Genomic DNA, 144179 nt, shown 5'->3' on the forward strand with positions numbered 1-144179 from the left:
ACCAATTGTTTAGGCTAGTATGCTAGCTCATACTATTGATGAGCCTCTAGTAAAGGTGGTTTGTTTAAATGGAATCATTTCCTGAATTCTAAGCTGTAACAAAGGCTAATGACGCTTTACATTAGCTGCACAAAGTAAATGCATTACGGTCTTCTCTCCTATTGTAATCTGGGACAGGCTCCAGCTCACTCGTGACCCTAATGTGGACAATAGCTTTCGAAAATGGGCGGTACGTTGTACAGTGCAACCACCAAAGTTGAATGTCAGAACCAAATTATCATCTATGTGAAGTCAGCATTATCTTAGAGCTCTAGAGAATTACACTCGGTAATTTTTATGGGTAATTAGGAAAAAGAAACAATACGGTATTATCACAACTTGGTCATCAACTCCTGCAAACCATAGTCAATGGAGAATTAAAGGTTACACTTTTATTTGTTGACAATTTTTTTCAATGTGGGGAAAACAAGACATTATGCGTGCCAATCCTCAACACAATGAGCCATTCAAGTTAATGCAGTGTTTGGAAACAACCGTAACAAGGGAGTGACAAATAAATAGACTTAAAGAAAAGCAAAGATTTCACTGGCTATTTAAAAAAAAAAAAAGATATCACGTGCAAATCACTGTATTAACGTAATAAAAGAGAATCAGTTAAAACATTTAAAACATTTTTCCCCCCAACATACACTGCCAGACCTAGGCCAAAGCTAAAACGTAAATAAATAAAGTTCTGTTCTTTGAAGTACGGCTTCACATTAACGTTTTTTTATCAAAATGCTACCCATTAAGCGTCGCATTCGGCTTTGAAGACTTGAGGCAGCCAAGGCACCATCGATTGGAAGAACGTTGTCTTTCTGCTCCTGAATGTCAGAAACATTTGCTGAAACGTTTTGACCTTTTAGTGTTAGTGGTAGGACTCTTTTTGATCAACGAGTCCTGCAGTGATGGTTCTTAAACCAACACTGACAAAGAGAGCTGGTCTCTTGAGATTCTCTCGTATCAATTTAACCTCTTACACAAACACGCATACATTAGAGGTCAAAGTGTAGCTCAAAGTTCATCATGGTTACGGGTGAGGTCCTCTCCGTAGTTGGTGGCTTGACTTCCGACAAACATGTTCCAATTCTCCAAGATTTCTTCTTTTGTCAACATCTGGTCCTGAAAAACAATGTCATTCTTGTTAGGGATGCATGATTATCATTACGAATGAGATTTATTATCATGATATTCATAACAAATCTGTACATTCATTTTACTCATTGCAAACAAAATTCACAAACACCATCATTTGGAATAACATGACTTCAAAACATAAAATGATGAGTCAAGAAGTTGTACCTTGTCCTGGTCGGACTCGTAGACTAGGTGTCGCGCCTCAGCCTGGGCATGGTCGTAGTTTTGTGGCATTATCCATTGGCGGATTTCCTCCCGGTCCATTTTACCGTCTTTGTTCAAGTCTCTGAAGTCGGAGAACTGATCCCTCTCGGTTTTGAGCCAGTCTGGCTCCGAGCCGCCGTCTTCGTTCGCAAACATGTCAGCTGAAAGCAGACAATGCATTTATGAATATAACCTCCAAGTCAACCGATACTAAAGATAATTTATCAGCATTTGGTACTAGATTTTCAGCAAAATTATAAAATTGCAATTAAATTGTAATGGAACACTTTTGTTTCCAATTATTCAACGCAAACAAGCTCTGGTTGAAACGGATTACTTGAACTCACCAACGTACTCGTCTTCGTCTACAAAGCCGTCGTCGTTCTTGTCAATGTCCTCCAAGGTTTCCTGCATTTGGCACAACGAGGTGATGTCACTAAGGAGGGTCAACGGCAGCCAGAACTTTCACTTTGACTAATAGAGAAACAAGTTGCCTTGGGCCGTGTGACTCAACACGAGGGTCGCTTTACAGCTGGTCTGGCACACTGATGCTACAATTACAAGGAGCACTGCTGATGTGGACCAACACACTCCTCAGCCTCAGGTTTTTTTACGTTTTGAATTGTTTGTTAGCATTAAGCTAAACTGACTTTTTTAAAGCAAAGCTATGTAGTTGTCTTAAGCATATGTAATGCTCTTTTTTTTTTTTGCAAACGCCGGGTCACTTGTATTTTAACGCACCAGTGAAATACAAAAAAACAGGTTAAGCATGTGGCATAAAATGATAAAAAAATGAGGGCGCACATCATTTAATGCTTGAATGATGTTGGAGGTCACAACATTTGTCAACTAAACCGTCCAATGAATGGATGCAGGAACCAACCGATGGTAGCTTGTAACCAAGCCTTCTCTCAAGTGTCAAGTGATGTGATGTGTGAAAGAAGGTGTCAAAACAGGGGAGTCTTTTCCAGCAGGTCAGTGGAACAAACTGACCGCTGATTAACTTCAACCCAAGCCCGATCGGAGAGATGCCAAAGGCTGAACAGTTGCTCAGTACCCGTTTGGTGAAATCATAAAAATGAGCCTTTAATAATTAACTCCGTCAAATGGGTAGTACAACTTTTATGAACACGGCAGCATAGTGCCTTACTGCGAAACATTTCCCACGCAACTGCTCCGCGAGGCCAAATTCATATTTAAAGACAGAGTGTTAAATGGGACAGCCAGTACGTCCCCTCTGGACCCGCTCCACCAAAAATATACAAACTATCATTTGAAGGGCAGACTTAAAATTTGATTTGGGAGCAAGCATCAGAATTTTGCATATTTCAATATGTAGCCCATCTGATGGGACCTGCTGCAGGCTGCACGTGCCTCTTTTTTGGAACAATGTGCTCACAGAAGACTTACCTGCACCACAATCTCCTTCATGTGGTCAAACTCCTCAGGATGCAGGAAGGCCGTGAACTCTTCCTTATCGGCCGCCTGGTCCCCGTTCAGATCGGCTGTTTTGAACCTCCTCTCATCACGGGGAAGCATCTTTTTGAAGCTGAACTGGTCTGTCGTATCGTCAAACTCTTCGGGATTGGCTGAGAGCATGAAGATCCAAACGTGAACTTTACTAAGTTACAAACGGAAATACACGGCTGCAAAAATGTGATGACATGTTGAGGTGATAAAAGAGGAATTATATTGCAGATTGAACCCTCGATGGGTGTTTCCTACCAAGGTAGTATCCGTAGGTGGCTTGTTTATATTCCTCCCACGATATCTTGTCGTCTTTGTTGAGGTCATAATCTGCCCAAACCTTGGCCACATTCTCGTAAACGTAGCGCTTCTGGACACGCTTGATCCACGCTTTGAGCTCATCTGTGGTGATGAGTCCATTGGCGTCGCTGTCGATTCGCCCCACTATTTTACTAGAATGCAAATATCAAGAAAAGTTGAAAACTCCATTACACAAAGGCTTTTTCTCCATCTAGGTTCCATTTGGAGAACACATACTAGTAACTACACATTATTCAGCAGCTCTGATATGTCTCTAAAGTCTGTATATTATTCACAACATGGATTTCAAAACTTTTAATCGCAAGTTATCTGAATTTTAGGCTATGAGAGGAAACTGAGCTTCGGTAGAAAAGCTGGAATGGGAGGGGCAGCAGCCCAATTTAAGACTAGTATTCTTAGACTCCAGCTGCCACGTTGTGATGTACATGGGGTCCTCCCACTCTACAGCGAGCCCCCTCTAGCCACGTAAGAAGCGTCATAGAGTCAAAAGAACCCATTGCATGCGTTTGAATGAAGAAAGTATGGCGTGTATGTTGCTGCTTTGTGGCAGCCATTGAACGTCATCGGCTACAATGCTTCTTTAATGACGATGTATAATTAAAATCAAGTCATTAGGTGTGTGGGAATACGCCGGCAACACAATGATCAAGTTTGCACATTCGCTGGCATGGATTGCACATATTTGTCATGCACTCGCGCTTTGATAGTAAATATTAATGAACAGTTACACGCAAGATACTTGTTCAGCTGGAGTGAGCGTGCCTGATTTACAACAAACACTCACGCTCACACTCGGTGGAAGGTGTGAAACGGCTCAGACATCCTGACTTACCCGAGCCTGTCTTTGCTCTCCTCCTGGGTGAGCTGGTCGAACGTCTTGGCCTCTTCCTTGCCCAGGAAGGCCTCGTGGTCGTACTGGAAGCTGTTGTTGTCTTCTTGGGTCCTCTCATTTAATTTGGTTTCGTGAATAACTCGCTCTTTTCTCGTGGTGGGCTTCCCGTGGGCCGCAGCGGTCCACAGGAGCAGCGTGAACATCAAGATGAACACCTCCATCGTTCAGGAACAAGCACAGGCTTTTGCTTGGAAGCAGGCCACTGGAACTTCGCTCCTCTGCAGTGCTCCTAAACTGGTCCTTCTTTTGCCGTTCAGTGCGAGCCACACATCTGTATTAAACTACTTTAATATGTCACACCACGCTCGGGACAGATCGGTCCGTAACGTCACCGTACCTTAAAGTTTTACGTATTCGACGCAACCCTATTTGCTTGTGGAGAGGACAAAACCAGGCGGTGACTTCCGGTTTACTCCAATCTAGCCAATCAGAGCGTAGTTTTAGGAGGGGCTCACCGACGCTTCTCTACAACCACACACAGCATTGGTCAGAGCGGGACGAGAGGAATTTGGGCGCCACGTTGCAAGCGGCAGACCCAACCGGAAAGGATGTGGCCGCTATCAAAGTCAGCAGTCAGCCTCAGCATCAGGTTGCGCAAAACAAATGAAATACGTTCGTGCGTCAAAGATAACGTATGGGTGTTCAACTTGGTTTAAAGCCATATGAATTCATTGCTGTGTGCAAGCCTGCACCAGCATGCTTGTTTATTTCAACTTTATATTATGGAGCACGCACGGCCAGCACTGGATAGCTCCAAAGTGCTAAAGTCATAATAAGACGTGAAAAAAAATCACAGTTTTTGAATTAAATGAACTAAAATAAACCGACTCAATTAGACAAACAAGCAGTGAATGTTAACTCATTTTTCGAAATGTGAGTCTCAGAACATGTTTGCTTGGACAGTGGGTGTGATCATATCTACTCGCAGAAGAATCACATTACTCATCAACATCCCAACATGCTGTAATGAGAAAGAGCAGAGTCCGTAGCCTCCAAACAACTTGCTGACACTGCCATGCCTAATCCTTGGTCGTGGGCAGAAGAAACATGTATTTTGCCATTCGACATTAGCATAATAAGCCAGCACATGGCACATTGCTGTTTTGCATAAATAGTACACCCTAGTTTATAAAAGGGCCCCGAGGCTAACTAGGCTCTTTATTCAATTAATGAATACTTCATGTATTTAAATTAGTCCTGCCTGGTCAATTCAAATTAGTGTGTCGTCAGATGTGCACAAATATAAAACTGTGTGTGCTTGTGTGTTTTTACCCATGTTGTCAGATGCAGCCTTTAAATTTAAAATGGAACCTCTTAAGTTAAGTCCCCAGTGTTGTATCATTTGGAGTTTAGCAAATAATCTAGCGGTGAAGAAGTCCACAATATTCAAGCAAAATTTAATTCAAACTATCATAGTCAGTCAATCTTGTAAAACTTAAACCTAGTGAGCACCTGAAGTATAAAAATGATGCATTATGAACCACCAAGAACTACCCGCCCCGCTCAAAAATAGTTGGCACGAATAGCATCACCATGAGGATATTGCAATACAGTAGTATATTATATATATATATAAGTCATGATCCAAAATAAGGCACAAGTTGTATTCATAAAGTTGTATATTTAATCTTATAGCAAGCCCGTACCTCACCAAGCGGCAAAAGTTGGCGGTAGTTTTGCGCACGGCCTGTATGTGTCTTTTTTGTCAGCGTTCATCCAAGGTCACAAAGACATTTAGCAGCAGTTTCAATAGCCGCAAACAGTTTTACTTGCCGCAACAAGAAAGACATTGCAATCTTTTGAAATGTTTGCAACCTTTCCGGAACCCTGATGAAAGACCAGCATTCGCAACATGCCCAAACACTCGCGACTTAGTGAGATGCAAATTGTAAGCCACTGTAACATGAAGTTTGAACATCAACACTGGATATAGAAAAGAAATAACTTGAATACTGATTCAATTCATATGTATTGTGCACAAATGCTAAAAAAGTGGAGTACATTTTATTCAACAAACAGTTGTTCTTTTTAAACTCAAACATCAACAACTCGGCACTCAAGGCTCACTAAGCATGTACATATTCAAAAAGAGGAAGCATTGTATATTTTTAAAAATTGTTAAAATACAGTTTACCCACCAAAGACAATATAAATGTTTTAACTGATACCCAAAATGATGTTTGATTATAACCTCCAACCACAGGAAAACCCAGGCCTTGAAACTTTCGCTCTTATGGAGCACGTTGGTAAGTTATCATCGATGTCAAACAACAGTAACATTGCCCGAAACAACTTTCAAATGTTGCAGGGAGGAAGTAGAAGAGTGGCTTTCAACATGAATATTTCACTGTAGGAAAGCACGGGGAATGTGTGTGTGTTTATGTGTGTGTGTGTTGGGGGGGGGGGGGGGGCAGCTACAGGGATGTTCAGTTAACCATGAGATTACACACACACTCTGCAGAAGGCATTTGGTTAATGTAATTAAGAAAACCCTATGGTGGGAGACACACAGCATTAGTGTCCAGGCCGTAGACTTCTCTTTTGGCCTCCTCCTGGCCCACGCTCACAACAGCACATTGGCGATTCTATTAATTTCATGTACTAATCATTGTTTCTGCTTCACAAGCTTCAGAGTTAGTTTAAAGCCTGGGTATTTTATCCAAGTATGCGATTATTATAGCTGCATAAATAACTGAGCTTTATGGAGGTGGATGTGATTGAAGCCAGAATACAGAATAAATGTGTGCTACGTAAATGTTTTAATTAGCTGCTCATGTGTCATTTCTACATTTGCACACCTCTTGTTAAATATATTTGGGAGCAATTCAATACTGTTTTTAGTTTTTACTATATCGTGAAGCGAGTATGCTGCGGAATGGGCTAAGCATAAAGGTATTATCGCTTGTCCATCTACTTTTTTGTCACAAGTCTTGGTCAGATTTTGAAATAAACAAAAACCATGCCATATTTACTACAACTGTTTTATTTAGGCACCCTATTTAGCATTTGTGTTTTCATTCCAGGCTTCTTCTTTTCTACAAATTGGCAGCATGTTCTTTGGAAGCATTCTCTTCCTGCAGGTTTGGGAGGTCAGCCAAAGAATGTTTATTTGACTGAACAATAACAGCGAATATATGTCTCTCATCACACAATTACCCCTCCGCCATTTGCCTTCTCCCCACCATTCTGACTTTTCATAGTTCTAATAACTCACCACCCCCTCTATTCTGAATAGATTAATAAACTTCTCAGTGCTGCCACGGAGGAGAAAAGAAACCTTTGCTCTGTTTAATGACAACTGTAAAGTGGAGGCAATCATGGGATGCCTCCCGTGACATTTTCCCCGGTTCCTGTTCGCTCCACTTATCTCAGACAAATGGCCGCGCCAGGCCGGGCTGAGGCCGCTATCGAGATGAAGCGTTTTCCCCGAGTCATTACGTCTGTCACTGGGGCCATTTCCATATTGAAAAATCTAAAACAATAAATGACACCCAGGCCTTTAATAACTGTGAGGGAATCATATTTGGAAAATTGCATTGAAGCAATAACCTTTTCTCCCTGTAATTAGATGACAGAGGGGTCCTGGTTTTAATTAAGTCAGCAATTTATAGCCCTGTGGCCATACCTCGGTGTGCTGATTAGTATAGGAGGGATCACAGAACAGCGTTGGCTCAATTTGAGAAGATTTGATCTAGTAATTACTGTGTTATATGGCGAAGTCCGCGCCGAGCCTCAGACTCGAGGCTTGTGTGTCGACGCTCTGCTCCGTGAAGCGTGGCCCTTGCCGTCATTACTCACGCTGCAAATATGCGGCGAGCAAGTGTCTGTCTGTATAGGCCTTCAAAGGAGGTCATCAACAGCGGACATAATGTTTGAGGAGCTGTATTAAGGTGGAAGTGGCTTTGTGAGATCCCCCCCCCTCCCATCCCCCGTTTGTCAAGACACGTGTGTTTGTGTGTGCGGGCATCGTTTTTTACGTCCCCTCTTAATTGATTCCCCTGGTCAGTATATTACGCTAACATTTGCACGAGGGGCCACAACAGTTAAGGAAGCTGTTTTAGTGCCATGTTCATAAACGTGGCCATTTACTGTCAATTTATGTCCTGACAGGTCGTAATGAAGACCATGAAAAGAAGATTAGCTGGAGCTGTTGTGCCGAAGCGTCTGGGGACGGCCGTGACGAGACTGCAGGGACTGCCGCCTGTCGTGTGAGCTGGCAGCCTCTGGCGTTCCGCCGCTGTGATTGACATTAATTTCGCTTTTTGGGAAGAATGGTGAATTTGCGCCGAATCTTATGGGAATATGACATTTAGCACATTGTAAGGACGCGCATCTATATAGCCGAACCTGACAATGGTGCACGGCAGTCCCACTTGACATATCAGTACTGACATCAAACAGATGCTCGCGGTCCGTGTCGTTAATTTCATTTGCTCGTCTGACTAACCATAATAATGCCCTCACAAAGGTCTGTGTTACATGTATTGGTGAATTCCACCTGGAGAAAGGTAAGGACCACACGCACAGTTCCTGAGTCTTTTTTTCCCACACGTTACATCATTATCACCCTCGTCCTGTACGATCATGGTCGAGCTGCAAAACACAACGGCAAATACGAGTTTCAAAACTTACACCTGGATGTGATCAGAGTGGAAGAGCATGAAGCCCCCCCCCCCCCCCTGCTCCCTGCAGGACTTCATCCAATCTGAAATGCAAATCCCAGAGGCCTATTGGGAGAATGAGGTTAATTAATCCCACAGGACAAATGAGTGAGCAAGGGGCTGCTCGGCCCCCAAGATCTTCCCTCCGTAAAGGTCACACTTCACAGTAGGAACAACGCATGTGTTGGCCCTCTGTGAACTTCTCATCTCTCCCCTCCAAACATCCAATTTGATCTCTTCTTTCAATCAGTGGACAGCCCTCGGACACGCTAGGACGTTAAGTGCTAATACTAAATGCCGTACCCCAGGCTCTGAATAAGGTTTAGATCCTATGACAAGTTGCCCTCTGAGGCTACAGAGACTGGTGCTAAATGTCCGCTGTTGGCTTTTCATCATTTATGTTCTGATGCTAGATTCTGTCTCCAGGCCTCTTTGTGTCATCACTGTGACCTGTGATTTCAGGGTCATCCCTCATTAAACTTCACTGGAAATGTGTGTGATGAGGACCATAGGACCAGAAAGGGTGCACTGGAAATAATAAAGATTTGGTTACAGCTATTACAAGGCGGCTGTTTAATATTTGCAGTTCCTCATGGGACACTTGTGTTGTCACGCACTTCGAAATACCTAAATGTCAGCGATAAACGGTCACAAGGCCCCGCACATTGGTTCCGTGGCCCGTCTGATGTGTTTCCCTTGCCCTCCATCCCATAGACAGGGCGCAGAGGCGGTTTTGGCTGACGAGCGAGGGTCTCCCATGGGTTGCCACGCGGCTCCTGTCCCCCCTCTCACTCTGCAGCTGGAGCTAGCGGGGCCAGATGCTTCATGGCTGCACCACCCTCTGTCGCCCCTTCCCTCTTCCAGGAGAATGGTGCCCAGAGAGGAGGATGACAAACGCCTCTGCCTCCTCTTACTGACGGATTTGGACGACCTGACTCCAGCCCCGCTCTGTTCCAACCGCCAGCGCAAGATGTTGACTTAATGGAAAAGGAGTTTGGCGCTTGATGGGCCCATATGCGTTTGTATTGGGGGAAATATGGCGGGCCAGCGTGTCTGTGTATCGCTGTGTATCTCGTGCGCTCAGTAGCATTTGGGATTGTGTCTTGTGTGTCGTTTCACGTAGACCAGACTGCCTACATCCATCATGCCATGGCGCACTGGCAGAGAGCAGTACTCAGACAGCTTCACTAACGCGCAGTCAGTTAAATTGCCTGTTAAATTGTCTCGGTCTGTCGCTATCTTAGGTGTAGGTAAAAACATTGCACTTAAAGGCTGCACTTAATAGCACAAATTGACAAGTAAATGTCAGTCAAAGAGGTGAGCGAGGGTAACGTTACAATGCAAAACACCGCAAAGGGTGATCTGCTGGACACTTAAAGGCTATTTAAAAACATAATGTTTAATTTGATTTCAGGGTGATCGCTGCATCCTATTATATTGTAATTCCTCAAAAAGATGCATACAAAGCTGAGGCCAAGCTGAATTGTAGTATATTCATCAGCCGTCACTTTGCTCCTGTAATAATTACAACAATAATTTCAGTGCAGCCCGTGTGACATTTCTCCCTATGCAACCAGATGGAAAATTAAGACTCATTCTTTTAACATTATAGTTAATGGCTGGATTCCCCCCGTGTACCAGCGGAACCAGTAGCAGACCAATTTGAAGGACAGTGCCGCCTGTAAGGCGGGAAGTTAGTCAGCCTCATCTTATTATTACGCAAATGGAGCAAGTAATAAGAGAAAAATGATCTGTAAGGAAATGGAATATCCCTCAGAATCAGTTCAATTGAAATAGGTAAACTTTATAGAAGTGTTTAAATCCAATCCTGACATCTGTGTAATTATTAGAAAACTTTTGAGGGTTTTCAAATAAATCCTGCCTGCAGCAAAAATTCATAGTCATTGTTTCCCCCATTGACACCACACCTCAATATTGTTATGCAAAGGCACCATTATCAATTTCTGTAGCATATACAAGTGTTGCGACAGGTGATCCACCATTTATCGATTAAATTTAATCTACTCAATTTGTAACGACTGTCACATAGGCAAGTCGATAAAACAGTAAACCTTCTGTCAAGAATATTCTGTTTGTTCAGATGACACTTTTATGATTTCACCGCCCCTTACATTTCCCATTTTCAAGTGCCCTTATGAAGTTTGGATTGTTGGGGGAGGCCTTGGGACTAATTAAATAAAACCATTGACCCTAACAATGAAGTAAATGCCCTAACTTAAACGCCATACAGCGGTTCCTGTTAGTTTGTAAAAAGATGCAAGATAATTCTCTTTTCATGCCTATAGTTTTGGTTATATTCTGTTGAACGCTAGGGGGCAGAAAAGCTCCATAGGTGGCAACCATGGCTCGCAGTAGTGTGTTTGAACCAGACAATTTCATCTCCCTGCCTGATGTCTGAGATGATTTGGCAAATAATATGTGGAATTTTTTGTTCCGGTAATTCATGTTCATCACCGCAACACACACGTCGTATCAAAACATTACAAATGCCCAGAAAACCACTTGCTCAGCATTTTAAAGTTATTTTATTTTTGATTGTCATTTGTATGTTGTTATTTTCCAACTTTATTTCACTAAACCTCTATTGTGGATTTTAGGTTATCTGTGGCAAGTCGTTATTATGTTTGGTGGATCGTTTCATGGTTTGTCGAGGTTAAGAAGCCAAAGTGCAATCTCCTTGGTATAGCTGAGCAGGAAGGGGACTTTGCAGGGGTTTCTGGCTTAAACGTCCCCCCATCTGCTCAACCATCTGAAGAAAATCTTTCAAAATGTTACAATGCATTTGGTAAGGGCCAATGTTTTGTTGCGTAGTGCAGCTCAGTGCAGCATAGTGCAGCCGAGTGTGCGCGCACACACATGCAACTTTTCTTACACAATAGTCTGACGATGTTTTTATGGGGGCCTCATGTCGGACCAGTGCGCAGGAATTACACTAACGCAGGGTGACCAGGGCCCTTTCATGCGACAACCCCGCCAACAGCTGTTCCAAAATCAATACACGTCAGAGAAATATGAAAACATACATCCTACACTGCTTGGATTCACTCCCTCACACGTGCTTGCAATTGGGAACGAAGGGTTAAGTAATGAACTTGAACCTTGCACCTTATCAATGACTGGAATTTACAGAGGAGAATTAAGGCCACGCTGCAAAGGAATTTGACAAGACAAAGGTCGTAATTACCCATGATGTCATAAATATGAGAATAAACAGTTGTTATGCAAAACAACCATAACTCATACAAGTATTTGTGTGATACAGTAGCACTTACCCAACCCGTGACGTCTTTGTCTTATTTTGCATATATACATAGGTCTATAACATCACAGCATTCTTATTGAATATTCTCCCATACGCATAAACGCTCGGGTTTGTCCAATGGGGATCTTTCTGTTCTGCACCAGCACACGCAGGGGAGAAGCTCTGCATCTGTTGGCTCCAATGTTAGTCTTAATTACTGGCCTTCATGTTCTCCGTGGCCCTCAACCGTCTTTAATTAAAACCTTGATTAGGGGGGAGGAGGTCCCGGGCAAGACTATTACCAGATGGGTTTCCAGCAATCATAATAAAGACTTTATCCGCTAATGCTGCTGCCTGCCTGTGTGCGCCATATCAAAGCGCAGCATATCGGGAAGCTGTTAATTACCACTGCAATTGCTTGTCTAATTAAGGTTCGTTTGTGATTGGTTTTAGAAGTATATACAGTCTGTGTGCACTTGCTATAGGCTTTACACTCTATAGGCTGGGTACGTGCACAGTGGGGTGAAGATCAATAGTGATGCAATGACCCGGAAATGTTTCTCAAGAGAGAAGTCCTCTGTAATAAGCTCGAGAAGCACATTGGTGCTACATCATGTTGCCAAACATACACATTTTTGTCCCCCGACCCCTTCTCCCACCCCTCCCCATCCACACCACTACCACCCCATACTCCACATCTCCCGAGACCCATTTGCCGTGAGATCACCGTTTTTAATTATTATTATTATTATTATTTATTTTTTTAAGAGGTCAAACTTACGTGACATTTAACAACGAGCTACAGTGTCAGATCCTCCGAGGCTTAATTTATTTATTTATTTTCCAGACACAACAAGCTGACGCGCAAAGAAATAATGCATCATGACACATCCTGCAGAAATGCATCTTCGCGAGTTAGGATCGGGCACATTATGAATATGAATGTGGCCGAATAGGACTGGGAGACACCGTGAATGCGCACTCGCCTTTTATATTCAAGACATAGAAACTTGCAACTAACAATCAGTTCAATTATCCTCAAAATATTTACTTCACCACAGGCTTTGTCATCCAATGAGAGGCAGAGAGGAAAGAAGCAGGATAGGGCGGGAGGAAGGAGTGATTTCTTGCTGCACGATATGTGCGTCCATTTTCCACACGGTTTGTCGTCGTTATTGCCTGATTTAGTGTGTTGCTTTTGCGCCGCCCAGTATTTTTTTCCTGCGCGTCTCGCAGCGTCGAATCCTTGTATACGTATCTCAAAGATATGCGCTCACGTTGTCACATTCTTTTAACGACCGCCTGCGCGTAATCATGTGTACTTATTGTAGTTTTACGCACGAAAATAATAGAGCTGGCTGCTCTGGCCTGTGGTATGGTAACATTAACACCCTCTATTTTGTGGTTTTCTTCGTGAAAATTATTTTGGGCTACTGTGACTTGATATAAACACGCACATGATTTTTTAAACTGTTGTTTCTTCACAAAATGTCTGTCGTCGACGGTAATTACAATTCTTCTCCATCCTAGCCCTAATTTTAAAATGAAAATAATGTCTGTGTTTGCTCGTTATTGTATTCTCACTAAAACATCTGTTCAGATTGACAATATACTCATGGCGAGTCCCCCCTCCCCAGGTTTACGCAAGAATATATCTGATCCTCTCTGGAGGCGCTCCTCTGCAGCAGGTGCGCCTTTCTCCCCAAAACACAGAAAGAAAAAGTGCGCAAGAGTGTGTAGGTTACAAACATTAGTAGAATGATGAATATCCTCACGCTCCCTCCAATCAGGGAAAAGTGGAAAAAAAGGCAGAGATCTTTACAAATGCCATCTGGTCACCTGTCATTCACTGTGCTTGTTGAATCGTGTGGAACTGAACCACCATGCGTTTTCTTTAATTACAACGTCCATAATGTTCGACACAGCCGCACATTTTTTTTTCAATTTCCTATGAGATCAAATACAAATTGTAATAGATATATTTATTTTCAACTCACCATCGTGTAGCCTAAGCTGTGCCCGGGGGATAGCGCATCAGGACCGCAACTACCACCGTGATGTTGGCTATCACACACCATGAATTACACACAAGAATGAACAACTTCAGCTTTATTCACTAAAGTCATCCAGCTCGAGTAATAGGGGGAAGCCCCTCCGTGCAAACCGAGAGCCAAGCTTCTAGGTGACTTGCACGTGACTAAAAACAAAACAAAACGAAAAAAACGCAAAACAGGTCAAATCATTAGGTACACCTTCAGAATCCTATGTAGATTAACATACTTGCCTTTTCTAAGATGACGCTTATAGTTTGGAATGGTAGTGCACAAATTAATACACAATATTTTATTATTGCGGTTGTGGAGCATGCAGTAAAACTTATATTTTTGTTTCCTTGGAACTATACAAATGATATCACTGCAGATCAAGATAATGCTTCCTCTCTCACGTTGATCTCATTTTATTGAACAAGTGGAAGCTTTGTTTATTTTAAAATCTTACATTGAAAACACATTGAAATCGAAATAATATGCTAACAGATTCTTAGAAAACACGTGTGCCAAATATTATTTCTATTAGTTTTAGGGCGGTGAAATCTGTGCTCTATTTTGCAAATTTGTGAAAGTTTCATGCGCAAAAAGCCATGTTCTCTTGAAACAAATTTGACTAGTCGGCATAGTCCTATGAAGGAGTGTATGTGTTTATTAATTGTCTGACCGAATGAAGGTTGGATGCGAGTAGTGCAAGTTGAATGGATCGGCTCATGTGTGACGGTGCTGGGCACAGGCCAACGCCCTTTAGCTGACGCGCAATTTACCTCGCCGTGCGTAATTAAGCACAGCGCACGTGTGTGTAACACTTTTATTTTTTGAAAGGCTCAATACGCTTCCATTAAACGTTATTAAAGCGCGGTGAGTGACGAGCTCCCATTTGTCTTGTCAGGACAGCTGACAAGCTCGTTAGCTCCCATTTTCCCCTGTCAACTCAGAGCGCGACACGGACACTGACTTCTTCAGCCACTAGTGGCCACGGAGAGTGGTGAATGCGCACAGGAAATAAAAAAAAAATAAATAAAAGAAGCGAGAGAGAGAACGGGACGCGTAGACACAATCAAATGTCGTGTCAGGTGTCAGTCAGGTATTTGTTTAATCCAGAGCTGTCAATCTTTAATTAATGTAATTTAAAGGGTCGTGGATTTACTGTTTGAGTGGTGCGCATCAGAGGTGAAACTGTTATGCAAATATGTGAATAAAATGAGAAGATCTTGTTATTTGGGAAAAAGAAACGAGAATGGGGGGGGATGACACTTAATGGCATGGCATCTTTCCGCCCGCTGCACTTTCAGATGCAATCGTAGATCGAAGTCAGCCTTGTCACGTTGAGCCAAAGTGAATTCCTAACATCCAGGCCGTGGCTGTCTACTCCGGACAAATTGCATCCAATCACCCCGGGGGAATTCGGCTAATGTCTCCATCCAGAGCCGCGGGAGCGGGGAGGGAAAACAAATCAAACCGCACACTGGAGAGCGTGGAGGGGCTTATTAAAACATTTCACACACGGGGGGAGAGAGATATAGTCAGGGTGTGTGTGCGGGAGGTAATTAGGCTATACACACTTTGGACACTGTGTCTTAAACTGAATATATCAGTGGAGCACATTGAATGCATGCCTGTTGTTTTGAGGGGCAAGCAGCAGCAAGAAGCAGCAACAGGCCTTCAAAAACTAAAAAAATGCTATCGTCATTTGCAATAACAGCAAATGATTGCATAATGACCAGTTAATGTAGTTGGCCGTGTGACCTAAAGGTGAACACAAAGATGGTTGACTCGCAAGTTGTTGTAATTTTAGAATCATTTTTCACGAGAATTCACTTCAGAATTCGCTTTATGGTCGTATAAAAAAACTACAAATGAGATTTTGATTTCTGACAGATTAATTTAAAAAAAAAGTTTACATGCACTACTGAAGACGACTGACATGGAGAAAGAGCAGTCAATTGCATACTGCATGGAACTCATAAGTGTGGCTAATTCTTGCATCAGGTTCAAATCAACAATCAATATTCATTTTTTGCTTTTGTAGTGACAAATGTTTTTCTACTTGTCATTACTGTCACGTCTGTGGTGGATGTTACAAAAAGCCAAAGAAGAAACAAAAAGTAGACGCTCAGTTAGCTGAAGTTTTTTTCATGGAACGAAAAAAACTCAATCAAGGCAAGGATAAAGTCAAACAAACAATGTAAAGTGCAATTAATCACTGGTAAGACAATCAGGCAGCGTCCATCCTGACGTCATTTGTCTCAAAGTTTATACACGCGAATCAAGAACAAGAGCGCAAAGGCCCACCGTGTACACGCGCGTGGTCACCATGGAGACGGGGATGGACATGTGCGGTATAGCTGTAAAATAGTAACTGTAAAGACCCGTTTCTCATAAAACAATGAGTGCACGCGTGCTTTTAAGGAGGGCTGGCGGTGTGCAGCGTGGTGACGGTCGAGGGAGAATGGCAGTGGACAGATTTGCGTTCACGCCTGATCAGCTTATGGAGAGCGGTGGGGGTGCAGGGAAAGGCAGCACCTGGCTTTAACCGCTGCAGCCCGTCTCTGTTTATTGACAGCCTGATAAGCAAAGGGTGAGAGTCGAGCACCCTGCTGCGTTGCACGGTACCGCCGCGCCTAATGGACGTCCCTCCAAATAATAATGGAACAAGCAGACCAGACCTGGCCGGTCCATACCTGTCTGAGCGCCGTCCTCGATGTGTGTCCACTTCCTGGGAGACGCACGGTCGTCACCGTTGTCCATGTATTTACTCGCCGCCTTGTTCAAATTGACACAAAACACAGGCACGTCATCTTGTGAGAGAGACTCGCTGGGCTTTTAGCCTTCCTCGCTAAAAGCCAGAGCCCGATTATAGGACTGTTTTATGGAGCCTAAAAGACAAAAAAAAAAAAAGTTAAAAAAGCAACAACATAACCAACTCACCTTTCATTCATGTTTATGATTACTTGACACCCGCACTGTCCACGCTTGTTGCACACTGAGCATGCGCCAATACAACAACCAGCAGAAATACACTCAGCAGGGACCTATCACTCAGATGGATAGAATAAGAATATATCGTGCTAACTGGTGTGACACCTGAACTTCAAAAGGCGTCGTTTTCTTTGGCTGGCACTTTTTTTTAATCTCACCTACCTTTTCGCTCTAGATCTCTTTTAGCCTATTTACTTCCATCCATCCATCCATCCATCCATCCATCCATCCATCCATCCATCCATCCATCCATCCATCCATCCATCCATCCATCCATGTGTTTGTGTTATTGGCTCTGCATGATCACGGATGATGATCGCTCTAAAATAGCCTTACATGTCAAGAATTCAACATGATAAATGTTATCTCGAGACATAAACATTTGAAACCACTAACCAGATAGCAACTTATTCCAGCTTGATTCGTGAAGGGTCCCGCCCACGCCGGGCCAGGCTACCTCGATGAGGCACTTTCTGCGTCCGGCGTCGCGCCTGAGCTGTGACGCAGCCTGCAGCCGCAGCCAATCACAGGAGGGCTCAGCTTGATGCTGACGAGAAAGTTGGGCTGCTAAGGAGCGCACTTTTCCCCCTCCCTTCTCGCCACTCTCCCTCATTGACATTTCCACTCGGCTACGGATCTAAAGCTTGGGCACATTTGTTCTATCGGAGGTCCATGCGTGAAACAACCTGGGAAGGGGAAAGAAAAAGAAGCGACTTTACACGAACAGGAAACCGCTTGGACTCACCTGCTGCTTGTGAGTTTATTCTTACCTTTAAGTGGTTGTTGTTTTCAAATTTCTCTCTTTCACTTATATTTCAAAAAGCAAGCTGATTCACGTTTTAGTGTCCTTTATAAGTCACGAAAAAAAACACCATGTAATTAGTTGGATACACCCAGGAATTAGATGCATGTCGCGCCTTGCACGCAGGCGCTCGTCAACTTGTCACTCCGACTCCAACCTGGCAACGGATATAAAATACATTCCGTATGTGAACACATGCACCAGAGCAAAATTCCTCAACAGCAGTGCAGAAAGTCTTTATTAGTCAGCGAGGTCTACTAGTAACTGCAAGTATGTCCAGCCAGCAGCCAGTGTTAGAGCGTGAGAGTTTGTCAGGTTACTTCAGCGTTTGCTCTTGTCACGCGTGGCGGGCCGGTGCTGTGACAACATTTGCCCCACTCTTGATCCCAGCTAGCCTGCCTTTTGCCAGGAGAAGTCTACTACACACGATACTTTTAAGTAGTAATAATAATAATAATAATAATAATAATAATAATAATAATAATAATAATAATAATAATAATAATAATAATATTAGTAATAATAATAATAATAATAATAATAATAATTCGTGCCCGGCACTATGTTTTTCATTCACGCAAAATTAATGACACGAACAGAAAGTCTTCATAAAATAGACCAACTAGCAGGTGATTTTGTTGTAATATTGTTGCTCCAACCTAATTAGTCCTTGTTAAAGAGCAGATGTCCTCATGAAAGCTCCATAGAATTCACAAATGTGACAATGCAATGATTGACAGGTCATTGGAGCAAACACACACACATTTAAATGGACATTTCCGAAGTTGATTGTGTTGAATTTATTATAGTATTTATAAAATTGTACTGATAATGTACAATGAAAGAAATGCAACATTTTTAACAGTTGCCTCTGTGTCCTTTAAAAAAGCAAATATATGTAATATTAATAGAAAAATAACAAAGCAGTTATATTATGCATTGCTTTTCTTTTTTAATACGTATTAAATTGAAATTTAAATATTGATGAAATGTCGTTTGAAAAACAATTTGATCGATCTTAATCAGATTTTTCAAATTCTCATTTCACTATATTTTCGAATATGCTGCATCTAAATAATGTTTTCCATTTTCAATTGACCTTGTAAAGTGTTCAAATTGATGTTTGTTATAAGCATATGACACCCCATTTGTTTTTCCCCTATCTAATATTTATTTATTTATTTTTCAATTTATTTATTTTTCAATTTATTTATTTTTCAATTTATTTATTTTTCAATTTATTTATTTTTCAATTTCTTTCTTTCTTTCTTTCTTTCTTTCTTTATTTATTTGTAAAGTTTCCAGATGGGGGCACAAAAAGCACATTGCCCGCAGGAGAAAATAGTGCTGAGATTAGGCTTTCTTTTCAAGGCCTGACATTAGTTGCTGCTAATCCGAATTGGGCTAATTGCTTTCCCAACATCAGACCATACAATACCCCCCCTTCCCCCTTACCTCTCCATTTGCTACTTCAGTATACGTACATGTAGGAAATATTCTGCTCCCACTGTGCTAAGCAGGCGGAGGCCCAATTGGCATGCGAGGTCTCTGAGAGGAGGCGAGAGAGGAGACAAGGATTTAGCCAGTGGGGCGGATTTACAGCTTAACCAGGAGAAATCAATAACATGAGGTATTGTTTCCAAAGAAAACTACTTGACACACTCATGTGGAATTGCAGTATTTGCCAGGGAGGAAGGTTAATAGACAGCTGAGTTTTTGACAGCTGCAGCATGTGACCACATTGAGCCGCAATAACACTCAGACTCTTATTGTTTTTGGATCAGTCTTGACATCAGAAGATGAAATACAACGGCAACTCAGATAATGTCTTCATCTCACATGATTCTTTATCAGCCTCTTGCCGTCCAGATTTGATTGATAACAGCTCTACAGGTATCAGCTGCTATTAAATGCATAGTACGATGTCACAATATATGTATGATGTATGTTTTGAAATTGCAATTGCTATTTAAACTCAAACATTAGTTTATTTCAAGTATCGGAAAAAATATCTATGGGTGCAATTCAAATATGTTATTAAATCAATAACTGTCTCATTTCATGACAGTGCTCCAAACATTTCACATGAGAAGTCATAGTATTCATAGAACATTGTGTTAAGTGAAAACTTTCTAATCAAATGTGTTCTTAAATGTTAGTTAAAGATAATTAATAATTGTAATAATATCATCATCATCATCATCATCATCATATTTTGATATATTTGAGCTTCCTAGCAATTGTTTTTACAGTTGTAAAAACCACTGTGGCCCGCGAGCCAATCCTAAATGTCACCTGCAGGCTAGCCCTTTCAAATCCAGTCAAATTCAGCAAACCTGCAGTGTGTTAACTAAATCTTTCAGTGACAATGACCATATCCCCATGCATTCTAGTTATAGTGTAAAAAATGGTTTTCAATGCAGCTAATTTGTTCTAACCACTTATCTGTTTGACTTATCTCAATTGGCTATTTATCGCAAACATTGAACCTTTTTTAAGCAAGTAGCGAGGATCCCACGTGGATAAATTTGTATAAGTGGGATGTGTGTATGTTTGTGTAGGGGGAGTGCTTTCTGTAAGTTGCATGGTCCTAGTCTTGATCCACCAGTCCAAGTGAGGAGAAACAAGGCGGCAAAAGGAAAGAAGCGCCATGAATGTACTCGTTTAGTTTACGGCTTGTTTGATGAAGGAGAATTGGCCAAAGTGTTGTTCCTCGCTGCGGGACCCTCACAGTGACAGTTTGGAGCCGCTCCTCTCAGCTCATTATCTCGTCGGCCCGCTGAGGGCCCCCATTCAAGCAAAACTCTCTCTCTCTCTCTCTCTCTCTCTCTCTCTCTCTCTCTCTCTCTCTCTCTCTCTCTCTCTCTCTCTCTCTCTCTCTCTCTCTCTCTCTCTCTCTCTCTCTCTCTCTCTCTCTCTCTCTCTCTCTACCTCTCTCTCTCTCTCTCTCTCTCTCTCTACCTCTCTCTCTCTACCTCTCTCTCTCTACCTCTCTCTCTCTCTCTCTCTCTCTCTACCTCTCTCTCTCTACCTCTCGCTCTCTACCTCTCTCTCTCTCTCTCTCTCTCTCTCTACTTCTCTCTCTCTCTCTCTCTCTCTCTCTCTCTACTTCTCTCTCTCTCTCTCTCTCTCTCTCTCTCTCTCTCTCTCTCTCTCTACCTCTCTCTCTACCTCTCTCTCTCTCTCTCTCTCTCTCTACCTCTCTCTCTCTCTACCTCCCTCCCTCCCTCCGTCCCTCTCAGGCTGGGTCGTTTGTCTCCTTATTGAAGGCCCTGCAGTCCGGAATGTGATGGTTGTTAGGGAGCCCTCTTTCACTTCCAAAGTGTTTTATTGATGAGCTCTGACTTCTCCCACTTTTTCACATGTCAAAGAAAGTCAAGTGTAGGCCTCCATGACTTCATTTCATCATGGTACCCCCCCCCCCCCCCTTTACCAAGAGGAACATTTTTTCCCTTCCCCCTCCTGCATGCTTAGCCCCTTTGCACACCCCCTCTTTGCTCCATGCAACTCTTCCTTTTAGGGTTCCCCTCTCCGCCATTTTGGGCGCAGAGGGGTTGCTTTTGGGGTGCGATGAGGTGTGCCCTAATAAGGCTGCCATTCACCCAGCGCCGTTTTATTATCAGGGAGCGTGTGGCCATGGCTACACACTCATTTGCTCCACTTTTATTTACGCGTGCTATTTGCCGCACGTCAGGCCGCCGGAGTGACGTCGGCCTTTGCCGCGCAAATGTGTCCATAAAAAGCAGCCGAGCTTGCCTAAAGGCTGCCTCTTGTTGACAGGAGGGGAGGGAAGGTGGAGGAGGTGGGTGGGTTTGGGGGGCTGATACCCAAACGAGTCAACAAAAGCACGTGGTGGCCATACATGTAGCGTATGCATTTCTTTTTTTTGCACTGGCAAACAATTAAAGAATGCACTACATCGCAAGATATGAAATAAATTTCCACAAGAACAACAAACGAATCACTTTTCATTTTTTCTTTACATGTTATTTATTGTAATGTATTTGATTAAAAACTTTTGAGGTTACACGTTAAGCGTGCATCTATAGACAATTAAGGAAGTAGTAAAGTAAAAAGTTCTTAAATCAAGGTCGGGGAGTTCCCGAATGTGTTTCTTTGGGTTGGTGTACTATGTCCTTATCTTAGTAGTTTCGCTATAGCACACATTAATGCCAAATAGTTCTCAAATATTAATCCATGTTACGAACACCAGTGTGGAACACTTTTGAAGAACCAGAGTAAACATGCATCCTGCAGAACATAACAACTAAATTACTTATACATTATTTCAGAAATTATTCAGTGGTTAAAGCAGTGCTTCTCAAATAGTGGGGCGCGCCCCCCTTGGGGGGCGCGGTGCTATTCCTGGGGGGGCGCGTGTGACCCTGGGGAACAGGCTTTTTTTTTGGCAGTACTAGAATAAAGTGTAATTGCGCGTTTACTACAGCAGGGGGCAGTGGCGCTCTCATTGTTACTTCTGTCACGTTTATGACAGTGCAACATTTTACGACTTACAAGACAAGTTAGGATAGTCACGGTGGGGAGGGGGGGCGCGATTAGTTTTCTTCTTGCTAGGGGGGGGGCGTAACAGAAAATAATTGAGACGCACTGGGTTAAAGCAACTGTCAAAATGGCATGACTACAGTACAGTACAGTACAATCATGAAACAGCAACCAACACAGATATAATATAACCAATTAAATCACTTGAGCAATGCACTAAAAACCGCAAATTGGAAAAATTGTCACTCGCTCCATTTGTCACCGCGTAGTTGGAGTTTACAGCATAATAAAGAGATGTGCTCTGTGCAATATTTATACAATACAATCACAAATATTACTTTATAGGTAAAGATACGTTTAAAAAAATGCACCTTTTTTATTTTACAAAAGAAATTCACAAATGTCCCCATTGTAAGCCTAACAAGCGCAATCAACTTGCTTTTGTATAGAGCTAATTTGGATATTTGTTCTGCATTGCTCATGGTTAATCGCACCATGCTCAGATCAATATTCTTATCCTCATAGATTTATCTGTACAATAATTCATCACTGTCATTGATTATTTTGTGGAGAAAGTGATGAGGTGTTGACTTTATTTTTTAAATTAATTAGTTTATTTATTTTTTTGTTTATTTATTTATTTATTTATTGGTTCCCACTCGTGCACTTCAGTAGGCTATATGTATGTACTTATTTATTTATTTATTATACGAAGACGCGCAAACACTGCGTGGTCTCTGTAGAAATGCTTCAGCAGTGTTCCATGCACTCCCTTTTCCCCTCAATATTCAGCAAGTGAACGCATCATCCTATTTGCATGCACGGGTCTGATTAGAGGGTTTTTTTTGGGGGGGGGGGGTTGAGGGAAGCGGGGCATCTTTTCTCTCGCTGTGACTCGGCCCAGTTTCCCGCTTTTGGCTGTGGCGCAGGGGTGGGGGTCGTGGTAGTGGGGTGGGTTGGTGTTTATGTGTTGGGGGGTTGGGGTGGGGGTAATGATGACAGAGGTCGGGTCGCGCTAATGGGCCAGTGAAGAGCGGCGGAGCAGGAGGAAGGAGCACATACATTAATACATGCACTTGTTCTCCCTTCTCCAATCAGCATAGGTGTGTTCATTCTTTCTCTTACCTCCTCCTTCCTCTATACGACGCCCCCTCCCTTCTCTCTCTCTCTCTCTCTCTCTCTCTCTCTCTCTCTCTCTCCCTCGCTTCCCCACTCTCTCTCTTGCCCACTCTCTCATTTGCTCTCTCCCACGCCAGCGCACATCCACGCCAAACTCGCTGCGTTCTGACATCTGAGTTCACTGTCAATCTCTGTCTCCTTCGCAGGGATATCCCCTCCGTCTCCTTTTCCTCTCCAGCACCCTTTTGGAAACTAATTTTTTTTTTCACACGGCCTCTCGCTCCTTCACTTCCACGAGAGAAGACCGGTCATCACCGTGGGTTTTTTTCCTCCCTTAATTTTTTTCTTTCTCTGTGTGGGCCGTGGACAACACGCTGCATAATTTGGTTTTGACAGCGACAGGATGCCCCAAAAAGGTAAGATTAAAAAAAAAAGATCTTTTCCCTCTCCTACCTCCTAATGTTTATATTTGTGTTTAATATGTACTATTTAACCGTACCTTTTTAGATTAGACCAACTTTACGGCTGTCAAAAAGTAGGCAACGAAATTGCCTCCTACTATTTTGTAACCAATTCAGCATGCGCTATTTTGCCGTATTTAGACGGGAGTAAAAAAGTCACGTTGGGCCAGGCCAGTGATCATCGTGGAGAATTGGGCGCAATGACCCGTTGAGAAAAGGCGTCAGATTGATTCATGCCGACCACTCAGCCAAGAGGCTTCTTGCAGGAAAAAAGGGCAACGTAGGCCCCTTTTTAGACTAATTAATTACATCAAAAAAATTCCCCCGAAATTGTTTTTTCATTTGCTAACTTCATTTCCTATCAAATTAAAAGCTCCAAATTTAATCGAGAGTTTAATTAACATTTTCACCAGAAATAGTCATTTTGACACGTCCCCAATGAAACTATTTTGTATAACGATACAAGTCAAAAGGAAATATAAGTATTGCTGCTACAAGACTAATTCATTTTCATTTTTGGTGCGTTTTTAAACAAAACGACATATCACGACTGTAATTTCTAATAATAAATAAAACAAGTGCAACTTAGTTTTCTACTAAAAAGGCTGCTTTCCCATGTTGTTTTTTACAGAAAGCACCTGCTCGTAAAACAGTGCGTCATATTTTATAATTTGAAGCCACTTGCAAAGAAAAAAAAAAAGGGAGGCCTGCGTGTGTGTGTGCGTGTGTTTCAATAAGCATATTGAATTAAGACATTGTTGTTCCGGATTAGCGCAGCAAAATAAATGCAGATTAGATGGTATGGTTAACCCCGGGAACAACAACGTTTGAGCTTTCGACCTATAATAAATGATTAACCACATGCGCCATCCAAGCTTCAAAGCGAAACAAAGTGCACTGTCACCTAAGATGATCTTTTCAGTTATTTTTTTTAATAATCATTTTTGATTAATTATGACGTACTTTTATTATATATTTTTTCTATTTTTTTCAACGCGCTTCCGTGTGATGGAATTTTAAGTGTGATTAATGACGAGCAAGTGAACTCGGTACGAGGCCATTTTATTCGTGACCACAACACAACTGTGGATGAAAAAAAAAACTTCTCCTCACTGCCCCCCACCTTTTTTCCTTATCTGTCCCCCCAATTGAAAAGGTTCTTCTAATGCATTTGTCTTTCCCCAATTGAGCGCCCTACTGCGCTCTTGTGTCTCTGGACGCGCTTTACAACCGCCACCAAACAAGAACCAAATATTGAACCGCGAGAAATAATTCAGTTTCTCCTATTTACGAATAAAAAAAAAACGCGAAACAAAAACAGCATTCACATTCACACTGTGGCTGCACCGGGGTCACGGTCGCATGTGTGTGAGAGAATGTGTGTGTGTGTGAATGATCCCGAAGGGGGTGGGATGCGTGCCTCCGGCTCTTTGTATTAATGTGAACTTGTTGGTGTGTTTAGTTGGGAAGCTGTGCGTGTTTGTAGCGGCCCAGGGCGAGCTGTCGCCCCGGGTTTGAGGGAGCCCATGAGGGGCTGCATTGTTGACCACTGGACACTCCCACCCTCGCGAGCCCGGACGCTTTATTATTTTTTTAGCACTGTCACCGCAGACTTTAAGAGTGAAATGAAGTTAGAAAGCAAATTAAAAAAAAAAGAAAACAAGATCGTGGGTGTCAAACTCAAGGCATTTTGGATAAATCCGTTGCAGCCCGTAAATAATAAGCATAATTTGATCCGAAAAGATTATACAATAAAGATTGTGCTAACAAAAAAAAAATCGAAATAATTTGAATGACAGTTGTATATTTGACAGTCTTTATCAACCATTCTGCTTTCAAAACGAGTTGCTTAAAAACTGGTCATGAATCGAATCGAGGGGAAATCTGAGCGTTCAAGAAGGTGTGGCCGGCAGGGGTGAAAAGGAGTTTGACACTTTGAATTTAATGAAGCGGAATTTAGTACATCAGTATAGCTTTGGCTGTGCTAATGTCTTGTTTTGCTCTGTCCTATAGGGAGGCATTAAGTAGTGAAAACGGCAGATGATTGACTAAATTGTAATACAGTGGACAGTCAACTCTGTTTCCAGGCAAGTTTAAAATACAAATACAAACATACACCAACGAGGATGCTAAACTTAAACTGCACAAAATTTTTAAAAAGGAAGGAAATGACAGAAACCTATTTAGAAAATGTGTGTTGTGTGTGTGGTTTTATTTAAAAACTTTTTTTTGGAGTGTGATGCTAATCTATTTTTATGATTTTCCCTGTGACGCTCAGAGTACCACAATCAAGCCACGTGGGAGTCTGGCGTAGCCTCAATGATGCAGAACAGTAAGTTTGGTTTTTGAATTCTTTATTTGCTGTTTTAATTGGGAGTGTTTGCATGACGTAAGTAACCCACCCTGACATTAGCCCCTGGTTGTTACGGTGCATAGGTTAGGAGAAAAAAGGAGGAGGAAACGTATTCTCGGCCCCCATTTGCATGACTGACATTACAAGAAGGGGTATTGTCACTTATTTGACAGCTATTTCATGCTGTTATTTATTTATGTATTTATTTATTTATTTATTTATTTCGCAATAAAAGTTATTCTTGAACAAAATAGATAAAATGTGTGTGTGTGTGGGGGGGGGGGGGGCTGTGCTATTTTCTTGCTGCCTGAGTTGCTATTAAATAATTGCACAGGCGCCTGCATTAGCGTTAAAGCTGTCCGCAGCTATGCTTGCATGAAACATGAGCGCAAAGAAAGAATGTATTTTATGCAAACGAGCGCATCATCTTCCAACACACACACACCGCATACACAAGTGGCTAGACCGGAAGTTGCGCCTTATTGAAGTCGGGTCCCTTGTGCGTTGAATGCTGTCTAATTCCTGGTGACAAACAACAAGCAAAAAAAAAAAAAAAAGGTTAAACATGAACGTTTTCTCTCTTGCTGCTGGACAAGAGGTGTATGACATCTGTGATGAAGGTGTGTGCAATAACTTTATTACATTACATCCTCCATATGCACTCGTGTCTGTGCTGTAATGTGTGCGCAAAATAGTTTGGATGTGAGGAGCGGCGGGGGCAGAAAACGCGTCTTTTACGCACGGACCTAAATGGCTTTGGCGCGAGATGTCTGCCGCGAGGGGGGTCTTCCACGGGCCACGGGTTGTCCAGAGGTCGCGGTGGGCCTCGCTCGTCTTTTGTGCCTAATAACTCCTGGGTGTACATGGCGGGCAGCGTCCAAAATGACACCATATGCTTTGCCGCAATAGACTACAAGGCGCGTAATCAGCGCCAGCGGGCACTTGAGGGAATTGAGCCCTGATTAAGACTTGTACGTGACAGCTTTTATCGATCCGGAGTGTTTTTCTTTGGGTGATTTATGTGAAATATGACATTGGTGAAGGCGCCGTATAACGCAGCCTAACAAGTCTATTAATTCCGCCTAATCCTGGAATTAGCAATGAGCAAGAGGGATGATAGTGGATTTAGCATCAATCAGATCCACGCATGATGGAAGATTATTACACGGGGCGGTCAAAGGGGGATGCGGGCCCTCTTTTGATCCAATCAAGAAGCACACAAACACGGCTGCAGTGTGCATTTGTTGTCAAATACAAACAGGGATGCGAAGAGCAGAGGGAGGAGGGAGGAGGAGCGGAGGGAAAAAAACACTAGATGTCACTTTTAATATGTTAAGAATCCAGGCGCGCCCTCGTTTGTGTGACCGCGCGCAGCCCCCCACCCTCAGGCCACCTTAAAACCAAAGTCTCCCCTCGGAGGGTAAACGAGTAGCGTCCAATTGGGTCTGAGTGATATCCAAATGCAGACAGAAAGGGTCGTTTTTATCATGCTACCATTTGTCGTGACGATGCGATTTCGCAGCGCGGGAGCCGTGTCACAAAGTGACGTGGCTGCCACAAAGTGCTCAAACTGATCTTTTCAATTAGCCTCCCGTGCATGATCCGAGGCGACTTCCGCCCATTCCCAGAAATTAAGCTCAAACTTGACGTGCGGCGAGCTTTATTTTCAAGACAAATGTCAGCCAGGCTCATCATATTTGCTTCCCCCCCTCGTCTATATTTGGAGCTTATTTATTGCTAAGGAGCCCTGGCTCCGCGAGCCAATGTAGCGGGAGGCAGCGTAGGGGAAAGAAGACGGCAGACGCGGACACGGAGCGTGGGGCGGCCACTCGCGGGAGTCCACGCTCCCTTTCGGCTTCAGGTTTGCGGGGCTCCCAACTACTTCCACATCCTTTACAACGAGACATTTCATCCTTAACGCGACACTTTTTGAAAATACTCTTGCATGTTTTTGGACTTGTACCTCTTGTACGACAGCCTATTCAACCCGTTCGTGTTTGTGTCAGGGATGGATAGAGGTGCCGCTACACGGCGACTGTGCTATTTGAAAGCCAACATGTGCATGATTTTTTTTCCGAAGCCAGAGGCGCGCTCGATAGACACCGCTGGAGTATTATAATTTAGAAGCTTTTGTGTGCAAGAATAAACTAATTTGTATTTTTGTTCTCCCGTGCTCGGTGTTATATACTTTTTTAAGTGTGTGATCGGCCTTCCGTGTGCCCACGCAGGTCACAGCGGCGTCAACCAGCTCGGCGGCGTGTTCGTAAACGGCAGACCGCTGCCGGACTCCACCAGGCAGAAAATTGTAGAACTCGCCCACAGCGGTGCTCGACCCTGCGACATCTCCCGAATACTACAGGTGGGCAAGTGGCTTTTCTATCATTCGTTTTATTTTATTTTGTCGATAATTTCATTTTTGTTTTAGCGTCAAAGCAGCTTGTACGCAGGCAGTGCGCACACGCAAGCGTTATGCTATTCTTTGGACACCGGACACAGGAGAAGAAGATTTAAAAAAAAAAAGACATGCCTGTTCTAAAAAACTAAAAATAGATTTATTGTAGAAAATGCCTAATGTACCATTCAAGGCATATTTTCTGTGTTTATAGACCCATGATGAAGTCCAAGTGGTGGACAGTGAAAAGGTGATAATGACTTGAACGCCATCACAAAAATTCCCCGGATAGTCCTAAATAATGGATGTGAATTGTGTCTTTTGATCTCCATCCAGGTGTCCAACGGCTGCGTGAGCAAAATTCTGGGACGCTACTATGAGACCGGCTCTATAAGACCGCGGGCCATCGGCGGGAGCAAGCCCCGGGTCGCCACGCCGGAAGTGGTTGCCAAGATCGCGCAGTACAAGCGAGAGTGTCCGTCAATCTTCGCCTGGGAGATCCGCGACCGTCTTTTATCGGAGGGCATCTGCACCAACGACAACATACCCAGTGTAAGATTACACACACGCGCCCGCGAGCGCACACACGAGCATAAATTGCGTGCATGATTACATTAGCTCCATCTGATGACTTTTGTTGTGTTTGTGCGCGCAGTGAGCATCCAACCATTCACTCGTATTAATGCGCAATGCAAAGTGCGCGCGCGTCTGCCAATTAAGCGTACTTTACGCACACTTTACGCGCACGTTCCCCTCTCATCCACGCCGTCTCTCCCTCCCCATCCCTTCCAGGTGTCATCGATAAACCGAGTCCTACGCAACCTGGCGAGTGAGAAGCAACAGATGGGCGCAGATGGCATGTATGACAAGCTGAGGATGCTCAACGGTCAGACAGGAAGTTGGGGGACCCGGCCCGGCTGGTACCCCGGAACATCGGTGCCGGGCCAGCCCAATCCAGGTGAGCCCCCTCCCAAATCAGCAAATGATATTGCGCTGCTTCCGGTTGCAAACATTAGGCCCAAGCCTGCGTACGCGGCCTCAATGCCTCCACTGTCTCTGGCGTGGACGTGCGTGACAGCGGCGAAATGTGCGTGCACAAAGGAATGTTTCCGTCCACACGCAATGACGGCTGATGGGAAAAACTCCTCCACGCAACGTGTAATTGCTCATTAGCAGGGGCCTTTGTCTAGCGTTCTCTCTGCCTGTCTCCCTCCCTCTTATTTGTGACGAGCGCGGAGGCGCGAAAGAAGGCACGCCCGACGGCAGGGCCTTCAAATGCAAAGCAAATAAATAGCTTCTATAGATTTAGTCGGCGAAAAGCGGAAGTGGTGCAAGTGAGGCGCAGTAAATAATCATTTGCTTAATTGTTTGAACGTCATTTGGACACGTGGTGGTGGCTATTAACGAGCATTAAAGCGGAAACGATCACATTAGGCACAATTTATTATCATCATCATCATTATTATTGCTATTTTAAGATGCATATGTTGATATATGGCGACGGTGATTATCAATGCGCAACGCTAATATAATGTTTAATCACAATTATGCACTTATTGGATTTGTTAATGAAAAAATAATTACATTTTAATGATAATAATAATAATAAAATAATAATAAATAATTTTAAAAGCTTTACTACAGAATGCTATAAGGCCTGTCGAAAGGGTCGATACCTCATACCGACAATAATGATGACGTAATCAATGAGTTGCACGCCCCCTCCCGAGTACCGTTGATGACTTCACTCCCAATTTAATTGGAATCGAAGTTCAAAGTTGTTTAAGGCAGATGAAAATTCGTATTGCGATCAGTATAAAATGCAGCAATAAAACACACCACTCCTATGAACATTAACAACAATTAATGACAATAACATTATATTATTATCATAAAGGTATTATTATATCGTTATAATAACATTTATTATTAGTATTATTATAAAATGAACCTCTGCCACTAAAAAGGGTCCTAATACTGTTGTTAGAAAATAAACACAAACATATAATCAATAAAAACACTATTAACAACTAACAGTATTACATAATAATAATAATAATCAGTAATAATAATAATAAAATAATAATAATATAATAATAATAATAAAATAATAATAATGATAATAATATTAATAATAATAATAATACATTTGTTAAACTAAAAACAAAACCACCAAAACGTCACATATTACTGGTATCTATAATACTGCTCATAAAAGGGTTACAAGTGTACCTAAAAAGATATTTTCAATCCCGAATAAATCGACCGTCATGTGCTGCCTTTAAATCCCGTCTATCGGATTTAGTCTGTCACTTTCTTTTTCATTTTTAAGCTTTTTCTCAAGTGTTTTGATCGGGCCTCAGCGGCTGAGAGGTGCCGCAATTGTTTTGCTATCTTTATTCTCTTTCCCCTGCCTGCTTTTTGTGCTGGAGCCTTTCCACCTGACTGGCTGAGACATCGCGATACTAAAGAATGCGTTTATTTCCCGGTTTTTTTTTTTTTTTTTTTTCCCTCCCAAAGAAAACAAATCCCATCTTGCATTGTCACCGGGTCTGACCCACGGATAATAGCTGCACAACCACCCAAAGTATTGGGTTGTTGGAGAATATACTTGCGTCTGCTATTTAATTTGATGTGCAGGAACGTTTTCACCCTCACTTTCTCGACGTGATAATGATGTCCAACAAGTGGGACACACATTAGTCGATAAGCCTTTTTATTTAAGGTGGGGGCGGGCGAGGGGCTGCCTTGCCCTCCTCTTGGTGGTGAATAGATTGGCCTTATTTTGGCGTTGTTTGGAGGGGTGAGTGCAAGGGAGGGCTTGCATGCTCTCGCCTCACTCATTTGTTTCCAATTGAGGACAGAAATCCTGAGTGGCGTGGACGTGATTAATGATGCTAGTGGCGAAGGGTTAACACACTGGACTCAAAGCTCTCCCCACGGACACAATGGCAAAAGGACTGCGGCCTGCGCAGCTCCAGTGGGAGAGAATCCTTTTGTCATCCACCCCCTCGAAGCGCACATTACACCCACCACGGACTGGCTGTTTGTCCCTGCCTGTGTCCACAGTTTAATGGTTTCCCTTTACTCCTCAAGCTATTGTAATGTCCTGAAAAGCCTCCTCTGCTATTCAAAATAAAGTTGGTGGTCACCTCAATGGATATACCGACGCCCATATGGGAACCACCATTGAGCCTGTAGGTGCGGGTGGGGGAAGGAGGGAGGAAGGGGGTGCAAGTGAGTTTGGGTTTTTAAAAACATGTCTCTGAAAAGAGGACGGCCCCGTCTTGACATTTTTCTTCCCTTTTGACAACATGCAGCATTGTGGTAGCGTTGAGTTGAACATCCCAGCCTGTTTGTGTTCCCACAATATTTTATAAACAATACAGTGAAAGATCTGACACCGTCCAACGCTGGTCAACCTCAGATTTATTCATTTAAAAAAATGGACTTTAAACTAACCCAACCATTGTGGGGATTACAATAAACATTCTTCATTTGAACTGTTCAGTTACTCCAATCTGATTTCGTTGTCAAATTCACTTTTGAACGTTTATAGAAAACTAGAAAAAAACAACAACCTCCGAAACAAAAACGACCTAGATGACTGCACAGACATGAAGACCCGTCCCCTCACCTTCACCCTTAAAAAAAACAAGCACATTGGCATATGTTTAAAATAACCTATAACAGCAACTGCTATTAGTTTAACGATGTGTTTTCCCCTACCCACCCTCATAGACGGCTGCCAGCCGCAAGACGGCGTCGGAGAAAACACAAATTCCATCAGCTCAAACGGCGAGGACTCGGAGGAGACTCAGATGCGCCTGCAGCTCAAGAGGAAGCTGCAGAGAAACCGCACCTCCTTCACGCAGGAGCAGATCGAGGCGCTGGAGAAAGGTACGCACGTCATACACGCACGGATGCACTTATGTGCGCATGCACGAGTGTGCGTGCACGCACGCAGAACAGGCTGCTTTTTCTGTTCTTTTTATCATTGGAGTTTCATATTGTACAGAAAATGTTTTTATTGTTTTAGTTGCGTTGGTTAGCTACACGACAACAAATATTAGACATTTATACAGCATTAGTTTGACGTATGTAGTGGTCGGTGTGTCTTAAACACCTTAATCATAAAATGTTGTGGTTACACAGGTTTACTAATAAAGATCATGTGTAAAAATATTTCTACTGCTTTGGAAAAAAAAAAAAAGAGATAAATAAGTTTGGTATTTTAACTTGTTCATGATTTGAAAGTAATTGAGTGATTCTCAAACTTCTCACAACAAATACCACATACAAAATATACTCTGCTCTCTACCATCAGGATCAATGTTAATTTACATTAGAGGTCGGCCAACAATGTGCATATATGTAAATAAAAACCGACTTAAATAATGATCAAAAGTAAATATGGTGCATATAAGTTCAAGGAAAGTGTATTAAATACAAGTTTAAAAACAAACTGTTTTTAAAGATTAAACACAAATGTACTAAAAAGTTAAATACAACTGAATCGTGGACTTGTGTAGTAATTATTTTGTGTACCACACGGGGAACATGTACCGCAATTTCGAAACACTTGTCCAACTGACAATATTTGTATTTAATATTTTTATGAACTACTGTACTCATATCCAACGTTTATATTGCAGAATTTGAGAGAACTCATTACCCAGACGTATTTGCACGAGAGAGACTAGCGGCCAAAATTGACCTCCCAGAAGCAAGAATACAAGTGAGCATCCGTTTAGTAAGATTTCTTCTTCGATGCTCAAAGGAGTCTTGTCAACTAAGAGGTTGTGTTGCCCTTGCAGGTGTGGTTCTCCAACAGGAGAGCAAAGTGGAGGCGGGAGGAGAAGCTTCGCAACCAGCGTCGACAGGCCAGCAACTCTTCCAGTCACATTCCCATCAGCAGCAGCTTCAGCACCAGCGTGTACCAGGCCATCCCGCAGCCCACCACACCTGGTACGTACACCACTACCGCTAAAATTTTATACAGTTGTTAAAAAAACACCTGTAATATTAAAGTGTACAGGGCAATAAAATAGTCAGGTCCCAAGTTTATGATGACGAAGCAATGAGTTGTGTCTCAGATGCGCTTCACACAAATCCCACTTTAACATTCTTGAGTGTAGTGCGAGTGTAAAAAGCCACCGTCAATATTAAAAGGTAAAAGGAATAAAACACTCCAGTCTTCACTTTAATGACGTCGATGTAATGACTTGCATCCGACGAGTTATATTCAAATGTGCCTCCCGAATCTAATATCTTCAAAATTGAATCAAAATTATTTCATATACTAAAAATGTGGCCCTGACGCTTTGGATTTACATCCCCAGAATTGTGAGTACAGTAAATGTAAGAAGACCCAGGCCTATTTATACTCGTTTTCATTGCAGGAAATATGGACTTCTAAATGTATCAGTCTCATCATATTCTTATACAAACACAACAAATGAATGGATAACAAAAACAAAAAACGAATCTGATCCATATTTTTAGTAGTAGGCTTTTTAACAAAAAAAAAAAAAAGATTTTGCTGCTACCTTTACGTCTATTAGTCTTCTTAGTCTTATTTCGAACATATGGCACTCACACACCCCACTGTATAATATAATTAGTTATTTTTTTAAATGTTTTTCAAAAACAAACAAACAAAAAAATGGTCTTGCCTTGATTCATCCTTTACAGATGACTGAAGGACTGACAAAGACAACAAGAAAAGAACAACATGATTTTAAACAGCCACCAGAGGTGGTTCCAGGATTTTTTCTCTCCCGGACCTAAAGGGGACTTGACCAATGCATACTGGGGATGAGATAATAATAATGTATAGATCTATTTTAGAATATTAAAACAAATGGTGGATCAGGTTACCTGTGGTGACACACTTCAAGTACATTAGTTAAAGCCAACACATGACGGAAAAGCTCATAAATGAATGATGACCACAATCATGTGGCAGTCAGGGCCGCACCTAGTCAACATTTTGTTCATTTCATGACAGTTGTTAGTGACTGACGTGTGACCGGCTGCAGTGACACTGATTGGGCCAAACCAAAACAAGTCGACGGTTCTGAAAAACAAAATCACCGTTGTGCACTTGTGGTGGCGACACAGGTTAAAATCTTTGATGGGTGAACGCAAACTAAGCAGACATATTTGTCTTTCTCTTTGTTGAAAATATAATCGGCTTCCTGGCACTTGAGATGTGAACATTGTTATTACAACTTAAAACGAGTCCACTGCAGTGAATGATTTTATCTAAAAAAAAAAAAACGGTGTGAGTACAGACCGCCAATTGTTCATTCCTGTTCTAAAGTAGTTTTAATCTCTACTATCCCTCCAGTGTCGTTCACCTCGGGGTCCATGTTGGGCCGAGCCGACTCAGCCCTCACCAACACTTACAGCGCACTGCCCCCAATGCCCAGCTTCACCATGGCCAACAATCTACCTATGCAAGTAAGTGGATATAAAACTAGCCGGCGCAAGCACGAGCTCACGGGCCCATCAATTGAGTACGATCAGACCCGACTATTGCGCTAATGTCCACATTCTCCCCCCTTCCGTCCACTTTTAGCCCAGCCAGACCTCCTCCTATTCCTGCATGCTGCCTACCAGTCCGCCTGTGAACGGGCGCAGCTACGAAACATACACGCCCCCGCATATGCAGGCACATATGAACAGCCAATCAATGACCGCTTCTGGTACCACCTCAACAGGTAGGCCGACAGTTCATTGTTTACCCAGCATGCTCGGGTGAGGGAAAATAAAGTAGTTGTCGTCGTGGCGGCGCGCCAGTCATCTGCCACCTTTCCTAATTAGGCGCTACTACATCATGTGTATTTCATTTGGTTTAGGATTGAGCCCATAGCTTAGTTCCGGTCCATTAAAGGGGGGGGCAGTCGTATATATACTGCTTATAGACGACAGCACTTAATGACGCAGAAGCACATTTCCTCTGTGCTAAATTGCTAATTAACGTGATTCATCGGCACTTGTACTCACTAATTAAATGCCAACGCGTGCGCAGCCTCCTTTTTTACAGCGACCGCTCGCTCACCTGGCTTCGCAAGGCTAACGCCGGCAGACTGGGTGACAGGTAGAGTAAAATCTGGACTGGTCGCCAGACGATTTACAGACATTCACAACTATGGACAATCTTGAGTCTTGACTAAATTTAACATACACGAAAAACCACACGCCTTTTTCATGGGAAAGTCTGGCTAGAATTTTGAAGATCCATTCATTCATTTTCTAAAACTCGCCCTTATCTGCACCAATTCCATTCACTAACAGTCTACACTTGCCACTTGGGTGATTGTGAATAGTATGTTATTTTTTTGAGATACAACTTCTGGTGAAGAAATGCAGTTCACGCAGCGGGTGTGGCCTACCGGAAGTAGAGCACTGTGTGCAGTGCAGATAAACATGGTTTGCATAAAGATTTGGGTTGCTGTGTGGTTCCAAATTTTCCAAATTTATATATTTATTTTTAATAGTTTACACAACATGTTAAGATCATTCAGGAGTTTTCATATCAATACTCGCCACTGAAATGAAAGGGGAAACTGACAATAATAATACAATAATTCATAATTTCAGCCGATGTGTACAATGTTCTCTGTTCTAGTCCGAATGCAGATTAATACTACCATTTTGGAATACAAATTAAGCAGAGCCCCCCCCCGTGTTTTTATCAGGCTGACAATTTGCCACTTGCTGTCAACTGAAAATCCTCATTAAGGTTGCAACATGTAATGATGGTCATGGCACACCCGTTTGCTGGGATTGGTCACGTGATACTCGCAAGCTCGCCATTCCGCATGTGATTTTTAGTTGACGGGATAAAAAAAGGTGGATTTTTCTGTTTAATTCAAGTTCCACTAAAGACCTATTAATCAGAATGCCATGTTTAGACTCACCTGGGCAAATAGCACATTATATTGTAAAGACAATTTTTGACTTAACGCAAACTTTTTTTTAAATTCACAATTATGGATACATTTCATTACATGACCTTTTGAACTGACTCACGTGTGTCTTTGTGCACAGGACTCATCTCTCCTGGAGTGTCTGTCCCAGTGCAAGTCCCCGGGAGCGAGCCTGACATGTCTCAGTACTGGTCTCGACTACAGTAGAGAGAAGAGCTACTTCACCTTGTGAGCTCCAACGCGGACCTCCTCATACACACACTCCACACACACATATACACAGAAGAGGAGGTGAATGGGGACTTGCGTAGCTCCGGGCACATTCAAACGAGGACAGGATGAAAGAAAGACAAATGGACCTCTGTAAAAGTGCCCAGTGTTACATTTTTATGGAACAAACAAACAAAAAAGATTTTTTTTTTTTTTTTTACAATTTTCAGTCATTGTTTCCTCTTTTCTTTCTGGTGTGTTAGTAAATGGCCATTTGTATGTGAATATGAACGATCAAGTGCTGATAGATGGACTACTAGGTAACCATGTTGTCGACACTATGCCATGACTATCTTTTAATGTGCTTATATCCAGACGCTCTGTGCATGGACGCTGTTGCATATCATGACTGGAGGGAAGACTCTTTGAAAAACTATTTATTGTCCCCACGAGGAAAGAGGCTGCAGTCCAACACACACATGCACACACGGATTGCTTTGTAAAGCAATCCAACTGGGACCTCTGCCGCATCTCGCGAGGACCAATGTGGAACCTGTAGTCTGTAAATGGTAGACTGCGTCTTTGCTCTAATTTCTTTTGTTTCTTGTCCAAATGTAAAGTACTTGTCTTCCCTCAAGAGAGAGAATGAGAGAGAGAAAATTCTCCAATAAAAGTTGATTTCATTTACAACCCCTTCCTCCTCCCCCCACCAAGAATATTCTATAAATGTTCCATGCATCATCATAAAGTACATTCTTTAGGGTCAGGTACAATTTGTCTCTTAGCTATAGTTGTAATATAGTGTCCTATGGTCAAAAAAATGTGTGCGACTAGAAATATTTAATTCTTATAATTATGATTAAACATTGCTTGACAGAGTTTTAAACTTAAGTGTTTGGCAGTTGTTTACAAGTACATATCAGATTTAATCATTGTTGATTGTAAAACAGACCAAAGCCTTTGTATTTCATCTAGTACACAATGTTTTTTTTTCTAAAAGATATTAGTCTTGTGTTGCAACATTTTGTAAACACGTCTTGGGTTCGACGACATCGGCTTCGAGTTTGTACAACTGCGGCAGAGCCCCGCGGTCCTTATTTATAATTGAAGACCATGGGAGGTTTTTTTTTTTTCCTTGCATCATCTGTCATGCTCTTTTACTTTTGTTCTATTTTATTTTCATGTCGGTGTGTATGTAGAACATGGACACATATGGGGTTTACGTCTGGGCAAATGGAGATAAAAATGTCGACACTGTCTCTTTAAATATTTCAATTTAATTTTATTTAAAATGGAGCTTTGTAAATGTATTTTGTGAAAACTATAAAAAACATTTTGTACAGTAAAAGTGTGTCTGAAAGGATTTTTTTTTTTTAAATGAAATTATTTTTTGCATGCATCAGCATTTTTGACACGCTGAAGAGAAATAAGTGAAGCTTGGTGGGTAGTGGGCTAATGTCTGCCCGACAGTTCTAAGATTTGGGGTTTGTATCTTGGGTGGAGTTTCCATTCTGTCCCTGGGAGTGATACTAACACTCCATGTTCATCATAGTGAACACAATACCGCAATGATATTGCCCTACATTGTTTTTATTTCACCACGCTGCCTGTGTCTGTCTGTGCTTGTGCTGCTGTTGTGTGTGTGTGTGACGTACATTCGAAGCCGATTGGAATTCCATCTCAAATTCACATTTTCAAACCCTGGCAAAATGGTTTAACCTAACTCTAAGTCAAACAAACCGTTGCATCTTTTTTATTTGTGTCATTATCTGCAGATCTTGAAAAAAGTAATCGCCTATTTTTATTTTTTTTAAAAAGTAAGGAGTAGTAAGCAGATATCGGTTTTAAAAATTCAGCAGAAAAGTAAACATTCAAGGTTACCTGAGAAAATCTACTTAGAGATATTAATAAAGTATTTGTACTTCACTTCCCACCACTACAGTTGAAGCAGGGAGCACCACACTCACTTAAAATCAGCTGGGATAAGATCCAGCTCACCAGCAACCCTAATGAGCAAAATTGGACGCATACAGTAAGCGGAACAAACTGCTCAGATGATTCAAACCCTTGCCCTTCTGTGTGCAAGCCACCACCGAACCCACTCTTCTACCTTCCTTCAAGATTAAAACAAATGTCAGTGAGACACTTCCAATGTGAATAACAAACCGGTCTTGATGTGAGGCGCAACCAATCGCAGCACACAATGAGGAAAAGGTCAAGACGATTCGCCGTCTGGCAGAGTACCACGACTCTGTGCATGGAACAATGACGACAGGAAAGAGGAAGGGGAGGTGAAATAAAGCGGTCGGTGTATTTTGCTTCACTTGACGTGTCTGCATTTGGCAAATGAGATAATGTCAAAAACAGGAGGCCCAGGACAGACAGAGTAAGCTAAGTAACGTTAGTGCTTCTTATTCACTTGTTGCCAAGAACAGCCAGACTGTTGGTCAAGAGACCAAATAAGGTATTCATTTATTTCTTTTCCACCCAACGTTAATTAATTAAATATTTAACTAAATGATCTGCTGTTATCCACCGCTTCCTGCTTTTGTTACAAGTGCTATGGAAACCTTATGACTTTTGCTGCCTCTCGATGGTCAAGATTGATCGTCGTCTTGGCGTGCCCACCCAATTTCGGTTTCCTTTGACCCAGCAAATTGAAAGAGGTTAGTGAAAGAAGTCAACCAGCATAACATGTACCTGATGTTGGCTTTTATTGTCAATAAACACACAGAACAAAATTATGAAATGAAGTGAAACATGTCCATATGAATGGAGGTAATTATGGCGTTGTTGGCTGGCGCCAGGGACAACTGGCAGATCCCAAACACCTTGGCAGCAGACGTCCAGCGCGGCATGGCAGAACGTGGGTGGGAGAACAACCTGGTCACCACCGCATTGCAGGTGTTGCTTGCCAAGTAGCCACCAGGATTATAATAGTTTTGGAATCCTCATTTTAGTTTTATTTATATTTCATTTTGAGCTTATTTTGAAATTTTTTTGTTGTTTTTATAAAAAGCATTTTCATTGTTTATTTTGTTTCATCAATAAAAATGTTTTTTCAGTTTATTTTGTTAGTGTTTGTAAACTAAAATAACCTTGGTAGCCACTCCAGCTCTAGAAATCCAGGTGCTTGTTGGCAGAGCCACAGGCAGAACCCCCCGCGGCTGCTCCTGCCAGTTCCCCCCTGCTCACACGACTCACTGTCTCAGATAAGTCGGGAGGCAAATGTAGTCGCTATACAAATGAGAGTTGGAAGGGGGAGGAAGGAGGAAGGGGTGGGGAAGATCATTAGATCGGCTGGCAAAAAAACGGGATCAACATACAGTAGATCTACCCATTCAATGATGTTTGTTCACAGAGAGCCGTGTTGCGTTCAAATTACATTAGATGCTTCAGCACTCTGCACAGAGCAGTCAGCGTGGAGTAAACCTGCTAGCGTGTTGCTAAATGCTTCGCAGAGCTTTAGGTCTGTTACGACTCAGGGAATCCTTGTGTGTGTAAGAGAGAGAGAGAGAGAGAGAGAGAGAGATTGTGTGGCCTATAGCAGGCATTTTCAGACTCTGGGTCCGAGGACATGGGGTGACATTTTTCCATGGGCCACTTCGTTATTCTAACGCTGATCAAACAACTACAATGCTATATGATTTTATTTTTGGCGGGGGAGGGCTTCAATCTTAATATTGATGAGTTGTTTGATAGAAAGAAATTCGCGAGCCCATTTAATACAGTTTTTAACGGAAAAGATAAAATTGTTCCACAATGGAAGTTGAACATGCAAACATTTGAAAACAATCATAAAGTAGAGATGAAAAATGTCACTGAACATTCATAAGACAGTGTTGTGTTGTTGGGGCGAAATTCTGCCTGAGTGAAGATATATCGTAGCTATATAAAAACATAGTAAATAGATGTAAATAATTGATTAATCCCAAAGGTCTGCATATATGTAGCTCAACTAAGTTGACATGCTCTTTTTTTAGACAGCAAAATAGATGAAATCTATGTCAAGGTGAATGGAACGTTTCGCTAAAGTATAGGTTTTCACCGTGTAAACATACCCCGAGAGAACAGCTGAAATGTACATGAGAAGTACGTCTGAGCTGATTGGGTGTGTAACACAAATGAGTGCCCGAGTCTTTTAACAGAGTTACTCGTTTCACAGAAAAGCTTATCTGGAGAGTAGCCCTGTGCCAACTCAAAGCACAAAGACGTTAAGAGGTTAATGAGGGCCACTCGTGCAAAGCTCCCTAAGACCAACACGCTAACTGCTATAAAGCTTAAGCGTGGCTACGCTATGCTGCTTCAGGCTCCGCCAGAAAAGCCGTCTATGGCTCTCCAATGAACAAAGTCTTGAAGAGGCTCAGAGTGGGAGAGGAAGCTGAGGTGAAGTGCCTTCAGAGTCGAGTGTGCTCAGGACAATGTCGGGCAGTGTGTTGCTTGAGCACCTCTGAAGGTATCAGAATGAAGGCATTTTGGGTACAAGAGGAGCTAAAGCCTGTAATTTGCCCCTGAAAGAATCTGCCAAGACATTCGAAACCTGGTCAAAGGGTGCACCTCGCCCCCCCCCCCCCCCCAACTCTCCCCCTAGCTCATTCCTGTAAGCCTTCTCTGCCCACTGTATCCTCACCCCCTCCAGACATGCAGCTTTCGTAGAGCCTTCCCACTCCCACAGATACTTATCTGTTTCCTAATGAGTAGGTGTTTTGGTACGGGCTTTAACGGCGTCAATACTAAGATAATTCGGTACTACGAAACGCTCTTCACCGCTCTCGGGTAGACCGCTTCCTTTTTTTACAATGTTTTTTTTTTTTTTTAAGGGATCCGGAGATTCTAAACATCAGAACGTTTGCTGATGTTCACATCTGATGTGGTAGGACATTTTACTCCTGCTACAGTGGCCAACACACCATTGGGCCGTCAAACCCATAAGATCTCCCGTGAACTCAAGTCCTTTGTGAGATGAAACAAGAGGAGCAGTCTTAATGCTGCACAGCAGATTATCTAAGGCAGGTGAATACTGACCACTGTGAAGGACCTATAATTTTATGTTGGGTGGTTAGGTAAGGTTACATGGGATGGATGGGAGATTCCCTCTGGGTGGATAGATATAAGATACGTTTGCCACGCTAAGGCTTGGAACGGTGTGTGCAGAAGGGATGGTGATAGCTGCATTGCTAAATCAATATGCAGGTTGGATTGTTGTGGTGTGATATTCTACTGGTGGTCCTTAGTTTACAAAGGAGCACGAATCCTTCGGTGGCAACATAAGCCAAATTTGTTGTGCCGTTAACCGCTGCACAAATTAAAAGGTTACTTCGCCTATGTAATCTTAAAATGTCGTAAATTGTGTGCTCTGTTGCTCTTGTTGTTGTGTGGAAGATTCATACAGTTGACTATTTTTCTTAATCATTTCAATTTGGCAGTTTAACATTTTTATTGTAGTGTGTAAAATGAAGATGTTTATTTTCACTTTTTACACAGGGATTTTAAAGTGGCTACATTTTCAGCATTGAAAAGCTTGCTGAGAATAGCAAGATGACGAAGGGGTCGAAGCGGTCAACTCACACTGAGATATGTTCTTTCTGCGTACACAGACACCTGTGCAAACTCACATATCGGACTTGAGGGGGCTTCCAGACGTTCCGCCTCAACCCCTGCCAAACCTCACCTGCGTAACCTTTCGTGTCGTTCGCTCAGTCAAGTGTAATTGAAAAAGAAAAACAATGCATTGATCAAGCCTGGACTCAGTCCTGCTTAGTGCACTGCAGCGGAAACATACTACTGAGCAGGGGATGGAGGAAAATCAATCACATATACATCATCCTCAGAGGGTAAGTTAAAAAAAAAAAGAAGAGGAAGATCACACCGTTGTCTGGCTGTCACGCATCCACAGCCTTGGCTTGGCTGTGTCTGTTTGGCTCAGGGCTGTGTGGGCACACTGAGCATGTGCGGAGCGAAGGTCAAAGCAATCCACAAGTTCAGCTCAGCTCCTCTAACCTCCGAGTTTACGGACACATGAGAACAATCAATGGTAACACCAAAGTTGGAGGGAGGAGCAGACAAAACCAATCGATTGGCTCCAAACATTCGTCAGAAAGCTATTAAAGCTTTAGTAGGCTAGTTGTTGTCTATCACTCATGCAACAAGGAGAATGCGTACATGCTAATACAGAAAGTATGTACTTCACTACCAGTTAGGTCGTCCGCATTGACACCAAATTATTGGAGACTAGTGGGGGACTTAGAGCACACATGGTATGGGACGCCCAAAGTCTGCTTCCCAATGACCTGCACACACTATGGTGTAAACAAGGACATCCGGAAAACCCTCACAGGCATCGTGGGGTGTATGTGTGAGAGAAGTCTTACCCGGCTGCCTGGCAACCTTCACGAGGTTGTAGAAAGAGGGGAAGAAACAGCAGCAAGTGGGAAAGGGGGGTGTCGCCGGATAAGAGAGTATGGCGGGAAATTAGACCATTGGCTGTGGTGCAGAAAGGGGGGAGGGTGTCGATATGAACGTGAGCCACAATTATAGTGCGACTACATGTGCGACAGAGCATCCTCCCTGGTGGCGAGCACTATAAAGGGTCGCGGCTCAGCTTCGTTCCGCGGCCGGAGGGGCTGGGAGTTTGCGCTGGCGACAGGCGGAGAGGTGACAAAGCTCCAAACGAGCGTTAAGCACTTGAAATGAGCCCTTGGGCCCAGCCCACAGACTGGCTTTGCCTAAGAGGGTTACTAATATCACCCCACAATAGGCAATTCCATTCGGCTTACCTATCACCCCAAAGACCCTCTTCTCAAAAGAATATGACATTACATGCTGCTTGTTATTCCTCGCTTCCCTATATTGGGGGCGGATGTTTATTGGGATTAAATTGCTGATTAATGCTTTGGAGAAGACATAAAATCACAGTTAATGTTTTTCTTTGCTTATATCATAATAAGAGTTTTACTATGTAAGTGTGCATACATTATGTTCTGAGGCTTAAGAGTTTTTTTTTTTTTTGGCAGGATCTTAACAATGGACCAGCTACACAAAACAGTGCCTTCAAAGGCATTCCACTAGTGGTAAAAGCTTACTAATGATCCGAGTATTAAGTGCTAATTTTTAACGAGTCATTTATTCCATAGTGGTTTAGCTAGACTTTCAAATGGCCCATGTCACTGTACAGCTTAAAACTATGAGAAACCCAACACCTCGCAGGGAACACATGACGACCGGTCTGGTCGCTGAAATCAGATTACCCGGGGCTGGCTCATGCTCATGCAAGTGACACGATATTTACCATTACTTAGGGCAACCATTGATCATTGAATAATGGAAAGTCAGTAAAAAGACAAAAATTCAACAATGTATCTTGAATATGGATTACAAAAAATAAAAGCCAAAAACAACCAAGCAAACAGGCTGACCACCACACGACAAACCAGAGTGCCCAGAAATCGAAAATAGAGGTAGAACATTTCACAGTCAACATTGGGGAAACGTTCCCAGAGTTGCTGTTCCATCTGCTGACTAAATCACCTCCCAGTGCCATAATCCCCCACAGCGATAAAATTACACCCTATTGTGTGGGAAAATCATTTGCTGGATCTATAGGAACAAGTGTTAACTTTAACCCAGGAAAACCCTACATAATGAGGTGATGTGATCTTTTCAATTTGACAAGCACAGCATCATCCCATTTACGCCAGCCGTTCCACACAAGACTTCCGCTCCCTTGGAAGGAAAAAAATGCAGCCAGAGCCCCAGTATAAATCCTGTCACTTGGGTAATTCTAGCCCACCTGCAGCAAACAAAAGCTGACGAGCTGCTTGACCTTCCTCTTCTTTTGCTCTAACAAAGACTGCAACATGATCTCTGGCCTCGCATAAGGAATAACCTGTTGATCCAGTGTGTTTGTGGTTTCTGATTGTTCAATCGACTTATGTCATTCTCACACTTATTAATGTGCAATTTACTGCCGAATACCTTCCTTGATACTCGTCTGATTCTTCACCTCGAATGCTGATGATTTTCAATCAGTTCGTTAAAACCGTCTTAAGGTGTCAGGAATGAATTAAGCAATGCTTTCTTGCTTAATGGAGACCTGCCCGTCTTATCACCTTGTGCCTGATCCAGGATCATCCAAGAGACATTCATAAAAACAGTCAAGATTGACGCCACGCGGGCAAAACATCTTCTGCTGTGTGGCTAATGTCTCTGACAGAAAGATGAGTAAGCATTTTGAGAGTAATTATATTCCCTAACACCGAAAGAATGCGAAGCGACTAATAACGTGAGTGATTTTCATTTTAAGCGAGCATGTCCAAACAGGAAATTGAGTGGCTGACAATATTTCATGTTTATTTTATTTTTCCTAATGGAATGTTTATTCCAGCTCTTTGGGGTAGGTAGCTGGCCCACCAGTTACCCTTCACGCTTCACAGACAGCATTTGATAGCATGTGCCATGTTAGTAAACATGACATGCATGGTAATCAGTTAGCTCTGCAGTGGTTCTGAATAAGCAAACGGACAAACAAGGGGCCAAAGTGTAAGTGCGCTGTAACACAACAACTTGACTTGTTATCTCCGTCGCCATCATCTTCAACTGAGGTCCTCTGGGGGCCTCTCCTTGGGCCTGTCAAGGCCTTTGACAGGAAGGCGCTGCGTGGGGCCATTTGGTCTCTTTTCAGATCTGTTTTGTTTCTCTTTGCGGGCCTGTGTCGGTATGGACTGTGGGCGTTGTAAGGTTGACAGCGGCGGGGGGCGAGGGCACATTGACCCGAGCGGTGATGGGTTGCAAGAGGGGGGTTTAGATGGTGTTATGGACTTGGGCACAGCCAGGGAGTGCTGGTCCACCCCTGGGGTGACATGGAGCCAAGGGAGAAAGGGAGCGGGATAGAGGGCGAAGAGTACAAACATGTCTAAGTGCTGCCTTCACTACACATAGGCCCATAGCAAAGAGAGCGGCTGCATGGGTTATGACAGCAATATCTGGGGGACCTCTTGCGCTCTCCAACACACATTTTACCCCGCAAACTATGAACGCCCTCAGGTTAAAGCATCGCTGACACGTGGTAGGAGCAGGTTTTCCAGTGCCATACAGAGGTCCCGCTATAATAATAACGCTCCTCTAAAAAGCTAGCATACTTAATATTGCTTCGTCATTGTTGAGACTGCATGATGTCAACAAAGCTTCAAGTAGGATTTGGACTACAGAAGTAATCAAGTAACAAGTCTTTTACTACTTTCATGAAGTCTAATTTGATCATACAGTAAATTTAGAAAAATGGTTTTGTTTGTTTGAAAATGTGTTCCTGACTATGTGGACGCATTAATAGGGGATGAAGGATTACAGAAAAACTGTCTTGAGATTTCTTTCCATTAGTCCCCCAAAAATAAAAGCCAGAGCATTACTGTGGAGCTCTAGTCATGTAATATTGATGCTTATTTCTGGGTTACTGCGAGTAAAGAACGACACAAACTGATTGTACAAAACACACACCCACACACATGCAGATACACACGCCTCTCTCAAGTGCAAATGTCAGAAACGTGTCCAATACCGGAAAACACAGTCTAGTTTACTTAACTGTCTTAAGGAAACCAAACAATTTAGTAGATAGAGCTAACATTTGACAAATCTTAAGGTCATCTAGAGGTTACTGTGTCAGTCCGAAGAAGTGACTGACCCACTGGGAAGTGTGGAGGTAATCACTCCTGTAGAAGAGTTGTGCCAGCAAAAAAATCAGCACCAAGCAGGTTTGAGAAATCTTAAAGACTGCACCATGTGGCTCACCATTTTAAATATTTCTGATGTCAGTCATGATAAAAATCACAGATTAAATGCAGTGTAAGGACAAAAGGGAAAAGTTGGTTCTTTTGTTGCTGAAGCCTCAGAATGCGGGAGAGGATGTCTGGTGGTTTACAGCAGCTGTATTGTGTCAGAAATTATTATTTTTTTAGTCACACCTAATAAGATTTCATGCATGACGGAAATGTCACTTTCACCCAAGTTGTACAGCAGTTTAATCTCTCCTCGACACAATTGTTTAAGATAATGTGTCGATGTCCTTCAATGTAATACCTATTGGTGTCTTTGTGCGAGCTTGCAAGCGCGGGTGTGTGTATGTTTGCGAGCATCCATGTCTGTTAAGTCTGTCCCAACGAATAAAGAGGGCTGGGTATAATCCATCACCAGTTGATAGTGCTCACAAAAAAGGAGCCCTTTTTGCTGAGAGGACAGCCCTTGTGCGGACAAAGACCACCATACTGGGGACTTCATAGGACCCTGCTGAAAAGGTGTTGCCCAGAGTAACCCCATTCACATTAACAGGCATGCTGGCCAAAGCCAGTCATTACTGCTGACTTGGACCAGCCGGGCCACACATAGACCAGCCTAGAGCCTCGAACGCCATTCACAGCACATCAGTCGACAGGCAAACAGCCTGAACTCTGCCACTGGGAAGCAGCTAGAATTGTTACCATTCTATTGCAGCAGCCGTCTTGAGATTTCTTCTCAAAGGATAGAAAAAAAACTTTGTAAGGCTAGATGAGGATATTCATAGATGTTCTGGCAATATAAAGAACCAGAGTTAATGGCTCATCAGTGTGCCAACGTTGTACAGTATTATAGTGATGCTATTTGAAAAGCAATGATCTGCTTATTCATTTGTTTGTAGAATTCTGATGGAAGAACAAACTGATCTGTTTATTCATTTATTTCTACAACTTGGATGAAAAAATTAGATTTTTGCAAACTGCAAGAACCTGTAACCTGAATTATCTTTGAATACACTGTATATATGTCTAAAGATAATTGCTGAAAAATTGTGCAAAGACTGGTAATTATATAGGACTGAAATGTGGAGAATATACATAATTTGCTGTATTTTACCATTTCAGTTATTCTCAGTTTCTGGCCATGGCTAAAATTGCTCCCGCTAAGAGTTCCCCCTCCACCACTACATTAGAACTTGAGTTTGCGCGTATCGTATTGTGAGTTAGTTAGTTATTATTAGGCCCAATGCTAACACTACAACATGTTAAAACTCCTTTATAGTTTTTTTAAATGGTCATTGGCACTGTTGTTAAAACTATGTAGTGTCCCAAATTTAGTGGAGTTATTTTCATTTTTCAATTTATTGTATGGGGACTTTAAAAAGAATAAAAACGTCAAAAAATTGGATGACCAATTTAAGAGATTTGTTGTTCATTTTCTCACTTGCATATGGACTTTAAGTGGTAATGATAAAATAGGCATTCCCATCCAGAATCTGTCCCTTTTTGTGCTCCGTTGAAACAACAGCCTCAGTCCTCAGTGTGGATATTTTCTCTGCAAACCTAGACTGGAATCGCCTGTGGCTGCCATGCTTTGTTCCACTAATCCACTGAACTTTTAAAGCACTCTAGAAAACTAAAATTTGATCCAGAAGCTCTCTTCTCTGATACAGATTTACATCAATATGACGGAGCGCGTCAAAACATCAAAACTAGGGACAACTAGAAATGTAACAGCCAAGACGGTGAAACATTTTAGTGACTCACCCAGTGAAGTGCTAAATAAAGAGAAAACATTTAGAAAGTCACAAAAAATGTATTGGGGGTGTTACAGGTTGCTCTTTATATTCTAGCAGGAACTTCAGCATCATCCTAGGGCTGCCACAGAACTCAAGAGGCATTTTTTCTGAAAAAGCTCGATTGTATTCCAAATTTTGTGCAAGGGATTACTATTTACAACCAACCTAAATTCTCACGGCAATACTCTTTGACAAACAGTTCTTCTGCTCTTTGCTCTTTTTTCCTGGCTCTCTTCATCACACCACCACCTCTGCTCTCATTTCCAGTACAGTGTCCCTGTGGGCAGGTGGTGGTTGTGTAATTTTAGCCACAACTAGGTGAGGTGCTTCCTGGGTAGACTATTGGCTAAACCACCTTTAGGGTGTTCGAGGGTGTCAGAGGCAATGAGACATCACCTCGGCCGGCCTGTCAAAAAATTCACCACCTTCCATTTTCTCCATCACCCGGAGCTTCTTGATACACCGGGGGTGATGGGGATTTTTGTTTGGTGTTTTTATTATTATTATTATTATTATTTAGCCTGGAATGCAGCAGCCAGCCGCTAACCCAGAGCACTGAACGAGTGTTAATTGTTACGCATTATTAAATCCGTTACAAAGTGAGCCAGAGCCTGGGGAGCACACGGGCTGAAGTTAAAAATGGAGGGAGACAGTGCTAAATACCCTCTCTGGAATATGACCCCTATAAGAGGTGACATCTCACCTCAGACATTGTTAGCATTTAATATTAACATATAAAAAATAATGAACACAGAATTAATAACAGAATTTGGATCATGAAAGGCAAAAGCTGTTTACACGGATACATTTTAAAAATACACACAGGGGCCACAGACCTCTTGCTGCTCATTTTTGACGGGACAGTACTCTGCGTTTCAGTATGAGATTAAATTTGTTTTGTCCCATTTTTCATTTGTTTTTTGTACTCCGTGTTAAAAACTAACATGATACTGAACAATCAATAGCTCTCTTTCAAAAAACGTACTATGCAACAACAGTGCTCTAAATACTGCAATAGCATTTATTTGGCTCAATATAAAGATGCAAGAGAGTGAGTTTAATTGGCCGTTTAAAGTTGCTTTTTTACCACACTTGATTTTTATTGCGCTGCACTAATATATGGGTTCACAATCGAGTGATACAACAGATTGAACAGAGGCTAAGAGACTGTAGAGATTGAATAACAACATTGGAAAGAGTTCCAAACGTGGCCATCCGCTTCTTCAGCTAGGCCGAGTCGGGAGTTTTGCTGGGAAATGGGCGGCCTGCCAGATTGGGGCCAAGTCAGAGTGGTCAGGGGATTACAGTTCTGCCGTGCTCACCGCAGGGGGTGCGGAGTGGGCCTCAATTACCCTGGAGCGGCGTGTTTGATTTGGCCCGGCACTTTTGGGGACAGACCAAAAAGCTGAATAATGCACCATTAGCAACTCAAAATCCTGAGCTAAAATGAGTCCACTTATGCGTCGCATACAGTAATTGTGTGTCCATCAAAGACTGGAAGGTCGGCAGCAATTACCCCGATAACAACACAACAACTGATGCGTAACATTAGCTCACAAACACCTTTAAATCCAAACTTGAATTCACAGTTTCTTGGAGATGATGTGATGGTGGAGCTGTTTGTATTTACAAATGTAGATGGCGAGAGGGAGCAGAGAGAGGGAGGGAAAGGGGGAGAGCCTGCTTCTCTAGCTACAGTTGGCGCTGTGCAATTGAATTTTACAGGATATGAGGCAGCAAATGGCATGTAAAGGCTGAAGCATCAGACGCTTGCAGACACACGGGCCAGACAGATAAGGGAGGTGTAAGTGAAATCATTAGGTAACTCTGCAGGACATCCGGGCCACTTATGGAGGTTGGCAGTGAGCTGGGAAAGCCAAAGGTCCTCTTGAGCTCCACTGAACACACACTCAGCCTCACAGACATTCAATGGTAAAAAACAAAAACACAAGCAAACAACCAACTGTTTGCCCTCCTATGCGTGAATACACACGTGCTCACGCACACACGCACACACAATCTTGATTGAGGTACACCCCAAGCGATTGTGTTTGTCCACCTGAGTATGAAAAAGCCACTTTGGCTTGTGCGGAGAAGATGGTGCAGTTCAAGCCGGAGCTCAGCTCAGCTAAGGAGGGGGAGCAGCCAAGTGTGGATGCACCTCATTACCTCACTCATCCACACACCAATTACCCCTAAATAAATACACCCAGCCCACAGGCGGCAACAATGACATCCGCCCTGAAAAGGAAGAAAGGAAGCCGTTCAGAAAGCATTTGCACGCACAGAAAAGTGCTGCTGGATAATGATGGACAAAAAAGTACAGAGAAAAGAGGCAAAAAGAAGAACATGCAGGGGGGCTCGGAGTTCTTTTGAGAAGCTCAAAGACACGACGGAGGAAGAGAAAGAAAGCGAAAGGCACAAAGCGAGTGCAATGAAGTGATTCACAAAATGATCATTTCTTGCTAAATTTCACCCGACACATTCGCAAATGAGTGTTGTTGTGAGGGAGGTGACAAAGTTTAATTGTTTTAATGCAAGCAGCCATGACATGACTCTGGCGCATTTACAAGGATGATGGGCTAACACAGATTAGCAAAAAAAGAAACACTACTTGGTGTAAATGCACCGCAAGTTAATCCAAAAGCCTAAGACCGGAAAATAGAAAACAACAAGCGTGCTGGCCAGACAATTTAAATGTGAACTCCAGCCACTCTGTTGCCAATATATGAAGGTGAGCCAAGGATGCACAAAAGGTGTGTGCGGCGGAGAAAGAAGACAGATGTGTTTTTGGGGGAAGCGGGAAAGCCAAGAGTTTCTTCATCACCCTCCTCTTCCACCTCCCTCCATGTGGGATCCTTCTGCATGGCTGACTCGGTCATACCTGGGGGACAAAATGCTCTCTGTCTTTCATTCTCTGACTGTCTCTCGCTCGCTGCCCCACTTTTCTTCCTGCAATGCATGTTGAGCCTGTGCCACGACCAAAAGAGTCAGGTCTGAGCCAACGGTTTTTAAAGGAGTGGTGATGAGGAATTGAAAATAAGAGCTGGGGGAACTTCCTTAGTCAATCAGTCAGTCAGACTTAAAACTAGATTTTACATGTTGAATTGGAATCTTTCTCAGACTTGGTTGAACCTTGTTAAACACCAAATTTAATTCAAACTGAATATGATTTAGCAGGAGGTTATTGTCGAATACAGGCATTTAATTTTCATGCAAAAAGTAAATACAGCGCTGCCTTGATTTGAATTATAAGACAACAAAGAGGCATAATAATATCGAAGGTTTGGGTGTTAAAACCCTTTGAGTAAACTTCGCTCAGAAATGCTGCTGATTAGTATTCATAAAAACCATTAATATACTTAAAGAATGTTTGCCCGCTCACATAGTATTTTCAAGGAGTCATTTGCATAAAACGACTGATCCAGAATAACAAAGTATGAGTCTACAGTCTAGTTCCACTCAGATATCAGCTTTGAGGGGAACTGTAGGATTTGTATAAGAATTGTACAAGCCCTAAGTCATTAGGAAGAGAGGGTGCGTGAGTCACTTCCTCCTTAGCTACCTGAGCAGTCAGCTGACAGGTGCAGCATCTCAGCACATGGGAGTGGCTGCATTCCGGATAGGCCGTGACAGCATAACCCATGCAGCCGGCTGATTCACCTGATTTCTCACTCTCCGAAACAACGTCTAGGAACGTGCCGGGTTTCTACTTCGTTGGTTCAATCAACAGAAGGTGATAGATAGAGGTGAAAGGTTTATGGGACCTGATACTAATTGAGCGAGGGCATGACAGGCTAATGTGGTGCCACAGGTGGGTGGAGCAGTATTGGCATGCAATGGGAGCATTGATGGAATTCCTGCTGTTAACACTGGAATTTAGGTCTGTGTGGAATGTGACACTTTTTTTTTTTTTAATGAATTAGACACAAGGTCACAAAGTGGTCCTGCAGATGGACTTAAAACAAGAGTCTTTTTTGACACTGCAGGATGCGCAAAGACACACACACAGCAAAATGAAGTGTGTGAATAATTGTGAAAGTTCTCAAGGACAGTGAAAAACAATTACTAGGTCTTGTCGTGAAAGGCTCGCGTGACCGGAGAGGCGCCACACAGCACCTTTGTGGAATGCACCAAAACAATTTATTTACGTGTTGCACACGCACACACTCCATGATCAGGCATTTCCCACAACAAAACCACAGCAACAAAAATACCTTTGTTGCTTTTGTTTGGAGTCATCATGTTCGTAAGCAAGATGTGACAAGTCAATTAGGTAGTTACATAACAAATCACTTGACTGACTCACAATACAGGTATTTATGCCCATGTGTGTTGCTTAGAACAATATTGATAATAAAAATGTAGTCAGGAACCATAACAATACTCACAGGCATGTATTCTTCATCCAAAATATTCCTGCAGTTTACCAAGTCATATCCAGTAGTTGGGAAACTCTACTTCATTTGCGTCTATGTGGTTATTAAACTGACACCCAGCAGCCAAGTCTAGTAGGAGCCAATGAATTATTCTTCCTGTTCATAACTATTGCCTTCACAATCATGCGCTCTTACTATTTTCAATGAACTATGGGGCACTTAAACTAGGGACTGTGTTTGGAGGCCAAAACTCACTTCAAAACATCAAATTCAACACCACATACAAAGCACCTACCAATGATAATGACAGAAAAATAAACAAGAACAAAGAAAATGTCCAATCAAATATTATTCAAATTATTCCAACATTTACATTACACGATTCTAACGTTGAATACAATGATAATGATTGAAATGTCTGAAACTAGTATTTCATTAAATTCGACATGTAAAGAGGTTAAACAACACACCTTCCAATCAGTGAGTTGCAATAATAATGCTACTATTGGAAAATTAGTTACATGCAACTGTTGGAATTTTCTTTCATCCATCACGGTAATGTTTTATATTGTGTCATTATTGTGTCACTCATACCTCAGCATGGTATCAAATTGACAAGATGATACCGCCTTTGAATGACAAAAAGACACATTGGATTTCTGTGGACACAATACATACTGGCAAACAGACTTATTTCATCTGCCAAATCCCTAAATTAACACCTTTTTGGTGAGAAAGCTCCATTTGGAGCACGTCAAACCAACACCACAGCTGGCATTCAAGGGTAAAATTAATTACTTCACATACATGTGCTTCCTCTCAAAGTGGACTTATTTGCATTCGGGAACATTCAGCAGAAGTAATCGATGCACACACAAAATACGGCCACCCAATGACCCGGGCCCCCGTCTCAAAGTGCTCCGCCCCTCCCATCCTCGCCCCCTTCCCCAAAAGCCCTGGCTGCTCATCCATGCATGGGGAAACAAACACAGGTAGCGAGAGCAAATCAGACGGCGACAAAACACAGAAACATGAATGGGGAGAATTACAATGATGTGCCGAGATGAAGGACAATGGACCTGGCATTAAACAAACGGCAAATCCCAGGACGGGGCTGCCGGGAGTACGATACAGATTACAGGCACCTCGGCCCCTGCCTGGGGACCAGGGGAAAGGCAGAGAAAAGGACACAATATTGCCAACTGACAGCTGACGTCTTCATATAAATGTATGAATTTACATTCCAATTAGAGGAAATTTACATCTTAATCACAGAGAGTAGTGTGTCACTCTCTCGGTTAGTGTGTTGCTACGGTAATGAGGTGGGATGCTGCTGTGCTCCCTCATCCAAACGGTGATCTGTGAGCAGACGACACCTCCCCGTTAGGAGGGAGCTGCGACTGCCTCCGCAATTCAGTAATATTGGTGGAAATCCGTCTTAAATACCAACAAGGCGCGAGCCGGCACCTGAGGATAATGTGCCCAATATGGACTTTGAAAAACATAAACCCGACACTCCACACTTAAATACAGTGTGATGAACCCCAATTGTCTCAGACTGTCACTCAAGTGACAAGCTTTCAGGATTCGGAGGCATCCCAGTGGTAATTTCCATACTAATAATGAGTGTATCATCAATAATGACTTGTACTTTGTTTTATGGAATTTAAAATGAATGGGGAAGCCATCTGTGAAATTAGTCAAACATGTCGTGATCGGGTGCCAACAAAGGTAAAGTGAGCGGCGATTCTCGATGGACTGTCAATCCATTGCCAACATCCATCTTGTTATCGCTCAATCAGTAACTATCAAAACTTTTGGCAGTGATGCGTCAGTGTTTGAGGTAAAAAGCAGTCAAGAAGGAATGTTTTGTACAAGTTTGTCAAGTTTACAAGCAAATGAATATGTTGTGCTTACAAGAATTTCTGGTTTGAGGTTTGGCTGCAAAAGTGGCAAGCCTGAGCAAGCGTCTGACATGCTTGCAGAAGAAGCATAATACCAACATGCTGTTCATAGTCATGCTAACTCTAAAGAAGTCAATGTTTAATGAACAACTCACAAAAACAACTCAAAATAGGTTTAATGTAAAACGATGCCTTGAGATAAGTATCATTTGTTCTGTGACTATGATAGTAACTCAAAACAATCACATCTGAAATCATCTTTATCCATTGGAAGAATGCCATTCATACTTTCGAGCTGCCCCCAAAAACAACAAGTTGATTTTTTTTTTTTTTAAATAAGCTTCTAGTGGGCAGAAGTAATTAGCAATTCTCGGAAGCTGCTAAAGAATATATGCCCAAGTATTGTTGTATTATCTGTGTTGCTCCACCGTTTGTGTTCAAGTGTGTTTGGCAAGCGTCTTCTGTTGTAAGAAGACATTTGGAAGCATGATAATTATGAGATGTCAGATTACACCAGGCCATAACATTCTGACATGATGACTACCCAAAAGCCAAAAACTCAAATGCATATTTACAAAGTACAAAGAAGCACTGAGAGGACAAGTGTGGTAAAAATGAGTAAAATGTTGCGTGCCCAGGGTAGGTGTAGTATGCGTCCCCAAACAACACAACAATGCGCTGATATGCGGGGTGTGGCTGAGACGCTACTTTAGCCTGCAGGCTGTTCGGAGACAATGCTAGGATGCTGCACATACCCCCTAAGGCACTTATCGTGCATATTCTAACCTCGCAAATTGATTCCCAGAGTACTGCTGCCAAGTCTGTGTACAACTGTGTGTCTGGCAAACCAAACGTCATCCCCACTTTTTGTGTGTACGTGACAGACAAATGAGGCGCACTAAATTATTCCACGAAGGTTGAAATAACAGTTAAGGGAGTTGGTTCCGATTTTGGGTACGCAATAAAGACAAAACAACACGTGAAAAGTAACTTCTGATGATTAAATCAAATTTAAAAAAAAAATTAGTTTGAGAGTAAAGCAGACTGACCTTGGTCATACTCCGCCTACTCCAGTATTCACCATGACACATGCTTTTGTGCTCTAGCCCTCGCCCATCTCCACACGGAACCCTTTCCCCAATACGCACACTTTTCATTATACAATCAGTTATGAACACTCAAAAGATCCACGATGCAAAACAGGACTTTGGTTTTAATTTATTTTTTTTACATTAAGTCTTCAATCTTGCAAGACTTGAAATATAGTTATTATGAAGTTCATCAGATATTGTGAAATGAAGTATTGAGTTGAGTTGGACCTATTTTGCGAAATATATTATGGACAATGCACAATTTTAATATTGGCCAAACACCAGACCTAGGATATTTTCACACTACCAATCACAAGTCAGAGAGCGAGAGAAAAAAAAAAAGGCGTTAAGAGAGCACAAAATAACCTCAACACCCAAATCTGGACTATCACACAAATGAAGAAAGAAAAAAAAGACTAAGACATACAAAATGTTCTAGACTTGACAGCCATAACACAGCAAAGGGTGTCGATGGGCGTGGTGTGGGGATTCATAAGAATTCGCAGACTAACATATGGAGTAACCTTTGTGGCCTTCCAGGACTTGGGGGCGTGGTGGTGAGGATACATTGGGGGGGTCTAACGCTCCGAGGACCGTAGGCACGCTAGGGAGAGGTGAGCTGTCAACCCTCATTACGATCACTGCCTGTGCTCTGAAAAGGGGGAAGGGAAGGAGGAGAGCAGCCAAAAAAAAAGAAAAAGAAATACAGGTTCCTTGCTAACCGCCATCTAGAGCCATCCACGGGCCTTCAGAAACCTCGGTCTACAGTTGCCTCCTGGGATACACTTGCACGCAAGTCCTCCTCAACCTGAGCTAGCAGACGGGCTCGATTGTGTGTGTGAGTGTCCGTGTATTGAGGGGGCCGGTGGCTAAGAGGCAGGCTGTGTGTGTAGCTGAGCTGCATTAGTAAAAAGTAAAGCAAGGGGCTTTGCATCACAGTTTGGGAAGCAATATTTGGATTTTTGCACCTCATTAGAACACACTGAATAGCAAAACCGCCGAAACGGTTCCAAAAAGCCACATTAGGTCGGACCTCATCTACTGAGGGTGTGAGTGTCAGTTTCAGTTCAGTTTAAATTTCAAAGGTTAGATGTTGTATAGTTCTTGTCACACACTCATCTTAAAACACTGTGTACAGCTGTTGCTCATACCTTTTTGAAGATGGATGTAAAATGTCCCAAATGGAGGCAAGCAGGCATGCAGGCAGAGGGAGAGAGGCAGACAGTTGCAAATCCAAATTGTTTGTAATCTAACTCAGGTTTCAACATAATGGGTTCCAAGAAGTAAACTAAAGTGTGTTTTCTAAGTTTAAAGTTTTCAAGTTCCAGAAAAATACAAGCTTGGAGCAGGCTTGAAGTAGTTTGAAGCAGCCTTTGAGTGGTAAAAAACGATATCACTACTATCTTCTTTCTTTGTCTAACTGAGACTGGCTGAGACTGACTACCAAGTGGGAGCAGCCATCTTTACCTGATCAGGTGACTGATCAGGTGACCAAAGGCTTTGTCAAATAAAAGTTCATGGCCCAAGGCCAGCAGATCTTAAACAAAAATAAGAATTTAAGCCAAGGAAACTAAATTGGCTCCAACAGAGGGTCTTCTGGTCAATATTGTGGTTGCATTTCTAACATGTATAAATATGATCTTTAGAGGTAGAGCTTTCTGGTTTTCATTTTGGTTGGACTTCTAACTAGTCTTCTTACAGATAAAACCCAAATCAGATGACAGTGACGTGACGGGAACATCCTCATCCTGCGTTCTAGAACTAAGTTGGAAGAGGTTCTGAAGGACGGCTCCATTGGAACCGCAGGGTTGCGAAAAAAGTATCCCGGAAAAGCGACCACACAGCAGATGCAAGGTGTTATGGTTTAGAAGCGGTAAATTGGAAAAGGGCTAAAGATGGTCCAAAGCCTGCCTCCGATTTGACCTTTAGTGTGAGTTCTGGTGAGCACTGCTTAGACACATTCTGTTTCCCGGATCCCACTCCTAACACCCCTGTCACTCATCATCACTCATCATTGTTAGAGACAAAAGAGGAGTTTGGTTAAGCCACACAGTGGAGTACTATCCCACATGGAGACTCCCCCACCTTCACACGTAGGTAGAAAAGGTTTGCCACATAGCGCGCACAAAGAAAAAACCAAGTTCATATTTTTTGCTGGCTAAACACAAAGATCTATGTCACACACTTGGGTCACAGCCATCATCTTGTCTTCTAACTTGCCCTTTGAAGTGCAGACTTGTCTTTTGCGTAGCCCACTGACTTCTTGACAGAGTGTAATTAAAGTCTATTCAGACTTCTATACATGCCCTAACTATCCTCCATCCGCTGGCCTGGCCTTTCACTTGCCACCTGTGAACTCTGAAGGACAGGGCCACTTGCCCTCATAAAATTCATGAGCGCCGCTGCATTCATCTGCCAGCCGACATCGCTCAGTGGCTGACACTGCTTTAAACAACTCGGTGTTTGACTGTTGTGCGAGTCCTTTTGGAATGTAATCATATTCACAGCAGCAGGGGTTAAGTAGGTCCCGTGATTAGCTGAAACAAATGCCTTTATGGTGTGCTTAGAGATAAAGAGAGAATCAAGGGACCCAATTTGTTTTCATTAAGCGAGGGCTCATTCAGACATTGCTGACAGAGAAGGTAGAAAAGGGCTAAGAGGGCATCACAAAGCAGTTTCTGTGGATTAAGGCGACACACAGTGAAATCTATTTGTGTCTCAATTTGAGCTTCAGATCGAGAGTCATTAAGCTAATCGTCAGGCTTCGTAGCACATGAGAAAGTTGTTTTTTGTCTTTATAAAATCCAACGTTTGCCGTGTGAACAAATATTTAAAGGAAGGTAAAAAAAGAAATCTGAGTGGGAACATTTACTTTGATGACACCGCATCAGGTCGTTCCACAAATCTCCTCAGGCATACTTTTTAGATGTCTGGGGGAACTTGTGCCCATTTTGCACCAAAAGATTCAGTCTGTTTTCATATTTCTTTCTGTGTCAGCTAGATACATGGTGTGGCATCATAGCAGTGAGACAGAATGCAAACTGCCAATGCAATCAAATGTATTTCTTACTAGTCATCTTTGTTTTCTTCTCAAAATAACCATAATAATAAAACATAACAGCGTAATCAAATTCTAAAGCGACACAGCAAATACTGCCTCCGCCGCTTGACCCCCTCCCCTTCCAGGACGTTGAGCGTGAGAGTGTGGGAAAGTTATTTTTAGGAGCCAAGCAGAGAGCTTTCCTGAGTTTGATGCTCCTGCTCTGGATCAACATTCCACCTTTGAACCACTCTGACCACAAAACCTCGCGCCCATGATGGCAATTTTCATTTTCTCCGCACGAGTGGGTGTATCATGTTTAATTCACAATTGGGAAACATTTTTGTGTGTGTGTGTAAAATTAGTGAGTAATTTCACTGCAGAGCAGGCCATTGTGATACAAGTAAACTGTAGCATGTTCTAGGGTCTCCAAATGGTCAAGTATCATGGAACATTTTTTAAGGTGAAATTACAAAGACAACTTTTCTGTTTCATAATTTCACTACTAATCAGGCATTGTGGTCTTTTATATACAGATATACAATAGGGGTATACATAAACTCCAGCATGTTCTAGGTCTCCAATACAAACCTATCAGAATTCATTTGTGCATGTTTGGTAGTGGGGAAATCACATACACAAGTCTGAGCATTTTAAGACCGGAACAAAAAAGGGCAAAGACCTAAGGCAACTTTAGTATTTTATAAAGGCGAGAAACTAAACAAGATTATTCAGAAGCCAGAAATCTGGCGAGGACCTAGTTTACCACTAGGGGATATGATTCCCCAGTCACTACCATTATGCTAATGGCAAGCCCCCGCTGCACACACTTACACATAGCCTATAGTACTGCAAAACCCCACGGATGCAGGGTGGCGTGCTAGTTACAGTCTTGCCTCGCCTCCAACTCTCTTTAATGGAAGCTGAAGACAAGTGGGGCTACTTTAATCAGGACTGAGCCCAGTGTGGCCAGTCTGGTCTGATGGGGGCTGAGTGGTGCATGGACCATGTTAAGGGTTCACTGGTCACCGATGAAACAGCTTCACTTCCAGGGCGAGTTGAGGCAGACTATACTCTTACACAGTCTGGCAGGAGGAACAAATATGCCCGTTTTTGTTTTGCTTTAACGCTGTCCCTTTGTGAGACACAATCTTTTGCCTTTGTGTTGATTTATCGCAGAAGGCAGCGAATTTGGCAAAGAACCAGATGTGTTCCTACTTAGTGTTGACTACGCTACTGCAAACGCAACTGCAAAACATCGACCAGCCTTTCGGGATGTTTTGAAAGTAAAAGAACGCACTTTAGATTCTCTCTTTTTATTATTTTTTACCCAGTGATCACAAAACCTTAACACTCGTGTTAAATACATGTTACTATTCTGATTGGTGACTTATATCGGAACAAACTGAACAGCAGCTATAAAAAGTTCGATGTATATAGAATCAGATGATTTAAGCAGCAGAAGAAAATGCAAATCAATTAAATCAAAATGTTGGTATTCCAATAAAAAAACAAACGCATTGTCTTTTGGACCCATCATACAACCAATTCAGCAGAGTCCTACCAAGCTAGGCCTTTTCAAACACGTGCACATTTGCAGAATAGATAAAAATCTCCTCTTCAATAATAAATGCACATCGGATGTATGTTGTGAATATTTTTTTCGGGCGAGGCGTCCGATCGCGTGCTGCTGGCTGGCCTGCGCAACGCTCTCTCTTCTTCTCATATATGCACAAACCATAAGCGCACCTCATTCCAAAATGCGTCAGAGGCTGGTGCGCAACCAAGACAGGCGGTATAAATTATTCACACGGAATATTATTTTAAAGGTCCATTCCCATCTGATTGTGATTCTTGAGGAAAGAAGGTAGGCGGAACACTGACAGAGTCCTGCAAAACCAATTTTGCTTTCTATAAGTAGTTTAATGACATCTAGTAAGTCTTAACTTGGTGACCTAACCTCAAACATTATAACAATAATAATAAATGCCTTTTTAGTAATATGTGGCATGCAGATATGAACATGGAATACAAATATACACAAATACAAAAACAGGCCTGGAGGAGTGAGTTTCTTATGAACTTTTTTTGCATTCCATAATTACTTGTTTTTATTTCTCTCTTAATAAAACGGCTTGGTGCCTCTAAGGAAAAGCCCTCATGTTAATTAGACCTGACCTGAGAATCACTTAACTGCTCCTCAATGCTTATACCTCCACCCTCCCTCCTTCACTCCCCTCCCCTCCCCTCTTCTCCAAGCCTTTGCTCTGTTCGCTCTCACATAGGTCCATTAACACCCTTCCCTCAGCACACACTGGCTGCGACGGGGAAGGGGCACACACAGTCATCGTCTTAAAGACATTTTGAGGACATGCCAAGAAACATTAACCTACTCTATACGTTTCCACTCGAGAACCTGTTTTGTACTCCTCCGGAACAATATTATTTTTCTGTCTCCACCCATCCTAATCAGAACTGTTGGTCTTGTCCAGTGAAAACTGTGCCTGTCACATTTCTGTTCTCTTCAAAGCAATTAATTAATAATAATCATAAAATAACACACCACAAACCCCTAGAATCTCTGTGCTTATGTTCCTTTTAGCCGATAACAATGTGTAGCAAGGGAAAACAAATCTGTATTGATATTTTACATTTACGTATGAAATCAACTTAATTCATAGTTTAAATGAGTGATTCTCATACAGCGTGCTATTGTGACATGAGAGAGTATCAAGGGGTGCTGCAGGAAATGATTTAATCTAATTTGTCCAGAAATTCTTCTCTATTAATGACAAATGTCTTCATCCACGCTTCTATGCCAGTGAAATAATCTTTAGTTTGATGGTAGTAGAAACAATAAACCCAAGAAATGAATGTGTTGTGGCCTCCTGTGAGTAAATCGGGTTTGTGTTCAATTAAACGGGCCTTGATTTACTAAAGCAAGACACCGATCAGGTCTTACCTTGGCTGAGCTAAGAACCTTCGATTGTCTTTAAAAGAAAGTGAATGGCGATAAAGTCTGTATGTATTGATGTGTTTTGCAGGAGAGGTATGCAGACGTTATTTAAAAACATGTTTAAACATTATTCTGAATACAGACTGAATATGAATATGTTGAACAGGGATTGCAACGGATTTCAACAGAAGTTAAAAAACGCACACGCACACACACATTCATATGCTTTGGGTTTTTTTTCAAAGTGAGAGTTTATGAACGCTGCACTTGGTCCAGATTCAGTTCCCATGTATTCATTTTCCATTGTGTAAGTCGTAAATATTTAGTTGTACATTAATATGACAGTCTATGATGGTGTCCTTCTATTATTTATAGTTGTGTGTTGTATTGTCTGAGGTCACCAGGTTGTCCGATACAGTGCCGATTCACTTATATTTCACTTGTTCATGGTCATGTGACTGTAAAACAACTTGTACACCAATGTCAGTCAGGTGAACAAAACATGACAAAAAAACCATCAACATTCAGTTTGAATATTTGTCTTGAGCTGCGGATAAAATATAACTTTCCTTGTCTCAATTTCTCCTTTGCCATGCAAGTTGACATCATTTACATGTCAAAAAAGATGCAGTTAGCATAATATGCAAGAAATAAATCCAGCACCTGAACTTTACAAAGACATCACCTGCAAAACCCCATCAATGAAAACCTCAAAAAGCGTGTTCACACCACAAGTGCTGACGCTTGTCAGTAAAAGAGACACCTCATACATAGCCTCAAACAGAAGACTAATTTGACACAAATCCCCATCTTACACTGTATTTGACCCCACGACCTGCCTCTGGCACCCCAGTACCCAACAGGCAACTTGCCTGTCAGTTTAAAGGGTCAAACAAAGGTAAGAGCAAATGTAGTTGCATACCAGATCAGAGCTTCCTTAAAGCATCTTGTGTTGTGAAACCAGTGGTGGAAAGTTCCCATACAGACAGTATGTGCGTTCAAGAAAGTGTCAGTCACAATCACTTTCCCCGCTGGTATCTCTCAATCAGTGCGTGGCTGAGACCACCGTATGAATGACGAAATCTGTGAGGGCAGGGGGTGAAGAAGCGTCTGCGTATGCGTGTATGAGAATGTGTTAATCTTGTTTAAACACCTAGCACTCCTCTACCTGCTCAGACAGGGCCACGGGTTAATTCTGTCTTCAGGCAACATGGCTAATAATTGCACATCAACCGGAGTTTGAACTCTCTGACACATCAGTCGCTACCATGGTAACCTTATCACACAAGCAACAGAACCTTGCGAGCTTGCGTTTGTCACAGGAAGCACTAAAACACGTTCAATTGACAAATAGTCAATTAATTCTACTCATTTACTGCCAGCCGGCGACATTTTTAGTAAAACTGCACTGTCAAAGCGATTCTTTTCCGCGTTCTTAAGGTGCTACGTGATGGACGTGTGAGTCGAAAAGCATTTAGGAAATTACCCTGATTATGAGCAGCCAGGGTGACGGGTATCTGTCTCACCAAATTGCTGAAGAGATAATGTCAATTGGTGTCAGTCATTTTTAAAAATTCTATCACCAAAATGTCTATAATGGCATTCCAAACAGGGAGTGAATTAAAAAACGTAAATGCTTGAAGAGTAGAAGTTTCCAAGGACTATGGTGAAACATAAAAATGTTGCCGCAATGCTGCATTATATGGCCCAGGGCACAGAAGTCTTGCAGCTTGAGTAAATGAGGTGATTAGCAGGGATGGTGTGGGCTGTCACACGTCAGACACTGGGCTTAGAATCCAATTTCAATCCGTGTGTCAATCAGCAGCCCACTGAGGCAGTAGACCAACAGGTCAAACATATTATGAAAGCTAACACATAAGTAGAGCATACAACCCCTAAACTATACATGTTAATGGTGAAAAACTGACTATGCTAGTCCACACTCAACCAAAATTTCAACTACCTGTATTAAGTCAAGAGGAGGCTACCCCCCAGATTTCCCCACATGTGCATATGTGTGGACAGTGCAAATTTCATAACTTTTCCAAACCCTTAAACAACTCTTTAAAAATCGACAACAGCAGTGGTCCATATGTTAGCAACATTCTTATATCCTACACGGTTGAGGTAAGACGGTGTCTTGAGTCAGCACAGTTTAACAACATAGGGGAAAAAAAACAGACATGCTTTTGTGAATGTTTAATAATAGTGATCCTGTATAGTTTTAATGTGATTTTAATATGTCTGCTCATAAATGTGTTTCTACAAGCAGTTTATTGCTTGTTAAATTAAGATGGAACACAACTGAGGTTAGCATGTTGGCGTGGCCCTTGACATCCATTCAGTTTTTTTGTGTGACTCCTAAAAATTGTAATTGCACAACCCTGCTCTCGGCCTTGCCCCTCTTAGCTATGAGAGGCCTAATTTAAAGATGACTGAGGATAACCACATTGACCTTTACAAAATGTATAAATCTAAACTGGAGAGGACTATTCATGCAGTCAGGAGGGGGTGGATCAATACAGATTGGAAATAGATGATGCATATTAAATGCTGGCAGAAAATGGGAAAGGATTTACTGTAAGGATGAGGGGAATGTCCTCCCCCTCACCTCCTGCTTAAAACAAAAGGGCTCACTATGAGCCTGGGACCAGAGGGTGTGATAAGGTAATGATAATGTAATGAGGACCAATCATGGGCCTGAGCTAAGAAGAGGGCCCCTTAATTTGCCTCCAAAGTAGCCCAGTGACACATTACGTTTATTGCAGTGATGTGACAGTAGAACAATTTTTGAATCCCTGACAAGAAGAGAAAGACTCAAAGAGAATGAGAAACCATAAATCAAAAGAAATGATGAAACGGAAGGACATAAAATCATCTGTGTTTTGTGTCTCAGAATGGCCACACTAACAAATAGAGTTCATATATGAAAGATATTTAAATATTTTAACACATTTAAAGTGATTAGATCACACCTAATTGTATATAAAAAGTAAACAGGTAAATTTAAAAAAAGAATTGCAGGTAGGATATAGCAACACACAGTGGCCTTGACACATACCTCGATGCTGAACTGTTTCCTCTTGAGCTTGAAGGCCAAGTCCTTGTGGTCAGGCAGTTGACTTGTAAGACAGTTGAGCTGAGGCACCTGGCGTACGTGTAGCAGACCTGTGAACGATTGAACGATTAAACGATTAATTGATGGCATTTGCGTTGACTCCACAAACAAAGATTTCAAATAAATTGGAACCTCTAAAATCAAATGTCACTGAGGGCTAACAATTTGAATTTTCACAGTTTTGAGGGGAAATAGGCCTGTAAAAGTTACTCAAAATGTTTTTTTCTTGTTTCTTTTGTGACAAACAGTATTAGGAGAACAAGGGTTAAAACAATTGAACTACCAGAAAAAAAATCGTTTGTATTTAACATTCTGCCAATCAAGATGATCCTGATTTTGAGCATCACTCATGTGGAAAAAAGGTCACCTCATCCCAGTGTGAAGTGTGCTCCACCTTCCAAGTTCCACTGTACCTCTAAAGTTTCATGAGTACATCACATCGGGGGGCAAAATCTGGTTATCTTTTCTCTGCATTTATATTTTGCAGTCATCACTTAATGTGACAAGAGCAGAATTTGTTGATAGGGGAAAGAAATATGCCTTAAGTTCAAAATCAATAACGTTTTACAACTCTGTGCCAACACTTGTCAGCTCTTTTTTTTTTTCGATTAGTGGAACACAAGCATGCCATGAAGGGAATTCTACCTGGTGTGAAAAAACGGTGGATAACGTCCATATGGGGAACGTCAAACTGAAAGGAAGCTGTGCTCATCGTTCTCCCGTTCCTTGACCATAAAGTTACATTTATACACAACTGGAAAAGTACTGTACAAGTCGCTTGGTGTAAATGAGCGTGGGAGAGAAGTAGAGGGATCAAGGGAGTAATGGAGAAAGGAACACAAATAGAGAAAGTGGGGGATGGTGAGCTCGGTGCACTTGGCTGAGTTCCCCTTGCCTGATTTGCGGTGACAGCCTTCCCAGCATGCTTTGAGCAGCCCTGAACTGCTGCTGCAAACACGCGCGCACACACGCACGCACGTACACTCGCAGTCATCTCGCACTCATACCAGATGAGTCTGCACTCATGAACACACATCAAAACATTCGTACACAATGCATTTTAAAACAACAACAGAATTTATTGGGGTGATTAATCGGACAATTGACTTTTCTGAAACAGGTGTGTATTCTAATAAATAAAGGAAAATTATGTGGTGTAATAAGGTGGTACAAGACATCTCTGATAAAATCACATCACATCTACCGTTCCACGGTGAAGGGATGTTATCACTTTAAAAGGTGTTGTCGAAACAGAAATCTGCTATTCAGTTTCTTACTTCTTGTCTCTTCATCTGTCTCTATCAAAGCTGTCTAACTCCAGGCAAGAGATGCGGCGAGAGAGAGAGAGAGGGGGGGGGGGGGTGAGAGGAAAAGCGCAAAGAGTTCGAGAGGCATGACTAAAAATACCCCAGCCGCTTATTCTGACCTTTATTGCATGGAGAGTGTGATAGAGTGATAGAAAAGAGATGTGCGCAGGAAAAAGAAGAGACGGTGAAACCTCAGTGGCAAAGTGATGGGGAGGTCCGGGATTGCAAACTCCGGCCCCCCCTCCCTTTTCTACACTACGGTCTCTCGATCGTCCATTACCGACGTCCTTCTCCCCTACTGTAGGCGAGGAAGACATGCCCCCATTTATTAGCAGGGCATGCTGGCCACAGAGACATTGAGTGAGGGATAGAGAGATAGAGGCAGAGAGGAAAAGAGAGTGATGGTGAGAATATCGATTCCCCAGTGTTGGCCAGCTCTGCTCCAGAGCCTCGGGGGTATGGGACTGGGGATGGTGAGGTGGCGAGAGAGGAGAGAGAGAGAGAGGCTCTGCTGGAGGGAGGGAGGGGAGGCAGGGATGGAGGGGGTGAGGGTGCGAGGAGGAGGGGGTACAGCGTGGCAGCTGAATCCCCCCCGGCCTGTCTACTGAGGAGCACGTCTGATTGAGCAGCAGCACACTAACGCGCACTGACAGCCTGGCCTGCAAGGGGGCTGCCCTGCCTCTATCCACAGCCCAACCAGAGCCTTAATGCACCGCCTATGTGCATGTGTGTATTTGATGGAGCCGAGACAGAGATAAGAGGGAGTGTGTGTTCTTACCATGGTAATCTTTGTAGAGTGGGCTGGTCTCCCTCTCAGAGCCTTTGAATGATTCCAAGGCTATGGCATTGTCACATAACCTGGTTATGCTGCCCATTAGAGAGCTGTTCTGGAGGATTGGAGAGAGAGAAACATAAGCAGGTAATTAGCAGCATCCTGATGGGCCACCAGTGTTACTATTAAATTAGGTCATCATTCCCGTGGACAGGTCACTCCAGCCTTTGGGCTCAGGTGAGGGTGATGTGGAATGGAGGGGGTTTAACAGATGAGGCCAGGATGGAGAAAAATACATTTATGCTGAGAATACATATAGTCACACATAGAGTGATAGAAAAGTCAAAGAGCAAAATTCCAGAATGATTTCATTTCAGTATGTAGGAGAGGACAGAAGGGAAGTGGAAGCAATCATTAGAAGTGCGATGAGGAGAGCTCCCCCTACTGGCTGGGTCAGGGACTTGGAGGGCATGAGAGAGGTGAGCCAGAGAGTGAAAGAATGAGAGCGAGAGAGAAAGAAACAATCAAGGGTGCATACAGTAGTTAAGAAAAAATGTGAACGTGGACTACAAAAAGGTTGGAGGTAGGGAATAACAGGAGTGGAGGAGGGGAGAGCGAGGGACAGTGGGATGGAGGGAGAGAGGGAGTCCTGCATTATTAATCCTTTTGCCTCCTGAATCATTCACATCCTTCTCTCTGTGTTGGCTGCCACAGCCTAATGCAGTTTTCATGCCTTCATGTCCTTTCTCCACTCTTTCTCCAGCCTTTTCATTTTTGTCCTACTTTTAAAGAATGCACATGCCACCAGCCAAGGCTGCTAGCACTTACGGGGTATCTGAGGTCACTTGCACGCACGCAATTAAAAGACTGTGTAAGTTTGGCTACGGCAAATTATTCACGAGACTGACTGCGGTCAATAACGATGGACTCAAATTTGTCTATGCAGGCTACAACCAGAGGTGGGCGGAATAGCCAAAAATTGTATTCAAGAGTATTGTTATTTCAGAATAATACTATTAATTTTTTGTACAACTTCAGAAATTGGCTAACATTACCACTTTAACTACAACAGTAATGAATAAAATCATTTATAAAATGAACAAGCTAAGCAATCAACAATTAAAGTTTACCTCACCAGGTAACAATTATAAAAAACATGAACAAAGCAGCTCAGCATTTATAATCACTCTTTTTTTTTTGGTAGTAAAATATAACATTTACATCTTGGCTTTCTGTCATGGATTATTACATTCTTGGGGAAGAAATATATGGATATATGGTAAGATGGCAGTGTCAGCCGAACACAATTAAAGCCTTTAAGATGACCAACACTTTGACTTTTCTCAAATTGAATTTGAATATAATTTATCTGGATATGGCTCATAAATTGGCAAGTGAGTGTCTATGCATGGGTCAGAAAATCACTTAGTCTGACAAGGAGGTGAAGTGTACATGGACAAATTTTAAGGGGAAAAGTGTGTGTGTGTTTTTTGTAGGGATGGGTGTGGTAGCAAGCGATAGTAGAATTTAGTACCAGCAGGACAAGCCTAATTAATGTTTCAGATGGACTGAGGCAGCGGGCCGCTCGGAGAAGGCTTTCAGTGAGTGGCTCAGCTTTCCAAACTGCTCAATAATGAATCGCGGGACCATTGCGGTGCCGGCCAGTTAGCTATCGCTCGAGACAGTCTTTAAGGTCCATATTTAGCCGACGAAGCTAATTATAAAACCAAAGACGTGTTCATTTACAAAAACACAAGAAACTCAGTCAACAAGCATTCACTCTTGTGATTAGTAGAAAATTCAAAAGTTGGCATGGTCAACCAGCACCTGATTCGAACCTAAATTTCCCTCCTCCTTTTCTATCTGCAGGGTGGATGATGAGGAGGAGGACATAGATTAAGGGGACGTGGGGTCCAGGCCGGATGGGGGACCGCTCCCACCACAGCTGTCATCTGCTAGTTAGCCAGTATACCTTTTTTGACGAAGCCAAAGCCGTGGAGCGCTGAGCACATAGGCGAGGAGCCAGAGCATGTTGTGATAACACAGCTGTTCTCAAAGTTACGTGTCTCCTCCGATTTTTTAATTGCAAGTTTGATAACGAATATGGACATGAACATGGTTGCTCCAAAGAAAAAAAGTGCAAGAGTTGGAGATTGAGCGACAAGTCACAAGATGTTAATGGAAGAAGGTCTCAATTGGCTCCTCTGGTGACTGTGCCTCTTTGGTCTACTGTCCGGGGGAGATCTGTGCTTTGCCATATGCCTCAGCAGATGACTCCACCTTCACACTGAGAGGCCAGACTGGACACAGACTCGTGTAAGCAAACTCCCACAACCCCCTTCTAAAACGCACATGTACACCCAAAGACACAACGACCCCTGGAGATATTAAAGGACAATAAAACACATGCGCGTAATTTTCAATACCAGCTTGATATAATTAAAAGCAAGCAAGCAAGCAATCATGAATATTAGAGGGCAGTCCATGGGGCAATGGCCTGTTGAAGAATGATGTGGGAAGAATTGTCCTTTTACAGGCCTGAGTTGTCTTGATGTCTTACCTGAATGAGATGTGAAGGCACAGTAACTACCGCGACTGCCAGTGATGACCTCAACAAAGCCCGCAGCCCATAGAGAAAGGTAGTGAGGGCGTGGCTGTGTTTTGGCTTGTCCTGAAAACACAGGTCATCACCCCACAGAGGTGATCCCAGTGAGTGGAGCCCGATACGCAGGATATTCCGAGACTGTGTCTGAAACAAAAATAAGGGAAACATGACAAATAAAAATGAATGAAAATTATGAATGTGGCAAGAGGTCAATATTTCAGTTTTTATTTCTAGGTGATTACATTTAGGTGAGCAGCTAATTAAATAGCAAATTTGAAAAAATAAATAAATACATTTCAATCAATACATTCTTTGGCTGATCCTTCTGAAAAATACAGTAGAAATGGGACATTTTTGATTAATCCCACTCAAGAATAACAAATAAATGATGACGAAAACATTATGAAGTCAGCAGATGAACAAAACAACAATACTGATTCAATTCCAAGTTCACACAGTATATTTGAAGAGTAACAGATTGTCGTTTTTAATTATAGGTGCTGTGTTTTGGGTTGTATCCCCAATCTCCATATGAGTCTGGACAGTCGGCTCAGCAGTACAGACGATGGCAATGCAGTGCCCAAACGTGAGTGGACGCAACTGCCCAATCACAGAGGCCATCTGACAGACGCACAATGGACCTGTCAGACAGGCTTCCAATATGGCCGCCACCCAGAAACCCCAGCACATTCTTGGCACCAAAGCCACGCTCGCCAGCCAAGGGGGCCTTGGTGAGGCTGGAGTGGCTTCCCTTGAAACACCCCACCCCAAAACAAGGGATCAACGGCATCCCACTCCTATGAAGACGGAGAAAAATAGCAGTGGGATATATATCACCGAAAGTGAGAGAATGGAAGAGCCTGTCCAAAACTGTGAGAGGGTTTTAACCTTTAGCACAATTGCCTTTTATTTGGCTTTTTTCAAAATGTCTCCTGATTATTGAGGTGAGAGCCACGAGTGATTTACGAAGCTCGGGCTTAAATCTGCTCGCTATTTCTTTTACGCTTATCCGTGCCCGTTTCAGCCCTCCTCTTCTATTATCTTGACCCTCCCAAAATTGCCACCATCCCACTCGCCATCACTTCCTCTCCTTACAATGTGACCTCAGATTCTTTAGGAGAACTATCACAGGAATCTAAGAAAAATAAACCTTATTGTTGGAATTTTGTTCACAGTTGGCTCATAGTTTCCCTGCAGAAGGATACTGGAAAGCTACAAAAAAGAAAAAAAAACTTCCTGTCTTACCATGAGCTTTATTTGTGGTACTAGTCATAATTAGATAGGCCCTCTCTTTGTTACCATTCAAATTCAGGGCATCAAATGAGACTCTAATTTGATGACTTGAGCGCAACAGGGGGGGATCTTTGGTAACATGAACATTGCTATGGCAACATCAGAAAGAGAGCCCAAGCTTACTAAACCCAAGAGTTTAGCCTATAGAAACGTTGAGGGAACCATGCCAGTAAAGTCCAGACAAGGACAAGATGCCGCCGACCATATAGACGAGAAACAGTATAGGACTGTAAAATAAAAGCAGCCATGCTCACGGTCCAGTTTCTTCCCCCATTCCACTTTTCACAAAAGACCCCTGAAGTTATGTTGGAAGACACTTCCTTGTTAAAGAATTCACAATTATAACCTTTGGGCAGTGAAATGGGTAGAGCTGACCACTCTCGGTGAAAAGAAGATGTAAACAATTAAGAATTTAGCAATTAAAACTCATTTTTACTAAATGCATATAATAATGCACACTTGCAGCCCATGCCGGGAAAATCTACTGCAAGGCAACGTTTCAAATTAAAAAGAAAAAAAAAAGAAAAGATAATGCCACAAATATAATAACACATCTTTCTCAATCAATCAGGATACATTAATAATTGACGAAAGAAAAGTAATTTTAATAATATTGTCTTTGGAGTGAAATAGATTATTCAAATATATCTATTATTTAGTTTTAATTGAGAAAAAATAAATTAAGCATGATTTATGCATATAAAAACTTGGTATTATTTCCCTTGCTATAAATCTCATTGGAATGCCCAGAATTATTATTAAAAAATCTGTTTGCATCACGGGAAGTGGCCTTTTTTCGCTGCCTCTTACCATGGGGGCTGCCACACTGAAGCCCTCCCCGTTTATGACCTCTTCAATGGATTTCAGCAACGCAGCATAGGGCTCAAGCACTGGACTGGAAATATAGAGCAGAAAGTGGACATAAAAAGAAAAGTAGAAGAGAGACAGCAAAAAGTATAACTTTGCACGGGAAAGCTCTTATTAACTGACACAATCTTGATCAAACCAGGCCAAGCCTGTCAGCGTGGTGGAATAATCCGCTATGATTGCAGCATGCTCCTCCTGACTGTGCTTTTCTGGAGCCACTATCAAGAGATCCAATTAATTTATTTGCTTAATTAAATTACAACATGACTGGTTCTCTGTCAGCTCCCCCGAGGTTTCAATCGTGCCTAGACACACAGACAAGACAGACGTACGAGACGTGCTTATGCTGATATCTAATACTAAGATTGGACAGCATTTTGGTGTTTAATGAAGGGTAACATCTGCACCACTGACAAAAGAACACACGCCACCGTGGGACCGATGATTCAGCTCACTTTGTGCCTATTGGGCAGCCGACGTGAATGTTAACCCCGTCTTTTTACACAGGACCCTCCACTTAAGAACGCCCTGCCATTTTAATGACCAGTCTGCACTGAGTCACAGTGGGCTGCAGTGTCACTTATCAATTTGACCGGCATGCTGCGGAGAGCTGATACAGAGTGATGGCTCACACACACACCAATAGCCCCGCATTAGGAAAAGTAATACGCACTTGTGTCGATTACTCTTGTGCCAAGTATATCCATGTACTCCGTTTCATTTATTCAGTGCGACAATGGTGCCTCCTGACCCCGCTGGGACTAATGATAGAGCTGGTTGCGGTGAAAGAGGGACACCTACCCTCACAGGCCTCTCTGCCCATGCCCCTGCTCTGAGGAAGGGGCTTGACGAGCACTTGAGTGAAAGGTTGTCTTTGCTTGGCAGCCATTGTATCTGTTGTCATTGTGTGTCAGCTGCCCCTACTGAGCACCCCTCATTCAGGTACCAATAAGGTCTAGGTGCTTAGCTACAGGGGCTAGCGCGTCGGCTAATTAGGATCATACATGGGGACGCTTCTTTATCTCCATGTTCTTCTTTCTTTGAGACGACAGAAGGGGGTAGACAAGGGGGATGCTTACTCTTAAACAACAGGATCTGTATCACCTAGAGAGCAATTTGTGCCAATTATGCCTTCAAGTGAAACGGAGCAATTTAACAGCTAGGGTAGCGACATGGGGCTGTGGACACGTGCAAGGGGGAGAAGCCTGCTTGGAGTTAGTCTGGCACATGTGTGTGTCTATGTATGTGCAGCAGTGACGGGGCGGGGCTGCGGGCACAATGATGCTGTGCAGGTGTAGTTTCCTGCGGTTTAAATGTCTTCATGATCAAACCCGCGGACATGCCCCAAAGACAACCGCATGTAAATATAATAACTAGAAGACATTATAAACTCTTCTAGGTAATATTTATGCAGATCAAATGCATTTGAAGAACATTTAATGTATTTGCACTGGTGCAAACAGTTAAGAGTATTTACCAAAATAAGGAAAGACTATAAAGCCTCCTCCTCATCCTCTGTGTTCCAGATTGCTGTATTTACCCAGTGAGTGAGTGTGCCTCTTCGTGTGCCCTTGTGTGCTCAGCGGCACTCTCTGAGTAAAGAGTCTGCATGACCTCTGAACCCTAAGTACACTCAACGCGGGCGAAATCAAACAGTCGCTGAGCAAACACAACCCTTATTTGAATAGGCATACACAAGTTTTCCAAGAGGCTGAACCTTTTAGACCAGTGGCAAAGCTACTTAGGGCAGATTTTTAGTTATTTGTATCAGCTGCTAAAACTACAATAATCCTCAGTGAATTAATATGCAGACTTGGGATGCTTAATGTTTGCCAATGTAATCAAGAATCCCATTCAATGATTGTATAGATTTTGTTTAATATGAAATACTGTACATTTGTTCGTAGAGTGAACCACATCAGAAAACATAGGCATCCAAGAAGAGACCTCTTTACTTATATTTTAGGCCTAAAATGTTTGTGTCTAATGTGTGAGAAAGTGTGTTTTAAATATGTTTTTTAGCATTTGGGAGACCTAAAAATATTGTAATTTTTTTTTTTTTTAAATATGTTTTCAAAATCTCACCTCGTGTGTGGGTCTGGAATGTGTCACCGGGCAAATAACTCAACCAAAGGTATTTTTTTAAATTTTACTTGGCTGCCGAGTTAAATACTGTATTCCTTCGGTCTGCTGACATATCTGGTTTGTAAACAATGCCCTGCTTGCTCACTAGTACACTATAGCGATATCTCTGTTGTATAAATGCATTTTGTCAACAACGCCACACGTACTTTGCATGTGTTCTCAGAATGGTCTCATTGGTTTGCTCGTGTTCTGCGGATGATGTCGTGTTGTTTTACCTGTGTGTGGCCGATGGTTGACTGGGATGCTCTGAATGGTAGAAGTGGTGGCACTTGGATGCCTGGCGCATTTCTGGCTCCATTGTCTTGGAAACGTCATAGTAATGGCCAAACCGAGATGAGGATGCAAGACCACTCTGCGTGGAGGGAAAATAGTCACATGCATGTTGAGACAAAATAACTCTCTCAAGTGGAACATTTTAAAAAAAGTATTTGAAAATGCAAAAATGCATAGTCATAGATGACTATCGTGTCCATGTTACAATTTTTTCTTCGCATTCAAATAGACCAAAAGCAGGAAAGCAAATTTTAATGTCGTTACTGACTTTGCGAGGAGGACGGTAAGTACAGTTTTATGGACGTATTAAAAACCTTTGCCAGAAAACAATATTAATTAGTCCAAAATGAAGATCGAGAAACCACTTTCCAAATATAACCGTTAGAAACACACAAAACGGAAATATGGTTTAACAATCTTTTCTACGGACAAAAAAAAAAGCCTCAGACAGAAGACAAGTCATCACTTTCAATCCACAGTATGTATTGTGATGGACTACACAAATTCCAAATCCAACTGTTAACAAATGAGAAAGAGGATTCAAAGACAAAATATTTGTCATATTTGTTTTTCTAACATGTTAAACGAGGGTGCTCCACAACACCATGGTAATGCAATTGCATCGTTTATGGGTCATTCCTCAACATTCCTGCAACAGAGAAGTTAAACAACCACTACCAACACACTCTTAATCATTTCTTCACATAAATGTCCACTTCTGGCTGTGAAAGAAAACGTGTCAGGGACGCAGGGGAAGGCGGATGTTTTCCTGCAGCTGAAAGAGAGAGTTTGAGCTCCTCTCTCTCGGTGAAACCAGGGATTCCATTGTTTGAGGCACCCTTAATCTACTCCTAATCTGGATTATGGGCCCCCGGTGTGCCCTTCTCCTAGTGGGACGAGGAGGTCAGCGGGGCAGGGGGGGGGCTCAGGGGCTCATCTTCTTTTTGTGAGCTGGGCAACCCGCTTAGCGTTCCTTCCCCGCCCTGACAGCCTCACCTTTGATCTGATGTCTTCATCGGGAGAGAGGCACAGTGGGCAACGCCGGCAGAGGTGTGTGTAAGGGGAAAGTAAGCGTTGACTCTGGGGGTGAATTTGGGATGCAAATCCTCTGGTGGGGCTTACCAGTGGTTTGTAAAGACGATTTTACAGGGGAAGGGGGAGAGGTGACCAAAGGACACAGATATAAAGAAGTTTCCAGGGAGAGAGAAAGAGCGAGAGGATCCCCAGGGACACACTGTGTGCTGTTAATCCACATAGCGATATGGATTATAGACCAAAAGGGGGGAGAGAGCAGAAAAGTATAAGCGAGAGGCGGGTCACCTCTGCTCAAAGCGGAAGAAAGAGTGTAGAGCCGCCGACCATAGCAGGGGGAAAGGCGGGGATTTGGGAGAAGACAGAGGCGCAGGTCTGGGTCGTGGGGTTGAGCGAGCAGACATGTCAATGCGCAGGCTGCAAAGTACCCTTGTTTCCCAGGCTAAGCAGGGGAGCAGGCGTGTGTATATGAAGGCTGGAGACCAGTGAAAAGCCTACCTATTGCCAGCTAAGTGTGAGTAATCTGCTCCAACTCTCAAAAGAGAAGCTGAGGCCTCATTCACTCTCAAAGAAGTTCAGACTGCTGATGGATTTAGTGGTGGAGACAATTGCAAAACACACCATGTCCAGAAAACCACTACTGTTCTTGTCACTCAAAACCACATAATAACCTGGAATATAACATTGATGATGTAACAAGATAAAAATGTGAAACGAAAAATTACACTTGATTACCTGTACTTTTGGAAGATTCTGATAACGCCAGGCAATCTTCATGGCATCAAAACTATCCTGAGGGTCACAAGACAGTCTTGGCGGGTCAACTGGTTTGTGCATGACAACATCATCTAAAATGGGATCAGGAAGCTCCTGCACACAACGATAAAGAGTAGATGTAAAGTTATAGTTAAAATTTGCATTTTATTCGCAGTCACATTTCATTAAATCCACTCAGGAGCCATTTGTTAAATTTTTCATTTTTTTGCACCCATTTAAACTGTATTGAATTTGTACAGACCTGGTGATGTTTTTATCGTTTGAGTACACCACATCTGCCGTTATGATACATTCACCTAATTTTCATAATCGTTTAGAAATTTCAATTACCATAAAAATCCCAATATTTTGTAATTAAAAATATCTATACATTATTTGATTAAAAAAATAGATAGTACAGTATATGCAGGGTCAGAACTCAAGATGTACTGTCAACATAAGATTTGCCGCACACTGACTGATGTGGCCGAATTTGCTGTGATTAAAATTTTTAAATGCAGTCGCACAATGTGGCATTGCCACAAATTAAAGTTGTGAAAGAAACACTTGTGGTGAAAACATACACAAGCGGCGTACGTACAGCGTGTTTTACGTACGACGTGGCTTATGCAATGAGACCTTATGCTAAATCGCCCAATGTGCAGTGGTGAGTGGCCAAATTAGATTTTTCCTGATGGTCAGGTCCTAGTCCGTGTGCGGCGGGCCTACATTTCTGATATTGATTGCACATTTGACAGCAATTTGAATTTAACATTGTAAATCCCTTTTAACACGCTCCAGAGGCTTATATCTCGGTCAAATCTCCCCAGAGCAGGTGGTAATTTGATAAGCTTATGTAAGATCCTATTACAATGTGTTCTTCGTGATTCTGATACATAAAAGATGATGTAGCAAAGTGAATTTGGATCGTTCGAGTGACTAACACCTATGTATACTCAATGAACTAAATTTGGCAGGTTCTCTGGATGTTCTAGTTATTCTTTTGATTTTCTTTTCTTTTAATTATGTTTATGGGTGTGATAACTGGTTCAAATTTATAAACAACACAATGTAAGAAACTGCACTGATGTGACCGTTCATTGCATTCCTTTAATCCAGTGGTTCGATCGGTTTGGTGAATGCGCGTATGAAACTGGTGGGGTTCAGTACCTCCAACAAGGTTAAGAACCACTGCTTTAATTTAAAAATAAACTTGCTGTAAAATTACTACTTTTAACAATTATAGAATAACAACATGTAGAGAAACATGAAACTACGAGTTTTGGTTAACTGCTTATAGCGATAAAAACACTAAATAATGTGATATATCCCCATTGAGACTGCCCCTGTCTTAATAAACCTTTGATATGTAAAGAGAGGGTGAGGCTATGACCCCTCCCACTATCAATCAGTGCGAGAGAGGCCCACCTCCCGTATTTTGGGTGGCAGTTAGCTTCTGGGACCGCAGGCCTCTTCACACAGCAATGCGTCGGGAAACAGTTCAAACAATGCCACAACCATGCCACCCGCGACCTTTGAGATACCCCCGCTGACCTGTACGCATCTTTGTTCCTACATTATTGTTTAAACTGTACATTGACAGATGATGGATTGCCTTTAATATTATATGTGACTGAATATTATGTTTGCTTTTTTTAATATATATATATATATAGTGTATAGAGAAAATAGAGCATTATTGCAAAAGCATTTTATATTGAAAGCAATGTTATGCAGTGGAAGCGTTTCTGAGGCCATTTCAACTGTACATATTGTTTGGTGTACTTCAACTTTCCAGCCAAAACAGAAACCGACATGGCCTCCTCACACTTACCTGGAAGATGTCATTTGGGTGATCTTGAGCCGCCGCTAGGAAGAGTTGATGTTGACACACTACTCCTTCTGCCAGGAAGTATTTTAGGATCATACGGGAGTAGCTATCATATCGGTCCTCCTCTGGTGAATAGAAACAAGGGTTGGCAACGCTTCAGAACGATGCTTGTTTATCTTATTTCCAATGAAAAACAAAACAAAAGAAATATCAGATCCCATTACAGTGACACACAAAAAGTTGAAGTATCAGGTGCATTCAGGTATGTACCAGAAGAAAGAAAAATGAAGCTAATGACTACAGACCCTAAGGAAACGATTCTCACACCTCACCTTCATGTCACAGAACGAAACCAAGGAGTCCATCGTAGCGTATAAAAGACCTCGTCGATCTATCTATTCTGACCATTCCTTCACATCACATCTTTGAGTTTAGTTCTCCATGTCCACATCACAGTGCCTGACTATAATCGGTGTAAGGATTTGGCTAACCTAGGACTATCAATGGCACTCGATGGGGCACAATGGCACACCGTAGGTGTTACTCCGTGACAATCACAGTGTGCGTCTTTGTTTTCAACTCGCTTGTCAAAGTTTTGCATAGTAAGGATGTAAGACCGAGGTTATTATGTTTTAAACTAATAATATAAGTATACCGCTAAAATTTAAGATACATTTTTGTTAATGAAATAAAAATGCATTTTCAACAAAACAAGAATTAAATGGGGCATCTTACATTTATAAAAGTCATTAAAACACAATTGTTGTTGTTTTTTTTTATCCTTTTCCATCTTGTACTTGACAAATACTCCATGTATTATAAAAACTAAAACTAACACCAAAACTAAATGAACTTAACCACAAAGCATTTATGAAAAAAATAAATATAATAATACCTAACAAAATTTCTCTACAAACTAATCGAAAAGAAAATGAAATAAAAAGAAATAAAAGAACAGTTATAACACTGCCAAAGATGGTCAAGCCTTGGAGCCTTTTTTTTGTTTTATCATCAGCCAATAAAGCCTCCAATGGGTGCAGCCCCTCAATTCAGAAACACCAACTGAGTATCATTATCATTGAAGTAAGAAATCAAGACTGCCATGTTATTTGGAGTCAGAGCATTAGTGACAGGGCAATCACTTGGTCTACCAAATGAGTCCCAAAGGTACACTTGCTTATTCAACACAAAGTGGCCACCAGGCCATACTGAGCCACAACCCCCCCCCCCCAAAAAAAAGATAGCATCATCACCGTGACACCCCCCGAGCAGGACACATAACTCTGCCCAGCATGCCACAGCTGCTTCCTGTCACAATCAGCATTTTGTAAAGATTTCATAGGGTTCTCCAAACAATGACAACTAGTGGGCCAGGGTGGGGAGGGCAAAGGCGACAGTGACAGTTAAAGGTAACGGGCATGCAGCCGACAGCTAGGGAATGACATCCTGATGTGTCATCCTCCAGCATCCGGGGAATTCCGCCTCCCACGTTCCCAGTCTATGTCCTCACCTACGGACTAAGGATGGCCCAGGAAATTCCATGGCTCTTCAATTTGTTGTCGGTGGGGCTCCCTGTCCTCTTATTGATGGCTTTCTAGGTCAGCAGGCCTTTGTGGCTTTCAGCAGGCCCCACAAAGACTCCCAGATGGGCCCTCTCAAGATGGGGCCTATTGTGGCTGTGTTTCTATGGGAGCCTTACAAATGGAACCTCCAGGAGTCATTAGGCTGTAGAAGCAGGAGGGGTGTAAAGGGTGGGGCTTGCGCTTCGGGGTATCGGAGCAACAGGGGGGGTTGGGAGGCAAAGTCATATCTTCAAGGTAGATCAGTCACTCTGGACAGTCATGGGATCATTTTGACTCCGTTTCGATGGGTTATGGTGGTAAAGGTTTGGTAAAGTGGGGAAGGCCTCCATCATACTTGCTTTCATGCAGGGGGAGTACAACACTCTTGAATCTTATTAGCTGAGGCAGCAGTCGGAAGGGAAATATCTAGGTCATTGTGTTTCCCTCTTGTGAGACCTCACTCAATGTGCAATTACAGTGTGTGTACAGTATATATTATGGGCAATGAGTCTAAGGGCTTTTTTAACCATATATTCTTTCTAAATGAATCCGTACATTTTTTTGCAAACATACTGTGAGCACAAATGTATCATATCTGTTTTATTACAAGCGTTGAGGATCTTGTCATGATTCACCTGTATAAGCATTTGCTTTTGTGAGAATGTTGACATTCAGACATTAAATGTGGGATTTTACTGGAGTCATACAAAAAATGTAAAAAAATAAATAAAAGGACTTTTAATATTAAATGATCTTTTTTATATCTTACAAAAAACATGTAATGAAATTTGCTATGTAATATATTTAAGGTGCAATTGAGCAACGTCCTGTCAAACACCAACACGGTGAAGCATAATTTAAAGGGGCCGTCACAAAAGACTTATATGATTTTTGCTTCTTTATTTTAAAAGACAAAACTAAAAAACATATAAGGTAATTAATAATCCAAATTTTAAAAAGTACTTAGGGGAAGCATACGCCTAATACTAATTGTGTGTTAGCACTTGCCGCAGTGTCCTCTTGTGGAACAATGAAGATCTGGAGCTGAGCTGAATAAACAGGAACCAACATAAGACACACTTAACTTGAAGCTTTGTTGTCCCACAAGCTTGTGCCTTCGAATAATATCGCTACAAATATTTTCAAAGCTTGCCAAAAATGTAGTGTAAAATAACTATGAAAGATCATCATCCCCCTAAGCAAATTCTCAAGATGTAGTAAAGACACACACACAAGCTTTTGTTCCTTGTCTAACAGAAGCGAAAGAGAGACGCACGCTCCTCAGACAGCAGCCATACTGCAAAACCCCGCTCGACCCAACCCCCCAAGTTGACAAATCTGGACAGACAGCTCAAGACACTTCAAAGGCAGACAAGAGCGGTCTGATAATTTTATGTCTGACTCTCACAAACAGGCCATCAGAGCTCAAGGGGCAGACTGTTGGAGACGACTGCCTGAAACAAACATAAACAAACACACACTCCAAACTCCGTCTGACCCACCCACACACACAATACACTAAACAAAACAGATGCACACACAGCTCTTTTAGAGACAAGCAGAACACACGCACACATACACACATTTCACCTTTACTGTGTCTCTCATTACCAGATGAAACCAACCGTGCATTGATTCACAAAATGGAAGGGAAGAACGCATTAGTGTGTAATCATCGACTCCTGCATCGATTGGGGGGATGAATTAAAGGGCAAAGCAATATCATCAGTTTGGTATAGGTCTTGGATACACGCATTTGCAGTTTGAAATGAAAACAAGAATATGATAACCTTACAGTCTGCCAGCGTGCACAGCCTTGTCTATGTTGAATGATAATAATAATAATAATGGGCCACAGGAAGACATTTTCATTTAAAAACAAAAAAACAAAACATGTGCTTTGATTCTAAAAAGCGCATCTGTTCGGGCAGCATATTTATTAAAGGTTACCGTGGAGGTTTGCACACCTCGGATTCAAGACAAAAAAAGCATTATGTCATTCATCAACTTCCTGTTCCACGGATAAAAATGGTAGTTAATTCTGTCAGGTGAGCAAAATCTCCCAATGGCCTGATAAAAAAATAACGTGAATCTTTGCTGGTTGCTTCTAAATATTTGTCAAGAAACAAGCAAGGTGGCATCGGCAATCTCTCTTAAGCATGAAGTCAAAGGCATTATTATTTGTAGAACGCTGAGACAGGATTCTTTAGAGCAGGGGTGTCAAACTCTTTTTTTTCGCGGGCCCCATTGTAGTCATAGCTTCTTTCGGAGGGCCATTATGACTGTCAACCCAAATAAATGTATGAGCACGTCATATTAAATACAATAAAAGCTACAAAACAAACTGACAAATAACTCGTTTTCAAATCAGACGAGTAAAAACTGGTCAAATATTTTAAAAAATAAAAAAAGATATTATTGAAGCTGAAGTCAATTTGCAATTCTAGTAATGACACAAATCTGATGCACAATTTGTCTTTGCGGGCCACATTAAATAATGTGGCGGGCTGTATCTGGCCCCCGGGCCTTAAGTTCGACACGTGTGCTTTAGAGGCACAAACTTTGAAAAGGGTAGCGGAAACAAAAAGGTCCAATAGGTTACTCCCAACCACCAAGAGACTTCCGTTTACCGTGAGCAATTTGGACGGATGCACCCAAACAATTAATTGCACTTGCAATTACAACACAAGAAACAAAAATATCTTGTAATCATAACATTTGTGATTTCTCAGTTGTCGTTTGATATGTGTGCCAAAGAGTAGAACATTGGTTGAAATCACATGTCCTGAACATAGTTAAGAAGCCAATAAGAGGAGGACATGACAAAGATCTCACCTATGAGGAGCACTGTTCCAACTGCCAGACCACCACCTGTTAAAAAAAAACAGGTTAGGGTATGCATAATAAAAGGAACATACATTTAGAAGATAGTCATTTCAGTCTCATTCACAATAAAACTGGAAAACACACTTATTTATTTGTAATATCTGCAACAGTGATCATTAATGGGGTACACCAGATTTAGCAGTGATGGGGCATTGTGATTTTCTAGGAATGTTACGCATCATTTTTAAAATGTGAACACTGGCAGAGGTGTAAAGAAAGAACGAGTTGCATGTTGAGGGCTGCCTTTTACTTATTCTCACGCCAACAAAAGTAGAACAGTTGTGGTTTGATTTACAAAATGTGCTGGGCAGGTTTTGGTGTTAAATCCCATTAAGTAACTAATCACAAGTAAAATCATGTTAAGTGTAGTCGTTTGTATCCAAGCAAGTCATCGCATACACGTATGGAAAACGATCAAACTCCTCTCATGTCAAAAAACACGAAAGAAAAGCTTTACTTGTCAATCCGGACTTCAGGCAAGCGAATGCCCAACATAATAAACCTACAGCCATGCATGCAAAACATTGTTTGGTCCTAGGTGCAAGCTGAAATGACATCTCAGCACACTGACCGAGCAGATAGTCGAGGGACGTGACACCGGTCGAAACTAGAAGCTGTCCGTTTTGCACCGAGAGTCTTGTACCAGGTATGCTTAATAACTTGTTCCTCGTCTTCTTTTGAAAACTCGTAGTGTTCAACGGTGCACGTTTGACAGACTGTTTACACGCATCGCTGACGGAGGCTGCCATACTGCTCTGAAACACAATGACAGCTTCCGCGTTTTGCAGCGTGTTAACCAATCACAGAAGACTTTAGTAGCTGCGACAAATGAAAGTTGCTCTTGTTGCGGTGTGACAGCAGCTTCAGAATAACAAATGCATGGTCTGATCGTTGAAGCTGTCAGTTTATCCAGGTGAGCCAACCGACATTTACTACGGTTCATTCAGTGGTGAATTTTCTTTCCCCCCTCTAATTTAGTAGCAACCAGTAATTATTAAACTCTTTGTGAATGCTCCTGTTGTGTCGTATGACCTTGTCGACCCATGCATGTCTTCTGACTATTCTGCAGCGCTCGGCACATCCAGAATAAAACATTTTGGATTTGTAGATTTTATTCCTGCTCAAGTGACAGTTTGAAAAGAGGTTTTAACTATTGCATATCATGCATATATGAATTTTAACCATTAGATACGCAACCACCTTGTGTCTAAACATGTGGGCACTTTATCCCCTTCAGGACCCAGCTATTCACTGTATCACATCCATAAGTTAATATCTGATATACCTATGTATAAGTATGGAAAAGTATGTAAAATCAGCTATTTCTGGACATCTGAATATATTTCTAATAATATTTCAACTGCAATATTTCTCATTTAATCATTTTGGAAGTTCAGAATATTAGGAACGTATTATTGTAAAGTCTCCTAGAAAGTACAACACATCATTATGATTAGACCTGATCTATTTTCTCTCGCTGTCATCAAGAATAAATCTGGCAGAATTTAGGTTTATTTATAAAATGAGTATTTATGAGGCTGTATAGTGTGCTGGTTATCAAATTTTGATTGTTTTACTTGGAGCAGGTCCATGCTCAACTAAGAATTAATACCATTGCTAATTTATTTGTAAAGAATGGTCTATTGATTTAGCTTTTGCATTGGATCCTCTTTGATACTGCTTGTGGAAGTGAATAATCTGTCCTATTAAAGTGCAGTTTTAATTTGTAACTCAAATTACAAAATGTTCATTGGCGATAACGTGCACACCTTTAAACTTGAAGTCAAGTCAAAATTTTCTTAACAAGGGATAGGCTCCAGTACACCCGTGATCCTTGCGAGAATAAACCGGTTCCGAAAATAAATTGATGGATATGTTTGACGGGCCTCCACTAGTCTATACACCACATTTTGATTAATATTCCATTTGTGAAATGCAAATGTGAACTCCACCTGTTTTTATCCATCTCAGCATGTGGCCATTTTTCACTTTCTGGTGACTGAAAATGAAATCCCAGTTACTCAGGTCATAACCAATCAGTTTTTAGGCTAGTGGGGTTGCAGTGACCATAATATTGTAAAGAAAGTATTTGACATGACTTCCTCTTCAAGAACTTGGTGTCATACCAGGCAATACCAATCATTGGTGTGGGCAATAAGGTGGGTTTCCTTGGTATGATGACCACTTTTAACACAGATTAAGTGACAAGTGATGAGCGTAATCTTTAAGACAGCTGAAGAATAGCTTTGTGTGTCAAATTGAGGCCACAGGCAACATAAGATCACAGGATACTGTAAGGCTCCAGAGGAAACTATTGCCCAACTGCTCACTTTATAAGCGCTCTCAGCAAAGGCAGCCCCGCTGTTTTGACAGCGACACTGAGATTTATACGTCCTGACAGAGGGCCAAGGGAATATATCATGACTGACGACACTAGCCCCATTTGAGTCGAATAAGATGCTCTAACTGACCTGCTTCTCAGCAGGAGGAAGGCCCACTTGCAGTTCAACATGCAGGAATATGAATTTAGAGCTGTAGGACTCCATCAAGCCTCAATCAGTTGCTGAAAGACCAAATGTTAGAATAGAATGTACAGTACAGATAATTTTTCTGAATCTCTTGATTCCCATTCCAACCACCTTGGGTGTCGTGGTGAAAGGACTGCGGTTTTATTGTGCAAAAATAACATTTTTCCATGTGTCCTTGGTACATGTGTGTGTTTATTTTGTTGTTAGTATTATCCAGGGGCTGTATCTGATTGCACTATATAATGGTAGTAGTCATAACATGTCAGACTTTTCCTGGTTCTACTGTTTTGGTTTCTTCACTCTATCTTTGCAATTTACTTGAGGTTTTTGTGTCCGAAGAATGCAAGATTATCATCAACATGCACCATATTTGTGTTAGTAACCATGGAAGGAAACAAATATTCCAAACACAAAAGAGTGCTACTATGTAGTACCTTCTAATTTAGCTTTAAGTGTTGACCTCTTCATATCATCCGAATATCTTTAACTCTCTGTAGATATTTAATTAACTGCGGAAACCACATTTATTTTGATACATTTGTGGGAAAAGGGAAATCCTCTTTGGAAAAGCCAAGATTTGTGTTGTGGTTGGGTTATCTGTCATTCGCTAGTGTTAAAATATCATAGTCTTTGTCAGGAGCAGGTCATAGCAAAACATAGACGCCTTTGTCAATGTGATCCAACACTAGATAAGATCTATCCGCTCTCTCAGCACCAGGCCACCAGCCATATATATATGCTTGCGTCAATACAATAAGGCTTAGTGGCTACTTTTTCCATTCAGTGTAATTGGCTGGGGACTCTGTCAAATCACACTTCCTTTCAGTTCATAGCAGTTGTATTCATATCACTTGGCTATTATTTGCTCTGGCTTGACCCATTGATTGTGGGTTTAAACCCTCGGCTCCTCAAATAGTAGCCTCGCTCAGCTGTTTCACGGCTGTGTTGCTGTTAGCGACAATGAAAAGAGCAATATGGAGATCAGTGGTTTCAATTAAGCCTTGAATACAAGGCATACCTAGAAGAGATGGGGGTTGGACCAACAACTCTGCGACTGTGACTTTCGCATCTGTCACTCTCCGTCCAGCCAGGTGTCTGTGTCTAAATCAGCAGGATTAACTCCGATTGCACCGATAGTAGAAACAGACCCCCCTCACTGCCAAACCACCTCCCTTTTATTGTTCACATTAAGATCAAATTAAGCTTTGCGCAATAGGACTAAAGCCCCACCCTCTTCTGCCTTCTGCTGCCCAGAGGAAGACATCAGAGGTGCGATTGGTTGCCTCTCTGATGCTCCCTGCTCCTCCAGACTCCCTTCCATCTGGGATCCTCAGGGAGAAGAATATCTGACAAGGGGCTTGTAAGCCTCTTAGCCCCCCTGTTGCCTGGCTCTCGCTCAGCCCATGTTTCCCTAATTTAGTTGTGTAAGGAGTCCAGCGCTAGGCCCTTGTGTGCTGTTTGGATTGAGATTGTCTTTGTGGCTCTAATAGACTGGCCATGTATATCAATTAACACTACTCAGCCAATGGCAGGTTCCAGTCCCTGGAGATCAGTAGCTGTAATTCCTATTGGAATATTTCCTCATGGCCCCAATAATGTCCAAATTAAATCACCATTTTAAATTAATAGTTGTGTATGGAGGGGTGTTAGGGTCACACTGAGAGTAAATAAGTAATACTCGAAAAATGAAATAATGGAAATACAATATTACATGGCAATTGGTTCTTTTGTTGGGATTGTGTACTCATTTACCAGCATTAATAAACTGATAATATATGGCACATGTCTTAAAGAGCCTTCTGTCTTCTTTATCGTTACTATTTTAACAGTGACATTTATAGTCATTTTAATGACTTTTAAGGATGGAACATGTTAGCTGTAAGCTGTTGGTGTAATTTTTCATCACTGCAAGTTACCTCATTTTCTAAGACACGGCACAATTAGACATGTCAGTGCATATCACTTCCACTTCATTGTCACTTACGTCATAGTGACATTCAAAATGTCAGCTCAGGTGACACGTATGCCTTATTGTGTCCTTCACTCACTTTTGACAGTTGGATGGATGGACGCGATGTAATCAACATTCATTGCATTTGATTTACATGTGTCATTTGTCTTCTTTGAGTTACTTGTGTTTCTTTGCTAAGAGGATCACAGAGTTAAACACACAATGAGGTGTTGTCACCGACTGCTATTCAGCTATTCATTTGGGATCCCCTTCTTTTCTGCGCTGTGGTACTGTGCCATGACTGTGGGAGACCATTGGCCACAGATGGTTCTGCAGAGAGGGCTGTGCTGACTTTCTTTGTTTTCCCATGAACGTGTTTAGCGTGTAATCCTGGATTAGCGGGGAGACTTTGTGTTAATTTACAGCTGTAAATCAGTATTCGATTAAAGTCGGAGCTGACACATACGTGCTGGGTATTAAAGGGCAAGACAGTGTGGCTTTGCTGACTCTAGGGAATCTGAGGTAATAGAGGTCCACGTCACATCTCTGCGATGGCCACCTTGTGATGCATCCCAAAGGAGTTACTGCAACTCCTATGTACACATCATATGAGCCACGTAGGTAATGTTATTGTGTGTGTACATTCACACCACATGCGTGCACGCATGGCACACACTATCAATGACAGGGTGCCTCAGAAAACCAGGCGGCTGCATATGGACTCTCTTGATATCAACCACTGGCTGTGTGATCTTGTTATGCAAAGTCCCTTAATCCCCACCTATGCTGAATGCACACTGAAATGGAGGAGGAGTGGTTACAGGGGGGGGGCGTCACACACTGATATGAAGGTAGCTGTACGGCAGTCGTGTTACTGTAGCAAAAACATTTTTGGTCCTCATCCTAGCAAGAGAAAGAGGTCATGTGAGATCGTGTCTGAGGGTGTGTTATGCAAGTGCCATGAGGCACCAAGTTGACAAAGATGGAGGTTCATAGAAAAAAAAATCACCCCTTATTGAGGACTTGTGTGGAAAAACCTGATGGGCCCTGACCTCAACTCCATATCCATTTAGGTTGAAATGGAACTGGAAAATGAATACTGGGCACCAGGCCCTTTCATCCATCAACAAAGACCTTTGACCTAAAATAAATAATTCAAGATTCAAGATTCAAGAGTTTTTTATTCGCCATGTTTGAGCGTGCCAAACAAGGAATTTGACTTCGGTAGAAACACACCCTCTGTTCAACATTTAGGTGACTAACAACATTCAGGACATGTGAATAATGGCAGAAACAGTGTAGACAAATTCAAAAAGGTGTGAGGAGCAGGATGTTATTGCACAGTAATGTCTCTGAGACTCTATGAGTGGTGTGAGTTCATCAGAGCAACAGCCTGGGCAACAAAAAATCCAGCAAACCAAAAATTTACTAGGGACAAAGTGGAGAATATCTTCAGGTGTAATTTATAACTGAAAGCTGAATTGGTGGAATGAAGTTGGCATGAATGAGACAGCATTGTGTCTGTTTTGTGTGCGTGTATGTCCGAATATTTGAGTGGGGGTTATGGGATTACGGGTAACACCTTTGGCAGGGCTGGGAGAGCCACCTGACGCTCGGTCTGTCGGGAGCCTGGGGAGAAAGTGGGGTGGCGGTGGCCGAGCAGAGAAGAAATTGGGGGTCTAATCCCTGTCCATCTATGGGAAGTCATTCCCTGAGCTCTGAGGATTTGGGGCTTTGGTTTCCGCTCTGCTTGCTTTGGTTAATAATACCCTGGGAGGGGACGAAGACACAAGGGAACGAGACAGAAGGAGTCAGGGTGATGGAGAAAAAAAGATTTCTTTACCCTGTGGTGAACTGGCAGGACAGCGGCCTGAGCTGAAATTGTTTGAAGAGGAGACAAAGCTTAAAGCCAAGCTGTGGCCGGTCTTTTCTGTTTTATCTGTTGGGAGAGGTGGAGTGTATATCCACTGTGCAGGACTTGTGTACAAATGCTCTTTGCCCTCTGTCCGTGCAGCAGCTTGAGGAAAAGTCAATACGCTAAGTGTGACTGAGGTGTTTGCCCACAAGCCACATATATCTTGTGTGTGTGTTTGTGTCAGTGTTTTTCAGGACACACTGATGGCACCTTGTGTTTCTATGTTCCTGAGAGAAGCCGATAACTGCTCTAAACATTACTAGCGATGGTGTGACGGTCATGGTGCAGAGGTGCTTTGTGTGCAAGTGTCACAGCTTCTGTGTTTTGTCCATCACCTGAGCTCAAGGTGTTGATTGGTCTGTCATACAACGGGTCAAGGTTCGGGGCAGTTTTGTGGTGTGAACTGACTTCTGAGAATGAAACACCAGGGAACGTGTGCCATCTTAGCTAACTGTGACAACCTTTTCTACACCCTTAAGAAATTAAGCCCCAAATGGCTTGTGGCTTTAGAAAGTCGAGATAAGCGTGACGTAACGCGGACTTAAGGCTGTTTATGCTACAACGTCTTTTGCTGGAAATGGTTAAAAGAGCTGGAAATGGTTAAAAAAATTGTTAGTTTTGTAATTTTCACAATGGCATTTTGAAAGTTAAAAAGTGGACATCTGAGTGTGATACCGTTTTACAGTTCTGGAAGAAATAAGACAACATATTAGGGAACATTTTTTTTCTAGGCTATCACCGTCAAAACAAAAACTGTCAACCATTGGGCTTGTGCGTACTGCGTAGTGTTAAAAACTCAAAAGAGAATCTATTTAGTCTTTACTTGATTGTTGCCACCATGTTTCTGTAACTTTTGACACCTAAGAAATTGCACCCATACTTTGTAGGTGGAGATGATCCGCCGTGTGCTCGGGAAGACCTTGGGGTTTGTAGGCTACACCATCCAGTATGGCTGCATTGCACATTGCACCTTCGAGTACATCGGAGAGATTGTGGTGGTTTGTATAATACAGCAACAACGTCAACAATGTTGTCATGTGCGCAGGCATGTTAACTGTTGTTGTTTTGCAGTGCTCCGGCCCATCAATGGAGCCTACCATTGTCAACAAAGATGTTGTTTTCTCAGAGCGAGTGACACGGCATCTTTGGAAAATACAAAAGTGGGTAGCAGTCTTACACTATGCATGTACATTTAGCAAATTTGTGCTGAATAACTTTAGCAAGATTGTTAGAAAATGAATTGATGAAATGTACTCATGTCTTATCTCATATCAGAAAAACAAATCCTAAATGACTTTGTATGTTTTCTTCCAGGGGTGATATTGTGATTGCGAAAAGCCTATTTGACCCCAATATGAATATTTGTAAAAGAGTAATTGGGTTGGAAGGTGACAAAGTCTGCACGAGTGGTCCCTCAGATCTTTTTAACACCCACACATTTGTAAGTATATCGACATTATTTCATGTATTTGTAAAAATATGGTTGTAATTATATGAAACCGATCTCTACATCATGGAAAAACTTTACCTTTTTCTTTGTGTACTCCAACCTCTGTAATTGTTCATGTTTCAGCGTCACGGGCCAATTTTGTGTTATTGGTCAAAGTGTCCGCTTTTGACAACAGCTATGTTCTGTCAGTGAGAAGGCCAGAAAGTGAGCAGAGGCTCTGTTGGTGAAACGACTGTCATTGCTTTTCTATTACTGATCTCCCCAACACCCACAGCTCAGGCCTGCAATCTCTCTGAAGCCTGCTAGAGTTAGTGCCAGCTGAATGGTCAGACTGATGGGTGGGTGGAGGTGTGTGTACGTGTGTGTATGCGTGTGCGCGTGTTTATGTATGTACATTGTTCTGTAAACCAAATATTGCATTTATATTGCATAGCTTTGAATTTATCGTGCTTTATGGATAAAGGGGCATCTGGCCTGGATCAAGTCATGTTTAGTATATGGAATGGGCAAGTGGCTTGCTGTTGGTTTAGCGTCACTGAAACGTACAGAGAATTTAAATTGCATTCGGCGTCCTCCTTGCATTTTATTTCATGTTTTCAGAATGAAGCAGCATGCTCAGCTGCTTTCAGGTTTTGGTCAATTTGAATTTAACACCTGAAGGATGGCTAAAATATAGTGTAGCTTTCAGATTTTAGCATATGTCCTCACTCTTTCCCTTTGATCACTGATTCATATTAAATACATTCCTTAACTACTCTTTAACGAGATGATATTCCCTCTGTATCATAAAGTCTTTATTTTGGTGTATTGCTTCGCCTGTACTGTCTCTGATGCAGCAGCTCAGATTTAAAATTTTAAGAGACCAAAAGGCCATTGTTCAAATAAAGGTTTGGCCTTCCTTCAGGGTGACATAAAGATGATGAGCACGAGTGTATGTGTGCAATGATGTTAGGCATTATGGGACCTGTAAAGATGAGTTTCACAAGGCGGTCGCTGTCATCGCCTCTTTTTTTGCACAGACAGGCTGGCATGTCGTCTCCATCCTGAGAGATCCAACTGCAGGCTAATTGCTCTGTCACCTTTTTAGAAATGATCTCTGTGTCTGAGCTATTGTGTCAAAACAATGACACTTGATCCCTAATATTACTGCACACAGGGAAAGAGAGAGAGGAGGACAGGCTGGTGAAGTGACAGAAAGATTAACCCCCCTCCCTCCATACGATGCCTTCTATGCACTTTAGAATGACAGAGCAAGATAGTGAAAGATGAACTCTGGCTCCATGCATGTATTTAATTTGGCACCTCAATCATGTTAACATAATGAGCACGGTAATAATGTGGACATTTAACAAAATACGCCCACTCACTGAGAGGAGCTCCACTTTCAGTCCTCGACAGGTACACAAATGCTTCCTATCAATTCAGCGTGTACGACAGCGGGCTGGATGCTGCTGTCCATCATGCCACACATGCCGGCAACGTATTTGACTGTACTCATTATTACAAGTCAGGTTATTCTATTGTCGCTGTAAAGCACAACAAAGTTCATTGCCTAAAATTACACCTCCATCTTTTCTTTTCTTGTAAAATGAGAGAAGAATGGATAAAATAATATTAGGATGCCATATGTGGCCCACTGGTGTCTATTTGTGGCCCCTGAACTTGTCACGAATATTTGTCAAGTCAAGTCAAGTCAAGTTTATTTGTATAGCCCTAAATCACAAGCAGTCTCAAAGGGCTTCACATAGACAGAAATTGACAATTATTCTCAAAGCATCCCCTGATCTTAAGCTCCCAAAAGGGCAAGGAAAAACTTAAAAACCCCTAGCAGGGGGAAAATGAGAAACCTTGAGAAGGGACCACAGATGGAAGGATCCCCCTTTCAGGATCAATTTGGGTTCGGTCGGCACATGCATAACGGTGATCTGGCTTCAAGTGGCATTTTGACATAAAGACAGCTCCACTTACCTGAAGTAGCAACTTCTAGCAAATTCCTCCACTATGCTGCCTGTTACACGGCCACTTAGAGTTAACTGCTTTGAGTACAACTTTCACTTTTGTTTTTGGAGAAGTTTGCGTATTGACACTGTGGTAGCTGAAGGAACGAAAATGGGGTCTTTTTTTTTTTTTATTCTATTCATTTTAATCATTGTCAAAACGGGAATGGTATCTAATTGTAGTTCTTATTTTTGTTTTAAATAAGAAAAGGACATTGTGTTGGTTTTTTGTTGTTGTTGTTTTCTTTTCTTGAAAGTCACACCTCTTAATGGCCTTAACCTCACCAAGTGGTTTGGCTCAGTTAGATACAGTACTGATTTTACTATTATATTCCCATTGTATAGGATATGGCCCCAGTTTCACTTTTCAGCACCCATTTGATTGGGTGTTGCTTGCATTGCATATTACCACTTACACCCAGTGGTGGCGCTGCAACAGTGCTGCGATTAACTACAGAAGAAACTATTTAAGATAAAAATACTTGGGTAGAAATACTTTCTTCTGCCCCTAAAATCTGTCGCACTCTCATAATCCTGCATAACTTTTATGCTTCCTCGTGCTTCAAAGCCTTGAATTTCTTTAGCAATGGGACATAATGCTAAAATGTTTATTCCACCTCACCTTAGTGAGTTGTAGTTTTATAGAACCAGGAGTTGAGTGGAAACAAGGTTCTGGCTTGTCAGATGACAAACGACGTTCAGTCTTTTGCCTTTGCTTGAGAGCCGGCATATGTTACCATGTTAATGAGGTGTAATGGTGGGAATCCAGCATGCTGACATATGCTTCTCCGATGACTCCTTTAATGATATTCATTTGCGTCAACGTTATTCACCGAGTTGTTTACCCCATGTTAGGTCAACACATCAGTGCCTCGAGATTATGTCACGTCATCTGTCTCAATTATGAAAAATGAAACAAAACAAACCATCGCCTCTGTCGGATGGACAATCAGATCGGCCGAGTGGTGCCGGTGAAGGAATCAGTGTTGTTTAGCTTTACCCGTGCTATCATTCCAGAGCACATTTGCCATTAAAAAGTTCGGCAACGCCAAAATAGACTTGCCGATTGTGATGCCCATTATGACGATATAATGTGTTGTTGATCCTGTCTGCACATATAGGGGGGACAGCGCACTTAATTAGGGCCTTGACAAGCCTACTCTCCTAAAGTGATGAGATTAATCATAATTGGTGTCATTGTGAATTAGATCCTGCTTGGATGACCACCCCACTGGCAGGTCGGACCGCGGTGGAGACCCTTGGACACTGCTGCTAGCAGTAGTTTAAAACTCACTCTCTCTCTCGCTCTCTCTCCCCCTCTCTCCCCCTCCCACTCTCTTTCTCGCTCTCTTGCACTCTCTCCCCCACTCTCTCTCTCTGCCCAGCTAACTCAAGCCACTCTCCTGCTTTGAGGGGTGCAAATCTCAGCCAACAGACTAATGACCCCCGTTTGAAGTTTTCCTAAATCCTACTCCGACCCTGCCCGTTACCCATGACCTCTCTCCTAATAAAGTATGGGGTTAAAGAGGGACTGGCAGATTGACGTTAAGATGAGGGACTGATCGCTGAAGCAACTCACCAGAAGGGTAGTGTAGCGGGTGTGTCCGGAGGTCAGGGAGATATTGATTTTTGTTTTTGTTTTTTACAAAAAAACAGAAATCACGTTATACTGTATATATTCACTGGTTTTGCCCTGTATTTAGGCATCTGCTGTATGTTTTTAGGTGCCAAAAGGTCATGTATGGCTAGAGGGCGATAACCTCACGAACTCTACTGACTCCAGGAGCTATGGCCCAGTTCCCTATGCCCTCATTCGAGGGCGTGTTTGCTTGAAGGTAATGCGGAATCATGGTGTCATATACAGTGTGTGCTGTACATTTAAATGCCATATACAGGGCTAGAAAAAATTATCAGTTTATGCCAAGAAATGGCATGCGAACAAATTCTCTGCCTAATAGCAAGATTGCCAAAGTCAGTTATGAATTTGACCTTTGCAGATTATCATGACCCGGATGATTAAGAGTAGACAAAAAGGAAAGGAAAATAATTTTTAGCAAGCATTTTAGTCGATATTGTACTGCAAGCAATTCTGCTATCAAGCTAACAAAATCTTTGTTGGGGGATTCAACGAAAGTGAAATGTTTGTTATTTTCTGTAAATTTCTATCTGTGCCCAAATTCTATCCTTCAAGTCATCTTATTTTTCTTTGAGTTGTTTAAAATATTTATCCTCTAAATGTGTCAGACTCACTAATATGAGATGCAATTTAAATTTTAAATACAATGGTTATAGTTTTAGTCTGCTATTGATTTTATTTGAGGGTTTTTTCAAGCCACAATGGCCATTTTAAGCCCCCTTAGAAGATATGAGTCAGTTGGAAGTTCAAAGCAAGTGTGTCCGATTGACCAAAGCCTGGACAACATATTGTCTAGCTTTCCATTCTGCTATGTTGTCATGTCACTGGATGTCATACCAACCACGACCCCGGAAACGGGTCAGCCAACCTTCTGTCCATCTGATTGGACAGCGGCACTCCACTGGAGGGCTTACTGAGACAGCTGATGAAATAACAAGATCTTGCTTAAAGTCTCACACGTCATTAAGTGCCATATTAACAAACGCGTCAAGCAACTTGTAATGATAATAAGTTTCCCATTGAATATTTTTTCTTCTCTTTGCCCCAAACAGATCTGGCCCCCAGATGCTTTTGGAAGCCTTAGTGAAAGTCCAACCAGACGGATCGTTAAAGATCAGGATGATGGTGGTTCACATTGACATGACTTTCTCTCATTTTTAAATAAATTTCTAAAAGAAAAAAACATATTGTGTGGTAAGTAATTTTTGTCATTTTTTTACTGTACTGACTACTTAACCAGGTAGTTGTTAATATTTATTTACTTTCTTTCTTTTTTTCCACATACATCACTAATTACTGTGAATTGATTTTCACTTCTGTAATATTAAATACAATCTTAGAGTGTTTACCTCTGTTTGGGTATATCATCCAAAGTATTAAAGCTTTACATGCGGACAATGAATTAAAAATCATGAGGGAATTCATGCATTCTGGTTTACTGTTGATGTAAAACAGCTTTTAAAATGCAATTTAACTATATTTTCATTTTAGATGCCATTATCCTGGAGAATGAACTATTCATTTCATGTTTACCCTTTCTTAGAGTGGCCAAACAAAAGCCCCATTGTTTAATTATTTGTTAGGCTACTGAGGCAAATGGAAATATGTATGTGTATAACATTTGCCATTCAAGCATACAATATTAATAAGCACTTAGTGAGGACTTTGTTCATCACTGAATAGAACAATATAAAAAAAAACATCTGAGGTTCACTGAGTACATTAGCATTTTTATTTTATTTATTTATTTTTTTTAAATCTGCGGTAAGTTAATAATTCTTTGGATTTATTTCGCTGAGTGTATGTGCATCATTATTTGCTTCTGTGTTTTCTATTAAGTTACCAGAAGTATTTAATGTTGCTATATCACTCTTATCTTACGTCAGTGTTTTCTGAAAATTGGTTTATTGGACTAATTCAGGTTCAACATTCAGCAGGAGCTGACTGAAGAGTTTCTGAACATTAACAAAAAAAAAAAAAAAAACCCTTCATGTTCTGATAAAATAATGCATTCATCAGTCTGCTGACTGCTGCAAAATGTTTTTGCTGTACTGCTACTGTCATTTCTTAAAGGCCCTACTGCTCTTCAGAGTACATTCACATAGTGAGCTGCTGAAGCTCAGCTGGTCAGTCTCCAAGGCAGAGAGGGACAGTTCTTCGTCCCAGCTCCCTAAGGGAAGTGTGTTCCAGGCAGCCGTGGGTCCCTGTCCAGCTGCTTCCCCTGTCTGGAGGGGGGCCAGAGGGTCAGCAACAAGGCTCCGTGTGACACTGAATTATCTGCCTGAGTGTGATTGTGCCTGCTGGGAGGGATGCTCAAGATTGTGAGAGAGCGTGCGTGTATGTTTGCAGCTGAGAGAGAAAAAAAAATAAAATCTTTATGTGGGCTTTTTGCTTCAAGCATATCTTTGTTTCTCAAGGTTTAATATTCATCTGCTGCGTGTCAACACGGTGCCAGCATTGGGCTGAAATGCTGACACAAGTAGTCTTGGTGAGTCCGTTTGCCCTTTTGCTTGAGCCCTTTCTTACAATATTTAGATGAACGCCATTTCTATGGTTGAAGGAATGACAAAGATTGTGAATAAGTCATTTCCGTTGAAAGAAGTGCCTACAAAATAATGGCAGGGCTTTATCGTAACAATATTAAGTAGGTAGCGTTATAAGGCCACACACACATTTGAATGACAGCAGTGTGTCAGCCAGAACAAGGGTGGCAACATTTTGTGAATTTTCAAATTTGGAAATCTTCCATTGGATTGAACAGGAATTTTAATCCAGGGAATTTCAAATATAGTTGAGGAAAACATGCATTTAGCATGCCTTTTAATATTCTTACAAGTAATTGCATTTTTATGGCATTGAACTGACAATTCTTTGTTTTGTTTAGCTTCATGTTGCAATGTTCATTAATTTTAAAAACCCACTATTAGTTTCAAGAATATGCAAGATCAACGTACAATTGTTTCTATAATCATAGGTCAGAAAGTAATCACTAATTATATTACAGTGGTTGTGCCTCACTATACAGGATCGCTGACGTCTCACTGCCATAAGAGTTGTAACTAGTCATTGGAACTATGGTACCGATGCTGAGTAATTCTAATATCCTTTCTAAATGCTTGCAGTTAGTTGTGCAAGCTGTTCCAAAGGACTTAAGCAACGGAGACAACTGGGGTGGAAAAATGTTGGACACAGAATCCAAATCCTTCAGAAGTACAGACGTGAAGTAAAAGAGCATATGGGTAAAGAGTGTCTAGCCTTTGGCAACGGCCTGCTTTGTTTGTTTATGTATCCACAACGCAGAACATAAAAGCTTGAAAAAGTTGATGCTGTTTTTTCATCCAAGGCGTTTGCCATCCTGTTCAGTGCAGCATGCAAAAAAATCCCAATGATATTTGTCATTTAATACTGATGATTCAAAATTGCATATCTGAAGAGCTTTGACTGGAAATGTATTTGCATGCCATTGCTGCATAAATCCAATCGCCCTTTAATCGCCCTTCCGGCTGTCTTTCCATTGATGCTCTCATCTGTTTACGTCCTTTGCGATTTCTTGTACCCCCGCTCCATGTGAGAGCGTTTCTCCTTTCATTGACAACACCCTTCTGATCATCCTCTTCTTTTAATCAAGCCCGATAGTACTTTTTAATTAAGACATCAGTTGTTGTTTGATCACTCTTGATTTTCTGAGAGAACATGAGGAGGTATGGGGGAAAAAAAGAGGCACTCTGGGCTCTTAGAGGGTGTGTGAACATGACTGAACGACTTCAATTGGGCCAGTTACGTATTCGTCAACTCTGCTCCCTCAGCTACTGTGGTTTGAGGTGAGTACTTCACTCCTAATCCAACACACATCCACCTCCAGAGATCCGTACTAGGCAGATTGTATTGGAGGCCTATTGAGCGCCCTACTGTCAATAATCTGGGATGAACACACATAGACACACACACACACGCTGTAAAAACAACAGAAAAACTGCCCAAACGTAACTTTGTTTTTAGAGTTTCAATTTCTGTCAAAGCCTTGAACAGTTTTCCCTACGACACGCTGTGCCTGGGTGTTCTTGCTAATTTTTGATATAATAAAATGAATTGTATTTCTTTTTCCTTCACACCATCAGGCTCTTTCAGTGGTTATTAAAAGTCCTTAGAGTAAATTCATGAATAATATAAATAAATGAATCATGTATTATGACTATTAGTAGGGTAAGAAGATGTCAGGTTAAAAAATCTAAAGTAAAATGTGTTGATCGTTCTATCAACTAATATACTGTAGCTAATAAACACAGTGGATTTTTTTAATTCAAGTGTTTGTTATTGTTAATGCTGAAACATTTAAAACTTTCCTTTTGGATAGTGCTGAAACATACTTTAAGAATTTTCAGGATAACATATTGACTATATCTGACTGAAATTTAGCTTGTTAAATAGTTAAACCAAACACAAATTTAAAAATTAGCATACATTTGTATAGTCATTTTTTTTCTTTTACAGTACTCCAAGATGTAATACAATGAAGCTTTTTATATTTCTATGTATGTATGTATCCACATGTAATAATTACTGTAGTCTTAGGGTGCCAGGAAAAACTGATAATTTATCTTGAATGTGCTTGGAAAGTCTATAAATTTTGAAGGGAGATAAATATCAGCCTATCTTTAGTGTTGTTCTCACCAAAGGTACTAAACGTCTAATACTTATTCGCACTAATGGTGTGGGTGGATGGAGTTATGTATGTGTACATGCAGGGTGGTGATGGTGTAGGGGGTTGGGGGCTTTGCTGTATGGAGTCATTGAGGGTCCTAATGGAAAGCTATGGGACCTGTATCCTCAGGCAAAGAGTGATTCACAGGATGACAGAGGCCTCAGTCCGACAGGCCTGACCTATATCCCTATTTGCATAATAGCGAGCTGGAAAGAAGAATTGGCAGATAAGCTTGTTTTTTTCTTTCCAAGTGCCACCTCGACATGTTTTTGGTGTCTTTGTCCAAAGTGGTTTGTGTGCTTTATCATTAAAAGCAACACTGCATTAATGTGTATGTTTTTCATTTTGTACTGTTTGGCCAATTAGTTTGTTGATGTATGTGAGTCACGGGGAAGAGGTACTGTGTGTGTGCGGTCCCCCTGGCATGTCCTGGATCCTGTAGCGGAATAGCGAGGCCTTTCTGCCTGGTTTACTGATGAGGCCTGTTGTGCTTCCAGACAATTTAGCAAAGGAAACTGCACAACAAACATAAACAGACAGTGAGCGAGCCAGGCAATAAAAGAGAGAGAACACACACAATTGAAAACAAAATGTGCATACCTGCTGATTTTAATGTTGATTTTGTATATCAAAACATGCATGCCAGTCATTGTATCAGGAATTTGTCGGTGTTACGTTCTTGAAGTACAGTGAGTTGAATTATTGAAGTTTCAAGGAATACTAAAATCTGTTAAATTGTACATCAGAATCGAAGTTGCCACCGCCAACTTGATCAAAACATCCAACGTGAACGGAGAGGTAGTCAGCAAACTGGTGGACAAATTTATCTCTTCTTTCTCCATTCTGACATTCTAGTTTTTCTTTAGTTTGACTACTGTGCTGCTCAGGTGATGAGGGCTGGGTCACTTAATGGATGTTGAGGAGAAGAGAGGGGGAAAAAAAAGACGAAAAACAAGTTTGGGGATCTTGGACCAGGCCCCGCTGTTGATGGAGAGCTGGCACAGGCAAGCAGAGCATTGCGTGCATGTTTGTTTGTGTTCCTCTTTGGTCATCGTAGTTCAAAAGCTGAACTGCACCCCAAGCTTTGGTAATGATGTAGCCTGCCACAATAACCAAGTCTGCGGCCAGCCAATTACTGTCTGCTGCAATTATATTTCCAATTCACAAGTAACACAGGGAAAGTGGCCCAACTCAACTAATCATTTCAAGCAATTACTTTTAAAACTAATTAGAATGTTTTTATTGCTGTGCGTGTCTGAGTTTGGGAGAAGTTTTTGTTTTAGTGTTTTGTTGCCATTTCACTTTGTTAGCTAACTTGAATAGAAAAAGCCAGGGGGAGAGGTAACGGCGAGTTTCTATCAATATCGGGGCAAGCAAAACATCCAGCACAGCCGCAGAATTGAGGAACTTGGTCATTATAAATGTCTGGCAAGTTTTGAGTTAATCCGTTGTATGAGAGAGAATGCCGTTTTCATTGAGCGGGTGTCTGAAACGCTGGCTCAAGTGATCAAATAGATTCTTGGCGATGTCAGCTTGACCGCCGTGAGAGAGTTTGTGAACTCGTGACGAGTGTGGGATGTGACTCGATTGCAGGATTCTGGGATGTTGGATACTTTCCATGGGAAGAAGAACAAACAGTCTGAAAAATCCTCGAGCCATTTATCATGTTTCTGTACCCCTTCTTTTTAAGGTCATGGTGAGTTTTAGGTGAGAGGTCAGACCTACCCTGGATTGGCCGCCAGTCTGTACAATAGACAACTATTAACACTCAAGTGCCCAAGAAAGCATGTTTTCAGGATGTGGCAGGGGTGGCCGGCTCTACACCACAGTTCAGGGGTGGAGGGTGCTTTAGCCCCGTCAGAAATCTGTATAGTCCAACCCAGTTAAGCCGCTCCAGCAATTAATTTCATATTCAAAAATATATTCCTTGATGATGTTCTCACCCCCCCATGTATTGGTGAAGTCCCTTTTTATCGCTGAGAAAAAATCCTGGAGCCGTCTCTGATGTGGATAGTGAAGTGCCCAACAAAAATCCACGCAATCTTAGGGCGAACAAATATTTCATGTTCCAACAAGAGATTCAAACTCAGATTTGCTGACTGAGGCAGATGTGCTAACCACAAGTAGAGAAGTGTAGAACAACAAACTTGGAGGGCATTGTTGGGGTTATGTTATTATAATTATTTATTATTCTTATTTATTATTCTAATTAGTTTTTGTTATTATTCATATAAATTATATAATTTAAGTATTACAATAGCTTTAATTAAAAAAAAAAAAAACTTTCACTTAAAAAGCATTTGCAAAAAAATCGATATAGGACTTATGTGTGCGGCCAGCTGCATGTGGGGTGTGTTTTTGTCTCAGTGTGTGTGGCAATGTTTCCAATCGTAAGATCAGCAAGATGGGCTGTTTTATATTTCATGAGTCTTGGGGTTTCTTTTTATACCATCTCAACCTTCGACACGCAAATACCTGCTATACCTACAGCTGGTTAAGACACGCACTCGCGTACGGTGACTTGCAGATGCAAAAACTGTGTTGTAAAGACAAATGGGCGGTCTCTCTCTGAGACTAATACCACCTAATAATGTGCAATGGCATCACTGAGATTTGCATAATTCTCGTTGACATGTTTCGCTAAAACACATGTAAATAAAGTATGCTTTGTCTTAACCATTTCATTTGATGGGGAAAAATAGAATTAGATAAATACAATACCAGTTTTTCAAATTAATTGCCAAATTCCCAAAACTTTTTTTACGGTGATTTATAGAGCAGTCATAAATGAATAACTTCTACACTCCAACCTTTGAAATGCTTTCTCAAAGTCTTTTTTTAATTTCTAATTCCTGCCCTGCAGTGTCACCCATGGTTTCTTACTTGGTCCACTTTTTTTTTTTTAAATCACAAATGTAAATTAAAATGAATGATTTGAATAATGCATTTCTAATATATATATACAATACAAATAGCTTCTTGATCTTAAGCATATGACAAGATGTTTAATTATGTTGTGATTATTATCATTACATGTAATCCTGAACCATAGAATAAGCCCATTTTTTCTAGATAATATAAAATGGTGATTCTCAACCTGTGGGTGCGGAAATAAAAGCTAAATTTGGTCAGTATAAGATGTCACTTTCAGGTTTTCTGACTTTTTTGACATCAGGTAAACATAATGTGTTACTGAGCTTTGTATTCAGGCTTTATTTCTATGCTGATTGTGTTGTTGTATTTTCCTTAAGCATTGATGCATGGGTGCTTGAGACTCAAAGCAACAAATTAAAATTAGAGGAGAATGCACCTCACTCACAGCAATTACTTTTATGCCACTGCTCAGCCACCAAGTATTATTATTATCATCGTATTGGTAATTGCTAATTATGTACAAAAAAGGAATCCACAATTTGTGATTGTTCCAATCTAATGTGCTAATGGGAATGAATATTTCAAATCTTTGTTTATCTGCTGCTAATAGGATTGAATTTGAGATGCTGAATGCTTCACAAGCACACTTCTCGATTTGATGTTTGTCTTCATCTGTGCCCTGACCCGTTCTTGTCGGAGCACCATGGCCATTATGTTCACTGCGAGGGTCTCTGAGCTGGAGATTTCTCGAGAGTGTGCAAACTGTAAAGGAAAGGAAATCTGAGAAAGGGAGAAGCATGGGGAGAAGGGGTTGAAGGGGCATGGCTACGAAAAAATGGGACATAGAGGAGTGGTAGTTTGATTGAAAGTTGTCTGGCCTGGTGCCCACTGAGGTTGTTCCCCCTGTGAACTGTTATTATCAGCGGAGAGACTTCCCCATCGCCTTGGCAGGGAGTGTCTCAGTTCTCTCCCCTGGAGGATGCTATCCCATTTTGGAGGCCTTGAATAGGGGTCCCCGCATCCCGCGTGAGTTCTTTTCAGAGGGGAACTCATTGGCGTAAACAGGCTTCATGTCAACATCAGCATCTCAGACTTCTCAGTACGAAATTGGTCGGCCTTCTGACCCTGTACCCTGACCCCCTCCCTCCTCAAAGAAACATTGCTTAGGGCAGGAATTTGATTTGAATAGTCAGCCTTTAGAAATTCTAATCTCTATTCAGTGGAACGTTTAAGGTCAAACGCAATGTGTCGATCTCCACTTTGTCTGGATTTTTAACCATTTTCCCCACTAGAATACAATGACAGTAATAAGCCTGTGATTTTTAACATGCAGCTCAAGCATGAGCTTTTTGGTATTATTTATACCCACTTACTGTGTTTCAGGTGCGTGGTTGCAATGTTGGGTGATTGGCATGTTCAATGTGCTGTGTGTAATGCAAGTAAATCCACTGTAGTGTGTGTGTATTACCGACAAAATATCAAGACACACAAAGAGGGAAACAGGGAGCATGCAGGTGTCACGGATGGGTTCCTTAAATTTTGGTTTCTTTTGTATACTCGTTATGTTTTCTGAAGGGTACCAAAATTATTCTGTTTGCCTTCTTTGGGTACCCCTTTTGTTGATATGCCACCTTGAGTGGTATGTATGTAAAATGTGGGGCTCGCCATTACAATTTGGAGGATCTTCTTCCCCCAGGCTGTTGCTCTGATGAACTCACACCACTCTCAGAGTCTCCGAGTCATTACTGTGCAATAACATCCTGCTCTCCACACCTTTTTTGAATTTGTCTACACTGTTTGTACTATGTGTCCTCTCTGCATCCATTGCAGCTTGGTCATCCTAGAAGAGGGACCTTCCCATCTGTGGTCTCTTCTCAAGGTTCCTCATTTCCCCTAGCTGGAGTTTTGAGTTTTTCCTTGCCCTTTTGGGAGTTTAAGATCAGGGGATGTTTGAGAATATTTGCCATTTTTCACATGTCCTGTGTTAGTCACCTAAATGTTGAACAAAGGGTGTGATTTACCGAAGTCAAATTCCTTGTTTGGCACGCTCAAACATGGCGAATAAAAAACTCTTGAATCTCTTGAATCTTGACTCTGAGTTCATCATCCATTTCGCACAGCATAGATTGCAAACTGCTAAAAAAGTGTTGTCATTCTTTAGGTATCTCCACATGGCTCCTGCAGTCATGAAATGAACATAAACTTGTAGGACTCTCGATGTCAACCATCCCACATACCGAGAGAACAGACCCAAAATACCAGATGTCCTTCATTGTTGTCCTCTTTCTACTTTTCCATTGTCTCCGGTTCATTGGCGGGTTACATTGCTATCATGTCACACAACCAGATAAGAGTTTCTGAACTGTACCCTTCCAAGCTGAAAATGGTCCCACACCTGGAGCCCAGGTGCCACCTATCCAGCCATCTGGGTAAATAGTTGCTTTTGTAAGTGCTGCATTGTGTCTTGATGTGGTAAGTGAGTGGGATAAACACAGAGCACAGCTTCCCCTGCTGAGGAGCAGTAGTTGGGCTGTATTGTGGGCCTGGTGTTTACCGCCCATCTTTTAGTTTCTGCAGCCAATAGATGGCCATGTGTGGATCATGCAGCAACCATTACCCATTCACACACACAAACTCAGGCACACGCACGCAGTTCACTTCTTCACTCTCAATTTAACCCTGGTGTGTGATGGGGCCCACACTTAGGCTCCTTGCGGGTGTTAATGGCCAATGGAGCAGATATCGTAATGAGTGATCAATCTAGTTGCTTGCCGTCACGGCAACACATTAGCCATTCATACAGATTCAGTCCACTCGCCCAAGCAGAAGATCTGGATGCATATTTTATGTTTATCTATTACCCATCTCGTCTAATCAGACCCGCTCATAAAGCAAAGAACTTGAAAAGGTGGCAAAGTTGACCGCCAGATGCCCGGCAAAGGCGATTTTATCTGTAAATGATAATGAAGTGATTATTGAAATCTTTTGATACTTCCTTACAATTAAGTTGCATTGTAAAAGCTCAACTTTGGAAAAAAGTGTGGCGAGAGATGAAAGTGAGCATATAATGTGCATTGGGAAAAAGACAGCGGCAACCCTGGGAGATGAGCAGAGTGTCTGCTTTTAAGTAGCTCAATCATGCACCTGTCACCCCGCTTCCTCATGTCCACATCCGTGTTTACCAAAATGAGCTCTGACAGAAGACATCAGCGCTGGCTTGTGTGCAAACAGCTTACGTGGACAGCCTCATGGAGCCTGCCACGTCTTGCACTCTAATGCATTTTTTAGCTTTTGCCGTCATGCGAGATCTCATTTGAGGCTATTTGAAGCCGGAGGAACTTACACTCTTCCGGATGAGGGGGGTGGTAATTTGGTGTCACTTTGCTGAGACAGCATGAGAACAAGATGTAGCGCATGTAGGCTAATATGGCAGCACCTTGGCATGTCACCGTGCCATTTGTCATTATTACCTGAATACATTTGCCGCGGAACCAAGCTCTCGCACCCACTGGTGAACTCTGTAGCGGCGTCGTGCGTTTCGAACCGCCCAAGCAAAGTCTGAATCAGGTTTCAGGCAAGGCTGGTTCCAATTCAACTGTGATAAATGAGCAGATAAGACAATCGGTGCGCGTGCTGACATGATGCAGTGTTACCTTGTCACACCAGTTGCAGCCATGATAGCTCGAAGTAAAAAAAAAAATAAAAAAAAATAAAATAAAAAAAAAAGAAGCTCAACAGGGAGTCCTTCAATATAAAAAAATACAGTTTTAAGGACGACTTATATATCAGGCCCTGTTAGCTATTAAGGATCTGCTGCACATATGGCGTGAGCTGCTCTTTCTGTAAATGTGAGCATGTTTCTCCACAGTAGTCAAGTGTCCATGTTCCTGCAGCTCCAGGATGCAACAATGAGTCTAATTGTTGTTCCTCTCACTTGTACAGTGCACATCATGTGGCTATTATTGCATCCCTCCCTCATTTCAAACACCCTCCACCTCACCAACCTAGACAGCTTTTCAGTGTTGGAACAAGTTCCACTCTGCACGCAAAGCTCCCAACAAGCCCAAACTAAAAGCACTAATGTTCTTAACATGTGCTTGTCAGCCAAAAACACACCTATGAATTCCATAGAATATATGTCTCTATATTTTTAAATATGTTTCAAATGGAAGTTTGCAGCAATATAAAATTGAGTGCTTTCTAATATTTTGGCCATCTGGGTAGCTAGCTCAGGTGACCTATGAGAAACAGCCAACAGTAAGGAGGAATGCAGTTCTGCGCTAATGATATATGTAACATATTGTCAATTGAAAACTTTATTATCATTATTTAACTTCAATAGGGAAAACATTGCCAATGATAGCCAGTCACTGTACATAGAATGCATGTGGATTATAGCAATTTGGGCATTTTCTTTTCACATCTTTACATTTTAAACAGTTTTGATATAGAATATATTTGATGTACTGTGTAATTTAATAATGCATTTGATATATAATATGAAATTTCACAAAACATTACTTTTGCACTTTAAGATTGAATAATCCTCCATTTTAAATCATTTTCCATCAAACCGACAAAAATGCGTTATCCTTGTACTGTAATCTGAAATGTAATTTATGTAAGAAATCAAGTTAATATTTTTTATATTAGATTTATATTCTTTCTTTTACACAACCCCCCCCCCCCCCCCCCACACATCTTTAAAGACGACAGATAGATAAAAAACAACATTTCTAAGCAGCTGCAGAGGTACATGTGACAATACTTCCACCTAGAGGCATGAGGAGGAAGGGTAGGGACTAAGTGGACAAGTCTTGAAGTCCAGTTCACTACAGAATCAGCACACAACACACATGCAGAGTCATTATCACAACTATAGCACAAATTACATCTATGTCGACCTTGTCAAAAACCTCTATTGTGCTTACACCAGGTGGGACATCATCCACCACATTCCCAGCTGGCCCAGCTGAAGCAAGCCAGCACATGCTGCTCTCATGTGCTTTCACAGGGACCGAACCGCGGGACTGGACTTTAAAGACTGGAAATTGCCGAGGCCGAGCGAGTACTCACCTGTGAACCAGAAAGGCCTCGTTCAGGTGGGACCCGTCTCGACCTGCTGCCACATGGACTCTAACGCAGGAGGAGGTGAGGGGGTGCATGGGAACAGAGTGGCCATCTGCTGTGTATGTGTGTATTGTTTATGGACTTACCTACAACCTTAATAGACTTATGGGAATTGTGCTGCACGTTGTGACCCCGTTTAGGAGTGTGTTTAATGATCTACATACAATGTACAGTATTTACAAATGAGTGTGGAATGAGATAATTCAAATAATTCAGAAGTTCATACATCCTGATATTGAAACCTGTTTGTTTCTTTTTAAAATACTACAATTTTGACATGATGTGTTTTAGATAAGATGTAGGGCCGTTTTCAGTTTATTGTACACCGTCACATAATCGTGCAGTGTTGGATTAATTATTTTCAGCATTTATAGGTGTTTTTATTAGCGTCAGCCCTTCATATAGATGCACTTATTTATTGGCCTTATATAAGTATTATTTTTCTAAACTAGTGCCTGTCAAATAAAAGCTGTTTGTGTTTAGATTGTATGCCAATTAAAGCCATAATATGCACCAATTCCAGTTTATTGCATGAAGCAGCAGCATACTAAAAAAAAGAAGTATTTTTCCAATTGTCACAGTGGATTCATGATTTGCGTATTGAGGTTCTCGTGACAATGACGATAACAATAACAACGTTAGTGACGTGATCCTCCATATTTGTCTTACAATCAAAGGTCAGCTGCTTCTCCAATTGGAACAATAAGTCAAAACAAAATCAGACACACTAATCGCAACAATAACATAGAGTGACTGCGACAGTCGATGACCTTAGCCATTTAAAGTAAAGAGCTGGTTGTGTGATGACGCACAGGCATGGAAACGTACAAAGAAACGCACATTCACACACACACCTCAGGAACAAAACGTGAACATTTAATTGGAATTTAATTGGGCTAAAGGCCTGAGGGAGCTTGTTTGGCTAGCTGATTTGTGTCTCGTTTCCTCCTCTCTATTATCATTTATAAGGGAGAAGAATGATTAGTGGAGATGTCCAGGGGCTTTCTCCCCATTGGAGACTTTCTATAAAAAATAAAACACTGGAATCAAATTAAAACAACATGTGAACGCTATTTCAAAAATAGAAGTACATTTGTGTAACAATGTCTCTTTCATTACCATGACAACCCCACATGCCCTTTGTTATAAAATTGGTGAACCATACATTATTTTCAAATAATGTTGTGCGATGTATCACAATGAAATGGATGCTTTGGTATATTAGCACATTTACCGTATTGCGGTATAGAAAATGAATGGATGGATGGATGGATGGCTTTATATGCATGCATTTAATCGCCACTCTGTTCTTTTGAACTTTATCATTAGGCTTAAAGTAATCATTCATCCTGTGGGGAGCCCAAAATAATAGCAATCTATTACAACTACATCTATCTCAGATTCAGACCATCTCAATATAACATGTCAACATGCTACACACATCTAATCATCTTATACTTGTTAACGCACAAATCCATTTGAGTGCACAGTTGTGCTTTATCAGTATGTTACTCCTTACACCTGTAGGGGGCTCACTGAGGAAAAAACAAAACAAGGATGTGTGGAAAGAATGAAGCTTTAAAAGAGAATCGAACCCAATCGTTTGTGTTTCGAAAAAATAAATTGTATGTACCAGCAATAATGAAAACACGGGACCTGATTAATATTGTGTTTGTGGAGTGGAGCTGGTCCAGGTCCAAAAATTAAAAACCCAGTCACAGTTTGGCTTTAGCCACAGGTGCTTCAACCTGCAGATAAAGGAGACACCCAACCATATATTAAGTATTACCCTGAATGGTCGATGCAAACAGTGAAGTTCGTTCTTTGAGAGGATTTCATTAATCCATTTAGTCATCCTGGCGTAAAACACACATTGATAAAAGTCTTTTCAGTGAAAACCAAGCAGATGTTGTCAGTAACTGTGGCATTATAAAATGGATAGATTGATAACATGATGGCTTGAACCTGAACTTTCTAAAATTCATAGCATTGTGCAATCAACCCATACTTTTACATAAGCATAAACAGGTGGCGTGCTAACCTCTTTTCTGGGATTGTTGGGTAGAATGAATAACTGCTATTTTTAATCACTTGAAAAAAAAACAATTATTCCTTACAACAAGCATATTTCACCTGTATTAGCTCAATTTCAAACCCTCTCGATAAGATACGATGCCTTTAATCGTAAGTATTGAACTCGATCTCACATGCCCGTCCACTGCGCGCCAAAATCTCCGGGCTAACACATGCAGAAAAATCAGACAAGCGTTGGTTGGTTGTAACAAAGTCCTCCGTTGACCCTAGCGTTCAATTTAAGCAACACCAGTTTAAAGTCCTGTTGACAAGAAGCGAGAAGCGAGAAGAGAAAGAGGATATGACATGAGGAGAAATCGGCTCCTTCTGTTGCTTGTCACTCCGGATTATTGAAGACTTACCCAACATGCACCTGGGGGAATCCGTGTCTGTCCACCCGGGTCGCTCTTCTCTCATGTTGAGATACACACGGACACACACACACACACACACACACACACACATTGCCTCATTCCTTGCCTTCCTCCTCGACATACGCAAATATGCACTTATTCTCTCTTTTTTTCCCCCTTCCCTTCTCCTGGCATTGTTTTGTAAGCGTTTGGGCTCCAGCGGGTCATGTATGTCAGCCCGTGTATGTTTCCACATATGTGTACATGTGTGAGCAGATGTTTGCTCAGGGCGCTCTGGCATGTCTGTCTCTGCTAGCTTAATAGAAATGTGGGACAAACTTGAGATCACAAAAGAACTTTGCATGGCGAGGTATTCAGCCCACCCATCGGATATAGCTTTCGTTCCGTCTCTTCTGCATCACGCTGTCCTCATTTTGGGGGGGATCAACTATTCATTACTTGGCAATTTATTATAATTTGCATTATTTCTACGTGTTCATAGAGGAGGAAAAATACATCTGTTAATAGAGCCGGCTCCTTGATAATGTCCCTGCAGAATGTGCATCTCCCTTCTATCCCATATTAATAAGTCCTCGAAACACGGCTTTAGTTATTACAGTTATTTATACATTTTACTCCACAAAGCCAGCTTCACACACCTCAGTGAGCACCAAATATATTTTGTCAAACTCTTTCATGGTAATTTAATGAACCGTGACCTTTGAATGACAATTTTTATGCCAAATGTATTCCCACAATGTTCATTTATTACGAGCTAATTTTACCTCGCCTGTATTTCCCCCTGCGCATGCATTTGTGCGAGTCTTGTTCAAATGAGCTCTTCATCATTAGCCTCAGCAGGACAAAGGCCTCGCTGTCCACTCCCTGCAACTGTATTGCAAAAGTCAGCTTTAAATTCCTAATGAATATGTTCATGACAAGCGGGGCCAATTAACTGCCTCTTCATGATGAGCGCTTTTGATATAAGCGACGCTGTTTGTCACGCAGATTGCAAAGCTAATGAACAAATGGGATTTTATTGATTCGTTTACAGGCATGATTGAACCAAAAGAAGATCCTTCACTAAACTCTTTTTTTTTTTTTTTCGTTTTAAACCTTATAGTTCTGCAATAGATGCTTCTCCCAGACAGCCATCACAAGATCTAAAAAATATTCCGTTTCCCTATGCGCCCAGGCCGCCGCCTCAGTTTTCCGAATGTTTCCAGTCTATCATACATCCCCCCCTTACTGGGATCAGTGGGGCCATCACGCGCACACCTTTGATGTCTCCTGGAGTTAAGCTGGTTTTGAAGTCAGATTAGTGAATTGTAAACACCCCTTTTAGACCCTTAGACTCTTTGCGCAGAGTGAGAGAGAGAGAAGAAGTTGTGGGATTAACCCGCACACTGGAGCTCAAAGGTTAGCCAATCTAAAATTGTGCTATGTATAATTTTGAAATGCTCAATTATGATCCTTCACTAATATTGTTCAATTCTTTTGCTTTGTTTTTACCACCAGCAAGTATGAAATGACAACAGGCATTGTTCGATTGTTTTCTAGGCTAACACAAAATTTACAGAATTGATTTACGGAGGTGTAGCATGAGCCAAACCCGTTTCATTTAGGTAGAAATTGGGATAAAGTCGCCACTGATATCGAAAAAATACTATATTATAGTCCAATGTCATGCAACACAAACCAGGAAGTAGCCCTTTAATGTATGGGCAAGTCTTTATTAATTTTCATGGAAATAGTATGCCCCATTTTGCACAACACAACTTCAATAGAAACTTTTGCGCCAACCCCTCCCAAAAAAAACCCCACTTTGATTATCAGTTTAACTTTAACAGAAGTCCCTGCTGTACTCAGAGCTGTTCTAGTTTGCTTTCTTTTTTTTTTTTTTCCTCAGGATGCTATGGAGATGGCCAGATTGAAGCAGACAGTGTGTCCGACATACACAACTATGCTTTTGGTATGGACACACGTGTATGGGGGAGAGGGCAGTGTTTTTCAGATCGAGAAGCCCGTCTGTCTCTTTCACATTCCATTAGTTCCTGGAGCTACATCAGAGGGCAGAGGGAGTGCGCAGGCATTCCTGCAAGACGCAGATGCCAGGATCAAAAGTCAGACTGGCTCCTGTACGCAGCGGGGGAGGAAGACGCACAAGTAAGAAAAAACATGCCAAATAAAAAGCCGGGTGGGTATGCGAGGCAGCAACTTCTTTCCTCAACTTTGGGCCGCATGCTGAAACTACAAAATCCCCTTCAACAAATGCCGGCAAAGGCCACGTGTTCACCTCTGTGCACCTGTGTGCTGCTGTGTTTACTCATCTCTGGGCTATGGCCGCCATCTTTACTTACCGCTCTGCTGCTGCTGCTGCCAGGCTTGATGGGAAACCGTGCACCATGCTGCCTACATCTTGTGCCTTGTTTCAGTTATTAAAAGGCACGGGACCAGATGGTGTTTGTGCATGTGTGTGTGTGTGCCTGTGTGTGTGCGTGTCTCCAGGTCTAACGCTTTGGCTCCAGGCTCTTCCAGAACTGGCACAAGCCCAACTGGGTCATCCATGCACAGCCTCCCTCTCTTCACTCTTCATCACCAGGAGCGCATCTGTGTATACTTGTATATGTGTGTGTGTTGTAAAGAAACATGTTCTCAAAAGGATGAGGTTGCTATGCGTCGGGCCTGGCTCCTTGAAAAAAGATAAATGCAGCCATGCATCTGACAGTCTCTCCTGGGTTTATGTGTGTGTGTGTCTTTGTGTTTTATTTAATCTCTTCTTCCTCTCATCAGAAGCCAGGTGAAAAAAATATTCAGTTTCCATATGCGCCCAGGCCGCCTCCTCAGTTTTCCGAATGTTTCCATGTGATTGACCCATGCTTTTTTTTCTCCCTCTCACCTGAAAGCTTCAGGACGAGAGGAAGAACGAAGCTTTGGGACTCAAAGTGGTATAAATGGATGTAAGAGATGTGCATGCTGACATGTGTGCAGGGATATTTGCATGGGATGGGGTGGGGAGGGCAAGTCTCCCTGTGTGGGAATGAGAAAAAAGAATGGGGACAGAAGAAGTGCTACAGGCCTAGTGGAGCTGTCAAGCAAACCATGGAATGTGATTTTACATCATTTCAGGGAAGACTCCTTGAGCTTTGTTCACATGTTCCCCTCAAACATTTGCACGTCAGTGTAATGGTGAAAAGACTCGAGAGGCTTGGACTTAGCTCTGAGCAACACTGCGGCGTCTCTATCTATCATATTCTCTGGATATCAACTCCAACGGGAATTTTAGAATTTGACCAGCAGGAATCTGCTTTTCTTTGCTTGAGGCTTTATGGCTTTATGTAAACTCTTATTATATTGTGCGGGTGTGTAAAGGATTGGGCTGTTGTCCCTAATGAAGTGGCCAGTGAGAGACCCCTGACTCCTTCCCATCTCTGTCTTTGAGTCCCGAATTCACTCCCATCTAATCACATCCGCTGCTCCGTTCCGTATGAGAGAGCTTCATTTTTAGTGTGTTCCTCCTGTTCTCTCCCACTGTCTCTTTGTCTCTCTTTTTTTGGGCTCCCTCTTCCTCTCAATTCCCTCACTTTACTGTTTAATGACGGTAATTTTCGTCGCAGGTCCGAATATGAGCTGATGCGGCTGGGCTCTCCTCCCCCGCTGTTCCTGACGAGGCCTGGTGGGAAATTGCCTGGCGCCCTCTCCCGTAGCTCGCCGTTTAGTTGTAATAAGCTGGTAAGGCCCTGCGTGCATCCACACGCACACACCTCTTGTTGTGTGCATTAATTACACACACAGCTGTGCGGGCCACGCCTCGCTTTCCGGGTCACTCGGAGAATCAACTCTAGCACGAGCGCTAGCAGCAGACACAACACATAATGAGAGTCCTCCTCAGTAAAAGCCTCCTTTACATGTCCATCCATCCATCACTCAGCCGCCTCTTCTCTGACTGCCGAGACATGTGGCAGAGTGTGCCTGGGGTTCCCTGAGAATGACGTGCTCAAAACCACGGGGGGCCCACCGGGGTGCCACCATCGGGAGAGTGGATGTTGATGTTGAGTTTGGAGGGTGGGCCGCTCCTGTCGCTGTGGTGTGTCACCTCCGCAGCGACGCTGTCACCAACAAATGGAGCTGTGAGTGGAACCCTGCAAAGAGGAACCTGCTGAGGTACTGTTTGAATCAGCTTGTAGCTAGTGGCTGACTGCAGCTTCTGTTTGATCAACAGCAGTGTGTAGTTGGTGTGTGTGTGGGGGGGGGGGGGGGCTGTCCACCTACAAATGACCATCCACTGTCAACACATAATGGAAATTTTCTGTAAGTGGTTTAACCCCCCTTACATAATGTTAATTTTTCCATACAAACAGGATGGGTTGGAAAAAATCTACATGCCGCTGTCGAAATCCCATGTTTTTTGTAAACCTTTTCTGCCATGAATTAGTAACTTCCAAAACTCAATTAAATTAATTTTTTTCCAAGAGGTTGAAGAAAAAAATAATACATATTTATGATATATCGGGTTGCACAACTGGGAACAGCCAACCGCCCACCCACCCTTGTAACTGGCAATGGTTGAGAATTAACCGCTAATTAACCATTAATCGTATTCAGACTCACACTCAAGTAGGTTTAAAAGTTTTCCCTGGGTTCATTTGTGTAAAACCATTAATTTTTTTAGATGGGTTTGTAAGAAAGCACTCACTGATAACTCAACCCCCAGCACCTCTCTGCATGTCTGTAGTGATACTCAACCAAGAGTTCTGTTTAGGTATAGATTGGGCAATGGTCAGCATGAGCTCCATCATTGTGCCCCTGGCAGAATGTGGGCAAAATGACAAGGCCCTAACTAAACTGGTGTGATTGGGATCAGTCTGAGACACACACACTCACGCGCGCACACACACACAAAGACACACACACACACAAGGGCCGAGAGCTGACAGGAAATAAAACCAGGGACCCTCTTTAATTAGCTCATTGCCCGAGGGAAAACGAGGAAAGTGTGTCAGTCTCTCCCTCATGTTGGCTACGACTCCATCAATGTGAGCGTGTAAGCCAAGGAACATAGTGGTCTTTCTTACCTATTCTATTGTAAGTGAAAGTTTAGCTTGTTACATTTATAATTTGAACTGCCCTCCAATTAAAAGAAAACATGATAATCAATGACCAATTACGTTCTGCAAATATTCAAAATAATTGTGTCTATATAATTGTAACATGGATTTAAATTACAACTAAAGCTATTAAATGAGAGGACTCTATACACACACACACACACACACGCTCACACACACACACACACACACACACAACCACACACAAATACTCATTAAGTCAAACATTGACTAGGTCAAGTCTGTCTACCTTTGTGTATCACCGCCAATTAATCCAACCTGACTTCATTAGCCTATAATTACATAAAACAAAAGAGCCCTCCATCTCATTGTTTTCCTGGAGTTGGTGACCCTCCTCAGTCATTAATTTAATGGGATACCCAGAGCACACATGATTTTTCATTTCTGGATTTATTTACCATTTATACACTGAACGCCCTCCAAAAAATTATAACCCACAAACTATGTAGAGATTTCATAAAGGCACGTGTTTTCATGTGATGAATAAATTAATGTGGACTATTTAAATTCTTGGAAAGGCTGTCAGCGGTACATTACTGCCCCCTGCTGGTAAGATGCGTCACTGTACTAAAACGAATGGTCGAGCAAGCACAAAATTTCATAATTAACCAAATATTATGTTTTCCCCGCCTAATTTTCAGTATCAAATCTCAATTAATTTATCATATTTATTCTAAAATAGAGTGTGGGGAGATGGTTGGCTAGGAATTTAGATGTGTGTACATATAATTGTTTGTTGTTTTTGTAATTATGCAACTTGGTGGTATGATAATGACGTATAAACGCATGCACATAGTTAAAGTGTTTCTAAAGAGAGGGTTGATTCTTAAACGTATCTACACAATATATATAAATGTTTTTGTAATCTATTGAGTGATACTACAGCTCATAAAAAAGACCAAATAGATCCTTATTTTGATAGAGGCACAAATTTAATCTCGATACTTGCTCACACACATGGATTTACTGGAAATAGGCTAAAAATGATTGGAGGAAAAAATCACAGATTTCCACTTCAGTGCCCATATAATGTCAATGGGACAATGCTGAAGTAAAACATAGTGGGAGTTAGAAATCCTCCTGACCAAGATTTAAATCTGTCATACATCAATCAAGGCTTAACTTTCATCCAATATAATGGGAGTTGTTTTAAAAGTGGTTGGGACCCACTGCCGAGGAGAAACATGTAGAAAAGGCCAGCAAGCGTATGATTAGCTACACGTCATTATCAGCACATGGCAGTGGCCCTGCAGCCACTATGAGTGGACTATCAGTCTCCACTGTAATGAAAGGCCCAATTAAGGACATTAATTATGCTTCCTTGGCACTCTACTACTCTCTTTTTAGCCTGGAGAGCACTTAGTCGCAAGCCGCACGCTCCCTCTCAGACTAATCCAATCTAGTTGAGGAAGTTTGTCATGTTTGGCCAAAGTGAACTTTGCAGGGCGAGGCGGCATATCCAGATGGACAGTGCAGCGGCGTCGAGCTCCTCCATGGGCTAAAGATGTGTAGTCACACAGAAAATGCAGTGTGATCTCAAAGAGTGATTCTACAAGGTTCTCTTAATGTGCTGTGAAAAACCTGTGAGCGAGACAGATGCAACATGTTTCACATCAGCGGCATGCCTGACAGCCCTTGGCTCAAACAATACATGAGAAAGTCAAGGCGACTTCCGCCAGTTTGGATTTCACCACACGCAAGTTTATTTTTTTATCATCATTGGCCTGCTAATCACATGGAGTCACATGTGCTCTCAATGTTTGCGGCCGCATAGTGCCTGAGGCAAGCTGCCTCTATATGTAAAGAGAGTTGTTTGCCTTTATTGCACTCGGTCTAGTGCACCGAGAATTAACATAATCATTTTAAATAAGTACTCATTTTGCTATTACGTTGTCGAGCAAAGGGGCCAAAATTAACTTAACCCTGATAGATGACGGACTGACGAATAGATGCATTTTTTTCTTTCTCAAAAAAAGTACATAATACCATGGAGCTCAAAGCCAACCTAGCAACTCTTCAACCATTTGCAGAACACTATACCTCAAATTTCTTGGCCAATGAATCATTAGCATGCTTATTGCCCTCACCGATTATCTCCCTATGTACGGCACATTACGGAAGTGTACGATTGGCCAACCCCCCGCCTGCACAATCAACACAGAGCGTGAATGAATGATCAGCCATTAGTAGGTCGGCTGTGAACTGTGAAAATGGGCTCTCACACCAATGACTGCAGGAGGCCTCGACGTTAGCCTAGCAGACTTCTCGCAGGGGCCTGCACTTGTCGTTATACACACGGACACATATACACACACACACACACACACACACGCACACACACACACACACAGGGGGCAACACACGAGTGGAATGAACGAGCCTGCCCTGCCCAATGTAATGCAGTGGAACACACCGACTACTGTAGCGTACTGAAGCCCAGTCTTGTGGAGGACTGTGTGCAAGATCATAGCAAGACTTCTTGCTAGCATATGCTTGTGTTTAATGCAGCGACCTGATTCTGCATGGTGAGTTTACACATACCCTGCAGTGAAGGTACCGTGTGCGTGTTTAAGTGTGCGCGTGTGTGTATAATATCAGTGTGTAATCAGTGTACCTCAAACAGGCTGAGTATAACTAGGCCTGGTGTTGCAAGAGAGATGCAGACCTGCTCCTCTCTGCCAGAACAAGTTGACTCTATCAAACCCTGCACATTGAATGTGTCGTCATCGTGCTACTGGAATCTCCACCTTCAGATGAGCTACAAGTTAAGGTAGTATGAAAACAGGAAGTAGATGTATATTTGTGTCTTGCTTGTGTTGTTCCTTTGAGAGTTTCTACTTCATGCATGTGTCTCTGTGTAAAGTGCTCCCATTGTTTGTGTGCGTGTGTGCGTGCGTGCGTGCGCGTGTGTGTGTGTGTGTGTGAGAGAGAGAGAGAGAGAGAGAGAGAGAGAGAGAGAGAGAGAGAGAGAGGTTGGGGGGGTCGTGCATGTGTGTTTGATGGATCAAGTAGTGCTGGTATGGTTTCTATGCATACAGGAGGCTCTCAGCAGTCAACATGGAAGCAGCCTCTGCAAAGTGTGGATGCGCTGTTAATATGGCGAACAAAAACTATTTATCCTGAGCTAAATTTAATTCATGCACCTTTACTGCTGTTTGGTTAACCAAAAAAAAAAAAAGACCAACGACTTCAACAAATATTTCTAGAAATGTGGTATTCATCTGCCCCTCCTGCTCCCCAATTATCTTTTTATTAACAGTTGGGGCTTAGTTAGTCTTTTAAAAGTGATGTGTAAAGTGTCTTGAGACAAAATGTTCAAGAAGCAAACCAGCATCTAAAAAAACAAGTGAAAGCTCTTTTTCAACTGCCATGGTTTAAAACAACTTTAGTCAAAAACTTGATTTCCTTTATCATTGTCAAAACACTTCTCTGTTGATCCTATCCTTCATGACACATGTGTATGCTTTTAATAATTCAGTTTTGGGTTAAAGCAAAGAGTATTTCAACAAACCGAGTCAAAGATGGCACATTAGTCATGAGCGAGAAAGCGACACAAATGTGAACATGAACAATTTTCTTCTTTATTCACTTTGACAGTGTTGAGGTGCACGAATGGGACAGCCGAGGAATCTGGATAGCGCCGTTCAACCTCACGCCTATTTGGTTTTTTTCCACTTTCACACCCAAGTCTAATTTCACACCGTGGAGTCCAGGCTGCGTGATGGCTCATAGTTGTGTCTTAATTCAGCGGTCCATTGGACCACAACGAACCCGGGGCCGCTTACTGGGCCCCGGAGCTCACCGATATCAGCTCTGCACAATGACGCCTGCGTGCGCATGGCTAATTTGGTTGTTAGTGCCGCTACCGATGGAGGCAAAGCGCGTTGGTTGGCGGGCTAGGTTTTAGTTCCACTCGCTGGTCTAAATGTGCACATGGAAGCTGATGTGAACTCCCTCTGGGTTACGCTCCTGACAACATTAAAATAGGTTGCTTTATTTCATTGATGGAGATGCTCACGCCTGGATGACAATGTTTCTATTCCAATTGTTGCAGATTGCATGCACTGATGGGTTTACTTTGTGCGACAAAACATTTGCTTGTTAGCACATACTCTCTTTTATATGGAAAACAAGGTGTGTGTGCGTGTGTGTGTGAGGGAGGGGGGGTGACACAAGCAGTGCAGTGCAGTGCAGATCTCGGTCAAGGTTGCTTTTGGCTTACGTCAAAATGACAACTGTGACAAAAACAACAAATCAAACAGTCGCTTAAAACTTTTTCATTGTGCTGTCTTGACATTTACTGTCAAACTAAATTTAAAATGTGAGAATTATACTGTGTATTCAGACCAACTGAATGAAGGACTAACAAATGACATCTCTGTCGCAGTATTACAACCGTTGACGCAACAGATAGTTCAACACAAATGCTGGAGCAACACATGTAGACAGAATGTATATCACTAGTAAAAGGCAGGTATTCTTTATCCTCTGTGTGTAGTGACTAACATCGCAGCAACTTATTGAGGAGATGAGACCAAATCCATGCCTAATATATCTTCCGTGTGTCACTGTTATATTGCCTCAGGTTGCATCTACCCCATAAAGAGCAGAACAATGTCCATTGATGTGGTTACATGGCCTAACCTGATATTTGAACCCAGAACCCTCTCAATTTTGAGGAAATCAAACTAATCATTAAGTGTCAATTACATAATCACAAAAACATCACTCTAGTAACAGAGAGTTCTACAAAAGAAACTTTCACTTCACAGAGGAGCAGTTGTTCCAGTTCCAATTTTGTATCAAATGTTGACTTCACTTTTGAAATCAAATCCTCCCCCTCTTTGTGTCATATTCCCCATCACCGCACCCACCAATGCTCTTCTATCTCAAACATCTTACTATCTCCCTGATATATGCACAACTGTGCATTTTTTTAAGTAATGCAGAAGTTCTAAGCATATTTTACCATCTCACTGCATGCACCCCTCAATCCAATTGACACACTGTGTGTGTTTTCGCCAGCTAATATGTGAGCTTAAAGCAACTAATGGTTGAGCTTTACCATCAAACTCTCACACCATTGGGATTTGTAGATTAGTGTCGCTTTTTGAGCTCACATCTCGGACCGGCTGATGTGCCATCAATTGCGGGGCCTCGATGCCCTCATGCAGATGCAGCCTTGCAGTCATGATAATGAGCAACAGGATGGGGCGCAACTGTGAGACGAATCCCGCATGCATGTGCTGTAAAGTGTGAGCACTTCTAACTAGATTTACCTGATTTGTGCCGGTTTATGCCCTGATGTGATATGCAACAGCCAACCTCATTATAGGACCTAAACATGTTTGTGTGAGTGAGCGTAAGTTCACCAATTAGGGTGAGGATAGTGAGAAATGTAGTTGTCCCTTGTTAGAGTGCTTAAACAAAACAAGAGAGAATGTGATGAGGGGCAAGCTAGTGTTGCATGCTTACTTGGTGTAATGACCCATCAATTGTGACATCTTGTTGCACCCGCTTCTGCTTGCCTTCACTTGTCTGTCTGTGCTGGGCTGCTCCCTTCCTCATTGCCCCTTCAAAGTCACCAAACAAATTTTACCTTTATGCCCTGACGGTGAACCTCACTCACAACAGTAAGAAATCTATTTTTTGGGATATATTTTGGATGGATGGACGGACGGACGGACGGATGGATGGATGAATGATTCACTTTTGGGACAATGTCAACATTCCCATATTTTTAATGGCAGACCACACCCTGAAGGTTCACACATTTTGGTTTTGGTTTTAGGTCTAGTGTTATAATTTTGTTATGATCAGAGGATGTGTCAGTCAGATGTGGAACGTATTGTGTCAATGATGTGTCCTTGTGAAGACCGACATTTGCGTGTGTGTGAGTGTGGGTATTTGTGTGTTTTATCGGATGAGTCCTCTGACTGGGACACTGCGAGGGGCCCGAACGGCCGCAGGCTGTGCTGTGAGCTCCACCTCTGACAGGCTTCATACTTATTGCTCAATGACATTCCATGTTTTTCTTCAGTGTGTTCTTAGATTGATTCCCCACATATGTCCGAAATATCTTCAGAGCCCTGAAGCGGGGTGACGGCCACAGTGGCGCACACTGAGCGAGAGACAGAGGTGGTGCTGTTCATGATTCGGGGTGTGCGTAGCTAAAATTTTGAGAAGCCAGTGAGCCGTCCATAATCTACAGATGACTGATACTGCTAAACTGGAAAAAAAGAATTTGGACAATCCCAAGAATTGAGTCATAACGTTACAAGAATACAAATGTGCTAGTGCTCAGGGCCCTTTCTGAGAACTGCTATTGACAATTTGTTTGATAGTAATTGATGTTACGATTGCTGTGTTTACAGATTCAGTGAAGCTAACCCACTCAGTGATCCACTATGAAAGTGAAGATGAAGACTTAAAGTAATTCCAACTGTACAGGAATCGGAAGAACCTGCAATTGCTCTGGTGCAAAGGTGAGTATCTTTTCCAGAATAGTTAGTATACAAGTATGGTTATTTTAGACTAATGTGACTATTTTTAAATAATGTGGAAAAATAGCAGGACAATACTCACATTTATCAATGCTGTCATTTAAAATGTTGCTCATTGTAATGGAGTAAAAGTAACATTTCTTCTTTCCGATAAACACTGAAGTAAAAGTAAAAAAGCATGTTGCATTAAAACTATAATCTGACAAGGACACTTTATCCCAAGGGTGTAAATGTAATTCGTCATCCCATATTGGCATCAACTTCATCTTTCTCCTTGAGGTGCACTTTTATTATTGAGCGCATGATGATGCAATGCTCCCCTGATGGAAAAGGATCTTGTGTGCGTTTTTGTGGAAGTGATTGGGTTCACTTACTGCTTTGTTTCCTTTGCAATGAGATGGGAACGGAGGCACGACTCTACTGTTTTAAACACTTTAATGCAATTTAACAAAGCCTCGTATCCTCTTCACGTTTCATTGGGGTCCTCTACGTGTGAAATTGCCGTGGCCTGGGCTACACGGGGATGCAGCAGAGGCGGGGTCACACCGCAGCGCCAGATGTGGGAGGGCAGGCGCAATTAATTGCTACACATTGTTCAGTGGCTGTGTGCGCACCTTCATTGAATTAAGCGGTGCTCTCGCTCTCAGGGCGTGACTGTTTGAATAACGCGAATGAGGTGTGAGGGCCTCTCGCTCACAGCTGAAGTCAAAAGCAGCCATTGCGTCCAATTAGCTTCCATGTCCTCAAATCACATGCTCAACTTGTCGTTCCGTGAGCGTGTGAGCTAGCAAACTTTTACACAAATAGTTGTTTGTCACTGGAGTTTTGATTTTTGAAGTTCTGGCATTCTTCAGCAATGTATTTTATTATTAAACATGTGAGCTGGGAAAAATATTATTATTTTTTGCTGAGCACAGCATCTGTTGTTTCAATTTCCAACTTTCAATGGATTGAAACAGTTAGTGTATGATACAGACTTGTTCTACTTCATTATGTCCTCTGAGGTCTTGGACCATCTAAGCAGCCCAGACTGACTGCCATCAGTGGTGTTGTGGTGTCCACCCTAGACTTGACCCTTGAGAGACTCCTGCATCTCCAACACACCTCTCTCCTCCACCTGCCCCCTCTTATATGGATGGGGTGGTTTGAAGGGCGGTGTATGTGTGTGTGTGTGTGGGGGGGGGGGGGGGGGCAGTAGCGATAGTGGTGGAGGTGGGGGGCATTCTGTTCCCCCTGAGGCTGCCTGCTGGAGCGAGGTGACCCAGCTTGTCGCTCGCTGACCTGTAAGAGGGACATTATGAAGTGTGAGTGGCTGTCACCCTAACTGCTCGTGACAGCACGGCTCCTGGTGCAGCTGTGCCAGGCCGCCCCTGCCAGAGAGCTGGCGTCCATGGACGGCCAGGGCCAAGGTGGGGTCCCCGCGACCGTGTCTGTGTCGGGAGGAGAGGGTGCTGAGGGTGTGTTCAGGCCCCCTGTGCTCTCATGGTGTAATGCCTTCTCCATTGATTCCTGAGCTTAGAGGGCGGCCCCGAGGCCCTGCAATGTCAACGCGGCTTCTGTCGGGTTTGGACAACATTGTGGAGTGAAGGAGGTGCTGAGAGACCAGGTGGTCTCCTAAAAGCCAGCAGGGTTAGCACATATCCATAACATTAGAAGCCTGCGATATTTGTTGTGACTAACTGTTTCACCCTCTTGTCACTAAAGAGATTAATCGCAGGCTAAGCTGTGAAATAAATGGAATCATTGTGAGGGGAGTCCCTGCTTCTCTGCCGTCACCTGTGCTGCTGTTTGTGACCATTGTTATCCCAGATTGTTAGGAATGTGAGTGATTAGCAAAAACGTTGGTAGGAAGTCATCTAAAAAAAATTCATTTTAGGATCAAACTAGATCTCCATGTGTACACAGAAACTACTGCAGCGATGCAGTACAAATAAACTGGTGGACAAAATGTGATGATGAATGCTTTGTATTATTCATAATAAATAACTTATTACTATATTGGCTGTTTTATTTTTAGTTAATCAATTAGCAGACAGACAATAATCCCCATAAAGCTTTATAGCAAAGTGTCAAAGGTTCAGTTTCAGTTCATCCTTATTTTTTTTTATTTTTTTTAAGTTATTTTTCTTATTTAGAAAGCCATTGGTATTTTGTACGTGTAGACGGGGGTTCCAAAAACTATGTCAGCTCGGTGAATGACTGACAATCAGGCCAGGTTGTAGTCCGCTTCATGGCAACCCTAAATCAGCTGGGATAGGTCTTTTTGCAATATCTATCTTGCAATCCTGCTGAACACCTCGAGAGTGAGGCGCAAACCTCCGTCCTTATGCACGTGCGCCACTGTCACAGCTGACCTGCGTCCTCTCTCCGGAGGACCTCTCCCGGTTGCGCCCAGCTGGCGCCTTGCAAGAGGGCTGGGCAGAGGCAGGAGGCTGTGCCAGCTCTACTGGTGCAGAAAGGGACACACCAGGCAGACAGGCCCAGTGTCAGCAACAGAATGCTATCCCCCTGGCTGCGACACAAACATATGCCAGCCTAGTCCATGTAAAATATGAGTGTGTACTGTATGTTTACCGCTGTGGCCCAAACGCACGCACCACCAGCACCAATGGAATCATGCCAAATTTGTTTGGTCCAACTAGGACGAAATGTTTGTTTACACATCATGAGAGCAAACCAGCTAGCACATGCCTCAAATCAAATCTCCCCACACAGTGGTGGGAAATAATGAATTATGTACTTTTTTTTACTGCATTGCACATTTTTGAAGATCTTGGGTATGTACCGAACACGTAGCACAAAATATATCCGTTTGAATTTTTGAGCCGTGCCTTAAACTTTCCTTCAAGTTTCCAAGCACTTGTTGCGAAGTAGCATTCATGTTTTGGGCTAGCCCTTGATTTTTCCAGCCTGGCGTAGCCTGCTTGTGCTCCCCGCTGCCCACCACTCCAGTTTGACCTTCTTCCAGCTGCAACTTTGTTAACCCAACTAAAGCCCCCTGTGTTGACGACAGCGGGAATGCCAGAAACCTTTGCCCACACATTGTTTGTGAACAGCTTAAAAACTTCTCCATAGTCCGGAATTGAAATGTCAAGCAAAAACCACACAAATACTGCAATCAATTCAAGCATCTTTCTATGCTTCTGCAAAAAAATTGATTTGCATATAGCCTTTGATTATATTGGAGGCTTTATGCGTATTCATCCAAACTTCCTTATTGGATCCTATGTGTGTGTATGTGTGTTGACCTGTTTCACACAGGGAGACCCCCAATTGTGCTCTGATAGCCAGCCGAGCTCAGTTGAGCAGAGCCTGTATGCTCAGTGGCATTTCACATGCCCAAACGTGTGCACGTAAACACACATGAGTACCATTTATCTAGCTGGGGTCACATGTGACACATGCGGAAGGTTGGGAAGGGGGGGTAAGGGGGAGAGTGGGGGCTCAGATATTGAAATAATGGTCTCCCCTCATAAAAGCTTTGCACTAGACTGCAAATCTTAACTTAAGACCACCTTGTCTGCCGCCCCTCAGAGAGCTTCCAAGCAGACTTCCGTTTTAAAAGTTACACACCTTTTATAATCAAGTCAGAACCTTTTTGAGGTCGCCCACGCGGAAGATGTAGTCGCCTATTTTTGCACAGACACTTTTTGAGATGTGTGTGTGAAGGTGGGCTATAGTGTCTCAGCTCATCCAACTGTGAGATGCTCCTTTCCCCATACGGCTATCATCTCACTAATGGTGTTTGTATCTGTTCTCCATAGGAGGCAAATGAAGCTTTTAAGCCAGATGGATGGAGAGAAGGGTGAGGAAGCCTTCCCACTGAAAAGATTAATTGACTTTCTGCACGATGTCACTTATCCTCTGACTGGTGAGTGCTTCCGTGCTCGGGCTATGAAATAAAATCATTGTTACTTGCAGCAATTTGCATGGTGGAGAGTGAAGGCAAAAATCGGAGAACCCACGTTGTGCAGGTCTATCTACCAATGTATTTGCAGAAGATGGCTCATCTTGTTTCTATAACTTCAAGCATGGATTTGGTTGTGATAGATGAAACCGATGTAACGATGCACAAAGACTAAGGTTCCCCACCCCCACCATGCCGTAGATTCCGTCACCACCCACAGCTGCACAGACTTCTCCTGTCACGGTGATAATCTCTTTGTCACCATCCGTCTGTTGCAGATTTGTACGTCTGATTCGGTGAATGTCCGAGTGGCTGGTCTGACTTCAGTGCCACAGGATGTTCGTGGCACTATTTCTGTGTGTGTGTGTGTGTGTGTGTGTGTGTATGTGTGTGTGTGTATCACTGCCATAGGTGGTGGGATCTGCATCCCTGTCAAAATGAGTAACTGTCCAGATTTACACTAGAATATTAAGGGCATAAACTATGTTGCCTGAGAGGTGACAATTTTTTCAAGGCTAGAATTTGTAGGCCCTCAAAGACTGCAACAAGTCTTCAAACCAGAAAGAAACCAAAACTTCTACCACGTAAGAAGTATTTCCTTGGAAATGCGTTATATCTTCTTAATTGAGCTAGCTAATTTCAAGAACTGTTAACAAATTCACTGAATTTACGAGAACATTTCTCCTTTTAGCTTACTTTAAGAAATTTACGCTAATAATGATAAAAAATAGCTAAGAAATAACTATCAAAAACTATCCTAAAAACAAACGATTTGGACTTGATTCAGGACATTACAGTAGAAAGCGATATAAGTGAAGAGCGCCTTTAACCAGATTCAGTCAGATAAATATGGAATTAACATTGAGAATATGAAAGGCATTGCTTGGATTAATTACTGGTTGAAAGTTTTTGTTTTTCTTCAAGCTCCTTTTCCCTTCCTTTGCCTTTCATTCCCTCGGCTGATGACACCTTCTGTTGTTTGCTCTCCCCTTGTCACTCCACTGCAATCATCCTCGCAGGGGGCCTTGTCATCTCTATCTACTCATATCCTCCACTCCCATTCGCTTGGAGCACTACTGCACTTAAATGTCAGGCTTGATGAGCCAGCCACACCCACCTGCCACATCAACTCAGAGCCCGCTAAAAGCTTTTATGGAAGCAAGTTTGAGCCCGGTGGTTGATACAAATTAAAGACTTGCTTCTTCTTTTCTTTTTTGAGAGGCATCTTGGCAGGAAAGACAGAACTTTTGCAAGGAAATCAAATGTGGGCCTGAGAGTGTTACTGGTTGCCATCTAGTGGCTTCAGGTGTTGAACATAAGTAAAAGTTATTTTCTTTATAATGCAATCTGTAGCATCTTACTTGAGGTATTATGACATTTGCATGACAGAAAACATGTCCTTTCATTAAAAAAAAAAAAAAAGGAATAATAAATTGAAATGTAACTAAGTAGTGCAAATTTGTTACGGCTCAGATGGTATTTTTTAGTTTTTTATTTAATTTAACAGTTGAATAGTATTGAGCATTGTTTAAAACAATGATGTATTATTTTAAAGAGAGACATATAGAATGTAAACTATCCATCCATTCTCTGAACCGCTTAGTCCCCACGGGGGTCGCGGGTGTGCCGGAGCCTATCCCAGCCGTCATCGGGCTGTAGGCGGGCGACACCCTGAACCGGTTGCCAGCCAATTGCAGGGCACACAGAGACAAACAACCATTTGGACTCGCACTCACACCTAGGGACAATTTGGAGTGCTCAATTGGCCTACCAAGCATGTTTTGGGATGTGGGAGGAAACCCACGCGGGCCCGGAGAGAACATGCAAGACCAATGTAGCAATTTCCTTAAAGTTGTAGGAAATATATATCAATTTTTCAATATCTCTTTAGTTCTAGTTCCTGATTGTAATATGGCTGATACTGATATCAGCACCAACACCTGGTATCGGCACTCGCCCAGCCCTAGACTCACCATACAAACACACAAATCCATATGAAGAGACATAATTAAGACAAATACTACTATTTGCAATCATATTTTTTATTTGTAAAACTTTGGCATGTTAACCAACCATTTAGATGATTAGCCAGGTATCTACACCCATAAACGGATGGATGATACAATATGTACACTCTGCCCGCACAATATTTACAGTCTCAATGCTTGCTCCTCGCTATACATCATTCATTATACACAACTGAACCTCGTCCAGGTGATTTAGTGCAACCATATGTGCAGCCTAAAGAAATGAACAATATTTACAGCATTACCTCAAACATGTTTTGACTGATAAAACATATCAGTCGTAACCAGCTTTATGCGACCTGACTCAACTGTGCAGTGCAAATTGTTTCATTCAGATTCTTGTATTCACTAACTGGCACAATCTAACGGCATTCAATCCAAGAGTATATAAATATTTTTATTCATCATATTTTTCCACCATAAACATTTTTAGTCCACCTTTTGGGGTCGGTGAGATATCATTAGATTGCACTGGTGTACCTACGACTATGTCTGACGGATGTATAATGAAAATTTGACTACAACAGCATTGATGTATCACTACGATTGTATTTATAGGAGATGATTATTGTGTGAATGTTGAACTACATTTCACTGCACAGCAAAGGGTGCTACTCATTTGCAAAAACAGCTTCAATTTTACCTCGTGCAATTAGCATCTTATATAGAAATGTTGGACACTCATTTATTTGGCTTTCAAAGCTACAAGCAAACAGAAGCTTAAATGGCAGCAATCGTTGATCACACACAGAAGAATTTCAGGTTGGTTCATTCTAAAAAGGTTTGCTATGAATGTGGTGCTCGCTGTCGAGCCATGCTGACTACTTGTAAGCCGAGTAACAATGTCATAAAAAAACACGACACCAGTTGGATGAATGTAATACCTTCACAGCTACACTGGTCCATAAGACAGGAGTGACTACTTTTTGTTTTGGACTGTAGGAGTCCTAAGCTGCAGCTAAGGAGTACAACCACAAATACACCATCAAAGGATCTGAGCTTGTTGTTACTGCACTGATGACGTTAACTCAGTTCACTTTGAAATATATACATTTAACGAAGCAAAGAGTGTGGATTGAAGTAAGTAAGCATGAAATGCTGAGTGGCTACTTTTATTGATTTGCCTATCAGATCAGGTCAGCTACTGAACCAAATGGATGGTGATTAAGCTGCAGCTCACTCCACGTTTGATTACTGAGCCATACAAGACCAAACAATAGTAAAACATTCACATTGAAGAGATTTCCTTGGAAATATGTATTTTAACACTGATTTGTCAATTAAAGCATGGCTTGTCCAATGTCATTTGGTTTTAATTATTAGAAATATATTTTCACTGGACACATATGAAGTACAAGATGTTCTACATCATTCCCTCACTCATACAGCATACTGAAGCTGCAAAGTATCCAAAATATTTGAAACATCTCTTTGTATGCAGCTCAGTGCATTTGCATTTGCATTTGCATGCATTTGTGCCTTATGAAGAGCCCAGTGTGTGTCCTCTTTTAAAATGGCAACTGTGAGCAAACCGGCACATTTGACAAAGGCCACTGCGACTATAGTATTTGGAACCAGAATTTTAGACATCTAATTCCAGAGGCAAGCATGAAAGAGATTCTTAGGGAACTATTTATAAATCACATTATACTGCCTTATCTACCCCTTTTCTTTAAGGTCTGAATGAATGACTGTACTCCCAACTTTCTTCATTTCTCTCCGCTGAGCCAAGCTGGAGGACTGAACAGGTTCTAGGACCGGAGCTGGAGTACAACGCCTCAAGGCTGAATAGGTGGCGGACAGCGCGCCCTGTTGGATGGAAAGATGACACATAATAAACATCAATAAATGGTAAACAGCGTCACCTAACGGACACAAAAAACATGGCGTCTGCATATTGACACAGTAGTTTGAGTTGTGACTGTAAATTGGCTTTTGAGGTCTATGGCTGGTGAGACACTGACATTAGAGTCAGATTTACAAATTTATAAAAAGAAATGTGTATTTGCCATTAATTATCAGGCTGATACTAAAAACTGATATTGTCTGGGCTGATGTTTGTTTGCTCAGCTGTTATAAGAGGACATAAAATAAGAACTACCTTAACAGTGAGCATATCTTGTCTTTTGAGGACTTTATCAGAGAGCTGGTCTCTCCCCACAATCCAAGGATGGCGAAGGACCTAAAAAGAAAAAAACAAGTTTCATCGTAATTCCATCGCCTTATTAATACACTAACAAACATGCATATTTGTGATAAAGGAAATAGAAATCATTTTCAGTGCTTTTTTTATATTTTACAAAATGTACTAAACAGCCACAATATTGGAAATAATACACTTGCATGCATACCCCTGAGGAAAAAAAAAAAATCTGACTTTAAAAGGTAATGCTGAATTGACTTCACTATCAGAGAAGTATTTTGTAATCGTAATGTTGATTGTTGATACAGCTCTAAAATGGTGCTTTCTTGTCATTTTATTTGGTAGTGGTTGAGGTGAAAAATTCAAATTACCTGAGGGGCAGTCAGGCGTTGATGGGGGTCAACATGGAGCATCTTAGTCACAATATCCTGTTGAACATACAGACACATTCACAGTTATGTTGGATCGACCCACGAAGTAGAAGCAGTGTTTGTGTATGGATGTAAAATAAGCACAAACCTTGGCAGCGTCTGACACCAAGTCCCAGTTACCTCCGCTTATGATGAATTTACCACAACCAATTTGAGCGAGAATTTCCTCTGCTGAGTCTTCAGGACTGCTGGCAAATGGACTGAAACTTAAGGGGACATAGGAGAGTGAGATTAGGGGCACTGAAGTCACTGCAGGAACTTGTCACCTTACCCAGCAATCATGGTGTACAGCAAGATTCCCAAGCTCCAAATGTCACAAGCAGCATCATAACCCTGCTTCTTTAGAACCTGCCCACAAAAAAGACAAAAACGCATGCCCAAAGAATCCCAAGTGTCATCTAAATCTTTACTTTAATTTTACCTCCGGTGCCATGAACGTTGCTGTGTAACATGGGGTCATCAGTAAGCCATTTTCAGCTCGCAGCTGTTTGGCAAAACCGAAATCGCATATCCTGATGCATTCTGGGAGTCCTCTGTCATCACAGTAGCAAATGTTGCTGGGTTTCAGATCCCTATGCACAACCTGAAAAAGGCATCTAATCATTTGGGAATTTTCTCGAACAATCACTCCAAGGAGAGAAACAAACAAGCAATATTTTGTAGCTGTTGCATTAATCTTACCCCCTGGGAATGTAAATACTCCACAGTCTTGGTCAGTGTGCAGATGATGTCGGACGCATCTTTCTCTATGAAATTTGGCACGGTCAAAACTCTGTCAAGCAGCTCACCTCCTCTCAACAAATTCTGAACCAGGTATACACGTTGGCCATCATCAAACACCTAAAGATGTGAGCATATACACAGATTAATGTCAAAGTAATGAAAGAAAGAACTCCAAAATTGAATTATATGTTGCGTCAATTTAGATTCAGATTTCACATACGTCCTTCAATGTGTTGATATTGGGATGCTGTCCATATCTTAGAAGAATCTCAATCTCTTCAGATGGATCTTTCCTTCCTCTATCAATAATCTGCAAATCAGAATCACTCATCAGCATGTCCACAAAAAGCACGATTTATTCATATTTAATTTTTTTGCAAATACATTTCTTGTGATGGTAGAAAGCGGTTTCGAAGGCCACAATCTAATGACGATGATTATGGCTACCACAAGTGGTATGCTGGCACCCTCTAGTGGTAAGTGGAAGACTGATGCTTTGATTGTCAGTCACACATTTATGTTACACTTTTTCAGAAGAATATGTTTTTGTGCATAGTTACATAGACACACCTTTGAATTCCCACTCTATGTTTACCTTCACTGAATATTCCACAGCAGTCACTCTATGAAGACATCTCTTGTAGACTGAGTTGGTTGCCTGGCCTAATTCCTCCTTCAACTCATAAATGTCACTGAAGGCCACATCACCTCGGAGATGCTGCAGTTATACACACACATGCATGATTATTTGTAATAATAGACTGAGAGGGTCATGGTGTGGCTTAACTGTGTACCTTTGCAATCGGATTAATGGTGTTGCCCTCCTGGCGGGCAGGCAGAACGTTGGCCACACTTGGTTCTTGACTTTGATTGGTGGCAACAAAACTGAAACCACGGAACAGCTGGTGTGTGTTTGCACTGGGTGGGATGCCAGGAGAGTCTACATTGGCAAAGATGTACAAGACCACATGTAGAAGCAGACACCTTGGTTTTTAACTCATTTTGGTTTATAATGTGACTATATAAGTATGTTTTGCGGTTACCAGTGGGTGTTCTGGAGGTGAACTCCGGGTCAAAGTGAAAAGTGTCCTCGGGTCTTCCAATGGTTGGCTTGAATGGTGGCCGAATTTCTTTCCTGTACAATTTCTAAAATGAAACAATAATTAAATTAGAATTACAATGACACATTTGACCCTGAAATTGAATATTGAAAATGACAGTGTATAATGGGTTTCTATTATATATATATATATATAATCTTAATAGGTTTCATTTTATTCTCACCTGACACCACCGCCCTTCAATTAATACAAATAAAAAGTGTAATACTTCACTTTTCCTATAGGTGTCTCTACTTAATAGAAAATGCCTCACTGAGCCTTATACCGAACAAAGGGTGCCTGACTGCCACAGCCACTTGCTCTCAGTGTTGGTTGACAATACACAGCAAATAAAAATCTTTATTGTGCAATCTAGTGATACTAATTGTGACAGCAAAGAGGTCGCTGAGTGAGATCTATAAGGTTATAACCTCGCTCACAGATGATCAAACAACCCTACTAGAATGGCCATTAACGCTAATAGGATTAGTACGTTACAATATAATTTGGGGGACTGGCACAAATGGGAGGTAAATGGTTCTGTTAGATGTCTAGTGGCGAGCTCTTAGCTGCGGCATGTAGTGTACAGCTACGTATCATATAAAAAATAGTGGTCATCATATACAACATGTTTTTAAAGTCACCTGGCATCATACAATTTTACACATGTGCATGTCTTAACATTGCATACTAAAATGTCAGCGCACTCACATTCCACTTGATCGATGCAAAGAAACAATGACTCTTGATTTCATCCACCCCATCTGGTCCTGCACCTGTGAATCACACATTTATTGTAATGTTGTTTTTTTTTTTCCAGGGTTGCCGGGTGTTGAAGTCTATCCAGCCGAGACCTGGAGCCTAGACTAAATCACACGGTAAATGTAAAGTATCATAACATAAGGTCTAAATGATTTTAATGGACACAATACCTAGACGGTTAGCAGGGTTCCTCTTGAAGAGTGCTCTTAATAAACTCTGCACCTCAGGACTAAGGAACTGTGGCATCCCCAACTTGGCCCTTCAAAAACATAAAAAGAAACATTCAACTTTCCATAAATGAAGTCATGTTGCTGTTCTTCTTCAGGCCACAAACTAATTAAATGAAAACGAGAGCACCGCTCTGTTTTTCTTTTGTGTGCTTCATTTTGTCTCTTCTATTACGAGACATGTTTTATTAACAGTCAATTCCAATTGACAGTCAGTTAATCAACTAATTTATTCTCATCCCTAATGAAAACAATACTAAGTGTACCACTACTTGAGAAAAACTCTCAATGACTAAAAGGATTTAATCTTACTTTAGAATAAGGGCCATTGTTTCTTTACGATCTTTTCCTTGGAATGGCAACGATCCTGTCAGCATCTCAAACTGCAAGACACACAAATACATTTCAGAACAAATTGCACTTGGTGCTAATGTACAACAAGAGGGCTAAAAGAAAAAAAAACAAATGTTACCATTAAGACCCCAAATGACCACCAGTCAGCGCTTTGTGTATGCCCCCTCCTGTTCACCACCTCTGGAGCCATATACTCTATGGTTCCACAGAAGGAATAGGCTCTTTTGTCATGGTCGATTGCTTCCTTACTCAAACCAAAGTCTGGCGGCAGAGAAATGGTCCACGTTTAGAAGGAGGGGCAAGAAAAAACAACAACGTCAAGGTAGGCACACTTGGATGTACTTACCGGTTATCTTTATATGTCCTTCTTCATCCAGAAGAATGCTGTCGAGAAAGATGAAAATTGATACATAAATAAAAAAAAAAGAAATGACCGAGCAATCACATAAACATAACCTCCATTGGCTGTGACAGCAAAAGAAATGTGCTTATACTTTTCAGGTTTGAGGTCCCTGTAGATGATTCCCAAGCTGTGCAAGTGGTCCAATGCCAAAGCCAATTCTGCAAGGTAAAACTTGACATCCTCTTCTGTAAACATCACCTGGAAGAAAAAAAGAATAGACATATCAAAAAACATCCAACGCAGTGGCACTGCAGGGAGAAAATATGCTAGAGTATAGTCTTGGGAACTTTCTTAAATCTGTGTTCTACACAAACGTGGCTTGACATTGTTTGAACCTGACAAAAACCAAACTAACCTCTTTTGATAGACGAGTGAAAAGGTCTCCCCCTCGGAGGAAGTCTAGGATTAGGTAGAGCTTCCCTTCTGTCTGGAAGGCTACACACAGACACGCACGCACACACGCACATACACACACACCAGATATGACACATCGGGGCTTAACAACTGCGATAAGGCTTTAGGATAATCACAGTGTTATTGCTCAGCACGTATTTAGAGTTGAAAAGGTGAAAAAGTGAGCCTGTTCCAACGTAGTAAATTTGTTAAATAACAGCTTTGAGTAAAACATATCACTTTGAAACATTGGGTTGGCGAATTAAACAGAGTTTACCGTAGTGCAGTTTGACTATAAATGGGTGGTTGACCTCTGCCAAAATGTCTCTCTCCATCTTGGATCGCACACGGTCTCGAACTTAGAAGGGGAGATGAAGAGATTTGACATAAACATCCTTCTGGTAAATCTGCATTGCATTTACTTGATTTAAAAACATATATATGTATTTCATATTTTTAGAAGAAAAATCACTGAAATCACTTCTAGAGTCCCTTTAGAAGTCATTTGCAACCCTACCTTTAAGCGTGGCTTTTTTCAGGACTTTCATTGCATACAGTTGTCCTCTGTCCACCCCTCTGATCTTTCGCACCAAAAATACCTGAAAATGATCAAGTTCATCCATCAGCGTTGTCAGTAATACATTATCACTGATGGAGTGGTAGAGCGTTGTTTGAGACGTCAGATTTCCAATATGTACCTTTCCATAGGATCCCTGTCCAAGCACCTTGAGTAGCTGGAACTGAGACGGGTCAGCTTTCTCAAAGCCTTCTTTAACATGGTGGCTGATGTCTATCTCCTTGAGTATGCTGTCATCCTGGCAGAAGAAAACAGAATTGCAGCCATTTTTGTTATTGTTAAAGTATAAGAGCAGAATTGCAGAGACACAAATTTCAAGGGTAAACTGGAAGAAAGGTTTTGGCCTATTCATGCAGAAACATATTTATAAGGTTTTGTCGGTGTTAGTTTATGCCGAAGATGTTTGAAGGTCAGCGCTCTTGTGTTCCTCATAAATCATTCAACCATGAATTTTACAGAACTTGTTTTGTGCACCGGGAACAGTTCCCAGTACATTGTGCAAGTTCCAAAGTGAGGCATAGAATTTTGAAAAATGTGTTGATAAGATAAAAAATCAAAATGAGCAGAGCCGTGTGGTCCATGAATGGCTGATAAGGAATCCATTTGTTAAGTGTGTCCTTGCATCAGAATATGTCTTTAAGGAAAAACCTAGCACATTGAAGCCCCAAATGTAAGACTGCCATAATGAAAAACCAACATGCATTTGAATTTTCATTACCAGGTGAAAGCTAACAATGATGCATCAAGGGCCATTGACCTCAAATGTACACAGACGGTGAAGCATAAAGCCTTTTTTCAGCTTATTCAGTCAGTTTAATCGAGCACATGATTACGTGCCAAACTGCACTATAGCACATTTGTTCAAACTGAACTGGATGGATCACATTTTGATGGATCCTGGTATGCATTTATGAAAAGGAATTGACAGTTACCAGTTACAAAAAAGACATTGCTAAAAATGGAGAAACATTGCAAAACCAAGCATGTTTGTATTTGGTAAAAAACTCATAACAGTTATGGATGATAACTTTGAAACTATAGACCCAACACAAATGTTTTGTTTAGCATCTAAATAAGCTCAACCACCATCTACTACAGATCACAGCTGACAGCCTCATGCATGGACTAAATGGACTAACATGACGCTTACAAAGACCATCAGGGCAAAATCAGATGCAAAAAGGAAACTTAACTTTTGTGTATCACAAGAGGTTTTCAGTAACAGTGGCAACGTAAGATGCCTGACCTCTGGCTTCAGCAATTGTTAACGAATTCATATATACTGTAAATCCGTGGCCCCATGTTGCTGTTGTTAAATGCTTCCGCCATGTTAAAGAGGAGTTTCCCTTAGCCACTGTTGTTGAAGTGCTTACTCATGTCAGGATCCTTTGAGCCCAAGGAGAACTAATTTTAAAACTCTGGTATTGTTCTCCTAAATGCAAATTTGCCTCTCTGGCCTTTTCTTGCAGGTGCATGAATCATCCAAGCATCATATTACTTACTGACACTGACCGACAACCTAGCAGGTAAATGGACGAGTAAATATCTTTATTTATATAGTGCTTTCACAACGGCATATAAAACATTTGCAATAATACAACAATATTAACTATATGCTTTGTTGTTTGAAGCAGTTATAGATGAAGATGAGCGTTTTTCATCTATTTATATAACAAAATACAAAGTGAGCCGCTAAACAACATGCTGCCACCCTGTCCGGCCGGCTCTGATCTGTTTGGGCTATAAATAGACCTCCCTTGCCGTGGTATCCACTGAATCAATCTGTCTGAATCCATTTATCTATCAAGCCGCCTGCCCGCTGGTTTGCTCATCTGACTGAGTGCATTCCCGAGACGCCTGCCTCTCTCTCGGGCAAAGCAGCGTCCAGCTGAGGTGTCCTGGACCCCCCGGACAGGCAACGACATTGGTGACACAGCAGCAGCAGTGACCTCACGCCACATTCCATCCCACAACAAACCAAAGGACACACAGCACTACCATCTGCATAACAGTTTTTGAAAATCCAGCCATACAATGAACATTGTAAACACCTTGAGCTCATGTCATTAAGATGATCTACAACATACCTACACATTTTGACGGTAATATTATGGGTATTATACACACACACACACACACACACACACACACACACACACACACACACACACACACACACACACACACACAGGCGCGCACACGCACGCACGCACACACATACGCACACGAATACACACACGCGCACAATGTTTTGTTATATATTAAAAACACTTTTGAATTTTAAAACTATTGCTGAGTAACTTGTTAAATTTGTTCACATTGTCATCAATTATATGGTCACAGTGTGAAATTGCACAAATAGTGAAAATGTCTTCACTTTGTCATGTTTTAGGTTGAAAAGCCCTGTAATGCACAGGAAGCAGGATCATTAAAACAAATGACCAATGTAAGTACACTGTACAATACAGCCAATTAAACAATGCACTAATCGATTGTACAGTTTGTGCCAGACAGGCCTCTATTTTCCCTTATAAATTTTGGCATGCACATGAGCGCACGTCACGCATTATAGGATCCTTTCCGATCAAAACGTGGTTTACTGCACCTGCAGGCTACAAATGTGACCCACCTCCAGCTGACAGAATCCCGTCGCGTTCTTGTTCCGGGCGGCCTTGTTCTTCAGGTAGATGGAAAACCATCTCTTCACAGTGAATTTTCGCGTGCTGGTGTCCATGGCAACGATCAGACCTGCGCATCTGTTCCCTTCGCGAAGGACATGTCTCCGTGTGGAGGTAAACGCGCACGGGCGATCGGATTTGATGGTGCGTCTAATAGCGAGGCGATTCCTCCGCTTGTCCCGTCATGACGCGGTCGATGTGGCGTTTGAATTTCGCCATTATTTCCATACAACCCGCAATCGCCTTCTCACCTACTGTTTATCTCAGAGCTTCCGTATCGTTTTCTATGCGAATGAAGGACAGGTGAACCGGTTAAATCGAGTGTTGGCTATGAAGGGGTGAGGTGCAGCCTGACATCAGTTGCCCATGCGTGTGTTGATCCTCACCCTCCTCTTGCCGCTTCCCTCTTCCTCCCAACAGCATGCAGCAACAGCTGGCGAGATCACGTGGTGTCACCTTGTTTGTCTCCCATCGCATCCTTTCTCATTTAACCTCACTCTGATGGAGGCAAAAATTGAGCGCAATGATTCTGAAAGCAGGATGTGGGAAAACAAGTCGGAACAGAACAACCAATGGAAAATGTGACATGCTGTGGAGGACATCGATCTTTCAAATCAATACTGATTGATTGAATTATGCAGCGCTGTCCTTCGAGTGCGCGTGTACGTGCATGGATCTGTCATATCAGCAGCTTTGCATAGCTGCAGTGTTACATAAGAAGGGGTGGGAGGTTATGCTGTGAATGAATTTTGCACTCTACCTGGGTCAAGTGACCAAAGCAAAATCCATTTTTTAGAATTTGATTTTGTTAATACCATTACCACAAAACAGACCAGCAGCAAAAAGTATTAACCTTGGCCGTGAAGGGTATGTGGGATTATAATTCACAACATATTTTCCTATCTCATCCAAAAACAGCAAAATGAATTCTGAACATGTTTCGGATTCTACCCAAAAATACTGCAGAGTATTGTACGGCATTTCTCTAATGTTAGTCATAAGATGCAGTCTGCTGTGTCGTATGGAGTAGATTCAGGATTATGGACATGGCGTCTCTGTATAGATAGGATTAAAGCTCTGTAAGGAGATCACAATATTAATATACATGCAGAAAGACAGGCTGAAATACAGCATCAGCGCAATACAGCTACTCAGTTGCTACAACAATCTAATGAGATTGGATCCACAAGAGGTGGAATCATCAAGTCTGCCATTGCAAAGACGATGCTTAAATTTGACATTCATGTTGTTACAAGGGAACCAAAAATAGAAATCCATCCGTTCTCTATAACCACATATCCGATGAGGGTTACGTTAACAATAGAAGCACTTTGTTAAATACATATCTTTTGGATATTCCCAAACAAAACTGAGCATTATTTTCCCGGTAATGTAACCTTTCTTGAAAAGTTGTGTTGGTGCACATGCAGAATTGGTACAGTAACAGAAGACAAAACTCACACACAAAATGAATCATATTTTTTTATTGAAATTCAACATATTCTGATGATTACTTCCCATTATGCATTTACATTAAAAATAAAATGGCACCATAAACAACTGAGAACCATAGCAAATCTTCCTCTGCACGCTGTTCCCTGAAAGTTGCATTACAATCCTAAAACAGTAGCGTATGATTCCAATAAACTTGCTCTGCCCCAGAATAACATATTTTATGTCACACTAAACTAAATCATCATTGCTGCTCTTAAATCATTGCATTCGACAAACACAGTCTATTATATAAGACAACGCCATAGATTTTAATGCTGTTAGTGTAAACAACCTAAAATAGATAATGGTTGGATATAAAAGCAATTTTTCACATACTGAAAAGACATAACTCAACAAAATGAGACTTGTTGTGCAATACAATAAGTTAAAAAAAAATAAACTACTGTGGCGCAATTATATCGATATTATAAAGAAAAAGCGGAAGCTCATTGATTTATTAGCATGGGTTCAACCTATAAACAGGCAGATGAAAAACGAAAATCGTTTTGGTATTGACTACAAGTATTGCAGGAGAATAAATTGGAGTAAGCATTCCTATTTCAGTCCGTGTGCATTGTGACTTGCTTGACATCAGTACAGTTAACTGTAAAAGTATTTTTGTGTACTGTATGTATACATTTGTCAACGCTATAGTGTTGTAGTGTTTGCTTTTTAAAGAGGTGGATAGTAAACTGGTGTGTCTTCATCACAGACACTGTATGGAGAGGAAGAGATCTCTTTCTCACAATCCAAGAGGGAGAAGTCGGGGCTGAAACAAATCTCGATCTGAGCCAAAACCTGCACATCGCCATTCTGAAAAATGCATCAAATACTGAGGTGAACTCAACACACTGTGAAATAAATTTGTGTAGATTCCAACATTCATTTAAGACGCTCATACCTTCGATGGATGGACACATTGTATCTTAGGTGTGACGCCATAGAAGTTTTCTATGACTGCTTCGATTTGAGAAAACTACAAAATGAAAAATGCCATGCCACATCAAACAAAAACAACACAAATATAGAGTACATCCTGAAATAATGATGCTCTAGTCTCGATTTGCGCGCAAATTTACGTTTTCGCAAACCAAGGTTAGTTATCAATCTGTTGTATGGAAGGCAACAAGCAAGGTTAATTGTGGCTTCTGCCATTGAGTGGAAGAGTATTTCATAGTTTTGCTGTCGCAATGTGTCAGTGGCAAGAATACCTGCAGATGAGCAAAGATGTATATTTTGTAGTAAATAAAACAGTCTAAGACCATGTCAGGTCAGACCAATTATTGAAAAATGGATAATTTGGATCACAGTTGCAGGCAATTATTGTTCTACACTTCTCCATGTGATGCATTCCAATACAATATGCTGTAAACAAAAACACTTACTTTGTAATATTTTTCAGATGGGATAATGTCAAATTTCCTCAAGATACTACAATGACAAAGACAGAAATAGAATTATATTGTGGACATTATCAAATGACATATAAATGTTTTTTGGCAGTCTGCGAGTTTTCAGTACCTATCCAAGTCCAGTTTATGGTACAGTTCCAGTGCCTTGCTGAAGTACTTATGTTGACTGTTAAGCGCGGGTGCTTTGGCAGCACATGTGCCATGTTTGGACCATTCGTACTTCCTGTAGCCATAGAATTTAGCATTTACTTTCCGGAAGTACAATAAGTCATACACACCCAAACACACAGTGATGAACTGTCTACAAGTAAATCATTTCAATAGGTGGATTCTGATTAAAAAATAACTATTAAAGAAAACAAAAACCGAATTACTGATCTTCTTACCAAAATCCAGATGATGCAGGTTTCAGTAAGTCAGGCCAAGACTTCTCCATGTCTGGGAGCAAGTCCTAAAAATAAACAAGAGTATTATTATTATTATTATTATTATTATTAGTAGTAGTAGTAGTAGTAGTAGTAGTAGTAGTAGTAGTAGTAGTAGTAACACTTCCAAACGAAAAGAAAATACCTTTATTTCAGATGTGTTGAAATGCCATGATGCATTACAAAGAGCGCCTTTGTTAGGCCTGCAAAATTACAATATACATTTAATGTGACACATCAGTAAGGTTTCCTTACCTTGGAAAAGGAGAAGCGTGCACTAATGCATTTTTTGTCATATTTCTGCATAACAATTATGAGAAATGGGCCATTTATAGACATAGGAAGTAATTTTATGACACACACACATACCAGAGTCCATGCAGTGTCCAGTAGGTGATGTTAGGATGATGACAGGCCTCCACCTGGAATTTATCACAAAAATCTGATCTCATCACCTGCATTACACGTTCATAGCAAACCACACAATTAACAGAGAACAATACAAAGATACATTCATCTGATGAAAGAAAAACAGCACCCTCTGGACTGCATGGTGTCACAATCAAAAGCACAGCAGCCTCATGACTGAAACGTCACACGACCCCACAAGCTTCAAAGTTGAGTCAGTGGAAAAAAACGGCCATAAAAAATAAGCAACACTTGTTGCTGAGATTAAAAAGGTAAATGATTCATGGATTTGCATTTTAGGAGTTGCCTTAATACAATGAACATGTTTTCTACTTAAAGGCTGAAAGAAACTCACAGAACAGAAAGTGTTGGGCCAGTGGTGGGTGAGGATGAGTTTGGTCCACATGTGTCTAGGGGAAAAATCAAACATGTATGCCACAGAGACAATTCTTAATAAATTTACTGAACATTAACAGACAAGAATACAGTGAATGTTGTCCCCCCCCCCCCCCCCGGTACTTACGGGGGGGATATAGCAAAGGCAGAGACTGCTGCCAGACAGAACAGAAGAGGATACCTCAGACTCATGTTGAATCTAAAGATACAAGAAAAACTGTGAATGAATAATTGTTGATCACTGAATATCAGCTCCTGCACCAACCATCTGAGGAAACGCTAAAACTGATTAATTCAATGTTTACTTGAGTCCTATTATTCCAAAGTAACTACTCTTAAGCACATTTCTTGGCTACTTTACTCACATCTGTTGATAAACAATAACTGAATCTTTGCACTACGCATTTATTTTCCTCAACAAAAACATATTACAAATGAAAACGGGCTGTGCAATTTGCAACAACAATAATAATTATTATTGTTATAACCCTAAACCTAACCTAACCCTAAAACTGCTGGTACTAAACTGATCTATTATTTTAACCATTTGTTTAAAATAAAATACCAGCAGTTTATCTGCATTTACAAAGACAACGATGTTCAGACATGACGATAACTCATTACATTTATTGCCCAGAATTTACAAGCGCAGCTCAAAGTCCAACGTCAAAATGCAAGATACATAATGCATGAAATCGAAAAGTTTGATGACTCACTGCAATGCATACTGATGCTTCACGTAGAACAACTTACTTTGTCCGATGTTGGGAAATTGCTTTGTGAAGGCTGCCGATTTCTGTCAGCTCATGTTCGCGTGCGACACGGAGATGTTGTCACAGGACGAGTGCGGTTGTTGTTTACGTTTCGCATGTACTTCCGTTTCCTACTGGTTGAGCCAATCACGAGTGCCGTCGACCACACTCATGGTCACGTGATAAATGATCAATTTGTCACTCCCTTTATGAACCGCAAAGTGTCTGGGGACGTAACATTATCTGCACTGATTTAGTCCAAAAGAAAAAGGGCTGCATCCCTCAAACTATTTTTTAAAAATACGAATGGGTTTTGTATGTTTCATTTATGATTATATTTTGCAGTGTCACAATTCAGATGGTCAACTGACTATATTTAATGGGTCTGCAAATGGTCTCTTTCACTAATTCATGTTCATCAGACAGGCTTGATTAAGTGTATGAATTGCCATGGGGCTGTTATTAAATTAATGAGTCATTATGATCTAATGCGAAAAATTAAGCTTGTCAGGAGAGCACAAAAAGGGAAACATTCACTGAGCTACAATCTGTCAGCAGGGACCGGAAGAAAATTACCACCACTTAGCTACCACTGAGCTTTGACTTACCAACTTGTCACTGTCTGCCAGCAACATTATGTGCCACAAATAGAACTGGGCTTTATTGTCACAGTTCCAGCCAACAGGGCCTCCTTTTTACTCAATTTAGAGATGTCAATTAATCTCAACTTGTCACATATTGAGATTCTTTTTTTTTTTTTTTTTACAATAGTTCAAGATGAAGTAAACAAAAATAAATCTGGACCATTGGTAATTAGTAATGAGTGATATTAGTCTCGTGTGAAGTCTTTTTCATAGGTTACTTACCATGTCAGGAATAGAGCAAACTGTAACTGTAGCTTGTTTTATAAATAAGCACTGGCTGAGCTTCAGCATGCAACACACTAGTAAGACAAATCAGTCGAAAGATCCCAGCCTACACTACAGCATTACGTTGGCCTAATGCCATAATTGCCCAAGTCATTGTTACTTGACACATTACATCTGTGCGTTGTAGATTCTCATTCAGCCAGGTCAAGGTGCACCACAAAATTTGAATGGAAGCAACTGGACTTTTCTTTTTGTACAATTTGTTGTGTTTTCTTGTTTTATGGAAATGTTTTTAAAAAAAAAACAACTTTGATAACTAGGCACCAGTATATTAAATACTGTACAGTAGCTGCCATTACCATATGTCAGAAATTGTTCAAAACGGAAATAAGGCCAAAACAAACATATATAAGCAAGAATCAAAGTATTAATAGCGTTAAGTTGTATTTGTTTGTTTTAGGCAAAAAAATGCACAATTTCACAAAACAAAAGTCATAAATGTCCTGCCTACATGTAGATCCATAGACTTTTTCCTTGTAATATTTAAACTTTTTTCACTGAATTCTCCCATTTATTTTCATTATAGTTCACTAACTTGTTTGAAGCAGTCCGACGTGTAGCTTGGACCATATATTTCCCCCCAACTAAAAATGCATTGGATATTCCTTACAACAATTCTCAGATTCTCCCCATTGTGCAGACCATCTTTCAAGAGTTCATCAGTTTTTCATCACTGGGTGTTAAACTTACATGCCAGAAACAGACGGTGACAATCAAAGCGACGACTGACTTGTTATATTAGTTGTGTGTCTTGAAGGATCCTGGTTATATATAGGCACCTCTCTTTCCTTTTAAGGCCTCCGAAAAAGGCAGGTGGGGGTCCGTTGGAGACGCTGGAGGTTTAGTCGGCCCGGGACTGGTTTTAGGCTCCCCCGTGGATTTAGGTTGACAACTGAAGTCGCTGCTAAGGAAATCTCAAGGGGTGAGCAAAGCTTTGTCAAAACCTTATTTTATTTCCCCCTTGCTGTGTTTGGAATTTTAATAGTACTTGTCTTCCAAATTGGGAGGGAGCAGGTGGGAACAAGAAATGTATCTGAGAAGGGGTGAGATGAGGTGTTGTACACTTGCACGCATAGATATGATAAAATGAAAGTGACATGTTTTAAAAGAGTTGTTGCAATATGTCTAAATCAGTGTTTGTTGTCCAATAAAACAAGAGCTATGGATGAAATGGACAGTTGTTTGCGTGTTCTCCATAGCAACGTCCTGGAATCTTTCGGGCCTTTTGCTAAAGTTTTGTTTCAGGTCTTTAAAATAGAGTAATGCGAACCTAATGGGACTTTGTTAAACATCACATGCATGTTGTTTTAGCCATGGTAGGAATGTCACATGTTTGTACAGTTTTAGCTGAGCATTGCAGAGGTTTAGTGTTACAAACTGAGAGGTTCAAGTGTTGTTTTGGACAGTTGTACTTTTACAGTGTTGGCCAGAGGTGATACACTGACAGGAGCAGCTACCTTTCAGTTTACTTCAGTTTCAACGCACATACAGGATAGTCGGATTTGTTGTTTTATTGTTTACTGCTGGTTGAGATGTGGCATAAAACAAACAAATGAACTACTCCCCTCATTTTCATCTTCCCCATTGGAAAACTTTACGAGTGTGAACCTGTGCATCTTTGTCATTGCAAGGTAGCCAATGAGAGATTATGTTTGAATCTGTCTGAACGTGCGTGGCCAAATGTTCAAGTTTCATTTTGTAGATAGTGTTAACACAATAGTGGAAATTTCACAAGGAACACTTGCGCAATCTAATTATAACTTGTAGTTGCTCTACGTCATACTGAAGGGTCCAACATTTTGTTCACAATGTCAAAGGGTGAAGTATTACTTCTCAGAATGCTGTTCTACAGCTGGACCAAACCTCAAGTGGCTTGTAACATTAACATTTGTCATTTTAAATGGCTCTTTACACAATATGTTTGTGTGTGTTGTTATTACTGTGCTGTCATATTTGCAATAGCAAATGATGTGTTGTAGGTACTATACAATATATGTGTGTGTGTGTGTGTGTGTGTACGCGTGCGTGCGTATGTGTGCGTGCGTGTGTTGCTGATCCAACAGGTCAATATCCGCGGTGTCATCATGTGGGGCTTGATCAAGCGAGGGAGTTACAACCATGACTACCACCATAAACAGAGCCAGTATGTGCTTAAAGAATACAGCAGGTACAGGACAACTACTTTGCAAAAACAACGCTGTTCATGATTCTAATGAGGCTGACT

General features: G+C 41.8%; 7 protein-coding genes and 2 long non-coding RNA genes across 16 annotated transcripts in view; 4 read left to right on the forward strand and 5 right to left on the reverse strand.

Moving 5' to 3' along the window:
- Positions 1-411: 411 nt before the first annotated feature.
- Positions 412-4488, reverse strand: rcn1 (reticulocalbin 1, EF-hand calcium binding domain). Its single transcript, XM_061277152.1, has 6 exons — positions 4001-4488; positions 3106-3299; positions 2791-2969; positions 1728-1788; positions 1342-1541; positions 412-1161 (listed from the first exon to the last, which is right to left on the reverse strand). The coding sequence occupies exons 1-6, from the start codon at positions 4219-4221 to the stop codon at positions 1054-1056; spliced, it is 963 nt and encodes a 320-aa protein (XP_061133136.1). The 5' UTR covers positions 4222-4488; the 3' UTR covers positions 412-1053.
- Positions 4489-12679: 8191 nt separating this feature from the next.
- On the reverse strand, positions 12680-18255 carry LOC133152921 (uncharacterized). The gene is made up of 3 exons (XR_009714206.1): positions 17784-18255; positions 17410-17699; positions 12680-16910 (listed from the first exon to the last, which is right to left on the reverse strand). It is a non-coding gene; the product is annotated as an uncharacterized LOC133152921 (long non-coding RNA).
- Positions 17593-38078, forward strand: pax6b (paired box 6b). 2 transcript variants are annotated; one of them, XM_061276898.1, is made up of 13 exons: positions 17594-17767; positions 23644-23853; positions 26177-26230; positions 28480-28610; positions 28858-28893; positions 28980-29195; positions 29436-29601; positions 32385-32543; positions 33299-33381; positions 33461-33611; positions 34996-35108; positions 35227-35368; positions 36702-38077. In XM_061276898.1, exons 2-13 carry the CDS (start codon positions 23841-23843, stop codon positions 36785-36787), a joined length of 1350 nt encoding a protein of 449 aa, XP_061132882.1. In that variant the 5' UTR covers positions 17594-17767; positions 23644-23840; the 3' UTR covers positions 36788-38077. The 2 variants fall into 2 exon arrangements, with proteins under 2 accessions (XP_061132883.1, XP_061132882.1); XM_061276899.1 differs by lacking the exon at positions 28858-28893 and having other exon boundaries at positions 17593-17767; positions 36702-38078.
- Positions 19313-82944, reverse strand: elp4 (elongator acetyltransferase complex subunit 4). 2 transcript variants are annotated; one of them, XM_061276901.1, is made up of 10 exons: positions 82745-82944; positions 82123-82158; positions 77729-77850; positions 75874-76008; positions 74049-74185; positions 71632-71716; positions 69484-69672; positions 66930-67038; positions 64788-64894; positions 19313-19363 (listed from the first exon to the last, which is right to left on the reverse strand). In XM_061276901.1, the coding sequence occupies exons 1-10, from the start codon at positions 82920-82922 to the stop codon at positions 19328-19330; spliced, it is 1134 nt and encodes a 377-aa protein (XP_061132885.1). In that variant the 5' UTR covers positions 82923-82944; the 3' UTR covers positions 19313-19327. The 2 variants fall into 2 exon arrangements, with proteins under 2 accessions (XP_061132885.1, XP_061132884.1); XM_061276900.1 differs by lacking the exon at positions 19313-19363 and adding an exon at positions 39481-40027.
- A 51-nt stretch (positions 82945-82995) lies between these two features.
- On the forward strand, positions 82996-95409 carry immp1l (inner mitochondrial membrane peptidase subunit 1). 3 transcript variants are annotated; one of them, XM_061277393.1, is made up of 6 exons: positions 82996-83086; positions 89455-89562; positions 89639-89727; positions 89882-90008; positions 93739-93849; positions 94703-95409. In XM_061277393.1, exons 2-6 carry the CDS (start codon positions 89461-89463, stop codon positions 94787-94789), a joined length of 516 nt encoding a protein of 171 aa, XP_061133377.1. In that variant the 5' UTR covers positions 82996-83086; positions 89455-89460; the 3' UTR covers positions 94790-95409. The 3 variants fall into 3 exon arrangements, with proteins under 3 accessions (XP_061133377.1, XP_061133376.1, XP_061133378.1); XM_061277392.1 differs by having other exon boundaries at positions 89455-89565; positions 94703-94964; XM_061277394.1 differs by lacking the exon at positions 82996-83086 and having other exon boundaries at positions 89458-89565; positions 94703-95390.
- A 28649-nt stretch (positions 95410-124058) lies between these two features.
- On the forward strand, positions 124059-135642 carry LOC133153267 (uncharacterized). Its single transcript, XR_009714284.1, has 5 exons — positions 124059-124285; positions 128026-128199; positions 131566-132656; positions 134931-134987; positions 135270-135642. It is a non-coding gene; the product is annotated as an uncharacterized LOC133153267 (long non-coding RNA).
- rps6ka2 (ribosomal protein S6 kinase, polypeptide 2) lies at positions 126365-136499 on the reverse strand. The gene is made up of 22 exons (XM_061277450.1): positions 136091-136499; positions 133583-133699; positions 133402-133483; positions 133162-133242; positions 132847-132926; positions 132583-132689; positions 132435-132472; positions 132207-132349; positions 132047-132117; positions 131678-131766; positions 131457-131521; positions 130689-130791; positions 130440-130585; positions 130241-130363; positions 129866-129955; positions 129604-129762; positions 129344-129505; positions 129194-129270; positions 129011-129128; positions 128863-128919; positions 128450-128530; positions 126365-128157 (listed from the first exon to the last, which is right to left on the reverse strand). Exons 1-22 carry the CDS (start codon positions 136193-136195, stop codon positions 128008-128010), a joined length of 2244 nt encoding a protein of 747 aa, XP_061133434.1. The 5' UTR covers positions 136196-136499; the 3' UTR covers positions 126365-128007.
- Positions 136500-137608: 1109 nt separating this feature from the next.
- rnaset2 (ribonuclease T2) lies at positions 137609-142698 on the reverse strand. 3 transcript variants are annotated; one of them, XM_061276364.1, is made up of 10 exons: positions 142646-142698; positions 140402-140473; positions 140234-140288; positions 139840-139892; positions 139616-139673; positions 139432-139496; positions 139155-139268; positions 139019-139064; positions 138535-138609; positions 137609-138446 (listed from the first exon to the last, which is right to left on the reverse strand). In XM_061276364.1, exons 2-10 carry the CDS (start codon positions 140464-140466, stop codon positions 138306-138308), a joined length of 672 nt encoding a protein of 223 aa, XP_061132348.1. In that variant the 5' UTR covers positions 140467-140473; positions 142646-142698; the 3' UTR covers positions 137609-138305. The 3 variants fall into 3 exon arrangements, with proteins under 3 accessions (XP_061132348.1, XP_061132346.1, XP_061132347.1); XM_061276362.1 differs by lacking the exon at positions 142646-142698 and adding an exon at positions 141028-141186; XM_061276363.1 differs by lacking the exon at positions 142646-142698 and adding an exon at positions 140991-141101.
- A 35-nt stretch (positions 142699-142733) lies between these two features.
- The window catches only part of myom2b (myomesin 2b), a 19563-nt gene continuing 18117 nt past the window's right edge, over positions 142734-144179 (forward strand). For both annotated transcript variants that reach the window (XM_061276360.1, XM_061276361.1), the window contains exons 1-2: positions 142734-142877; positions 144019-144122. In XM_061276360.1, the coding sequence (XP_061132344.1) occupies positions 144040-144122 (83 nt within the window). In that variant the 5' untranslated portion in view covers positions 142734-142877; positions 144019-144039. The remainder of the gene's footprint in view (positions 142878-144018; positions 144123-144179) is intronic.

Source organism: Syngnathus typhle, linkage group LG4 (genome assembly GCF_033458585.1).
Source record: "Syngnathus typhle isolate RoL2023-S1 ecotype Sweden linkage group LG4, RoL_Styp_1.0, whole genome shotgun sequence".
Lineage (NCBI taxonomy): Eukaryota > Metazoa > Chordata > Actinopteri > Syngnathiformes > Syngnathidae > Syngnathus > Syngnathus typhle.

Excerpts from the sequence above, each read along its gene's own strand:
- rcn1 (XM_061277152.1), bottom strand. The coding sequence starts at position 4,221 with ATGGAGGTGTTCATCTTGATGTTCACGCTGCTCCTGTGGACCGCTGCG. Across the intron at positions 1,789-2,790 it reads TGAAGGAGATTGTGGTGCAG|GAAACCTTGGAGGACATTGA; the intron begins GTAAGTCTTCTG and ends TGCCAAATGCAG. Across the intron at positions 1,162-1,341 it reads ACGAGTCCGACCAGGACAAG|GACCAGATGTTGACAAAAGA; the intron begins GTACAACTTCTT and ends ATTGTTTTTCAG.
- pax6b (XM_061276898.1), top strand. Across the intron at positions 29,196-29,435 it reads CCAACGACAACATACCCAGT|GTGTCATCGATAAACCGAGT; the intron begins GTAAGATTACAC and ends CATCCCTTCCAG. Across the intron at positions 33,612-34,995 it reads CCCGCAGCCCACCACACCTG|TGTCGTTCACCTCGGGGTCC; the intron begins GTACGTACACCA and ends CTATCCCTCCAG.
- elp4 (XM_061276900.1), bottom strand. The coding sequence starts at position 82,922 with ATGGCAGCCTCCGTCAGCGATGCGTGTAAACAGTCTGTCAAACGTGCA. Across the intron at positions 74,186-75,873 it reads AGAATCTTCCAAAAGTACAG|AGTGGTCTTGCATCCTCATC; the intron begins GTAATCAAGTGT and ends CCCTCCACGCAG. Across the intron at positions 71,717-74,048 it reads CAACCATCGGCCACACACAG|TCCAGTGCTTGAGCCCTATG; the intron begins GTAAAACAACAC and ends CTATATTTCCAG.
- immp1l (XM_061277392.1), top strand. The coding sequence starts at position 89,461 with ATGATCCGCCGTGTGCTCGGGAAGACCTTGGGGTTTGTAGGCTACACC. Across the intron at positions 89,566-89,638 it reads ACATCGGAGAGATTGTGGTG|TGCTCCGGCCCATCAATGGA; the intron begins GTTTGTATAATA and ends GTTGTTTTGCAG. Across the intron at positions 90,009-93,738 it reads TTTTTAACACCCACACATTT|GTGCCAAAAGGTCATGTATG; the intron begins GTAAGTATATCG and ends GTATGTTTTTAG.
- rps6ka2 (XM_061277450.1), bottom strand. The coding sequence starts at position 136,195 with ATGGACACCAGCACGCGAAAATTCACTGTGAAGAGATGGTTTTCCATC. Across the intron at positions 130,792-131,456 it reads TTGCATCGATCAAGTGGAAT|AAATTGTACAGGAAAGAAAT; the intron begins GTGAGTGCGCTG and ends GTTTCATTTTAG. Across the intron at positions 129,271-129,343 it reads CAACGTTCATGGCACCGGAG|GTTCTAAAGAAGCAGGGTTA; the intron begins GTAAAATTAAAG and ends TTTTGTGGGCAG.
- rnaset2 (XM_061276364.1), bottom strand. The coding sequence starts at position 140,466 with ATGAGTCTGAGGTATCCTCTTCTGTTCTGTCTGGCAGCAGTCTCTGCC. Across the intron at positions 139,893-140,233 it reads GGCCCAACACTTTCTGTTCT|GTGGAGGCCTGTCATCATCC; the intron begins GTGAGTTTCTTT and ends GATAAATTCCAG. Across the intron at positions 138,610-139,018 it reads CATCTGAAAAATATTACAAA|TTTTCTCAAATCGAAGCAGT; the intron begins GTAAGTGTTTTT and ends TTCATTTTGTAG.